The sequence below is a fragment of the Carassius auratus genome, chromosome 16, assembly GCF_003368295.1.
Source record: "Carassius auratus strain Wakin chromosome 16, ASM336829v1, whole genome shotgun sequence".
In the NCBI taxonomy this organism is placed as follows: Eukaryota; Metazoa; Chordata; class Actinopteri; order Cypriniformes; family Cyprinidae; genus Carassius; species Carassius auratus.
In genome coordinates this window covers 10,832,651-10,954,635 of record NC_039258.1, presented here as the reverse complement: position 1 = coordinate 10,954,635, position 121,985 = coordinate 10,832,651, and the positions used below count along the sequence as shown (strand labels likewise).

The 121,985-nt window shown below is 36.6% G+C and overlaps 8 protein-coding genes across 9 annotated transcripts; 2 read left to right on the top strand and 6 right to left on the bottom strand.

Annotated features, from left to right (window-relative positions):
• Positions 1-14,731: 14,731 nt before the first annotated feature.
• On the bottom strand, positions 14,732-30,948 carry rhbg (Rh family B glycoprotein). Its single transcript, XM_026284038.1, has 11 exons — positions 30,805-30,948; positions 22,126-22,397; positions 20,336-20,522; positions 19,830-19,980; positions 18,895-19,042; positions 18,654-18,820; positions 18,431-18,568; positions 18,208-18,341; positions 16,962-17,083; positions 15,866-15,939; positions 14,732-15,662 (listed from the first exon to the last, which is right to left on the bottom strand). Exons 2-11 carry the CDS (start codon positions 22,313-22,315, stop codon positions 15,585-15,587), a joined length of 1,389 nt encoding a protein of 462 aa, XP_026139823.1. The 5' UTR covers positions 22,316-22,397; positions 30,805-30,948; the 3' UTR covers positions 14,732-15,584.
• A 7,300-nt stretch (positions 30,949-38,248) lies between these two features.
• On the top strand, positions 38,249-41,606 carry LOC113116772 (hyaluronan and proteoglycan link protein 2). Its single transcript, XM_074559960.1, is given in 9 exon segments — positions 38,249-38,342; positions 39,858-39,885; positions 39,887-39,963; positions 40,045-40,100; positions 40,102-40,172; positions 40,271-40,302; positions 40,305-40,454; positions 41,343-41,538; positions 41,540-41,606. Coding segments are annotated over 9 exon segments (771 nt in total).
• An 803-nt stretch (positions 41,607-42,409) lies between these two features.
• Positions 42,410-60,581, bottom strand: bcan (brevican). Of its 2 annotated transcripts, none has more exons than XM_026284036.1 (14): positions 60,371-60,581; positions 54,285-54,367; positions 53,694-54,074; positions 52,973-53,147; positions 52,523-52,650; positions 52,075-52,368; positions 49,199-50,587; positions 47,480-48,490; positions 45,902-46,009; positions 45,456-45,614; positions 44,271-44,353; positions 43,980-44,124; positions 43,719-43,901; positions 42,410-43,625 (listed from the first exon to the last, which is right to left on the bottom strand). In XM_026284036.1, exons 1-14 carry the CDS (start codon positions 60,373-60,375, stop codon positions 43,498-43,500), a joined length of 4,272 nt encoding a protein of 1,423 aa, XP_026139821.1. In that variant the 5' UTR covers positions 60,376-60,581; the 3' UTR covers positions 42,410-43,497. The 2 variants fall into 2 exon arrangements, with proteins under 2 accessions (XP_026139821.1, XP_026139822.1); XM_026284037.1 differs by lacking the exon at positions 60,371-60,581 and adding an exon at positions 54,458-54,581.
• A 3,734-nt stretch (positions 60,582-64,315) lies between these two features.
• Positions 64,316-68,777, bottom strand: isg20l2 (interferon stimulated exonuclease gene 20-like 2). Its single transcript, XM_026284034.1, has 4 exons — positions 68,661-68,777; positions 67,448-68,074; positions 64,937-65,137; positions 64,316-64,699 (listed from the first exon to the last, which is right to left on the bottom strand). Exons 2-4 carry the CDS (start codon positions 68,033-68,035, stop codon positions 64,589-64,591), a joined length of 900 nt encoding a protein of 299 aa, XP_026139819.1. The 5' UTR covers positions 68,036-68,074; positions 68,661-68,777; the 3' UTR covers positions 64,316-64,588.
• A 179-nt stretch (positions 68,778-68,956) lies between these two features.
• mettl25b (methyltransferase like 25B) lies at positions 68,957-78,202 on the top strand. The gene is made up of 8 exons (XM_026284030.1): positions 68,957-69,349; positions 69,543-69,661; positions 72,369-72,585; positions 72,735-72,797; positions 72,896-73,030; positions 74,459-75,276; positions 76,503-76,687; positions 77,115-78,202. Exons 1-8 carry the CDS (start codon positions 69,107-69,109, stop codon positions 77,216-77,218), a joined length of 1,884 nt encoding a protein of 627 aa, XP_026139815.1. The 5' UTR covers positions 68,957-69,106; the 3' UTR covers positions 77,219-78,202.
• A 966-nt stretch (positions 78,203-79,168) lies between these two features.
• Positions 79,169-100,661, bottom strand: LOC113116771 (toll-like receptor 6). Its single transcript, XM_026285100.1, has 13 exons — positions 100,492-100,661; positions 97,610-97,690; positions 94,764-95,737; positions 91,855-93,031; positions 90,508-90,952; positions 87,646-87,797; positions 87,439-87,553; positions 84,239-84,300; positions 84,073-84,156; positions 82,539-82,650; positions 82,118-82,444; positions 79,488-79,639; positions 79,169-79,395 (listed from the first exon to the last, which is right to left on the bottom strand). Exons 3-13 carry the CDS (start codon positions 95,720-95,722, stop codon positions 79,246-79,248), a joined length of 3,735 nt encoding a protein of 1,244 aa, XP_026140885.1. The 5' UTR covers positions 95,723-95,737; positions 97,610-97,690; positions 100,492-100,661; the 3' UTR covers positions 79,169-79,245.
• Positions 87,327-88,761, bottom strand: s100a1 (S100 calcium binding protein A1). The gene is made up of 3 exons (XM_026284035.1): positions 88,659-88,761; positions 87,646-87,797; positions 87,327-87,553 (listed from the first exon to the last, which is right to left on the bottom strand). Exons 2-3 carry the CDS (start codon positions 87,784-87,786, stop codon positions 87,404-87,406), a joined length of 291 nt encoding a protein of 96 aa, XP_026139820.1. The 5' UTR covers positions 87,787-87,797; positions 88,659-88,761; the 3' UTR covers positions 87,327-87,403.
• A 1,926-nt stretch (positions 100,662-102,587) lies between the features above and the next one.
• Positions 102,588-116,342, bottom strand: si:ch211-113g11.6 (Sema and PSI domain-containing protein). The gene is made up of 14 exons (XM_026284029.1): positions 116,080-116,342; positions 113,550-113,689; positions 113,133-113,195; positions 112,490-112,585; positions 111,551-111,647; positions 110,794-110,901; positions 110,356-110,495; positions 110,095-110,270; positions 109,039-109,147; positions 108,672-108,873; positions 108,156-108,271; positions 107,774-107,946; positions 107,615-107,670; positions 102,588-105,556 (listed from the first exon to the last, which is right to left on the bottom strand). Exons 1-14 carry the CDS (start codon positions 116,156-116,158, stop codon positions 105,210-105,212), a joined length of 1,902 nt encoding a protein of 633 aa, XP_026139814.1. The 5' UTR covers positions 116,159-116,342; the 3' UTR covers positions 102,588-105,209.
• Positions 116,343-121,985: the final 5,643 nt, after the last annotated feature.

Sequence of the window (121,985 nt, the reverse complement as noted above, 5' to 3'; positions counted from 1 at the left end):
GCTCGTCTCTCGCTAGCTTTCATGCTGCCTCCTGGTTGCCGTAGCAACTGATGGCACTGACTCAGAGAGGAAAGAGGTCTGCAGCAGAGAACAACACTTGCAAGCACACACACATGCACAGAACACAAATATATGCCAACGCACAAACAAACACTCGCAGCAATGAGAACATACATTTGTCACTGCTCGCACACCTACAAAAACATACAGTGTATGAATACTTTCTTAAATATTTAATGTGAAGTTCCATCTCTAACTGACTGTTACAATGCTGTCATATATGAAGAAACATAACCTGTATAGATAATGCATCTGGTTCTGGACAAATTTAAACAATGAATCCAGATTTGATCATTTCATTCCACAAGCCCTAAAGGAACAGAGTGTTTCAGAAGCAGAACGCAGGTAAATGTGCTGGTACTGTGCTGATTGAAAAGCCACCAATGCAAGGGGGCTGAGGGTTTTGTGTCCTGTGTGGACCTAAAAAAACAGATAGTTCTAAAATAATGTACACTACCACTTAAAAATGTGGGGCCAGGAAGAGGTTTTAATGTTTTTACAGACTTTGGCTTGACTTAAAGCATTCAAATTAAATGATATGAATTACATTTTTTAGGCACTGGTCACTTGGTTTAGAACAAAATACCAAGATTGTGTACAAACCCAGCAATTATCACTAAAGCAATGGTCTGCAACCTCTAAAGGACCAGGGACACCACCCAGACCAAAGCAGGTCCCCATAGATAATACTTCACAGTAACTTTTATTAACAACATTCAATACTTTTTTTTATGTCCATTGACCACCTGCAATATTATAAAGACCCATGGCCTATAAAAGCATTGAACATCATCTACTGAGACCCTTTCCTCAACACCACTGTGACTGCCTACTTCTCCAGCAATTTTACACTGGCAATTCACTGCAACCACTAGGAGAAGCTACAACCATAATCCTTTAGGAATTTGAATTAAACCTAAATCTGCTGGTTAAACAGTGATTGATCAAACTCAACCAGGATTAATACAACATGGGAAAACGAAATGAATTTTTAAGTCCAGCATACCACTTCAAATATCAAAATAAAATGGTCTTTAATTTCAGGTGTTTGAGAAGGAATCAAAAATCATAATAGGAGATGATAGACGGAATCAAGGTTTTAAGTGACACTTAAGATTTGCCAGTGAACACACAAGTATTTAAAGGAATAGTTCACCCAAAATGGACAATTCTATAATCACTCACTCACCCTTGTGTTGTTCCAAAACTGTATGTTTCTTTCTTTCTCTTCAAGAAGACAACCTTTGAAGACATTTTGAAGAATGCTGGGATTGGGAACTAAACACTTTTGGTTACCATTAAAGAAATTAAATAAATAAAAACTTTTCTCAAATTATCTTTATGTTCCACAGGTGAAATAAAGTCACAGTATTTATGAACCACATAAGGCTGAGCAGTGAGTAAGTGATGAAATTGACAATTATCTGTTGTTGTTGCGTGAACTATACCTTTATTGTAATGTATAGCGAGACAAAATTGAATGCGATTTTTGTCAAAATGCCATCCATGATTCAGACAGATATGAGTCTTTTCATTATCATGCAGTGACTTGAGATTTGATGGGAAAGGCTTTCTCTGTGGCATGATGTTGTAGATACAGGAGGCCACCGTGCTCTTTTGAGAGCACTCATTAATGCCGTCTCTAATATATCACATATGGTCTTGGGATTAAGCGGAAGACTGACAGGAACACACATAAAACAGAGGGCCTGAACACTGGCTGCACTCCACAATGACACTTTTAGGGGGCTGGAACCCTTAATTAAAGCGCAGACGTGAAAGGGGGCGCAGACAGAGAGGAGAGCAGAAGAAAAGCAAATGAGATGGAGTCCTCCAGACTGTCTGGGAAAGAGTATGGGAGCGTGTTGCCCCTTGTACATGTGTGCACATGTTTATGGGGGGTAGGGTTGACTTATATCACATCAAACTGCTACATGCACACAAAAACTTGAATTAAAACATATTGTTTCATACTAATGTCCAGTGCGGTTCTAATATTTCAGACAAACACATCACCATACTACATGGATGTAGGGCACTGCACATACAAACCAGTCTTCTGTGTGAGAAGCACAAAGAGTAGGGGTGAAAGGTCAAATAAGCTCACTAAGATGGCTTTCTCATGCTAATTACCATACCCATGCACCCCCAGTTCTGTCTGATACAGAGTTTTGGGGCTCCCTGATGGCACTGGGTAACATCCTCCAAAAGTATCCTGGGAAGGGGGTGGTAACTGATGGTATGTGTCAAGGATGGATAAAAAGTGAAATATTGTTTAGCGTCATTGGGAAAGAAATGACGACAGGCTGAGACATTAGAGACTTTGTGAAAAAAGCGACGTCTAGACATGAATGAAAGATATGTGAGGCGAAGTTCAATAAGATCGCATTGTTTCTTTCAAACCAGTTACGCATTTGAAGTACATGGAGGCTGGACTGTGTTGCAAGAGTTTAAATGCATAGATTTCAAATGTGGAGAAAATTTTTTTGGGATTTATCTTGTTTCGTGTAAATTGGGGTAAAGCAACATCAATGTTAGAGAATATGACTTTTTGAACTGGTGGAAGATGAAAAGTTTATGCAGTCTTGGGTTTTTAAAAATAATGCATCATGATGCATCAATAATATTAATAATAATAATTGAAACAATCACCAGAAAAGGCACAGACAAAACTCACTTTCTCAGGAAAGCGACTGATAGATAAGGATGGGAGTGAAAACCACCCTAAACCTAACCCTCACAGGAAACTGTGCACCTTTTTACTTTCTCAAAAAAACTCATAGATTTCGATTGTTTTTATTTACAGCTTACCAAACCTTAATCCACAAACTTTATCCCTTACTGAAACCTTTCTGGATTTTTGCAATTTTATAAAAAGTTAACTATAAAAACTTTTCTTTACTTCTAGCTACAAATATCACATGGTAGTAGGCATACACACACTTTTATTTAAGTACAGTCAACCTGTGAATGCAGTTACTTACTAATCATTATGATAATGATGGTGGATGCAGAATTTTGCTGACTTAGAGCCAAAAGAAGAAGGAAAAGAGAAATCCATTAGCCTAAACTGTGTGCCAATTAAGCCTTAATAGCTAAGAAACTGTTTGGAAACTCAAACCTCACACTTCCCTTAATTCTCTCACTTTTTTAATCACCCCTTTGTCATTTTCTAAACTAAAACTCACACATATATAATTTTAATCACGAGCTTAATTACAACTGCTAAACCTGTAGTTGTTACATTCAAAGAAAGTCTACATAGCTTCACGATCAATGTAGTAGCGGTTTCAGACGCTCTCATTGGCATGACAATCCGTGAAATTGTAATGAAGCGAATCCGCGCGCAGCCGCAGGGTGTGTCTGGGAAACCACAAAGCAGGACTGGTTTCTTTTTGTAGCAACCGTGATAGCGAATCGCGGGGACGATAGGGTTAATACCACCAACTTAGCAGACAATAACTTATACTGTAGCAGTGACACAGAAAAGTGAGTTATCGGATCAGACACTGATCGATTTGCCATTGAATAGCGACATCAGAACACTGCCCTATACACAACCATCTGCTAAGGAAACGAAAATGGTAAAATTATACAATACAATTAACGTTAGATTTATAAATAAATAATTGTGTGAAAGCAACGCAAACACCAATAGTTTATATGCACGGTTTGACTGCATCAGCCCACACAGTGCTGTTGTATGCTTTATACATTATATTCTATTTATATATATAGGCTATTAAATTCTGCTTTGGTGCATCATTAAATCGGTGTTTATTTGTTTTATATTAGAAACACAGAGCAAATAATAATAATAATAGCTCAATTAAGGAAAGAGGGGAATGTCAATAATTAGAAATTACAATGAAATAATTTTTTTTTAAAATTGTTTCTTAAATGTTCATGAAGTCTTCCTTAATTGTTAAATTATTTTATACTAAGTAAAAGGAAATCACTGTTGCTCTTGACACCTCTAATGAAAATTATACCGCTATGAAACAATTATACCACTTCATTTAAAAAATGTTTTCCGTTCTTTAGATTTAAGACATAATGGGGTGGAACTTCATCATGCCTGTGTTGAGAGAGAGAGGCGCCCTCATTAGTGCGCGCGCATCTTTATTTTCCTCCGCGAGGAATTATGTGACGTCAGCCTCAATTAACAACACACAGTGTCAACAGGATTAAAACACAGACTACCAGTTCTCAAAGACACAGTTTCCCTCGCATCAAAGTAAAGCGCCCTTTGTTTATCTTCGGCTGGACTGTGCACGTTCTATACACTGCAGAACCCAATTAAATCCAGGAAAATAGTAAATGAAGGCAATGAGATCATTCACGGACACGCTGATAATCGTTCTAACCAGTCAGAGTGAGACAAATAAACCCAGTGATTTTCTAAACGCAAATACGGTTTGTGATTTGGAGGGGAAGCAGTAAATATCCATATATATATATATATATATATATATATATATATATATATATATATATATATATATATATATATATATATATATATATATATATATATACGTTCCATTTGGACGCATGGAATACCCACGTTAAAAATAGTTTCATTATTATTTGTGAATTTTTTATGTACGTTTATTTTCTTTAGATGTAAAGTAAAAAATATAGGCTACAAACAATTTTATATGATCAGGATACACGCAATAGTATATTTTTGATACATATCAAATATTAATTAAATTATGTTGATCTGACTATTTTCGTTTGAATGCAGATGTGACCAAATGGCCATCAGTATCAGGACTACTGTATTTAGCTTTTTAATATTTCGAAAGATAAACCAAGTTGCATACTTTTTTTAAAAGACACTTCGAATTAATCAGAACCAAAGATTTTATTGGTAAGAAAATGTCAATATTGTAAATTTCTTTGTACAGTTGTTGTTGCGTCAAGAAAATTTAAAATATAATCTAAAGCAAAACAATTTCACTTGCCACTTATTCATTTATTAAATCGTGCATTGATTTGATGAAAGACCTATATTTATTCAGGACAAATAACTAAAACGTTTACATTTTATGTTGATTGTAAACAAATAATAGGCTACAACATCCAAAACATGCGAAATATAAACTGTAAAATACAGGCAAAATCAGACCAACAGAAGTAAATGTACTGTATAACTAAGATAAATGATCCAACTACATGAATGTTTTTACAGTCTGGTTATAACTTCAGGTTGCACAAACAACTTTTTTTTATTATTTTTATTTAGAAAACCACTTATGTGCTCGACTAGTAGCCTACTTTACAGAAACAATTAGCATATCTTTGAATGTGGAATCTTTGGAAATTAAAAAGTCCCATATGCAGCGAACAATCTGGTGCTGCCAAGAAACATGTATTTTTAGAGTTATGTGGCGTCGAAGGCCTGCAGTGAGGTATAGTGAAGCAAGAGTAAGATCAAAAGCTGTATTCCAGAGGATGAGGAACATTTGTCAGAGAAGTGAGGAGAGCTGGATGATCCACAGCGTTTCAGCGTGGGCTCGCCTATACACTTTTTACGGGTTTGATGTCAAGCGAAGGGTAGCTAATGAGAGACGACAAGCGACTGACGAAGGGACGAGAGGTAATTGGCACGGAGTCGTGGGAAACCATAAACAAACAGCTGCCAATGGCATTTTGTTTTTCTCATCCCTTATACTAGTGAAAAGAACCAGAAGCGGCGCTGCTCGCTGGCAGCTGGGAGCGGAGAGCGCGCGAGAGGCCCAGATAACAAGTTTAGGGATTATAGCGTGCCACTGGCATCACACATCACAAGATCATCAACACTTACCATTAAATATTCTCTCTTTCAGACTAGTTACTCACGGATAAACTCTTCAATTCCCCATCACAACTCCTGTACGTCAAAATTACGTAGCCTACCTTAATCACGGCAGACGCCATTTTTTTTTCGCCAATTAAAATGAAGGTGTGAGGGGTTTATACTTACTGTAGTGTGCCTGAATCACGACTGTTGATGATATATCGTTCCAATAATAATACAATTAAAACAAATCCAGGTAAAGTTTTATAAATTAAATACATATAAAACAAATTTAGTACATTTTATTGATAGAAAATATTTAAATAAATAAAGTTTATATTTCAATTATTAAAAATGTAGATGCTACCTGCAGTGACACGTTTAATTTTCAACCACTTTGAGTTTCATTACTGATTATAAAAAAATTATCGAAAAATCTGAAAACTCATTAAAGTAGAAATAAATAGTTTAGATGAAAACAAGACGTTGTTATGAGAACATTTTTACTGTGTGTGTAATGCAAAGAGAGAATAAAAAGAGAGCAAGGCTTCATAAACTAGAACTGTTCTCAGAAAAAAAAAAATTAAGAAAAGATTTGGATTATTTATTTTTAATTACAGGGCAAACAGAGTGGAAGCATTTCAATTAATGAAAATAAAAACTTTAATCTAAAAAAGCCAGTCCATTAAAGCATCAGTAATTAGATTTTTTTTTTTTTTGGGGGGAGGAGGGGGATTGAAAAAGTTTTTCTGTGGCATAAAAAGATTTATTGTTTGTGATCAAATTATGCTGATCTTAGTTCAAGCAGGGACGTTCATAATATACCATAGCTGATTCACATGAATAGCTTTAGGGCAGCGATGAATGAATTGATATATGAATGTTGGTTTAACCTCACAGTGGGATGGACATATCCTTAATCAGTCATAAGGTGGATGTTAAACTTAAGGAGGGGTCCCTGGGGTAAGCCCTCGGGGCATATCCCTCCCTTAGCACGCCCCGCTATCCTTGTGACCTGCTTGTCCTTGCCTAACAGGGTCAAGCCTCCAATTAGCCAAGGGTCAAAGGTCAGGGTCCTCTCCTCTAACATATGGTTTTTAGGCTGATGGCCTGCTCTTCAACAACAGGTCAATGTCAGTCATGCAATGTTATGTGAGCAGCATTTTGTAGAAATATTATTACTTACGCAAAACTGTTTAGGTTCAATTGGTTCAGTGAATTAGAGACATAAGGAACAGTGTCATTAAATTGTATGCTTAAATTTTTTTTCTCCAAGTATACGATTATTGTTGACAGATTTAAAAATATGATCCAGAGTTGCAATTCCTGTAACCCAGCGTAGCTTGTTTCATTAAATTGAAATAAAAGACCGGCTGGGTTTCCCACAATTCTTGTATTTGCTGAGCAAGCGAAAGTCAGGGACAAATAGATTTTGTCATCAAACTAGCTTGATTCATGTTAAAGAAAGCATTTTAATCTATGTGCACATGTAAGGACTTTATCAAAGCCAGAGATAGTTCAAAAGGACTGTAAATTGATTCAATTTAATTAATCTTGAGTCCAAAATCTTTTTTCTGCTGCCCATTTTTTATGTAATCGTGAATGCTTGCTTTGGGATTGACGAAGGCACATAAACTGCTCCTCACCATGGTGTTGCAAACTACATCATTTGCGATATATATCCCAGCGATTTGGGGTTTGGAAAGGAAAATGTTAAAAGGGCACAATTGAGCCAGTCATGCATGTTCTGTGCATTCACTCGGCGTGGGTGTAATTCTCCAGAACACTTTTCCTTTGATTTCTTTCAGTTTTCACAGTGTCTCTCAAATGCCAATAATAGACTTGTCCATCAGCCTCTCCCTCCCTTGGAGTTAATTGGAGCTGTAGAAATTCAGACCAAGCTCTGAAGTTTGGTTCATCATTGGATCACTAGATTATTAGATTAATCCTCCCCAAGATTAATGCCCCACCTGGACCCCCTCTACCCCCCTGCCAGACTGTCCTGGCCCTCCAATGCCTCTTACGGACCCTGGGCTCTTTGATAAGGCTGACCTGTACCACTTCACACAAGGATGCTCGGGGATGTACGTGTGTGTGTGTGTGTGTGTGTGTATTTGTGTACTCATGGCCAACCATCAGGGTTTTTTCCTTACAGGAGATTTTTGCATAAATGCATCCCAAAACAAGGAGCTAAAAACTCTTAGATTCATTATTTCACAGTAGCACAATGTGCGTTTTGTTTTAATTCAAAAGAAACTACCATGGATTTAGAAGACCATGTACATTACAAGTATATATGCCAATATACTGTAAATAATAACATTTTTATTAGCAGTTTGCAAATGTAGTTAAAAATCTCCTTTCACAAATGTATATTTTACTATAAAATTGTGCTTAAACCTGCTAGAGTATATTTCACCGTATGGTCCAAGCAAACTTTTGCTCGATAGAATTCTGATTATGATTTTTAAAAACAGTGCTAAATATTAACACTAGTGCTTGAATGGTACAATCAATTTTGCCTGACAGAATTATTTTTATACTTTTGAAAATATCACTAAATATTAATGCTATGATTGGTTTGATAAATTTTTTCCTGACATAATTGTTTTTGTATTAAAAATAAATAACACTAAATATAAATATTAATGCTTAATAATTGGTCAGATAAAACTTACCTGACAATTATTTCATACTTCAAAAAATAACACAAAATATATGATATAATTATTTTTATATAAAAAAAAAAACAAAAAAAAAAAACATCACCACTAGTGTTTGAATGTTCAAATAAAATTTGCCTGACAGAATTTTTCCATATTAAAAAAATATAGAAGCAGAAAATTGAACACAGGATGGCAGATACTATTTGTCTAATAGAAACAGTTTTATATTTAATAAAATGACACTAAATTAGTAGTATTCTGATTTCACTTCCACGTCTAGATCTGGACTGATCGATACTAAACACTGATCTATATTATAGATCAGTGATACTAACCCAGCATCTGATGCTCCTATCAGGGCTAGCGAGTTGCACATCCCTTCACAGCAGAGAGCAGTGTGGCACAAAGAGTCAGGCTAAAGAGGCTTGAGTGGCACTGGCATATACAAAACGCTTGGCATCTCTTGGCAAGAACATCCTTCTATCGCTGTCTGCTTGCCCTCTCAATTCTCGCTCTCTCTCTCTTTCGCTCATCATTGCTTTTGCTGGCTCTTTCCGCCAGGCCCATGGTTTCCTGGCAGTGATGCCCATCTCTGTATGCCATCCTGGGAGGCGTCATATCCCCTCCAGAGAGCTGGCCCCTGCGGCTGATGGAGCCTTTCAGTCCAGAGAATGGGGGTATTGTGAGGAATTGTGGGTCATGGCCGGAATAGGCGGCAGTTTGCTCATATACAGGCCCCACACACACTCACACAGGGCGCTTAGAACTGAGAGCCAAAGATAGACATCCAACCTCTCAGCTTTAAAAATGCCTCCTCAGGAAGTAGCTGTGTGAGAAAGTGTGTGAGGTGCATGGCAACACTGGAAGTATGCTTGCAAGTGTTTGTGTGCATGTTTCTCTTTGACCGCTTAAAAGCTAAAAAGAAACAATTTCACAGCATTATGTGACGGCATGTTTGTGTGTGTGATTTGGTGCTTGCATACATGCATTCATTGCCTTTATGTCTATTAGAGAAAGCATTTTTGATTGTGCAGCATTGTTGGAAACGACTTTCCTCTTTCTTTCTTGTTTTTTTTTTTTGGATCTATTCATCTGTTACAAATATGTTCATTTTTAAAATACCATTTAAGTAATAAAATGTAATTCATACATACAATGACATTCTATGATTTAAAACCCAGGCTGTAAAATGTTATATATATATATACACACACACACACACACACACACACACACACACACACACACACACACATATATTTTTGAACAAAAAGATGCAAACACTCACATTGAAGGTGTAAGAACATATTTTTCATTCGTGGTTACACCTCATGGTTGCATTTTTTATTTAGAACATTTAAGAGTCAAATATTTGTAACGTTTTTAAAATGTAAAACGTTTTTCAAAGCCAAATTTATACTTATAAATATAATTATACATTTATATTACATTTATATTTATACTATATTTTAAACAACATTTGTCCTTTTATTCATCATGGAAACACTTTTTTTTGCCATTGACTCATGTATAAATATGAAAGGACAAAACAGTAATGTATAGGCTAACGTTTGCTTATGAAAACAAAGCATATCAGTCATTCACAAAAATTCTGAAAGAAAAGAAACCGCAAAGCATAGGCATATAGTAATATAGGCCTATATATAGGTTTAAACTATATTTAAATCAGAAACCAAGGCATTTGTCTATAGCCTATCTGTAGAGACAAACAAGCAACCAAACATCGGTGAAGATCAGTCAGGTCGCTAGGCCTACTGTAGAGACAAACAAGCACCAGCTCCGTCTCAAAGCTCTCTCAGCTCCACCTAGTGGCTTGAAGAGACCACACAATCATTCACCAGCATCCTAGTTATACACATTCTCTCAATGCATAGTGCTCATTTCCCCACCGTTGGCAGCCGGAGTGACCGGAGGTGTTTTGGCACATGATGTATCCTTCCACAAGCGGAGGAGGAGGAAAATAGTACCAGTGTTTTTATCCTCTGCTCATGCAGCCCATCCACGGACACCCTTACCTCATTAATATTCAGCCACCGGACTCCTTTCTCCCACCGCGCTGCACTAAGACAAAAGAGCATTGTGGGGGGCACCTCCTGTTTTAATTATAACGAGAAGGTGCGGAGGGTGTGTGAATCGTGGCGTGTGTGTAAAAAAAGAGAGAAAAGGGAGAGGAGAGACAGTGAATGCATTGATTTGTGTGTAAACGTGTGATTTGCTGGTGTGTAAGTCACTATTTTATGTCTAAAGTTTGTATTTTTGTGTTTTGTATGGGGATTTGTTTCTGTAAGGCTATATGCTTCTCTCTGTGTGTCTTTGTGTGTGTGTGTGTAGTGCAGCTGCAAGTCTGTTGTGGCTTGTTGCCATAATGCAAATTGGCATCTGATAAAACATCACTGACTGAATTTGCTTAAGGGATGTAGAGGGAAGGAGCAAATAGGAGAGAATTAGTTCTTGTTGCAAAACCCAGTCACACAGCATCTCTCTCTCTCTCTCTCTCTCTCTCTCTTCCCCCTCCATGCCCAATGAATTAATCCCAAATGAGTAAACCAAAATCTTCTTTGAACTTGAAATAGCTTCTTCTTTCTTGCTCTTTTATTTCTTGGAGAAATATGAGATACTGTAACATTCATCAGCTCCTGATTGACCCGCACTGTGATTAGACAATGTTTATATTTATCTATATATTTTTTTTAGATTAAGATTTATAAGGAGACCTGTGACTGAGAAGAGTATATTGGCATGTTGATGATTTATTATTATTTAACAAATTATTTATCCACTGATTTTGGATTCTGCCTGATTTAAATCACCATCTAGCACTAATTTAAATGTATTTTATTAAAAACATTGAACATTTGCAAAATATTAAACATTTTAAGTGCTGTCATTTCAATATGTTATCAAAAAAAATAACTGAATAAAATAGATTTTAGAGTCATCAGCCTGAAAAAAAAAATATTTTTATAGCAATAATATTTTCTTGTTGGTAGAGGAAATAATTTCAGTATTGATCCATCCTTATTTTCATTAATTTGATAAATGGATATTTCCCATGTTTGAGTCAGTAAAATGTACTTAAATGAGTAAAATCTAAGAAAAAGTCAATGATCATCAAAATTTGGAATCCACTGTAAATAACTGTAACGTATACATGTAGGGTAATATTTTATGCACATCAAGAACTGTCATGATGATGTCTACATCCAGACACACTAATAGTTACCCACTTCATCAGCTGCGCTAGACAGAGCTCCTCCACTGCCACGTCCTCATTCAACAGCACCAACTCAATTAAGACTCTATGATGGCTTCACCCCACTTGACCCAAACTGACCTCTGGCCTAATGGTTCACGCCTCCCACAATGTCAAGCATGTCACGAGGGGGTCGCTAAAGAGCTTTTGTCCCCTCTGTGTCCAGCCATCCTCTCTCGCTAAAGCATGCTGTCAGTGCTTTTGTTGTATTCCTTTGAATGTAATGGTCCCTGAGTGAGGGCTTATAAAAGCAAAAATCCCTTAATCACCACACAAATATGAGTTTAAAGTCAGTTTTGAGGGATCTGAGATATCCGGCTAGGTTTTTTTTTACAAATTATTATTATTTGTGAAAATATTTCAGCTCATTTTTTCCTTTTTAATGATGAAAATCAACATTGGTCACCTGTTAAATTGGTATCTCATTTCTCACAATTTTGTTGTTCATTTTGTTCTTACTATGCTCTCCACTTAATGAACCTCTTGAACTCTGTTGTCCTTGGCGGAAGCAGGTGTGAGCTCCACTGCGACCATATTAGTCTGATTCTCTTGTGCTCTGCTGCATTCAGATCCAAACACCTTCACTAGCCAAAGTGGAGAACATTGGAAACTCACATAAGCACCAATTTCTGCTGACAGGAGACTTCCTGAACAACGGAAATAGTCAATGGCCATATGGGTGAGATTTAAGCACTCTTGTTCTGTAAACTATGCAATCAATAGTCAATCAAAAGGTAGCAAATTTCAAATTAACTAGGTTTATTAATTAAAAATGACACATTAGCAAAACTATTTACTATATTTTACTAGTCTCGTTACATTATTAACCCGTAAAAAAATTACAAATAATAATAATAATAATTATATATATAATATTGGATATTATATTATATTAAATATTGGATTCAATGTTTTTATCAACTTTTCTTTTTTTTAGCACAGGTTTTGCATTTCTTTGGAGTGAGCTAAGCTTGAGTGAAAGGCATTATTGGTGGACATAGGTGTATAAATTCAGATCAGCAAGGCCAACAATCCATCAGTTCAAAAAATAAATACAAAACCTGCGCTAATTGAAAGAAAACACGTTTTTTATAAATATATAAATATATATAATATAGCAAAGCAACAAATTTTGAAGGATTTTTTTGTTTTGTTTGTAGGCAGGTCATTACTGTGTAACAAGGTTGGCAAAATTACCCCAAAACTTTATAGAACTTGTTAAACCCTGTGTGAGCAAAGTCAGTAAGGTTTAGTCCAATGCGATAACATTAATTAGCATTTTAAACCCTCTCTGGTTCAAAATGACTGAAACACATCACAAGATTCTATGAAGAACCTTTAACATCAATGGAACCTTTCCATTGTGAAAAAAGTTATTTATTGTGGAAAAAGGTTCTATAGAGTTTTAAAATGTTCTTCACACTCAATAAATAAATAAAAGAAAAAAAAGAAGAAAAAAAAAAACCTTTCACTTAAAAAAAACTTTACTGAAAGGTTCTTTTACAAACCCAAAAATGGTTCTTTATGACATCACTGTGGAAAACCACATTTGGGACCTTTCTTTAGGAGTTTAGGTACAGCACCATAAGATAACAATATATGATAGAATAGAATAGAATAAAATAGAATAGAGTGCGTCTTGTAGCTGGACACACCGACATATCCGTATCCATAGCCGAAGTTGTGCTGTCTTCATAGAAATGTCAAATAAATAAATGCAAGGTAGTGTCATTGTATTTGAAATCCACTAGCCACTAGTTTTTCTCGTTGTGCTGTTTGTGTGAGCACTGATTAGAGGCAGGCCTGTGGTTGAAAGGGTCCATGACCCCTGAGCACAGCCTGCCTGTAATCCTGTTAATGTGAGCTAAAGAGACGTACTCTCCCCATACAGACATGCTTTCAGAGCGCACGCAGGACATTGCCCTCAGCACAAACTCCCACTGACCTACTTACAGACATTCTTACGAGAGAAAATTGATTAAATAAACTATCAGAGGAGTTGGTCATTCCTGATTCAGGTGTTTTACTAAAAGGTAAAATGCCAAACAAACAAATAGCATTTCCCTAACTTTAGCATATGGCTCATTTTCTTTAGATTTTCTGTAACTATAATTCAGTGTTCGCATAACACTGCATGTAGTTAAAAACTTTGAAAGAACGTAGCTATAGAACGTTTCTAGTGGTTCTTAGGTTTAACTTAACTAAAATGACTAAAATTAGTGTGCAAAAATTTGTTTAATGGCTCCTGTTAAAATACAAACAAAAAAACAACAACACTAAAACCAGTCCATCACGTGGGTTTCAATCTCAAGCGCTGTGTCATTTTGAAACCCTTAAAGCTCAATTTCAAACAAAACACACAAACAAATTAAATATGTAAATTCCCTATTACGTGCAGTTAGCATTCTTCATTTTTGCTGATTATAAAGCGCAATTAAGCACTTAACGCTGCCTATTCACATCCCAGCTGTCCACCTGTCTGAGGCCTGGGAAAAGACCTTGGCGCTGGTTCACGCCGCGCGTCGTCTCTGTGAAACACGCAGTGCGCGAATGAAAAGGGGCGTCGAGCTGCTCCTCTCACAGCCCGCGAGCTCCAGGCGCTCCTAATAACGTGCTATCAAAATAAGACCCCCACTTTCCCTTCTCCGTTTGATCCTAGAAAGTGAAACTGTGCTAATTACGCGACGGAGACCATCTGGACTCTTCGTTAACCCTTTCCGCAGTGACTGTGGGCGCCATTAAGTATTCTTGAATTAAATGGGGCCTTCACTTAGAATCAGCGTGATTTGACATCGTTGTTTATCGTCGAGCTGAATGTAGAATTCACGACTGCTTTGACTTTGAAGAGATCACTTCGTGGAAAAAAACAAACACGTGCCCAATTCGAAAAATATACTGTGTATTTCTGTCACACACCTTTAATGGATTATTGAAATAAACATGACATATCAGCAATATAAATCTGAGCAATTTATTTGAATGTCATTCCATTCAGAATTTGTCGTTCAAACGCAGGTTATGCGGAGTAGAAATAATCATTGCAAAGAAACACTTTTTCTTTAAAACAGATAAACATGTAACTATATACATTTTATATCTTAAATCAATCAAAACATTTCCCCTCCAATTCAATTTAATAGTCAATAAAACAATGTCAATTAATGTCCAATGTTCACAGTATTTCTAAACAAATTTTTGAAACAATCCAGAAATATAAGATAAAATGTGTGCTCATAAGAAACGTTTTATAAAACCTGTAACTCACAGAGTTTTATGATGTAGATATTAAAGTCCAGCTGTTTAGGATTCATACAAGTTATTATTCAATTTCAGGAGAATGAAAAAATATATATACCAAATGAATAAAAAATATTTTCCCATACATCCCACAGCAGATTCTCATTGTTTTTGCAAAAATATTCAAAATAAAGAGAAAGCATAAATTGTATTTTGCAGTCGACTATCTTAAATTACAGCTATTTCTAGAAGGTAATCATAAGAACAATCAGCTTGTCCTCTGTCACGCGCAGTAGAGCCATTCTCAGCTCTGCATCACCATCTAGTGGTCTTATAAGGAATCACATACATTCTCGATGTTGTTCCTCAGGTGAACTGGGCTAATAGTTTGATATAATAACATATACTGATATTAACAATAATGGAAAAAAGTTGACCATTTTATTTTAAGAGTGTAAGTAAAAAAAAATGGCACCTGCAGTGAACATCACAGGTGACAGGGCTTGCAAGTTTATGTAGTGATGTAGTAATGAACAAATGCAGACAGGTGAATGAAGGGAATTTAGCTGCTGAGTTTTTCTACTTCATTTGCAGTGGCCACTTCGTAAAGCTCATGCTGGTCTTCCTCCTCCCCCGGTACCTGAAATGCATTCACATTTCCTCTTAGCACATGATAAGACTGTCAAAACTGTCTCTGTATATTGTACATACAATGATACTGCACATTAGGCAGGAATGCCTAATAAGTCAAGGACAGGTAAGGTATATATGGTTGAAAAAGGCTTACAGAATACAGCATAAACTATAAAAAGCTATTAAAAAATGGTAATTCAATTTTTTTACCTCCCAGTAGACTCCATCCTCAAAGCATTGAGCATCTGGAGGAGCACCGTAAATGGGCAGCTTCAGAATTAACCCTGAAAAAAACACAGACATATTTTGTTATGTTTTATCTGAGATCGATAAATCACTATATACTGAACACACATGTATACACAGGGAAGTATGAACAATCTAAGGTAGGATTTTCTTTAAAGCTTAGTAAACAATCGCTGTGCAGGGAATGAATGACATTTATTACAAAATATTAAAATTTTCTTTATTGTTACTTTGTGTTTTTTTTTATCCTGTGTTCCATAAGAAAAGTATTTTAACCAACCCAAAATGAATATACTACAGTGATCATTTTTGTTGGTGTTGTTGTGAATATTTCAATCTTATTATTATAATATTATATATTTCTGTCCCAAACAGAAAATGAAATGAAAATATGTCGCATCAGTCCAAAAATAGTCATGACGAGTGAAAAAAACACAAGTCAGCATTTATTTAGAACCAAGAACCAAGAGATGACCGTCTACAGCCGCGAGAGGGCGCTCTATGCTGCTCAGTGCTCCTGTAGCTTACCCTGAAAACATTACCTGAAAACTGTTAACTGAAATTAATTTATTTAACAAAATCCAAGACCAAGAACAAATACTGGTAATCTAGAAAGGCAAGTTATTCAGCTAATGGTATACCACAGTACACATAACAACAGGTTGAATAGGTGCCCGGTAGCAGTCACAGGAGCACTGAGCAGCATAGAGCACCCTCCCGTGGCTGTACACGGTAATGTTTTCTCTTGGTTTATGTCAAATTAATTTTGATATATAAGTCACACCTGACAATAAGTCGCAGGACCAGCCAAAATATGAAAAGAAGTACGGCTTATAGTCCAGAAAATATGGTAATAAAACATTTAGCTCTATGCATTTTGCCTTGATTATGTGTTTTCAGTGTGTGGCACAAATGTGTTTCATAGCATTTGTATATTTACTTCAAATTCTCTCATTTGAACGGCAAAGCATGATAACAGTGCAAAACTTCAAATTGATAAGATCAAATAATTGGCGTGGTAGAAGCATGCATTCACTGCACTTTCAAACTGTACACACACCTGTAATGAGACCACCAAACAGAGCCATTCCTAGTGTTACGGCCAGGGAAATAGCCTGAAATCCACCCTTAGATTGAGGGTTCCATTGCCCAGTTTCAACATCAGCAAAAACTCTTTGCAATCTGAGTAAGATAGGATACAGAGGCACCAATATGTCAGTTCTCACTAGGGTTGTGAATCGAAAATCGATACTTAAGGTCAGGAATTGGCTACTTGTTGTAAAATGTAAATTAGGATTCCGCCTATCGATTCCTGTGTGCACTTTTTTCTTTCTTTTGTTTTTCTTCATCTGTGAAGACGCGACCTGGCGATCTGCCAGGACTTCGGCCGTGGTTCATCCGTGCAGCGTACGAACAGTATCCTCAGTGTGATTTGAACATTCATATATGTGTTCACGCTGCTGTTGACCTAAATAGAGCAGCTGTAATGTATAAAACAGCTTCATGCAGTCTTTTCAACCACACAGTATCATTTCTGTTACAAACATTCAAATCACAGAAGTACTGGGATAAAAGTTTATAGTTCAGATATAAACGCTGATGTGTATGGTAGCAATCAAAATAGAGTAAATCACCTTTTGAAAGTAGTTTGACATTCAAAATAAAGATTTATCGATCACATTGTTACACCAGTAGGTGGCAAAAAGGAGCTGTAAACATGTATTTGACTTTGAATAATTTCAGACAATTGTTAAAAAATGCTGATTCATTCAGTAATGAAGTAAATCTTGATATGGTCCTTGAATCATTCATTCATAAATTACATGTGCTTTTGTTTAGTTGATTTTTTTATTCAGAATCATGAGAGAACCACAAACGCCATTAAAAAATTTCAATTTATCAATAATCATGTAAATCTATTTTGCACACAAACAGCTCTTAAACGAGTCCAGTTTTTATGTAGCCTGATGATTTTCGTTCATGGTATTCAGCTGTAACCAAATGTTTTGCAGAAATCGAGAGAATAAATTTGATATCTAAATGTTAGTCTTCATTTTTTAATCACATTGGAATTGAAACTGGGATTAAAAATGATCGGAATCGATAAGCAGAATTGGCACTGAATTGATGAAATTCAAACGATTCCCAACCTTAGTTCTCACACAGAATTAGTTCTGCAATATTTTCAGCCATGACACACAAATATGCAAAACAAAGCAAACCCTTACTAAATAACACAACCAATAACACAATCACAAATCATTAATTATGCAAATAATTACTTTATATATATATAACTGACTTACCCCTGTCCATAAACGTCTGGGGTTGCGAGGGCAGCAGTGACAGCACCCACTATGGCTCCCAGAACCCCTGGCATTCCATGCAGGTTATGAATGCCACATGTGTCCTGAATCTTCAGTTTCGATTCCAAAACCGGCTAAAAGAGCACAAAACAGCAACAAACGTGATACAGAGGCTTCTTGTAGATGTTTATAGTTATGTGTCGGAGAAATGTGCGCTACTAACCGAGAGGTATTTGTATCCCAGTACTGAAATAGTTCCAGCGAGGAATCCCACGATCATAGAGCCGAAGGCAGTCAGCATCATCTCTCCAGCTGTTCCCACAGCAACACCACCAGCCAGTGCGGCATTCTGGATGTGCACCTGAAAAAGACAGAAGCTTGTAAGAGGGTTTGTAATGTTGCAGCTTGTAATGTAATATCACAGATAGCCACAAGGGGGTGCTCACCATGTCCAGCTTGCCTTCGGGGTTGACTAGGGCGGAGAAAGCGAATGTAGCCAGTGTGCAGGCGGCCAGAGAGTAGTAAGTGTTCATGGCGGTTCTGTGTTGTGGGTCACCGTAGTTTGTAATGGCTGAGTTGAAGCTGGGCCAGAACATCCACAGATAGATGGTACCTGAGCAGAACCCAAGCTTTCGTGGATCAGAGAGCCCTGGTTGACCACAGGGTAGAATTTTTTAGGTGACTTACCGATCATGGCAAAGAGGTCAGAGTGGTAGACAGATGAGTTTTTGTGTTTGCTCTTGTCCAGGTTTGGCCTGTACAGCACACGGGTCACCACTAGGCCGAAGTAAGCACCAAATGTATGAATGGTCATGGATCCTCCAGCATCATTGGCCTAGAGATACCGGTAACATTTCAATTTGTAATGTTACGTTTACACTCATATATGTAAGAATATTAATATACAGACTGCAGCTCATTTGTTTTTCGCTTATTAGTTTTCACAGTGGATTTTTATTTTAGATATTTTATTTTAAATGTAAATGTGAAGTACTCAAATGTAATCTAGTAGAAATTGTTTTGTTAAAGTCTAAGTTGGAGCTTTAACTACATATCATATGCATGTCTACATTTGGCAAGACCAAAAAATAAATAAATGAAAGACACATTTTACAAAGTAATCTATACAGCTGATAATTTATAATGCCATTAGATGTAAAGAGAAACCAATTAATTTTCAATATACTCAGGATGCAGGGTTTTTATAATACAACAAGCTATACACTGTGATTTTAATAGTAATACCATGAATTTGTCTTTATTATGCCTGTGGGAAATATTAGGGGTAATATTAGGAGCATAATATGTAAGAGATTTTGTAACAACCTGTATTGGTCAATACTGAATATTTAATTGTGTATTTCATATGAAGCATTTAAAATTATTAATTTTATTTTGTTTAATTATTATTATTATTATTTTTATTCATAATTTATTCCATTACATTAAAATAATTATTTCTTTATCAACCAGAATTTCAATATCGTTGCATCCCTATCAAACGTGTATCCAGTATTTAAAAAAATTAACAAAAATCAGATTTAGTAACAATTAGCAAAATCTGAAAATTCCAATGATCATATTTTGTGCTTTTGTAGATCTGACGGTGTGTTCACACTCACCCCAAGAATGGAAAGCAGGATGAACTCATTGACGGCGAACAATGTCACCTCGAAAATGGCCATTACAAGTAGTTGCACAGGACTGGTCTTCCCCAAAACGGCACCAAAAGAGATCAGCACGGAACCAGTGCAGAAGTCTGCATTTATCATGCTGCAGAAAAAACATATTCATTGTAATTTAAAATACAGTAGTGCATGTGTCTCTGAGGCAGGAGCTGCACAGTCTAGTCATCTGCTCAACTGCCACGTCCACTTGGTGGCGCTACGTTCAGCTGTAATCTACTTTACACCCGAGGCCACAGCAGCAGCAAATGTGCACATACACCTAACACATACAGAAACATAACAAAGACATTATTTTATCTGACTGTTGTAGCTCTTTAATAACAGATCTTTATTGGCCACTACTGCTGTTAGCCTCCAAACATCACCAGTCACTTTGAAATGCATATTACTGGATGTAAGAAAAAAAAACATAAAAGTCATATGTGGGGTTCAAGTTTTACCTAGTCACGCCAACATGGATTTTGCCATGGTGCATGCCGTGGAAAAAGCCCTGCATAAGTGTGGCCCACTGTAGGGAAAAGGCTGCGATGAGGAAGTTAAATCCGACGCTACTGAATCCATAACGTTGCAGAAACGTCATCAGGAACCCGAAGCCCACGAAGATCATGACATGAACATCCTGGAAACCTAAAACACAAATCAGTTAGATGTTTTACCTATTCTTTCCCCTCTCATTCTCACAGTTTCACATTTTTAATAGTAATCTCAGAAACTGCAATTGCTCACTGATATGTGTGTGGACTGGTCAATAAATTTTTTCTGACATGGGTACTTAGCAACACCATTCAGGGCCAATTTTACACTATTGGTATGCTCAACCCCTCATTAACCCGTGTTCTTCTCTGTGTAGAGCCATTCATTCACCCATTTCACTTCTTTTGACACAATTACACTGTTGCCAAGCAACTGGCCATTGACCTGGGCACCAATGAGGATGGCATGGGCCCTTTGGGCAAACTGTCCCACATACCTCTCACACTCACCCTTCTTTGGCAGCCCATAAATAAGTCTACGAGCTCCATGTGTAAGGTGAGTTTACTGTAGGACAAATAAGTCTTTAAATGGATAGTTAATCCAAAAATTAAACTAATGTCTCTTCAAACCTTAATAACCTTTATTTCTTTTGTGTCTTTTTTTTTTTTTGGTCTAAAATAAAAGTCAATGGGATCCAAACTGGTTGGACCACTGACTGTGATTGTATGAACAAAATCTCTTCTGTTCCATTCAAAAGATGAAAGTCATTTAGGTTTGAAACAACTTTAGGGTAAAAGATCATGAAATCTTCTATCCCTTCAATGAAACCAGTGAAACTGGTGAAGCAATCTGTTTTTATCCTTACAAAGTTAGACAACATAAATTGTGATTGGCAGAGCATAATAACTTATTGCATTTGAACACATATAAAAATGTGATTCATCAACTGTCATACACCTCTGAATGGATTTGTTTCGCATGTCACACCTGTTGTTATGTGTCCTGCAGTTGAACAATGAAGCAAAACAGATGCGACCACTCCCATAAAGGTAAAGATGCATATTATTGAAGATTAGGAATCAAATACTGTACAGACAAGAAGTATTTTTCTAGTCAATAAAATCTCTTTTCTTTGCAGAGGATTTTCCCCTTTCTCTCTTTATCCTACCTAATATATGCAGTATTCTGCTTATAGGTTTGTGAAATCTGTCAGGATTTATGCCATTGCCAAGTCACTGTATATAATTCACATGCAGGTGTGTCCTAGACTTGCAGTGCAGACATAACATGAAATGCAATAAATGTAGTTAAGAGCTTAACGCAAGTCTGGTGCCGAGGGCAGGTTTAGTGCAGATAGCAGAGAGGGTTTAGTAAAGCAAGGTGGTTGGGAAATCCAACTACAGTTTCCCAAGAAAGGACAATTGCACAAAGACAAACCCAAAACAAACATTAAGAGAGCAAATTGTGAATAAAATGTACATGTGCTTCACTTAAACCATTCAGACCACTCAGTGTGCCAATGTTTGTCTGTAGTACAACCAATCAAACACGTTCCTCGGTTATCAAGTTACCCACGTGTGTTTTTACTGGTAAATTCAATAGATTTATACATCCATATTGTTATTTCTTAATAATTACCCAGGTGCGTGATCGTATCAGATCCACAAATATGTTCTCAACAATGAGTTCTGATTATAAAATCCAGGTCTATTTTTACTATATTTCTCCCTATCATTCATTCAAAAGTGTCACTTACTGGGATAACGGTAGTAGAACTCATTCTCATGATCATTTCTAGTAGCACTATGGGTTCTGTTTTCATTCCACAGCTTGGCATCCGTTTCATCATTATACTCCACCAGCAGTCCAAAGAGGATGATGAGGATGACTTCCAAGATGATGCATAACAGCGGCAGCCGTAACCTCATGTTAGTAGACTCAGCCATGGTGCTTCCCCTTTGCCAGTATCCTTTGCTCACTCTCTATCCCCTTTCCTCTCTCTGGAGCAGGGCACAGGCTCTGATGGGTCTGGAGGCAGAGTGCAAGAGAACATTAGCTGACACAACTCTTTTTATTGTTAGTTTTCCCACTTGTCATCTTAGTAACGCCCACCTGGCCTCTCAAGTCTATTGATTTGTAGCAGTTCTGGGCTCCTCCCTCATTTTTTTGTTCAGGAGATGCACGAGGTATACATTTTTGGCCAATGAGAATATTCAAGTTAAATGTGAACAAATCTATTACAAATGAGTAGGGGTGTGACAAAACACTTATCCCACGAGACACGGGATGAAACACGAGACTGGGTTCAGTAGAGACAAGATTTAGACTTTTTTTTTAAGAAAAAGTCTAAGATGTAACAAACATGATTAATGTATCCATGTAAAAAAAATAAAGCAATTGTTCCCAAACTTTTTCTGTTTTAATTGTTCTGTATTTGATTTATTCTGTTTACATTTTTCTCAACTCCTTTTTAATAGTTAAATTGTTACTAATTAAAAAGCATGTCTAATTAATTAAAATCATGAAACGTATACATTTTCACATCAATTTATTAAAAGTTTAACAAAGTTTAGGGCCCTATGAAATGTTTTATTTCGTATTTCTGTATTATTTATATTGTTTTGTTAATTCCGTTTTAGCATGTCTTATTATTTGAATGTATAAAAAGCTTAATTGATTAATATTATTTTTTTCTTAAAGTAGTCTTATGAATTTTTCTTTTCCTCAGAAATTCTGTGTTGTGTATTTATATTTTTCTGGTTATAAAATGAAGGCATAAAACATTAATTCCATTTATTAAAAAAAATAATAATAATTGAAAATTAAGCAATTTTATATTGATTTACTATTAAAAATAATACATGGAAGAAATGTGGTGTGATTAATCCTTACAAAAAATGTATGTTTCATTTTAGAAGTAGTAGAAGTAGTTGTACATTCAGTAAACAGGGACAGTTTTTTCAAACACATTCCAAAATAGACACATACATTTTGAACTGACAAGGACATGAACTCAAAACATTCAGTATAGGTACTACTGGAATATATTTTAAAATGTAATTTATTCCTTTTATGAATCACATGATCCTTTAGGAATTATTATAATATTCTGACTTAGTGCTCAGGAAACATGTCTTGTTGTTCTCAATGTTCTCAAACATATTTTTGGGGATTCTGCGAACAAAAAGAATACAAATATAATAGATAGTTCAAAAGAACAGCATTTATGTTAACAATGTAAAAGACTGTCACATTTCTGTCACAATTTAAAATGCCCTTCCTTGATAAAAGTATTAACAATAGTTTTACTGACCCCAAACATTTGAATTTATATTTAGTAGTGCAAAATATTATTAAAAATACACATAGGCAGGAGTAACACAAGAAAATGTATCAAATCAGTGACTTTGTCGAATTCAGCCAACATCCCACTGGCTGGTTTAAACTGTTTCTAAATTCACAGGAATCATTTACACTGTATTGTTTATACAACACCGTTGATAAAGGCCTTCAAAGAAAAGCTATGAACCGGCTCTACAGCTGACAAGGGCAACTTAAAGAGAAACATAAAAAAGAGGGTTTAATCCCTTCTTGTACTCTTTTGGCTGAAGTATAAGAGGATGAGAAGTAATTCTACAGGCTTTGGAAACAAAATAAACAAACAAAAATCTTTTAAGTGTTACGTTTTGTGTGAATGAGTTACAAAGCCAAACATTTTACACAGATAAACAGATTCTAGTAATGTGAACTAATAAAGAAAACAGGGTCAATGTTTATTATATGTGGCCTTTAAAAAACTGCCAAAATGTTAAAACAGCCTCGTGGAAAATAACTAAGAACTATTTAGGCACAGCTTTCTGGACTGCCCCGAAAGCTAAACCCATCAGGTGTCACTTCGATTCTTCCAGTCAACAGTGCTTGACCTTTGATCTCTTTCACCTCTGCTTTCATCTATGAGTAGTTTTTAGAGCACTGGGTTCACCAAACACTTTCTCAAATCTCACTTCTTGTCTTTCAGGTTCCAATGTTTCAAGCTCAGAAAAAGAGATTTTTCTGTGTGTGTGCTAATATGAAGTACACACTCTCCTGTCTGAAGTGCTTTTGAAAGTTGAATTAGAAAAAAATAACATTGAAAGCTCTCATGAACAAGACAAAGATTCTCCGTGTGAACCAGCACACTGTACACCAGAGGGAAATGACCCTGTCAGTGACGTGACATTCAGCCAAGTATGGTGACCCATACTCAGAAATCGTGCTCTGCATTTAACCCATCCGAAGTGCACACACACAGAGCAGTGAACACACACACACACACACACACTGTGAACACACATGTAGGATTTCAAATTCATGGTGCAGGAAAAATCAAATCAAACCTGCACTCCACTAAAGTCTGTCAGTGCAAATGACAAAACTGAACAATTCTTAGGTGTTCAAAGGGATAAACTTGGTGGTAAAGGCCTGTAGCTAAATCTGTACAAGATAGTGCCACTTCCAAGAGATTCTCTTCATGATCTACAAAGCTACTGCCCAGTAGGGTCTTTTGAAAAATCCTGAGATACCATACTTTGGGACTCCTTTGCATGCAGCTACAGACCCTGGCACACACATCCGTTCATCCTCTTTTATCATATGAGGGAAAACAGCTAACTAAAACTACAACCAGTGAACCACTAAATGCCATTCAGACGCTAAATGTTTATAACTGGCATGAAGGAATGCAGGGCTCGACATTAACGCTTGTTCGCTTGTCCGCTTGTCCGGGACAAGTGGATTTTGTTAAGGGGCAAGTAAAAGAGAATTTTACTTGCCCAAATGGACAAGTAACCTGATTTCAATTTTAATAACAAACAATAACTAGGGCAGCACCAAAACTTTGGAGAGAAAAATTCAGATTTTATTACTTTCAGTGTAATAATGGATAATGTATTGACAGTATCAAGGTCGCGTCAGCTGAGGCTTGTGCAGCCTGTCTGACTCGTGGATAAATCAAAACTCTAAGCTCAACAGCACACACAAAGAAACATGAAGAAACATACTGTGGTAGAAGAAAAGATAAATATTTTATATAATATATGCAACATCACACGACGAGGAGTGATGTTTTACCGACTTTCAGCTCGATTGCAAATGTGATATTGATTTTATACAACTTTAGCTAAATAAATAAGTAATATTAACTGACTTACATTTTAAACACATTATAGATAACGAAAATAGTTCTAAGCAAAGAAACAGAAAGCGAAACAAACCTCGCTACATTTCAGCTGCGCAGCGTGGACTGGTTATTAGCTCGTACTACAACGCTAACCCATAAAAAAACTAATCCGAACTCAGAACAGCTTTACTCTGGAGCCAAAGTTGATTTCATGACACTGTTACTGCACAAATGCAACCGTGCTGCGAGATCCAGTGAGAAGGGTTTGAAGTTGGTCATTTCCATATGCTAGAAAAATAATGGTACATTTATTAAGAGTGGAAGATTTATATTTTTTGTATATAAAAAGTAGATTTTGCACCTGTTACTGTTGTTAATAAAAGTACATTTTGTGTGCATCTTAACTCAAGCTTAGTGCTTTACTGTCAAATCTGTACTATAAACAGTAAAAAAAAGAAAAATAAACAAGAAAACAACATGAAATATTATTAGTAACAGCACTTATTAATGCAAAACAATAGTAATTTTATGATTAAATGACCTAAATGATTTTTATTTTGAATATCGCTGCGCATGATCCCCCAGCGCTACCAAATCTGCTCCTGGCACCACCATCCGCAGAACTTAGTGGCGCTGGTGCCACTGCTCTCAAATGTTAGTCTGGAGTCCTGGTGAGCCATTTAAAAAAACGGTTACTTTCTTCATTTATTGAATTAATCAGCTGTTTGAATGAATTGGTTGAATCAATGATTCATTCATTAAGACAGTGACTTGCCACCACCTATTGGTGGTTCAATTTCATATTTAAAAGTATCATTGCATTTTTCCAACATTTCATATTTGCATGACAAAAAAGTAAAACATTAATTTAATAACATTATTTATGCATTTTCAATTTTGAGTAAATGAGTTTGTGGGACCTATCTTCATTAAACAGTCTCAGTAAATACATCTAAATGGCACTTTCGATGCAGCTTCAGTGTTTCCTCTGCAGTGGACAGATGGAGTGATACTGATTTCATTTGAATGGGAACAACCATATATTATCATTCTATAGTGGTTAACCATATATAGCCGATATAGAGCAAATTTGATTTTTTTCATCATTTTTATTATTTATATTTAAGAAATTTGAAATAATTTGACAATGGATTAAAAAAATAAATGTGTAAAATAAAAATAATTATACTTTAGATGACAAAGCTATTTTTCACAAATAAATAAATATTTAATAAAAATATCATAAAAAGAAAGTACCGTATTTTTCGGACTATAAGTCACACCTGAGTATAAGCCGCATCAGTCCAAAAAGATGTCATGACGAGGAAAAAAACGTATAAATCGCACTGGACTATAAGTCGCATTTATTCAGAACCAAGAACCAAGAGAAAACATTACCATCTACAGCCGCGAGAGGGCGCTCTATGCTGCTTAGTGTAGTTTACAGGAGCACTCAGCAGCATAGAGCGCCCTCTCACGGCTGTAGACGGTAATGTTTTCTCTTGGTTCATTTCAAATTAATTTTGATAAATAAGTCGCACCTGACTATAAGTCACAGGACCAGCCAAACTATTAAAAAAAGTGCGATTTATAATACGGTACACACTGTAATCAAAGGAGCACTCGGTATTCTGGGAAGTTTCTGTGCACTGGGAATCAAACTTTTCAAATAAAGCCAGGGTTAACCTCATTTTACAAACAGCACACAGTAAATATGTCATGAATATGACAGTGGGCAAATGCATAAAGTGCAGCATAAGTATTCAATTCACACGGACCGACCGTCACACTGAGAACACGCGATCATGCTGGATACACATACACACTTCACAAGATCTCACAGCTGGATTAGACTATGTTTTCAAGGTTTGTGAAATTAAATGTTCATTAGTCATTCAAAGATTTGTTTAAATTATATAAATGCGTATTTGCTTAATGCTGACTGCAAACGAGAGAGTACTATAATGTTTGCCTTTCTATTACTAACGGACCTAATATAAAAGCAATCCTTATAATACTTTCTGTATACATTAATTCCTTTGTTTAACCATTCTATCTGATTATTAGAAAGACTTCTATCTGTATTAGACAGAACTGTTAAAGAAAGCTATGAACAAAAGAGAGTGTGAGCACTGTGTGCGCTCAAGCACTGCAGCGCCGTCAAAATAAAAGTCCCTCCTCGAACACATCGGCCAAGCAGAAAAACTTATTGTCCGATGGCAATATTTGAAAAATGCCTTTGGCAATAAATCAGTCGACCACTTTTATTCGATCACTATTATAACATTATTATTCTATTATTTTAACTTAATGTATTGATCAAATGTAAGAATTTTACGTAAATGGAGACATGTACATTTAATCAGTTTAGGAAAATACTGTCTTTCATAAAATTAAAAAGTGTAACAGCAACCAATTTAAGGCAAATATAAAAAAGATATGCCGATTAAAGTAATACCTGATAGAGCACTGATGAGACTGCTTCAGAATAAATTACCCCCCCGCCAAAAAAAAAAAAAACTTGTTCCCCCAGACAAGTAACTTTTTTACTCGGACAAGTGAATTATTGATTTACTCATGTCAAAGCTTAATGTTGAGCATTGGAATGCCAAGTGTTCTCCTTCCAACAAAGGGAAAAAATAACACTGTTAATGCAATGATGAAGTGTTGATTGTGACAAAAAAAAAAGTATTGCATCACTGCAAGATCAATAATTTTAACAGCTATTGATAAGAACATCTATATTATATCTTTAGACAAATGACAGAAATCATATCTGAACCCATTAGATTATGTATTCAGTCCCTCCAGAAAAATGCAGATTTTTCTTGTGATTGTTGTGGGCAAAAATTCTTGATTTTGCCGCACGTTTTCTTAAAAAATGTGATGGAATATGCGGGATATTTTAGCAATTTTATGCGATGAAATTGCGTGAACTTTTCTCACTAGGCTACTACCTTAATGTAAAGAGTAATTTCTTATTACTTCCCATGATAAGCGAGCATACTAAATCACAGAATATTTTAGTTGCAATCTCTTACTGCAACATTAATATTTTACATACTACTAATATAATTACAACTGTAAGTTTTTGGTAATGTTGTAACAAAAAAGTGCAATCTTACAACTGTAAAGTTGCATCAACTTCTGAATGAAACTACAACAGTGTTAGTAGTCTAGTGAGAAGGGGGTGTTGGGGGAATCACCTTTTTTTCTCTGTTTCATCAAAGCGCAGTTTTCGCAAGTTCTCGCAATATAATTTGTCTCCACTGTCATGTAACAAATCGGGAAACTGCTTTGCGCGTTCTTTTGCGCTTATATTTGTTGGCAAATAAGAATGATTTGCGCGCTTCAAGTTTCACCCTGGTTTCACTGCTGGGTTTGCAGATAATGTTCACATCACGTAATTACGTCACTTCATAAGGTTCCCATGGCAATGGGGGAAAATGGCGCTTTACTTGTGTGAAGTAAACGCAAAATTTTTCAACTTTCTGCTAAGATATATGTGTGTTTTTGGAACGAAAATACAGGGATTATGAAAACATGCTATCCCCACATATTTTGCTTCCTGAAATTGGCAATTTATGCGGCAAAAGAGCGGCATATTTGAAAAAATGCGACCCCGCATAAATATGCAGCCTTAGGCTGATTGTGCATTAAATCAAGAGATCGCATAATCACGTTTTTCTGGAGGGACTGTGTATTAATTCTGAGTGAGTGACCTCGTAAAAGTGTTTAGAAACATAAACAAATGTCTTATATTGACAGTAAACAAAGATGAAGCCTAAGTGTCCTATTTTGAGTCAGAGAGTAGCCTGAGGTTAAGGACAGGACTGTTACCAGAGCATGAAAAGTAATTTCACCTTGTCTCTTTTAAATCTGTCTTCAACTGATAAAATGTTTACACACTCTTTTTATGCTATGGAGGTCTTGGACATGTGATCCTGTCACAGGCACCATATATGAGGTCACATATAAATATATTACTGTCTTTTATATCTCTGTTCACACTGTAAAATGATGTAAATTAATATGTACCAGCATGAAAATCTAATTTCGACAGATAGGTGTCCTGCTCCTCATGTTGGTAACTAACTCATACCAGACCACAACACTTCAGCGATGTGGAAATTATCTCTAATTGGTCAGGTAGGATGGACCTGCATTATTACTTATGTTTAAAATTTAGGGTTAGGGTTAGGGTTAGATATTACACTGCATATATTAAATGGACATTAGAGTATCAGATTTCACTACAAAGGTTCACAGTAAGAACAACAACTGTAAGGACAACTGTATCAGCGTCCACACCATATGTGATAAAACCTGTTTTTATACAGTCTATGGATAAAACTCAATTTATTACAAACACACACAAACCGTTCAGTTGTCTAACATTACTGCTTTATTACACAACCATATATATATATATATATATATATATATATATATATATATATACAGGTAATCATAAATATATATTATTAAATGAATTGACCTTATTATAGAAATGTTTCCCAAGATTTTTTTCTGATTTCAGTAACTTAACGTTAGAAAATGTGCAACAGGAGCAATACATAAGGGTTTCGTAGGTAAAAATCCCATTCATTTTCTCACCATTTTTTTTTTTCTATGATTTTCACATATTTTTTTTTTAGATCAAATATAATTTGCAATGTTTCATCTCTGGCCTAATTGGGCTCATGGTTTTTCACTCTGTACTGCAGATTTTGTCTTTTTATACAAACAAGTGGCAGGAGAAAATGAATGGGAATTATAATCGTGGAATCAAGTCAGGTGAAAGAGTCAGTAACGATAAGTTAATCACGTTACGATAAACCCTCCTGAGATTTGAATTCGTCTAAAAGTTCCATCGCAAAACCACTTACGTTACCGTAACTTATCTGTCCACACCTCCACATCGGTTCACGCGCTAATTTACAGAAATTAACGTTAGATTTTAACCGCAACGATTCTTAACAAACCTCAAGATGCTAACCATATAAATCTGAAATACAAAATATACCTCAAATAAATATTTAAAATAACTAGACTCCATCCTGGTTACATTCAGTAATATACTAAGTAACGTTAACTATTGTATAACGTAACATACTGGGTGGTTAATAGATTTGTGAGGGACATTTTAAACTTTAAAAACTTGGCGTTTCTAAAACAGACAGCTTAACCATCTTTATAATACACGATTTATGTACAATTTATACACCATTACTATAAGGTATGGCTTATATAACACAGATTTTACAGATTACATACCTGACTGGACAGGAAGACGTTTTAGCTTTCTTCAAATTTGGCTCGCGAGCCTGCGTGTTGGTGGGGGAGGGGCGCGCCACTGACACCCGCGAAAAGATACTCAGAAATATAAATAGGAATGAAATCAATATTATATTTTTTTTAATCCCCTTGTTTAAAAATAAATATATGCATACAGTATTTTCGATGCAATTAATCACAATTAATAATTTGACAGCACTAATAAAAATACTGTTTTTAAAAAAAAAAAAAAGAAAAAGGATTTAGTGCTAGATTTACATAACTGGAAATGCATCACAGTGTGAAAAAGGTCTGATGTTGCAAATGAAAAGCTTTGCAAGATCTGTGATCAGCTGTGTGTCCAGGAAAGATAACATCTCAGTCATTCCAAACAATAGTCACGTGTAAAAATCACGAGTTCTTTAAATATTTAACACAGACACACATCCTTACTGAAGGTTACCATCATTTGACTCACAATATTATTTCAGTAAATTATTTAATGAATTTATTTTTTGTACAGAATAACCAAATGTTAGATTTCCACTTTGCATAAATATAATTTTAAAATGCACAATCACCCTTTATACCAGTTCTTGCCAAAAACCTCTACAAGCATGCCATGCATGCAATATATTGCTGTGAAGTGAGTTTGTGTCACTGGGGGGGGGGGGGGGGGGGGGGGTAATATATAGGTAATAGAAGCAGATTCAGGAAATGCCAGCCAAGATCCCACAAGATAAGAACATGGCATTCTCTAAAAATGGAGAGTGCTTAATGTGCATTAAACAATATAAAATCAGAAGTGTTTCTCCATAATACAGTTCTTTTTAACCTCTCTTCTCTTTTTTCACATAGTTTCTAAGTCTGAATGAGGATCGCTTCAGGCAGCTAGATGAGCGTTGTGATTTAAGTGAATGAGTGAGTGAATAAGTGAGATTCCATTCATATGTGAGCAAGAGAAAAAGAGATGTCTATCTAGATGTATGACTGTCAGATGGAAACGTGCCCAAAATCTCTCTGCAAAAATGTCAACCATCAGCAATTTGAAAGACAGAAGTTTGATGCCTGGGATAGAGGGGATAAAAATTGTAAAGCATAATGATAATTGTAACACTGTAATCATGTATTGAAATTTAAGAAATTATGCTACTTATTTTCATTTGTTTGGCTGATTTATTAGTTTTGTGAGCCAAAGCACTGCAGGTGCTGTTTTAGTTCTGAAGAGAAACCTTAAAAACCCAGCATGCATAAAATAATAATGGTGAACTTAGCATTAATCAAGATGAATAAATTCTGCATAAGTATTATTCATGTTAACTAATTAACTAATGCAGACCAATTAAACCTTATTTAAAGTGTTAATGAAAAATGCACAAAACCATCAACCAATTTCTAAACAGATACTGAAAGATCATTTACAGATTGTTAGATTAAAGGGCTCATGAGAAATCTAAATTCCCTTAATGTTTGATAGGTTTTAGAACTCAAAATGTTCTTATTAGTCTGAAAACAGCATATACTGAAGACAATCTGAAGACAACCAAGTTTTTGAATGTGCCAATTATGACAAAATAGCGTGGCTTAACACTGCCTCCACAGAAGAACATCAATGCCTGCTTCTACATCATTGCCTGTTTGCTTGCTATGGATATACATACATATTATTTTTGACTTCATTATATTTTATTATTTGTTGTAGATTTATTTGGATGGTTTCATTATATCATGCACTTGATTATGTAAATGCACATGCAGAAAAAACTCCAGATTAGTCTAGTGTGTTCAGAGCTATATAAATCAGTGATGCCGGAACAGGTGTGCTCTTTAACTGTAGACTTTGCATGTAAGTGAATGACACAGTCCCTCAGAAATTGATCTGATCTGAAGTCAATGGCAATCTCAAAATCTCAAAATAGTGGCTGACAATGAACATATGACCGAAAAGAGAATGAAATGGCTATTCATAGAGGAATGTGCAAAGATAGTCAGTCTTATCAATCAGCCTTTCAGGGATGCTATAGCAAAAAACAGAATTCCTGCTGATAAAAGGCGTGTAAAACTGCCTAGAGATGATCCTGTCAGTAGTTGTCAACTGCTGTAACTCAAAGAAAGTGTTCCACAATTGGGTTTCAACCATTCAAGTGGTTTACACAACTACATGTGCCCAAAACACACAGAAATAAACACGATAAAAGGGAACAAAATATACAATGAAAAGAAAATTCTTTCATTCTCATAAATTGAAGATAACACAAAAAGGAGTCAGTGAGTCAATACAGTAAAATAAAGGTTTAACAATTAAGATAATGGGAAAATGCTACTAAAGTACATGATAGAAAACCAGTTCTCTTGCACGTCTCTTATCTTACATTGCTTTTTGACACTAAATGATTGTACTGCAATGTGGCATTTTTTTGTATAGCATGAAAGAGAATAAATGTATACAATTCCACTTAGCTCTTAAAATTCAACATTTAGCTCCTGAATACAAATTACAGCAAATGACAAATGACAGTATAGGTCACACTGGACACCTGAGCTGTTCTGTCACATTATTAAATCTGTAATGTTTGACTTTGACTCCAACTAGACTGAACCTGTTTGCACTGTACACTTTGTCAAACTTCATGTTCACTTGAAAAGCCTGACTAACCTGCTATCGTATACATAGAGAGAGAATTAACGTGTTGAGTTATTACTGACCCACATACACATATCTTATCAGGCATGGTGTTGATAATGGCATGAAACCTCCATTGAACACACAAAAAACACCATAAAAGTAGTTTACATATACATTACCATTTAAATGTTTGAGTTGGTAAAATGTTTTTGATGTTTTTAAAAGAAGTCTCTTATTCTCAATTAAACTACATTTATTTGATCAAAAATACAGAACAGTGTAACTAATATTTTTATTTAATTGTACTTTTTTTGTGGGAACTGTTATAACATTTTTCCTTTTCAGGAAATCAAAAGAATGCAGTTTTTTGGTAACACTCCAGTACATGGACTAATTCTCACTATTAGATGCTTATTATCATGCCTATTATTAACATATTGGCTACTTATAAATGATATAAAGCACATATTCTGCATGACCATATTCCTAATCCTACCCAATGTCTAGAAAGTGTCTTTCGAATAATCAGATTTCCAAGAAAATAACAAGCCTGGAATTGAAATCAGAGTTGAGGAAGCAGTTATCCTCTGGGGCAAGTCTATCATTTGTCAACCACCATCTCATGTGACTGAGAGCGCATGCTTCATGAGAACTACACAACCTCAACTCAAACCCCATTTTCCTCACTGGGAAACCCCGTGGTTCATGACGATACACTGATACAAAACAATCAGTCTGTACAAGAAACTGAACAGTATTTATATAGGGTTTTTTTTTTAACCTCTGATGTCCTTCAATGCCTGAACTGTCTGAACTGTACTTATTCTTCTTGCTATACAGCGGATTGCAGACTTATAAGTGCATTACCTACACTTATTTCTCAAATGGACCATTGAAACTCTATCTACAATCTCAATTGGGAGTGTCAATGGTCCATTTAAGAGATAGTTGGCGGTAATGCATGTAAGTGATCTGCCGTATGTTTGTATATTGTGTATGTTTTTTATGTATGTTTTAGCCGTGATTCCCATTCACTTCCATTATAAGATTGACAGACTAAAACGGTTTAAGTTAAAAATCTTGGTTAGTCTTCTACTGAAGAAACAAAGTCAACTACATCTTGGATGCCCAGGGGGTAAGCAGATATACATCACATTTTCATTTTTGGGTGAACTATCCCTTTAAGAGGTGTTTAAATTTAGAACTAATGTATAAGACTATGGGAGTGAATGAAAGAGATGGATATAGACAAAGCGATGTAAAGGACATTTAGACATGCCTTTTCAGTGGAAGATGACAAAAAGAGCCATTGATGGAGCAGCATGATCCAAATGTCGCTTGAATCCCATTATACCACTTTTCCTTGCTCACTGCTGTCTGTGGGTCAGTACTGGGGAGTTTAATGACAGAAAGCTGTCATTGTGATCGCAGGTTAGAGAGAGACAGAGAGAAAAGAGAGCACAAACTATGGCCCATTCCACTTCCTCTTTCTGTTCTGGCCTGGTCAGCTGTGGCTAAAACTGACTGGTCATGCAAACAATTATGACAACACAATCTGAGCAGTCTAGTTTTCAGTAATTCAGATTTCAGTAAATATACAACCTCTTAAAATAACCATTCAGTGTATAGTAAAAAAACAGGGATGATATGGTTAACTAAAACTAAGGATTCTTTGATGGACTTCAAAACATCAAAAGAATACTGTTTTTGGTAACACTCCAGAATCTCACTATTGCTTATTATCATGCCTATTATTAACGTATTGGCTATAAATGCTATAAAGCTCATATTCTGCATGACCATATTCTACATTCCTAATCCTACCCAAAACCTAGAAACTGTATAGTGTTTTTCGAATAATCAGTTTCCAAGAAAATAACAAGCCTGGGCTTGAAATCCGAGTTAAGGAAACGGTTATCTTCTGGGGCGAGTCTATCATTTGTCAGCCACTGTCTCATGTAACTGAGAGCGCATGCTTAATGAGAACTACACCACCTTGACTCAAATCCCACTTTCCTTGGAGCTAGGTTAACATGAGGTTAAAGACTGAGCCTGGGTGTGTGTATGTGCACATGCAGTTTAGGGGTGGGAGAGGGCCATCACTGATCAACTATGCATGCTGCATTTCCAAAATCTTTCTTAAATTAATAAATAAAAATAATTTAAAGGGATAGTACACCCAAAAATTACAATTTGATGTTTATCTGCTTACCCACAGGGCATCCAAGATGTTCCGTAGGTGATTTTGTTTCTTCAGTAAAACAAAAACTCATTTTTAACTTAAACCGTTTTAGGGGCCGTTCACTTATCGTGCCTAAAAACGTGTGGAAAATGCTAGGCACGCCTCTTTCTCCTCCTTCTCCAAAGCGCTCGGGCAGTTGCGCCCCTGAGGTGTCTGCCGTTGCTAAGCAACCAAGACCTGCTCTCTCCATGAAGACGCTGAAATTTGCAGCTCTAAAAATTGCTTGCAGTAGCTCTGCTACTAAATTTATTTCAAAATGGCAATCCATATACAGCTATGATCAGCTGTTCCTTCATCTTGGCTGAGCTTTCAACGTTGTTACGGGAAAGGATGAAGCTGATTTGTTAGTTCATGTCACATGACCCGCGGTGTGCTTGCGGCATTCTGAAAAGTTGAGATGTTTTTAACTCAATGCGGTGCGGTGCGCATGCCTGGAAAAAATGAGCGTGTCGCTTCCATTATGAGCGCGCATACCTGTCATGGTTGGTAAACCGTGATCTCGGGGTCGACGTGTCAGAGGTGGGGGTAGGAGCAGTGTTGTCCCAAAGTGCTGCTTCGGACGATAAGGTACATCCTTGCGCGTTTTTCTCTCATCTACTATCTCCTGCCGAACGCAATTATGACATTGGCAATAGAGAGTTGTTGGCTGTTAAATTAGCATTAGAGGAATGGTGTCACTGGTTGGAAGGTTCAGGGGTTCCTTATATTGTTTGGACCGATCATAAAAATTTAGAGTACATTAGAACTGCCAAAAGACTAAATTCCAGGCAAGCTCGGTGGGAATTTTTTTTCGGTCGTTTTGAGTTTACCTTATCGTACCGCCCGGGTTCCAAAAATGTAAAACCCGACTCTTTATCACGTCTTTTTGATCCCTCCGCCCATCCGGTGACTCCGGAGTGTATTTTACCTGAGAAATTAGTGGTCTCAGCACTCGTATGGGAGGTCGAGTCGAAGGTCAAGACGGCCTTACAAGGGGTAATGCCTCCGTCCAGTTGTCCACCAAAACGTTTATTTGTGCCGGAGGAGTTAAGGTCCGAAGTTGTCCAGTGGGGTCATTGTTCTAATGTAGCTTGTCACCCAGGGATAGGTAGAACTAATGGGTTAGTTAGACAACGATTCTGGTGGCCACGTATGGCTCACGACGTCCGCGATTTTGTTTTGGCTTGCTCAGTTTGTGCCAGTGGTAAGTCATCTAAACGACCTCCTGATGGGCTTCTTCAACCGCTGTCTGTCCCTTCGAGACCCTTGTCCCAGATCGCTCTAGATTTTGTTACCGCCCTCCTGCCCTCTAATGGCATGACGGTCGTTTTGACCGTAGTGGACCAGTTCTCGAAGGCGGCACATTTCATTTACTTGCCCAAATTACCTACAGCCAAGGAGACAGCGTTCACTGTCCTAGATCACGTCTTTCGGCTTCATGGCCTCCAGGTAGACGTGGTTTCGGACAGGGGATCTCAGTTCATATCCAAATTTTGGAAAGAGTTTTGCAGGAGCGTCAGTTGGCTTGTCTTCGGGTTGTGTAGTGTAGGGTACCAGCCACCAGTCTTTCCCAGTCTGGAATCTGAAGTCGCGGTCCCCTCCGCTCAAGCATTTGTCCAGAGGTGCCACCGCACCTGGACCAGAGCCCGCGAGACTCTGCTCCGGATGAGGGCCAAGGCCGATCGCCACCGGTCAAAGCCTCCCATTTATGTTGTGGGTCAAAAGGTGTGGCTTTCTACTAGTAACATTCCTCTGCGTTCCGTTTCTAATAAATTAGCTCCCAAATTTATCGCCCTGTTCGCTATCACCAAGATCATTAGTCCGGTGACAGTCCGCCTTAAACTACCTCCTGCGTACAAGAGGATACACCCCGCCTTTCATGTGTCCAAAATTAAACCTGTGTTTTATGCACGTATTAATCCGCCTACTCCAGTTCCCCCGCCACCGTGTCTCGTAGATGGGGAACCGACCTATTTGGTTTTTTACCTCTGATTCACTTCAATGCCTGAACTGTCTGAACTGTACTTCTTCTTGCTTTATGGCAGATTGCAGACTTATAAGTGCATTACCTACACTTATCTCTCAAATGGACCATTGACACTCTATCTACAATCTCAATTCAGAGTGTCAATGGTCCATTTGAAAAATAGGTGGATATATGGGTAAGCAGATAAACATCAAATTTTCATTTTTGAAATATTAAAAACTAATATAAAAATAAAATGTAAAACTAATGTATTGTATATTGTAAACACACTTTTCAACAAAATATATTTTATATATATTTTTTATATAATTATTTGTTCAAGACTGAGACAAAAAAAAGTATTTGGACACTTTCTCATTATCATAGATTAGTTGATCATGTTCATCATTAATGAAATATAGTACACCTGTGGCTTTTTCTGCTTTGACACGGAATAACTGTGTCCTGACTGTTCTATGTTTTGTGTGTTTTGCTCCTCATGTGTTTCCATGCATACCAGGTCATTCCATGCCCTTATCTGGTCCTTCCAGTTCCTGTCCTAATTGTTTCCAACTTATTCCAGGTGTGTCTAGTTATTATCCTAGTTTCCCTGTGTATTCAAGGACACAATATGTCAAAGAAGATTAATGACGCCGTGACTGGGTGTGGAGTCATGGGAGTTGTCATCTTCTTCATCCCCACAGTTGATGCCAATGATGAGGAAGGCAGCGCAGTTTTATTATAGATATAGTTCTATTATAATGCTACTCTTTGTGGTCTTCACCGGTCTATTAAAACGCACAACATATTAAAGCGTCTTTGGCATTTCGACAAAAATGTCACTATGGACACAGTCCATGTCACTAGTTAAATTGCTTATTTCTGAGGATTTAAACATTCTTCGAAACATTTGGGATAATGCAAGTACACAAGTCAGCAAAATATACAACACTGTTCTAGTGGTTTTTGGATCTTTTAATAACAAAATCGTACATATTGTGCCTTTTAATTTTGAGTGTGCAGTTTGTGTTTTGTCTGGAATTGAACATCAACCTCTAGTCATACGTGTGAGTTCCTGACTGTGTGTTCTTTATTGAGATAAATAAAAGCTGTTTTCAAGTTAAGCCTCTTCGTCTCTGCATCTCCACCACAGTAGATGAACCATGACAGAATTCCAGACCAAAACTGTAAGCAATACCCCTTTGCCCACCGGCCACCCAGTTTCCCCCGAAATCAAAAGAGGAAGAGGAGAAATGACTAGGTCCGGGATTCCAAGCCATCTTCCTCACCTGAGAGTATGCTCGAGTGCTTGCTCCAGTGTCAGCTCCTGATCCCCCGTTAAGCCCAGGGATGGCCTTGGAACCTGTTATTGTCGCCAAGTAATTTTTTTGGGGGTGGGGGGTAATAGGGCTCCATCCATAGAGCCTCTATGGCTGGAGTGGGGGCTGGGGCTGCGGCCTCGGAGGCTGCTCCGCCATGGCACCCTGAACTGCCAGATCCACCATGGGTCCTGGAACGGGCCTTCCATTCTAGAACCCTGCTCCTAGAGGCCTCCAGAGCATCCACCCCACCTCCACCGTTGGATGTTATATGGCGGATATGACAGATTGAAAAAAAAAATGATTTGTAGAAATAATTTGTTGTATATTTTCTGTCTATATTTTTTAAGTGTCACTTGATTGTACAATAAAGTTGGGGCTGCTGCACATCTGTTCTCTGGTTTCTGGCACACAACATGCTTAATTGCATAATGAGCATCTTAATTATTTTGCTTTTTCAACAAAAACACAAAAAAAAAAAAAAAAAATATATATATATATATATATATATATATATATATATATTTTTTTTTTTTTTACCTCAGCGCCTTTTGACTACCACAAAATGTGAAGTTGACTCCATCATCTGAGGTTTCCTGGTTTCGGGCGTTCCTAGTCTGTCTGTCTGTCAGAGAATCACTGAAAGGAACAGTGAGAGTCAGTGTGATTTACATTAACATCTGCAGCAGAGGAGGAAACTTGTCAGTTGACCCTGATCAGTGTCTTTCTCCACTGCAACCAGAGCAGAAGAAAAGAATACTACTGTCATGGACTTTTTCTGGATGTCCTTTTAAATTAAGGAGGAGGCTGAAGACCAAGGAGAGACTTTTTTTTTACCTGCTTCCTGTTTCAATCAAATAAACAAATAAATAAAAAAAATACAAATATCAAATAAATAAATACAATCTCTCCTGCATGCACATAACATGGATGTTTCTCTCCGTCTAACTGCTAGATTATGACGGCAGCTACTGCTGTGAAGTGATCAATGGAACTGAGGATGAAAGGGGCATTATTAAGATTGAAGGTAGGACAGGCTGACTGTATTTTACATATATTAAATATACATTAATATATTTTATTCATTATAATTGGCCATGTATTTCAGGTGTTGTATTTCCATATCAGAGCCACCATGGTCGTTACATAATTTTTATTTTTATTTTTTTATTTATTTTTTGTTGCTGAAGAAGCTTGTGCTAAACAGGATGCAACACTTGCAACTTATAAGCAGCTTTAAGTGGTAATAATAATATTTACATACCTAGATTGTTTACTTTAACATAAACATTTGAGCAATATGGCTAAAGTTTATTTAAAATTCCCAAAGACTGTTATGTTATGTGGACTAAAGGGTTGGACTGGTGCAATGGCTGAGTGATAGAACTGTCAGTTACTCAGTCCTGCAACCATGGCCGGCTTGCGGAGGGGATCTTTTATCAGGCATTCGAAGTTATGGGCTCCGTCGCAAAACACAGGACCACTATGAAGCTTTCTGCTTCACCTCAGCCAATAAAGGTCAGTGAATGGGGATTCTGCTGTTATGGAGATTAGAATGGGATTCAGGAGATTTTCACACATTCTACATGCCAAATTGCTTATACTATTCTGCAATTTTCTTTTTTTGAAAAGAAAAAATGGAGGATGCATTAAATTTATCAAACATGACTGTAAAGACATTTATAATGTTACAAAAGATCACAGGAACCACTAAAATATTAAGCAGCACAATTTTCTTTTTCAGTACTGATAATAATAAAAAAATGTTTTTTGAGCACCAAATGATTTCTGAACGATCATGCGACACTGAAGACTGGAGTAATGACGCTGAAACTTCAGCAAAATATGTTAAAATAGAAAACAGTTCTTTTAAAATGCTATATTATTTCACTTTTTTATTTTATTTTTTGATCAAATAAATGCACCCTTGGTGATCATAGGAGACTTCTTTAAAAAATAAATAGATAAAACCTCAAACTTTTGAATAGTAGTGTATTATCTTTTCCCACAAACATCTGTGTGCCTAGATCCATGGTGATCCTTTCTTTAAACAATAACTGTTACAATTGTACATACAAACTGATATAGAGATTTTTAGGAGGCATCTTCCCTAAACTGTTTCTGTTTAAAACGAAAAGGCCATTAGTTGGTCATTAGTCACTGTTTGTTCCCTGAATAGACTAGAAGTGACACGCCCAAACAGCTCTGTTGTTTTTGTATTTAGGAAAGACACAGAGTCTGCTACTCTGTAGAGTGACATTTGAGTTCCCATTATGAAACTGTTGAACATGGAGATGAGACTGAAGAATTGAATGTCAATAACAGAGATACAGGAATTCCATTATTCCGTAATTATTTTACATTTTTTATTATTTCTATGCTGCATTCACTTTTTTGCTATTCCAGGCTCTGTGTTCTTCATTGTGGGGCTTTTCAATTTTGCAAAGGCTGAGCATGCCTGCAGATTTGATGGTGCCAGTCAAGCAAAGACTGGTCAGATCTACTCATCTTGGAAGTGTCTGCATCTTGGCCATTGTTATGGAGGCTGGATGCAGGATGGCGGTGTACGATTCCCCATCATCCACCCGAGGGAGTGCTGTGGAGGGGGTTTGTAGCTTTGGGTATTCCAGCAAAAGTTTGCGGCTTCATAGGGCTTATTGCTACAGGTAACTGCTCCATGTTTTGCTGCCTGGTAAATTTCTGCTACAGGAAGTCTGTATGAGCTATACAGTTAGCATTCTGGATTACCGCTATTATTCACATCCGTCTGGGTTATATATCAGTTCATTTACTAAGCCTGTTTAAAACAGAGCATTTTGGGTCCTTCTGGGAAAACATCAGTCAAGAGTGGATTGACACAAAGGCTTTACTCCTGTTTGAATAAGCTGCTAGCTTGAAATGCTAACTCTATAGCGTTGATTGTATATAAGCAAAATCAATATGTAACCTAAACCAAGTGTAACAATTATTAATTCACTGTATTTGTAACAACATACCTATTTAGTTTCCCAATGAGCTTTATTTTTTAAAAAGAGAGGTGAACTTTGTGTTGCTTTTCTTTATAAATTTAAAGGGATCAGATTATCTTAAATGTTACATTGTTTCGCACAATATACTGCATGGTGCCTTATTGATTTATTTTAACACCCTCAATGAACAAAATAGTAAGATTGTAAAATGAGTGAATAAAATTACAAATGAAAATATGAAATCTGTATTTAAATACCTTTTTTTGGTGACAATCTTAAACCTAAAATGCACTTGCAGTATAATTACATACACATGCACCGTGTTCCAAACAACAGAAAACAGTAATCAACTTACAAAACAAATTCCCATAAAATATTAATTTCAAAGTGCCTCACAAATCACAGGCACACTACTAGATACCTGTTAGAATATTAACCACAGCTTTGTTAAACTAATTCTTAATAACACATGCATACACACATATTCAAGAAAATTCACAAACATTTCTTATTGTGATAACTATTTTATTGTGATTGCTCTGATTGCTTGGAATGTCATTCATTTCATGTTTCTAGAGTGATAAAATATGCCCTGGTTTCAGGCCATCAAAAACTAAAATATGGTTTTGTTAGTGATGCATCACTGAATCAAATGAAACTTGATAGTAGTCTTCTGGAAATGGCCATCCTCCAGAGTACAATACAGACCTGAAAAACTGAGCACCGAGTCACAGAATTTTGTGGAGTTCATAAGGAATTTTCCCTGCTTCATAAAGCTTTGCTGACCCAACATCAACACAAAGGATGGGTTGATATGCCTCAACTGACTTGATTAAGTTCACAAAGGTTACAGATTTTTTAAAACTTTTTCTTTCAGAGTACTTTAAAGCCAACAACAAGCATACGAATATTCCTGTTTTTTTTATTTTTTATTAAGGAATTCCTGTTAGTTAATGCTAAAATTGTGTCATTGTTAGCCTAAAGGTTCTAAAGTTGAGTCTTGGTTGGCAATTCTAAATGAGGAAAAACACAGCACACTGAATGTTTAAGAATTAATACTGCTGATGAGGACATAATTAGTCACTACAGAACAACAATGAAAAACAAAATGATTCAGACAAGATGATGTTAGTGCATTTGTTCATAGGTTTATCTCATAATTTATAAAAAAAAAAAAAAAAAAAAAAAAAAAGACAGAAAGAAAGAACAGGTGTCTGGTCCAAGTGGTTACAAGCTTTGTTTGGAAGTTGCATTTTATCAAGTGTGCTTTTATGGTATCTTAGAATTACAAAATGTAATTCAGTGTCAAGGTCTAGAGAGAGAAAAGGGTCAAATAAAAGAGCTGAGTGAAGAAAAAAAAAACATTAATGACCTTTTAGTCTAATTTAAGTATCCTTTTACAAATGTTTGGTGTATTTAAACTGTTATCCAATTGGAAGTCCCCTTTAAAAAAAGTTAAGTGGGACCATTTTTTTTATAACATTTCTGTTATATAAGGAACTTTGTAGAGCTGATCGATGGACATTTTTAAGGAGGATAAACGAAGGGATGACATGATAAACAGGAGAGAGAAAGAATGTCGTGTGCTTGTTCTAAAAGTTCCATTTTATATCCACATATTCTCTTGTTGTTGTTTTTGTTGTTGTCTCCTCTATGATTATTTCCTTGTTCTGACCTGTGGGCCATGTTACCGGTTCTCCATTTGAGTATGCTGATCCCACTGTGCATAAAACACATGAAATGAACACTGTAAGTCATTTGGATTCAATAGCTTAATAAAATAATACAATCAACAACAAAAAATATTTTTCACCTGGTGAGCAAGTGATCCTAGGCTCCTCCCACTGTCCATTGCTCTGACATGTGATAATAGGGTTTTGTCTCTGGATGAAGCCTGGCTCACAGTAGTAGCGCACCTGTGAATTGGCCCTATACTTTAGTTGACGACGTCCAAACAATTTAGTGTGCAGTACGAAAGGGGGCTGCCCACAGAATGCTGCCAAAGAAAAACAAACCATGGTGAACTTTTGCTCTTCCTGGGCCCCGGCGCCACCACAGAAGGTGATGCACTCACCAATGCCCTTCTTGCATGTGTAGGACAGCTGGTAGTTACAAGGGATATCACTCCAACGCCCATCATCGTACCACACCATGACAACACAATCTTCTCCTGACAGGAAGTAGCTGTCTGGTTGTCCACGATACCAGTTCTCGTACAACTGATACAGAGAGACAGATCAAGTTTGGAATAATCAAGTATTTTTTTTTTTTACGTCAAGAACCCCTTGCAGTTCTAGTTTGGAAAACCCTTGAAGAAACACTTGATGTTTTATGTTTTTACAGAAAGCCAGATCAGTAGACTCACCAGAGGGTTCCCATCTGACCAGTGGAAATCTCCTTCAATGGTTTTGTCATTGAGACCCGTCCACTGATACTCCCTGTATTTATCTAAGGAAGGAAAACACAAAAATGTCAAAGAACCAGCATACACCGTCAGTAAGACACAACATAGACTCCAGTTCCAGTATAACACACAGATGCATCATATACGACAAACATACACAGGACCTTTAACACAACCCTCATTCAGTTGCATGAATAAGGTAACACGTTCAAAACCCTTCAACGGTTTGATGATTGTTTAGAAATGCAGAACAAAATACAGGGCCTCTCAATGTTATGTCAACAAACCAGGTCCTTTATGAATTCCTTTATGTACTGTAAGCTAAAACGCTTCAGTAGTGTGACACACCTCTTAGTTGCCACTTAGTTTAAGCAATGTCACTTTTTTGAGCAAGAGTACTGCTTTTCTGATAAACAACTTGAAAAACATTTAGTTAGTATTAGTAAGCTAAATTACAATTTAGGCATTACTCTTCACCAATGAAAAGGTTCACTTCTCTGAGTAAACATTGTAATGGGATTTTTTATCCTGAATAAATCAGTGTTTTTTTATCCACCTTATTTCTCCTATAAGAGCAGACACGGCCATGTCGGGCTTCCGGTGTTATTCACTTCCTGCTATTTTAAATGGTATAAAATAACTTGTTTTGCTGCTTGATATGGCAAACTAACATGTTTTACCTTATTATTTTAATGTATTACTTTAATTATGAACACACTGGTTTGTAAGTGCAAAAAGTTTTATTGTTTACTGCACTTTGTTATTCTTCTTATTGTTTCCCTACAGCGGCTAAATCGTTAAAGCGGCTTACTTCCATGTTGAAAAATAAGGTGGATTAATCGGTTGAGTACATAATTCAATGACTCATAAAGAATATAGACTTCACTTGGTTTGTTCCTGAGTGAATCAAAATAATTGGTTAAAAAATGGTAATTCGCTAATCAGGACACTCACTTTTGCGCCACCTACTGAGTTCCTGAAAAATAAAAGCCACTTGCAAAGACTGACAGCCTGTCTTATGACACCTTGTTAAACAGATTCCATCAAGATCAAATCAGGTAGGCTACCGTCAAGTTAAAGATTTTAACATACGATAAGAAGTCAAAATGATTTGATCAACAGAAAAATGCGGTTGTTCAGACGTACCATTGATAAACTCCTGTTCCTCAGGTGACATAACAGAGACCAGGTGACCTCCGCACATGCGACAGTGCTGCTCTGCCACCTCCCATTTCTGCCGTTTCGTAAAATGTTTGTAACAAAACCCTTGGAACTTTTCCCAGTCTGGTTCACAGTGCTCTAGATCTTTGTGGGGAGAGATTGGACAAATTATAGTTGAGTATAGTATAGTTGAGAAATTCTATAAATAATGTGTATATTATTAACATATGAACATTGCGTGCACACATGCACACACAAACACAAACACACACACACACACACACACACAAACAAAACACACCTCTCTTTCTCTCTCTCTCTCTCTCTCTCTCTCTCTCTCTATATATATATATATATATATATAATTTAATTAAAAATAGTATAAAAGTTATTACAATGTAGTACTATAATGAGTTATGCATGTAACTCACCTGTCTCGCAAAAGTCTCCTCCATAAGTTGGCAGACAGAGACACCTGTGACCTGCTCCACTGTCCACACAGGTGCCTCCATTTTTACAAGGGTTCTCCAGACATGCATCTAAAAGGCCATTCACATGTTTTTATAGCTTACTATAAAAATATTGCACATAAATATAAGGTTTACAGTAAAGTATGGTTATACTCAACAAACGCAAGTGTTGCAACTATGCAGTAATAGCTACACTTAGAGTATGGCATATAATTTGTGGACCACAACTCAATCAAAAATAGGCGAAATCTTGATCCCTGTTTGGTTCTGTTAACCTCTAACTACATAAAAGTGGTGGTGTTGGCGCAGTGGATAAGACACATGCCTTTGGTGTGAGTGTCCCAGGTTCGAATCCACTGTGAGAGACCAATGTGTTCCTGAGCAAGACACTTAAACCCTAGTTGCTCCAGAGGCGTGCAACATATATAGCAATTGTAAGTTACTTTGGATAAAAGCGTCAGATAAATGTAAATGTAAAACATGCTGTAGCAGCACTGGATATGTTGCCTTTTCTTTCCAGTTGTTATCAGTTTCTAGTCATCATGGCCCCACTAAGCCAAACTCTTTCTTTATGCACGACTGAAACTAATTACTTTGGATAAATTCTTTCTGTCTCTGTCTGCACTGCAGTCTTTGATAGACATGCTAATCAGTTGGTGCAGCATGTGAGTTATCAAGTTACCAGGTATTTTAAAGAGCTGTTATCTGGCAGTGTTTGGACGGAAACAGCGCCCCCTTTTGAGAGCTTATGGTTTGCGCAAGAAATTTAAACAACCAATAGATGGTAGGTACTATCACTCCTAGATGTTTAAGGCAGTGTTGTTATTAACCAAAACTAAAAAAAAAAACTTATTTTAACTGGCATGTGAAATGAAGCTGAAATAAATACAAATATTAGATGAAATAATTCATAACAAATTAAAATGTTGTCTTGTCAGTTATCTGAAATAGAATAAGCTGAAATATTAAAATGACCTAAAGCTAAATAGAAATATAATCAAAACATGCAAAATAACTAAACATTAAACAAATTATAATGAAAGCTGAAAAAATTTCATTTAAAGTATATAAATAATAAAATAAATGGAGCTTGAACATGTACTAGCTATAGTTTATTCATTCACTCATCATTAATAGAGGGCAGGTCATAGCCTAATGGTTAGAGAGTTGGACTCTTAATCCAAAGGTTGTGAGTTTGAGTATTGGGCTGGTAGGTGGGGGGAGTGAATGTACAGCACTCTCTCTCCCCTCAAAACCATGACTGAGTTGCTCACAGCTGCTCCCCGGGCGCCACTTCACAAATGGCTGCCCACTTCTCCGGGTGTGTGTTCACTGCTGTGTGTGTGAGCTTGAAATGGATGGGTTTAATGCATTTTAGGCAAGTTGTTTTCTTTCTAAATGCTCACTTAAAAAAACGTTCTTCATTTTTGTCCTTGTAAAATAAAAGAACTACTATAATCACAGACGGACAGGCAGTTTTTAAAATATAAATTGCAGTCTGGAAATTGAGACTATACATATGTACTACAATATGTTTACCTGAAATGTAGCCTGTCCTGACCAGCACTCTCTGTGTGGGTCTGGCAGGTAGAGTGGAAGACTCAGGTGTGGTTTTGACATAATTCTCATCTTCTGTATTGTCTGCGTTTGCTTTAGTCATGAGTTCATAATCATCATCGTCATCATCGTCTTCATTGTTGGCTGACATAGTGGATGGTTTTTGGGTTTGCGTTGTTTTCTCATTGATGGGTGCAATGGTGGAGTCAGATTCATCTAAGGCCTTGATGTCATCTGTGGTAAGTGCTGCGTCCCCACTGAATTCAACATCTGCTCTGAACTCTCCTGGGTTTGTGGATGATGCCACATTTTGCCAGATGGGACTTTGGGTCCCATGAGGAAGAAATGTAACCTCCAGACTTTTCATGGATTCCACAGTGCTGGCCTGATTATCATCATCAACATCATCATCATCATCCTCACTATTTGTTTCATTAAGGTCTTGCATATTTGTCAGATTAGAGGGAGTGATGATGGCCACATCTGAGTATGGATAATTAATAACTGAAGACCTGTTTCCTGAAGGTTCTCTTTCTCCGGAAGACTCTTCCTCATCACTGCCATCAATGCTAAAATTTACAGTAGACTTATAAAGCTCAGTGGATGTGGCGATTCGTTGATTAGGTTCCTCTCCAAGCCCATCCTGCTCCACTTTATCAAATTCTTCTTCTACTATCCCAAGGCCAGATGGAGTTGTGCTTTCAGAGGGGACACCTTCCATTTCCTGTGGAGAATTGAATTCTACCTGTACAGGCCCATGTGTGGTTGATGTTCCCAACAGGTGAGGCATTGGGGTGGTCAAAAGTGTGACTGGCAGGATGTCATCATGATCGCCAGAACTTTCAGAAGATTCAGGCTCCTTCTGTGACGTGCTCACGGTCGAATAATCACTGGCATTATCAACTGCACCAAGAGACACAAGAAGGGTCTCAGTTGAGATCTCCTCAGCATCGTGATGGTCTGCAGAAGTGTCTTCATGTCTGGGTGTAAAAGCTGCAAGTGAATAAATCAAACAATGATTTCATTGTCATTTATAAGGCAAAACATGAGCAGGATATGGAATTTTCTTAAACTGTAAATCACCAACTGTTATCTTTGGCAATTTACTCATAATTTGGTAACACTTTAGTATAGGGACCAGTTAACTAGTTCATCTCACTATTAACTAGTTGCTTATTAGCATGCCTACTGTTAACATATTGGCAGTTTGTTAATGCTTATTAAGCACGTATTCTGTATGACCATATTCTGCATCCCTAATCCTACCCCATATCTTAATTAAACAGCTACCTTACTAACTATTACAAAGCAGCAAATTAGGAGTTTATTGAGGCAAAACTCGTAGTTAATGGTTTGTTAATGGTGAGAATTGGGCATTAAAATAAAGTTTGACCCTGTTTTATTTACTGTATTATTTACAGTTTTTCTCTATCTATCCATTCAACCATCGTTTAAATCATTCTCTCATTCTGTAAAGCCTAAACACCTTCAAGGTTCAAGGCTGTTACCTAAAACTTAATACCTTAAATACATATCTCTTTGAATTAATTTAAATACCACTTTTTAAATTAAACCATTTAAAAGGCATTCTCAATTCAGTTCTAAATGGCATGCATTTTGGTAAATTTTTGGTTATTAAAAAGCTCACTAAATTATTATTTGCTGATACACTGTATAAGCATATTGTTTCTTTTTACTTACTTGGGCTAATACTGTTCAGATGTGTTAATGAGAAGCTCTCTGTCATAGTCTCAGGTGCTGAAGCTCCATATGTCTCTGATTTATGCGAGGTGACCAGATGTTCGGCCTTTTCCGTGAAAAACAAGGTCAAATCCTCACCTGAACCCTCCAACCAACCTTCAGTGCTGGATGCGCTTGTTGATGTGGACTGAGTTGTGTGTGTAAAAAGACCCCAGTCTTCATCCGGCTCTGGAGTTTCTGTGATATTTCCTGCATTGTCTTCTACTGTAGCACCTTCAGGTAGGTATGTTGAGGGACTTGACTTAACTGAAGAACGCTGAGTTGTGGTGACTTTGCTTAAGTCATATTCCAGTGTAGTATCCTCAGTGGTCACGGATATCTCACTAGTCACATGATCTTTATCCTCATCCTCTAGGTTGGTTTCAGGCATGGGTTGGAAGTGTTTGGACCCATTTATCTCCTTCGGTTGAGAGGACGTTCCCTCTGTAGTCTCAGGCTGAGCCTCTGTAGGTGGGATGACATCAATGGGCTCTCCCGGCTGTAGGTTGGTATCTGGCATTGGTTGGTAGTGTCTATGATTGCTGCTTTTAACACCATCAACTGCTGAAGCTTTTATATCTGGTTCTCCTTTTTGTGTGAAATCGATGTGTTTTGGATCTATGTAAATCTCTGGAACAGACTCAATTTTTTGCCAGGTGACCTCAGTGGACTCAAGATATCTCTCTGTGCTGGTTGGGATGGTGGAGTCTCTATAGGTGCTATCTTCATCTAACTGAGAGCTTGTGGTGTGGTTGTGTTCCTCTGGTTGTGAAGTAGTCTGTGTGCTGTAAATGGAGAAAGACTCAAAAGCCCCCTGTCTTGTGCTGTGGTTGTGTTCCTCTGGTTGTGAAGTAGTCTGTGTGCTGTAAATGGAGAAAGACTCAACAGCCCCCTGTCTTGTGCTGTGGTTGTGTTCCTCTGGTTGTGAAGTAGTCTGTGTGCTGTAAATGGAGAAAGACTCAACAGCCTCCTGTCTTGTGCTGTGGTTGTGTTCCTCTGGTTGTGAAGTAGTCTGTGTGCTGTAAATGGAGAAAGACTCAACAGCCTCCTGTCTTGTGCTGTGGTTGTGTTCCTCTGGTTGTGAAGTAGTCTGTGTGCTGTAAATGGAGAAAGACTCAACAGCCTCCTGTCTTGTGCTGTGGTTGTGTTCCTCTGGTTGTGAAGTAGTCTGTGTGCTGTAAATGGAGAAGGACTCAACAGCCCCCTGTACTTCATTTTCTGACTGTTGAGTGATCTGATCCACACTATACTCCTCTTCAGGATCTGCTAAAGTCACAATATGTTCCTCGGTGTCCTCTGGCTCTGTCGCCATATGATCTCTAGGTGAGACTGTCTGAGAGTTGCTGTTAGCTGCAGAGGAAGAATATTAAAGATACCATTAACTAAAGGTTAAAGGGATAGTTCACCCCCCACCCCCCAAAAAAATTCAGTAATAAACTACTCACCCTCATGACGTTCTACACCCGAAAGACCAACATAATTTCCACACTCAAGGCCCAGCAAGGTAGTTAGGAAATTGTTAGTAAATAGTTCATGTGACATCAGTGGTTCAATCTTAATTTTATCAAGCTACGAGAATACATTTTGTCTGCACATAAAACAAAAATAATGACTTTATTCAACAATTTCCTCTCTTCTGTGTCAGTCTCTGCCACTGCCATTCATGATAGTACCATGACATATGCAAGTGGTGCTGCCAATGCAGGATTCGGCATTCTGATGTAGAACCAAGATGTGCCTTGTATAAATGCAGAGGAATGCACACACATGATGTCACATGGATTATTTTAACAATATCCTTGCTACAATTCTGGACCTTGAACACGGTAGTTCTGTTGCTGTCTATGGAGGGTCAGAAACCTCTTGTATTACACAAAAATTAGGGCTGTGCAATTAATCGTATTCGTCACGCACATCTCGTCAATAAAGTCAGTCCCGTGATTCGCCCATTGGCCTCCTACCATCATGGCCTCCTAACAATCCCCATATCTGCTGATTGGCTTCATCACTCCGTCTCCTCTCCACCAATAAGCTGGTGTGTGGTGGGCGTTCTGGCACACTATGGCTGCCGTCGCATCATCCAGGTGGATGCTGCACACTGGTGGTGGATGAGGAGATACCCCCTGACTATGTAAGCGCTTTGAGTGCCTAGAAAAGCGCTATATAAATGTAATGAATTATTATTATTATTATTATTAATAGTAAATCACCATCACCTGCTTTCAGATTGAGCAGCATTCATTACACAGAGCCGTAGTTCACTGACAAGCGATATTGCGCTCGAAATCAAATGTGATTAATTTGCGATTAAAAAACATTATTGCCTTATTGTCAGTGAACTGTGGCTCTGTATGGTGAATGCAGCTCAATCTGAAAGTAGCCGATGGAGATTTACTAATCAAAGGACCTGCTTTACTGACGAGATGCGCATGACAAGTGTATGTGATTAATTGCACAGCCCTAATCAAAATATCTTAATTTATTTTCTGAAGATGAACAAAGGTCTTACAGGTTTGGAACTACATGAGGGCGAGTAATTGACGAGAGATTTTTCATTTTTGGGTTATTTATATCCTTTTAAGATTGTATGGGATTGATAGTATAGGTCAGAAGTTTTCAAACTTTTTGATGCCAAGGATCCCAGTGATATCACCGGGAGGGACTCCCTTTCTTTCATGTTAAAAATTAATTAATATAGTGTATGAAAAATATTATCACATCTTAAGAACTCAGCCCTAAAAATGACCCCCCCCCCTCAAATTTTATCACAGACCCCCTTGGGCATCCCTGGACTCTCCTTTGCACCTTAAGAAAGTTTTGTGAATAACTGTAAATACCTCTGAAGCAGTAAGCGTCATGCTGAGTTTGTGGTTCGGGGAATCCCGTTTGATTGGTAAAACGATAAACTGTCTTGACACCAGGTTCAGAACCCCCACACCGTTCACGAGGGGTCACAATGGGGTACCGAACGCTTCCATCAGCAAGCCAGCCAGGACTGCAGTGGTTCAGACCATCATTCCAGGCGGCATACAGTTGGCCAGTTGTGGCTAGCTGAGCTCCCTGCTGCTCACAGTATGTCTTCGCTTCCGACAAGTTGAAGCGCTGTTGGGATGACCCATGAAAAACCTCTCCTAAAAACAGTTACATCAATGATTGAACAACCAATTTTTTCTGACAATCACAAACAAGTCATAGTAAACCTCCAGAGTCTTTGAATATGGACTGCTTGCCAATACCAGTAGTTTGGTAGAGTATAATATTAGCAATGGTATGGGAGTGGCTTACCATGAATGTTTTCCACATAGCAGTACACATCATATAGTTCATCATTATCCACCATGCCATAGTTTCGAACGCCTGGTAATCCATCCATGTCTCCAAAACACCCTTCACGTGGCATCTGGATTGGGTATCTAAGAAGACATAGGGATAGTATAAAAACATTTTAATGAATCCTTAAGATATGTATTTTTGTTATTAATAAAACTCAACTAAGCTTAACCCCGTTAACCATTAAATTTTTTTTTTATTACTTGTTTTGTTTTTATATCCTAATCACTGCAAAAAGACCATATTTAGCTACATCCCCTGTCCAGAAATCGATTCCAAAGTTCTGACACACTGTGATATTGTTGCTTTACGTGTGAATAGACAAATTGGTACTACCTAGAAAGTTGTCTGCATCACATTTACTGCAAGTATATATAGGAAATGCTCAGTAGTCTGTCCACTCACCTAACGGAGCGATCAGAAAGCCAGCCAGCGTCACACTGTTCATAACCACTGCGGTACGCAGCCAGCAGCTGTTCTGGAGAAGCAATCTGAGCTCCAATATATTCACACGCATCTTTGGCCTCATCAAAAGTGAAGGCATAGCGACTTGAGGTATTGCGATAATGGAAGACGACACCTAAGAACACACAGCATGTTACTGTTCTCACATATCATAGTTTTTGAACTGTTATGAAGTATTATTTGCCATTTTCTAGTCTGGAATAAATGTGTCTCATTAAAACAACTGCTTTTGAACAAAACGGTCAAAACGGTCACTTTCAACAATAATATATTTCTTGAGCCCCAAATCAGGATATAAGAATAATTTCTAAAGGATCATGTGACACTTAACTGAGTAGTTGCCGCTGAAAATGGCAAGAATAAATTACATTAAATATATAAAATACGTTCGACTGGAACTCAAGAAATTATTGACAGATTATTGAAACATTGAATTTCTCAATATAACACATTTTATTGTAAATTAATAATAAATACATTGATAAATGCAGCCTTGGTAAAGATTTATAAAAAACATATTGAAATCCTTCCAAAAAGTTTGAATCCCAAACATTTGAACGGTAGCACATGTGTATGCCAAACAGTGTTGAATAAATATGGCAAGACAATCTGGGATTGCTACTGTGATCTTTGCATTCAAAGTATTTTACATAATAATCACCTTTTACTTTGACTTGGGCCTGGTCATGAGCATCCTCCAAGCCGTGCTGGACTTCACAGCGGTAGAAGCCTGTATCGTTGTGCATCAGTTCCTCCAGTCTGAGGGTGAGATCAGCTGAAGAGGCAGCATAATTCAGCAGCGATGCCCTGCCTTTATACAACTCACTCACCTTTACCCTCTCACCACGGGCCACTAAGATCTCTGTCTCTTTGTTTGATGAAAGAAAGCTCCATTTGACTCGTGGCTGAGTCAGTACAGCATGTCGACCGAAAGATGGGGTCCGGGAGAGACTCACCAAGCAGGGCAGAGTCAAGGAGCCCCCCAAGATGGCAGACACTGGGGGGCTATCTGGAATGGTCACTTGTAAGAATGTGGTCTCATCTGAGGTAAAGACAATAATGATTGGGATACTAATCAACTGACAGTTTAATACTGAACTGAACTGGATTTTTTTATATCCGATGTGTGCATTCACTTGGGCAATAAAAATAAACCACACACTTTAACTCGACTCGAAGAGCTTTCTATGACCTTTACTGTTATTCATAATTAATTATATCTTGTGTGTTGAACAGTAGAGGTGAGACACACCTGCTGCAGGACTGAGGATGGCAGAAGATGACAAGACGAAGAGGCAGATGGCACGCAGCAGTACATGCAGGAACATCGCTGATCTGAGACCGAACAGAGGGAGAGAGTGAGACAATATATAGAAACAAAGTCAAAGAACAGCATTGTAAAAGTCAAGTGGAACTGTGACATACCACAACATAAGCCCTTGTGTTGAAATGAAAGACGCAAACATTTATTTCCAGAATAGCAATTTAGCTCATTTATGTCATTTAATTTAACTGCATTCTGTTCCAGTGTAAGTTCATGGATATTCATTGGGGAAAATGACACACTGGCTTGTGTGAGAAAGCGAGGAAATGAGAAAGAGGGAGAGAAAGTTCTTTGTGCCTCTGCTGTTGCCAGATTGTGAGAATTCACACTCACTGAGCATTTTTTGAGCCTTCTAAAATCAGTTGACAGTTAACAGCTTGTTATTAATAGGCATTAAGGCACTGAATTGGGTGGTTTTTAATCTCTTCAAATGAAGAAAAGAAAAATGTTTTAAAAAGGGGTTCTCAGCCTTTTAAGGACCAGGATCCCCCTGCCAAGAGGAATATATTTTGATAATATTTTATAAAGACTTTCATTTATTAGAACCGTGACATAATGTAAAAACTGTATGGTTATATTTACAGTTTTATTTATTTATGTGTACCCCCCCCCCCCCCAAAAAGAAAAAAGAAGAAATGAATGATGAAAAAGAAAAAATGATTAACAATACAGCTATAGGAACTGTCCCATAAGAATATATTTAGGGCATACATAGGTAAACCAATTAACAGTATTTAACACTTTTAAAGAAGATTTTATGTATATTTATATATATTTAATAATCTACTCCACAGATCCCTTTTGTAGACCTCTCGCTGAAAACCCTGGTTTTAAAGGCATGTGACTGAATGGAACAAAGCAGAAAGGCTTGCCTGCAGTTCTTTAGAAAAAACCAACAAAATGCTCAAACAGCGCAGTAAACTAATTTTCACTGCAGACCCACAGCACAGTCTTTAGAGGGTGTGTCTATTCTTTAAACCATGAGACTTTGCAGACTTATAATTTGCATTGAATAACATTTTTATTTGTTTTACTTAACTGTATGTGTGGTTTTGCATTTTCACCAGCCTTTCTGAATCTCAAGAGCTTCCCAGAAAGAGGATTTGGCAACCCTGTGCTACGTCCAGCTGGCATGATTCAGATCTTTGGAGTCTTTGGGAGCTCTTGTATGTGCTCAGAATTCTGACAAGTCACCGAACAGACTAATACCCTTTTCTAAACATGAGTATCTCTACCAGTAAATCCATCTCCACTAGGGTCATCTTTATGCACCTGTCTCTGTGCAGGCCTTAAACTACACACAGAGCACAATATAGACTGTGTTTAGCTAAACGGCCCAGTGAAAGGAAATGTTTTTAGCGGCTAGATGGTTTCTAAGTGAGACAGGCTGAAATAAATATATAAAAGACCACCTGCTAGATCCACTGAAATACTGTTTGTGAAGACCGAATGAACTGAATAGTCATGCCTCAAAGAGTGAGCCAGAAAAGCAAGTAGACATAACAATGGTCCAGTGATTCTAACCATTTTAAATATCCCTGTGACATTTTAAAACCCGGATAAAAAATCAGAGTACGTTTTAGCAACACTACACAAGCAATGTTCAAGCAGGAGTCCAGGCACCATTTAAATGAAGTGGAAGGTAATGAGTTGATTGCATCAGTTTAACATGATAACATATCATTGACTTTAAGTTATTTTAACAACAGGATGTTTACTATGATGACTGTGTAAAATTAGGGTTCATTTAAGTATCTAATTGTAACTCTTCTCTGTTTATATGAAATCTTTTACAACCAACCAGACGTGAAATTACAGACTACAATCCCTAAAGAAAGACCCTCATTCTTGATGTGTAATGTTACCTAATAGAGCGCAGACTGATGAAATGGAAATTTACTGATGGAATGTGAGTTTTAATCAACGAAACAAACAAGGAAGTGCATTGGTACAGGAGTTTTTGTCTTCTGAACAATTCATCTGTGTACCACTGACCTGGGTTTGGACATCTGGACATGTAAACTCCCATGTATTACCATTCACAACAAAGTGACAGTGAAGACATTTGTAATGCTACAAATGATTTCTAATAAATACTGTTTACTAAACATTCTATTAATGATCAGTGATCCTGAAAATAATTTCACAGTTTCCACAAACATATGAAGCAGCACAGCACTCATTTTCAACATTGATAAAATAAGGTAATACAAAATAAAGAATATATATTTAAAAAGAAATCAGAATTTTTTTTCAGTACATTAAAACAAAAACAAAACAAAAAACTGTGATTTCTCAGAAAAGCAACAATTCAGTACACTTCCTTGATGTAACCTTTCTCTCCCGTTTTCAATTTTAGAAGGAAGTTTACCAAAGATATGGCCCATTAAGCTCTGATCCAGAGGTCTAACAGAAGTGGTTTACTGTAAGTACAAGACAGGAACTACAAAGCCCAGCAAAAGCAGAATTCAGGGCACAAAAGCCTCAGACGCACCAGAGCAGGACGTTCTGACGCTATGGTGCATTTTTTAGTGATGGAGAGTAATGGGTACATGGAAACGGTTTGCCTAAGAGGAAAAGAGAGAAAGAGAGAGAGAGGGATGGAAACTGGCATGAACTGGTTGACCTGAAGCTGGATATACAAATGCATGTTAAAGACTACTGCCATGGAGAATAGGGTGTGTTTGCACATTCACTGTACCTCATCTAAAAGTGCACTTGGTCTTCTCCAAAATTAAAGATTGAAGCAAATATTTTTGTGACAGTTTTCAGATGGAAAACATCATGAGCTATAATACTGAGAAGACTAAACAAAGCTGCCTTGCTGTTTAACTGCAAGTATCCGCAAGTATTTGATCGGTCTCTCTGCTTATCTTGTATCCTGTTCTTCAGAACATTACAACAGACGCAGCCACATTTCCATAAGCCAAAAGTAAAGCCAAATTGCTGTAAGGGCAAACATGGAGGACGGGGCCCAGCAACCTCAAGAGTGCTTAGGCAGGCATCTCCACGGACGCCTGCTGTCTGGAATACAGAATGACTTCATTTTGAAGGGAAATGGAGAAGGAGGCGATCTATTTCACTTACATCACAGCAGTGATTTTACCGACCCTATAAGAAAGAAGCTCAGTATTTTTTCGCTGAAGACTTGGTTTTAGATTAGTTATTTCAATGGATAGACTCTCAGACAGACAAGGGATGGTAAAAGAAAGCAGAAAAACTTTCCCACGCACATCATTCACTGTGGAATGCTGCTCTGTTTTGCATTTTCCCCATGTTTTTTCCTTGACTTTTCTCTGCGTTGTCTGTCTGCTTGGTCATGGACTCTTCCCTTGGTCTTTCTTCTCTTTCAGTGCCACAACCACCTTCGAATTCAAGGCCTTTCTAACCTCGCATGACTCTCTGTGACTTGGTCCATCACCAGGGGCAACCAGCACTGTCCTCAGAAACACAGACCGTCCGGAACTCACACAGAGAGAGACAGAGAGGATAATTCATCCATGCTGCAGAGGTCTGAGGTGTTATTAGCCAAGCAGCCTGTGGTAGATCTGGCTAGCCAAGCATACAGCCATTCTCTGAGCTCTGTAAGAACCTGTAGAGAGCGGATCTGAATAATGGACTCAACCTAACAGCCTTATCAATGACAACATTGTACACTGTATATAACCATTAACGCATATGCATAAATCTATATAAATATCTATGTACAAAATCTATAATATATAATATAATATACAAATTGAAGTCACGTGCAAACAACTTGACTCATTAAAGGAATAGTTCACCCATAAATTAAAATATTATCATCATTTTCTCAGCCTCATGTTGTTCCAACCCTGTATGAGTTTTTAAAAGATGATATTTTGAAGAACGCTGGTAATCAGGCAGTTGATGGTCCCCATTGACTTCTATAGTATTTCTTTCCCTTCTATGGGAAGGAAAAATATAAAAAAATAAAATAAATGCAGGATAAACTACTGTTCAAATGTTTGGGGTTGGTAAATGAAAAAAGAAAGTGAAAAAGCATGCTATAAAATATTTAAAAAAATTACAATATAACATAATATAATATATATATTTGGAAATCGTGATACTTTTTTTCAGGATTATTTAATAAATAGAAGTTTCAAAAGAATAGGATTTATATGAAATTCAATTATTCCATTATAAATAATTTTCACTGTTACTATTGATCTTGTTGACTTATTGATTTAATGCAGCCAATTATTTGGTATTAAGTATTAAATTTATAAGAGACCCTTTAATCTTTTCACTGGGGTGATCAGGACTGGAGATGACTGCTGTACAGTTAAATTAGGTCAGATGTGTCCTGAAGGGGTTCGTGCAAGTATTTTGGTAGTAGTGATTGAAAGAAAAGACACCTAATTAATCTGAGAGGAAATGACCAAATAGTTTCTTTTATTCCACAACAGCTACTAAATGTAAGTGAAGGCATCCCTAAAGAAAAGCGGCAGGAGATAAGATGTGTGGATGCCTCTTATCAGTTAAACTTAATCAGTCAGATGATATGAAGGATCTTTATCTTATAACTGCTTGGAAAACACTCACACATTCGACTTACTTCTGCTCTGCTACACCTATTTGAGCGATGGGTTTAGAAACAATCTTAGCCACTGTGAAGATGAATGGTTACTGTGGCACTATACAGCCAATAATGTGTTGCAATTTTACAGCTGAAAACACACTGCAGACATTAACACTTAATGTCTCAACAGAATTAAGTTGACTCAGATGAGCATTGGAATAACTGCAGATGTAGACCAAAGAGGTATTCATGAATCATGTCTCTCATACTACATTTGGCACCTGGATTTTTGCATAGTTTGTACCACAAAGCAAAATCATCCAGCAGGTGTGTTGTAGACATCTTTTCCCCACTTGTGCAAAAACCTCTAATATTTGTGTCTACAAAGCCTTTAGTCTCAGGTGCAATATTAAGAAGAGCTAAACTCAGCACACTAACATTATTTTGTTTTCACCAATTCAATTCCAACACAAGTACAAGAATAGATCCTGGAATTGAAGTGGTGTTCAGTTCTTACATTACCAAACCTTTTCAACACTCAGTAATCTGTAAAGTATTATTTTCAGAGTTAAATAACTGGCCATTTTTGTGCAGTAATTGCATATTTAGGTAATGAGATAAAAATAAATGATTACAGGTTGAGTGTTTGCTAAGCCTGCTGCAAATTTAAATGCAGTCTCAGTTTCTGCTCATGCATATAGAACACGCATTCATTTAGAAATGTCAAGAACAGGTGTCTTCTCTTTGAAGGCTCAGGCTGTGTAAAGCACTTATGCACCATCCAAATCTGACAACCTTTCAAATGCATTCTAAATAAATTCTAAAATTAATTCTCAGTACATGGATCCAAGAATAGATAAGCTCTGAGCAATAACAGATCCACATGAAAAGGGCTTTACAGTCTGATGCCTGATGTCATAAGAGAGCCTTTTTAGTCCCATTAAAAAAAATAAGAGAAAAAAAAAAATATATATATATATATATTTTATGCTCCAGTTACTGCTCTGAAGAGCCTTTAATGTAACATTAAGAACTTTTTAATATCCAAAGAACCATTTACAGCCAAAAAATAAATAAATCAATAAAATAAATAAATAAAAATAATTAATGCAGCCTGATGCCAAAGGAGAGCATTTTTAGTTTCACAAAAAAAAATCCAAGACCAATTATTAAATGTTTTTATAGTAATAATCTGAATGGATAGTACTCTGCATAAAAGTCTGTGCCAATTCACAAAGGCTGATGCAACATGCATATTCAGCACAGTAATGTCCTCCATAACATCTCCTGCTGTGCTCTGAAACTTAAAAATGTACAAGGCAGAAAATCTTCTGCATAATCAGCATTCACTAACCCTAAAATTATGCCCAAAAAGTCTAAATCCAAAAGCCATAAAATAAATGTGCTAAATTGCAACTCCTTTTACAGAATCATTATAGGCAATTTAAATGCATTTAAAGCCACATACCTCATTATTCTTGGATTCTTCTTGAAAAGCCCTCGTGCAGATGAAGGATTGTATAGAGTCTCATAGAGTGCAGGCTGGAGATGATGGATGCTGTGAGTTCGTCCAGAGGAGGAGAAGAAAGAGAGAGAGGATGACAGAGAGCGGAGGAATAAAAGAGCAGGAAGGATCTGAGATCAACCCACTCTCTTTAACCAACAGGGTTCATTTTCCTATTTGTCTCTGGCACAATGAAAAAAGTGGGAAGGGACGGAGGAAAAGTTAAACTGTTCTAGTTGAGAGAGAGAGAGAGAGAGGGCGAGAGCGAGAAGATTACTATATTAATTGACCCGAAATGTTGTTCGTTGTCCTGATATTGTTCTATAAACATATGGTAGACCCATAGGTAACGAGCGTAATACTGTTTCAAAATGACAAGTGACTGAGAATTCATTTGATACGAGCACTCGCGAGAAGCGTGCAGGTTTTATGCTTGCCATGCTTAAAAGAACAAAAAAGAGCGATGTGTTGGGCTTAGTTCCATGCGTCCTTTGAGTTCATTTCTGGATCAAATTTTGGGAAAATGTTATAGGGAAACCCGACATTTATTGATTTTGTTAAGGCATTAAATGATTAAAACCTTTCGAGGTGAAGACAGCTGCGATGTCTATATGGTCAAGCAAAGATCAAATTGACTCACGAGTAAAACACACAAACAAAAATGTACAGACTGTAAAATAATTCAAATGAATCGTATCTCATAAATAAATTCTAAACATAATTACGTGAGACAAGATTGAATGGATTTAATATTGTTTAAAATTAAAATTTCCATGATCAACATTAACACTTAAAAATAAAGGTTATTTTGGCAGCAGTCATCCCACAAACAACCTATACCATCCAGCTTTTCAATCCACAAAAGGTTCGCTACAGTCTTCTAACTAAGAAAAATGGTTCTTTTAAGAACTGTTCACTGAAAGGTTCTTTGGGGAACTAAAACTGTTTCCTCTATTCATGGCATCACTGTACGGACCCCCTTTTTTAACCTTTAGTTTTAAGAGTGTTGCACAATTGCATAATTTTAGTTATGAATTAAAGGAATGGTTAACCCAAAAAAGAATATTTGCTGAAAATGTACTCACCCCGAGGTCATCCAAGATGTAGATGAGCTTGTTTCTTCATCTGAACATATTTTGAGAAATGTACATTACATCACTTGCTTACCAATGGATCCTTTGCAGTGAATGGGTGCCGTCAGAATAAGAATCCAAACAACTAATAAAAACGTCCCAATAATCCACAAGTGATACACACATGACTCCAGTTCATCAGTTAACATCACTTGAGGTAAAATGCTGCATGTTTATAATAAACAAATAATGGCCGAAGGGTGAGTCATTTTTCAGCAACTTTCATTTCGGTGAATTATTTCTTAAACAAAATGTGTCAAAAAACTTCCATTTTTAGGTTGTCTTAAGGTTTGTTCCACAAATAACAAATGACAAAAAAGTTTCTCGCATAGTCTTAGTACAGGGTAATCTTTTTGTCACATGAATAAACATCTCGAGGAGACTTTCACTCTCACTGAATTTACCCATTGTTCCAAGTAAGAATTGCTATTTATGGCAAGAGTCAACTTTGCAAGAATCCAAGGGCTGAGTGCCACAATGAATGCTTTGGTTCTCTCAATTGCTATACTTCAACATTGTAAATAAGCATCCATTTCTGCAAGCATATTAAGATAGTATACACTGTCATGGCTAAATGCTATGATGAAAAAATCTGGACCAGTGCAACCATATATCACATCTGTATAGCAGGGTATGTGCAAATAACTTCCGCGACTCGCTGTGCTGACTCTCTCTAAGCTAAGAGAACATTGTGTCAAGGTTGGTGAGCTTTAATAACTAGATCTTTCAGTAATGATGAAACAAATGCTTATTCAGAGAAATGACCAGTTCCAAATGGTTTTGAGGCATGAGTCACTGCTGATTCACATCTGTAAGTCTGAATCTGATCCATTTGTGAGTCATGTCTGTGAAGGTAACCACATGTGGACACAACAGACCAGAGTCTGGCCTCCTGTTAAAACAGTAGCAAACTTTCATGGACGAGAGGCTGGATGACAGAAGCAATGGATAGTTTGCACACACAGAGAAAGGAGTGTGAATATGGCTTTGTGTATCACATATTCTTCAACACAAGAGGAATTTCCACATCAACATAGCGGACTGTCTATCCTGAAGATGAGAAACCAGGTAATATCACTCTGAATATTAGTGCATTATTTCTTTGATCTTGCATTATGGTAATCATTTAGTAATTAACTATATGCCTTAGGACCAGACAATAAAACTATACAGTTCATTATTTATTGGCTCTGATATTATGGTAAGCCTTTAGTAATAAGCAAGGGTAACTCTTAATGTACCACAAGATTACCTCTGCCTGCCAGCCATTGAGGATTTTAAAACTTGATCCGTTTTACAGACATTACTACCATCCATATCCAAGCCACAAGTGGGAAAGTATGAAGTCACTGACTGCCTTCTCTCTACAGCACATCCTATTAACCCAAATTTCAGGAACACTTTCAAATTACTAATATAAGTGAAAAGCAATAGGTATCATAAATAACAATAAACAATTAAGCACATTTATTAAATATTTTGTGTATAATACTTATTTTATAAATGTATTATTTATTGAAAATGCATATCAATTCATAACAAAAAAATCCTTATTTATAAAACTTGAAATGTACATGTAGAAATTCATATTAGCCAAGATGAATAAATGTTGCAAAAGGATAAATTATATAGAGATTGCAAATACTAATATTAAAACTTTAAAGGGTAACACTTTAGAATAAGGTTCCATTAGTTAATGTTAGTTAACTACTTTCGTTAACATGAACTGAGCAAGAACAATCCTTCTACAGCATTTATAAGTCTTAGTTCATGTTAATTTCAACATTTACTAATGCATTATTTAAATCAAAAGTTGTGCTTGTTAACATTAGTTAATGCATTGTGAATTACCATGAACTAACAATGAATAACTGTATTTTCATTAACTAACATTAACGAAGATGAATAAATACAGTAATAAATGTATTATTATTTGTTTGTTCATGTTAATTAATACATTAACTAACATTAACTAATGGAACCTTATTCTAAAGTGTTACCCTTTAAAGTATTGCAATTTCATCATTTCATGCCAGATTTCCAAAGTCATTCAAAATGAGAAAATTTCATATTTAATATATCAATGTATATAAACAATGTTTATATATATATATATATATATATATATATATATATATATATATATATATATATATATATATATATATAAACTGTTTTTCTTTCTATTCAAAGAATCCTTAAAAAATTATCAAGCCTCAATAAATATATTGAGCAGCTGTTTTGAAGGAAGCTTGGGGAGCAAATCTGCATATTCTGCATATATTCTGAAGAATCATGTATATATACACACACACAAAAAAAGTGAGATTACTGAATGTAATGCAAGTATCAGACAGTGTTCTATAGTATGTTAGATTGAACCTTTCTGCAAAAGAAAATCCCAAATAAGGCTAAAAATCAGTCCATCGTGAGCTTGCTCAATTGCTGGGAAACTGGTGGGCAAGGAATATCCAGCTGCTTCCCAAACATCACTAAAGCGGTGCGACTGGACTCTTAAAAACAGACTGACTGATGATTGAGTGGGTTTGGAAGGAAAGAGCTTTGACTGTAATCTCAAGCATAGCAGTTGAGGCCCTGTTCATTTGGACAGTTAAATACAGGAGGAGCTTTAATTGATGTGGTGGTGTTGAATTCACAGTAGAAGAGGAATGCTGACTCGTCCTGTTCGTCAGACATCAGAAAGACAGGCAGCTGAAGAACAGTGATAAATCTTTTTTCTTTTCCTTTTCTTTTTAAACTTTCTTTAAATATTCTGAACAGAATTTAAAACATCATGTGGACAGTTTATCATTATTTCTAATTATTTGCTATAAAAGAGCCAACAAAACCAATATAGTTAACTTAAAATACTTTCTTTTCTTTTCTTTTTTTCTTTTTTTTTTTTTTTACAGAAACTGAAGAGCCCCCTAGTGGTATTTAAACCCAAGCACAGCTGAGATGTTATGCTGATAAAAAAAAAGGCGGGAAGTAAAAATCATATTTTTCAAAAAGCTTTTATGTTTTTTGATTCAGAGCTATATCCATTGCTTTAGCTGAAATGCTGAGAGCTGAGAGTTTTTGCTCCCATGCTTTCCACTACTTTGAACAGTTCCATGGTGGCTTTGGCATCTTCTACTGATGAGTGGCCTCCCTTCCCTGTCTGAAAATATAAGAGAGAGAGATTTTCAGTGGAAAAAAAATTAAAGCCAAGCCTGTCTTTATTTTCTTTATAAAAATAGTCTGACTCGTCCTCTCTCAATCCTATAGGACCCAAGAGCTGCTTTGAACTGACTCTAGATATACCCTGTCTTCTCCTCTAAGCCCTATGATCTGTGTGGCACAGGTGAAACTGATATCCCCTGAGACGTTACAACATTTTTTGCTGAGTTAAACCCACCTGAATGTCCTTTTTGAGAATAGCCTTAGTGAGCTTCTTCAGAGACACCATTTCATTCACAGGCAGTCCAGCTTTCTGGTTTAGCAGTGGAATCCGTGCCGTATCTCGTGTTTGGCAAGCAGGATGGAAATATTTTAAAACCTTGAAGTCATTATGGATGGCATGGCCCACAACCACTTTCCCTGTTATTATCTTCAAAATCTGTGAGCAAAACGTATAATAATGCTTAGTAGACTTACAAAATCAATCAGACTATTACTGGTTTGTCATTATTTGGTTTATTTTGAGCACAATGAATACATGGATGATTTTTTTGGTCTAAATAATTAAATAAAAATAAATCTAAAAATCTAAAATCAGTCATTTGTAAATGCTGTGAATTTAGGAACAAAATTTTAAAACATTACACCGACTGATAACTGACAAGTTATCGTTCTACCAATATATAACACATCCATATTGTTAAATACACTGAAAAAAGTAATAAGTAAATTTACTTAATTTTTATTTGGCAAGTTTTTGCACAAGCATTTTTCAAGTAAATTTAACACATTTGGAAATTAAGTAAATCTACTTAACTAAGTTAAGTAAAAAAAATTAAATAATAATAAGAACATTTTATTGAGTAAAATTTAATTAAATAATATGAAATTAATGCATTTAGCAGACACTTTTATCCAACCGTGATGGCATTTCTTCTGATGGCATTTCTTCTGGGCTTTTGAGTTATAACAAATGTGTTTTAGAAACACATGGTTATAACAGCCAGAGAAAAGACTAAGACAGAAATCAAGGGTCAAGAGCCCAACTAAAGCAAACACTGATCTCTAACATGGTTACTTCAAATGAAACAATAAATCAACATCTAAACCTTAGTTCATTCTCAATAAGATCTTCTGTAGACGTCTGACAGAAATAAAGTCAGTCTGGTTATTAATAAGTGGAGCTGGTGATGCTGTTTGTGGGGTTGTTTAACCAGATCTTGAGAGATTTCATGTATTTTATTTCAGTTGATTTCATCTAAGGCTGTGTCTGAAGTCAGTTGTAGTAGTTCTTGTGTTTCTCTTTTCTTCAGTGATTCTGTTTGTTAACAGCAGCTGTTCATCACTAATTCTCAATCAGCACTTAGTTAATCACTTAATTACTTAAATGCAAAGTTTTAAAACTTACATGGTTTAAATCAAGGCAATCTGTTTACTTATCGGGTTTTACAGTGCGATTTCTTTTGTCTGTTTTCTTAATTGCAGAATATTTATCATGTGCATCCAGTCCTTCGTGCTGTCTTTGCTGTAAACTGGTTTAAAGGGACAGAAGTGAGAGACTTATTTACCCTCATTTGATAAAACTTTTGAAAAAAATTATTTTACATTTAGAAATTTCTAGAATATCTGTTTCTGGTTTTTTGTTAGTGTAAAAACTTTTCCAAAATAAAAAAGTAAGTAAGTGAAATTTTCACTTATTTTTCACAAAATCTTGAAGTGTTCCTGTAGCTCAGTGTTAGAACATTGCATTACCAAGTGCAAGGTTGGGGGTGTTCGATTCCCCGGGAACACATGATAGGTGAAAATTGTTAGCCTGAATGCACTGTAAGTTGCTTTGGATAAAAGTGTCTGCTAAATGCATTAATTTAATATTATTTAATTAAATTTTACTCAATAAAATGTACTTATTATTATTATTATTTTATTTTTTTATTTAACTTAGTTAAGTAGATTTACTTAATTTCCAAATGTGTTAAATTTACTTGAAAAATGCTTGTGCAAAAATTTGCCAAATAAAAATTAAGTAAATTTACTTATTACTTTTTTCAGTGTATGAAAACAAAGATTTTAATATTTTGATGTTCATATGGTGATAGTTTCACTGATCCATTAGAAATGTTAAATATTATTATTATTATTGTGTAATATGTCCACAAACAAATTATGACATTATGTGATTTGAGAAAGAAAAAAGAAAAGAAAAGAAAAAGCAAAAACCTCAAGCCTCAATGCCTTCATAAAATGTAATGGGTATGCACATATTACATCACTGAATTTCATTTATTTAACTGTGTGGCAGGATCTGAATTTAATTTTGGAAACTTTTCTTTCGCAACCGTTTACATAAAAAAAAGTGCCTTCTTTAGGCTACATATAAATGCAATGCAATGAGAGTACTGTTTGTACACAAAAATACAAAAGAATTGTTGAATAAAGTCGTTATTTTTGTTTTACAAAAAGTATTCTCGTCGCTTCATAACGTTACGGTTGAACCACTGATGGCAGATGAACTATTCTAACAATGCTTTTTATACTTTTCTGGACCTTGACAATGTAACTTACTTGGCCGTCAATGGGACAGTCACAAACCTGCTGGTTTTCATCCAAAATATCTTAAATTGTGTTCTGAAGACGAACAAATCTTCGGGTTTGGAATGACATGGGGGTAGGTAATTAATGACAAAATTTTCATTTTGGGGTGGAGTATCCCTTTAAACATGCTCATTGAAGTAGAGATTCACTTTCATACCTCTTTCTGTGCCTGATCAAAGGGTATGGCATGGAGTAGGTCCTGCCTCCTGATTCCACTCCAGCGAGTGCGGAAATCCGTCACAGGATTGATGGGTTTGATATATTTATCATAAATCACATCTCCTTCGTAGGTGACGATACTACAGCGGGCAAGTTCATTGCGACACCCCTTCGGTCCTGTGCCCACCATCTCACAGTCCAATGCTACGCATTTCAAAGGTCCGAGAGTGCGGGGGGATGATTTGTGAGTCGGATGCCTCTGAGATGTGGAGGCAGTGGATGGAAATGAAAATGTCTGTGCAGAACTAGAAGGCTCATTTGTCTTATTAGGAAGATAACAGGTAAATTTAGGAAAAATAGGACCTGGTTTTGATTGATCACCGCCATTGAGCTGCGTGTTTCTAGACTTGTTTTTATTTCTCTGCATGTTGTTTTGCTTTTTATTTTGTTTCTCTTTTAACAAACCCTTGTGCTCCAGGTAATGTCTCCTTCCCAGGAAACGTTCATGCTTGGCATTTCCTCTGGATTTACCTGATTTCCCTCCTTGACTAGGCTCACAAACCAGGTTCAACATAATCCCTGACATTCTTGTACACCCTCAGAGGTTGATGACAGCAGGTGTCTTCTTGATGTTAAGACAAAGAAAAAGAAAACAACTGTCAAGGCAAAGAACTGACTTGACCACACAAAATGATTGTGATAATCATTCTGTAGAAAAGTGTATAAAATGTTTAAATGATAAAAAAATAATTAACATAATATATATTTAATAAAAATTAACTCAATAAATTACTGACTAAAATATTTTTTAAATATTAACTAATAATTAATTGATAAACAAATAACTAATACAAATCTTACATTTAAAAAATACAGTACAATACTACAACAATGAATAGTAAAAAGAAAAAAACGCAACTATGTAACAGAAACGAACTAAATAATGCTTTACAAAAGAATCCAAAAATTTTTTAACACATTTTTTATACACTGAAATATATAGATGCCTTTTAAAATAAGCTCAGACGACAAATCATATTGGTTAAATGTGGCATGTAAAAATCTGAACCCCCTTAATAAACGATGTTTTTAAAGCAATGCAAAGACAATAGTTTTACTACACAGCTGAGTTATTACACTGTGAATAGCAAAATAAAGTGTGCGATTCTTTAACGTATAGACATAAACTTTCAAAATGTTCTAGTACATACCATTATTTGCCCGAAAACAGCGATCTTTGATATTGTTTTCCTTATGATTGTGTACTAAACAAGCATGTAGTACGTGTGACTGCATATATACTTCCGGGTCGGATTTTAACCGTTAAGGGAAGTTCGACTCTTTCGAACAGTTCGTTTCAAAGAACCGGTTCAAACCTACTTCAGTGATTCTAAAGGTTTCTGTTTACTGTTTATTAAGTTTTCGACGCCGTTTTTATTATAAACGTGATTATGGTATATCATAATAATAAAAAAAAATACACAAATGTAAAAAAAATAATAATAATAAAATAAAAAACATACACATAACTGCATTGTTCGTAATCAAGTTGGAGTCAACTCCCAATCGTGAATGAATAATTTAGATCAGTTTGTGAATCAATTCAACCGAATCATTGATTCATTCACGAATAGGAAATCGCTAGTAGGCGGCGCACATGCAAACACGTGTGGTCGGATTGCTACATGTAAACACCAAAGTCTTAATACGTTCCCAAAGAGTTTTTTATATTAAACGACTACTCGTAATATTGACGGGCACCCAGTTTAACCCGCATGGTGTTTGCTGTGCTGAAGAAATGTTTGTGGCGGCTTTTTCGGAGCAGGAGCAGAGAGAACTAGCTGAGAAGCTGACTTCGCTCTTGTCAACCTACAGACACATATCAGACTCCTACATAATAGTAATAAATCTACAACACCTTTTATTATTTCTGTGTTTGTGCATTATAAACTGCTATGCTGTAAGCTTTGTCAAGAATTAAATTGCGAGTGTAACAGTAAACGGATAATCCTATGTGTTAAACCGCGGGGTTTCTGTCAGATGAAATATTTATGTGCATGTGAAAGTGTATCTGTGTTTGTGCGTCCACGCAGGAGTTCTTCAGTGAGAGTTTGTGGGACACTTTGCCTGTGAGCTGGCAGGACGCCCTCGGTGATCTTACACCCCCACAGATCGCTGATCTGCTGCTGGATAAAGAGATTAAGGACAGGCGGTAAACGAGTTTATTCTGTGTATCTGTCTCTGGTTGCCTTAAATTAAGATAATGTTACAAAGCCAGAACATTGCTCAAAATTCACTTTGGAGCATTTGCCTGTAGAAAAAGCTATGAGATAATTAAATGAAGAGTTCAGATATAAAAGCATGCTGTCTGAAATTATCTTCTAAAATGAACATTTGTTTCTTTGTTTATCAGGCTCCTGTATTTAGTTATTTTATAAAAAAATGCCTAGAAGAAGGACCCATACATTTTAGATGAAAATTTCAGACAGAACTTAAAACTATCTCTAAACTCCTAAGATAGAAATGCATGAAGTGATCAAATACAGGGGCGGATTTAGACATTTTGGGGCCCAAGGCAAACACAGACATGGGGCCCTCTACATCTCTTGTTTCCCTCCTTTTGTCAATCCTTATTTTAAAAAAAAAGCCCTAATTGTTACTTCTCTTCAGCAGTCTTCACACAGCAATGATGTATAAACATCTGCCGTGTTTCCACTATCGAGCTAGGACCGGGCTCTAGTGCGTGCCAGGGCCAGTCGCGTTTCCACTGTCACTTCCGGGGCTTGATCGTGCCTCGCCGGGGCTTCCTCGGGGCCAACGGCCAGGGTTTTTTGGCCCGACGAAAACCTTGAGCCAAAGCGGGCCAGCTGGGGCTAGAGGAGGGGTTATAAACAAAGGCGGAGTTTCTCCGTGTCTAGAGAGCGTCAGCGCGGATCATTTCAGAAAGATAACAGCTTTAACACCAGCATTAACGACGTTTTAAAATAAGTTGAGCTCAAAACTCACTCTTAGTTCGCAGCAAGTGTTTGAAATAACTTGATCCAATGTGGATTATAATCACTAAACAAGGCAGAAATATTTATAAGCGATGTAAAAGACTATGCACGCTAAACATTAACGTTACACAGTAAACATGTTAAATATGACCGCTTGGAGAAATCAGACGTCAGCTTCTTATTCTCTATCACAATTGTGTATTTATTAAGTAACATTTTATCTGTCGTCTCGTTTCAAGAGTTTAGCTCCACGTTGCATATCATCAAAATATAATAATTTTTGTTCGGGAGCTTTTATAAAAATAGAGAGTCTGCGCCGAGGATCATTTAAGAAAGATAACAGCTTTAACACCAGCATTAAACACTTTTTTTTTTTTTAAATAAGTTGAGCTCAAAACTCTCTTTCAGTCAGCAGCGAGTGTTTGAAATAACTTGATCCAATGTGGATAATCACCATACAAGGCAGAAATATGTATAAGCGATGAAAAAGATATGCACGCTAAACATATTACCATAGTAAACATGGTAAAATATGACCGCTTGAAGAAATCAGATGTCAGCTTCTTATTCTCTATCACAATCGTGTATTAAGTAACTTATATTATCTTTAACAAGCCTCGTCTCGAGTTTATCTAACGTTGCCTATCATAAAAGAATATAGCCTAATAATGTTTTTTGTTCGGGAGCTTTTATAAAAATAGAGATATTATCATTCATTCTAAATGTGACGGCTATACTGTGGCTAATAAACAGAGACAGACTCGACTGAATAAGCAGGCTATTGTCATAAGCGTTAAAAATAAATAAATAAAATAGAAATAAGTGTATTTATGTGTGATTAATTTTGAGTCCTGATAAATTAAATCAATTCTATAGTTAAAACATCGATGATTTTGAATTTGAATATATAACAAAGCATGCAAACAAACGGCCTCTTTTAAGCCCTGGCTCGCACTGGGCCGACAGTGGAAATGCGGCTAGTGACTGCTAGTACTCATTACTCATCAATTTTCCTAAAAACTTTTTGCTTTCTTCCTGTTTCTTCCTTTTTTCAGCACCGCTTGGGTAGCTTCGCTTCATTTTTACTGTCAACACTCTCTCTCTGTACACAATGTCTATCACTGTCAATCACTTCTTCTTCGTCAGTTTTTTGGCGCATTACAGCCTTGTCACTTTCGCAGATGCGCAGTAAGTGAAATAATGGAATAGTCCAATGTAGTGAGGTGGGGGGGGGGGGGCCCTCCTGTCTGCGACACTAATGATTTGATGCCATTTTTCGCAAATGGAGTTTTAGAAATATATATTTTGCACGAAGTAAAAAAAAATAAAAATCTTTAAGCAAGTTAATGGGGCATTTTGGGGGCCCCTAGGTAGCTCGGGGCCCAAGGCAATTGCCGACCTTTGCCTAATGGTAAAGTCCGCCCCATTCAAATATATAATTAGAATTCAAGGTTTTGTGTTGGGACCAATATTTTACATTAGATATCAAGTGGTAAAATCCAATACCAAAATTGCTTATTGTACCAGTGTTATTTTAGTATCATTGTGATGCATTTATGGTTTTATTGTTATTTTGATATATATATATATTTTTTTTCTGCTTTCATTTTCATTTTGTTTAAAATTGAAGTATTTTATGGGGTTTTTTCATATATATTTTTTTAATTAAAAGTTTTTGAGTATTTTAAGTTAATATCTTGTTTATTTCTTGTTTTTTTTGTTAACTATAATAACCTTGCATATCTTGTATATTCCCTCATAATCAAACAGTAATTCATATTCATATATATATACTATTTACATTACATTTAAATTTATTCATTTAGCATTTAGTTAAACCTATAATACATTTTAATTGTTTCTATGTAGTAAACAAATAAATGGAAGTAAATTCAAAGGTGTTGTATTTATTCTGTCATTTAGGTACCCATCTGTGTGGCCTCTGTCCTTACTGGCACTGCGGACAGCAGCACATGTGCTGTCGTTTCCACGTAAAGCACCAGATGGGCACGGTCAGGACATAGGTGCAGCAGTGCCTGAGGAGTTTCAGTCGAACCAGAGTCAGAGTTCTTTGTTAGGACACATTTTTCGTAAACACGTCAAGCCCAAGAAGCAGCACGAAATCAGAAGACTAGGCACGGTATGGGTGCATTATACTGCATGCAATGTCAATGTGGAAAGATTCTGAAGGCCGTTATTAAAGAAATATGACTCCATTAAGACTATTTGATAATCTAAAGATCATTTACAATGTTGTTGTTTTTTTTTCTGCTGAACTGTCTCTCCTAGCTGGTCAAGAAGCTGTGTGATCAGGTTAACTGTAGCTGTGTGGTTGATGTTGGGTCTGGACAGGTACAGTAATGTCTTGCTTAATTTTATAATGGTAAATATGCCAGTCGTTAAATTATAAATATGCAAATTACTCACTTTAATTTGATCCATCCCTCCAGGGCCATTTGACACGGTTTCTGTCTTTTGGACTTGGCCTGGATGTCACTGGAATTGAGGCTGACCCTAACCTTGTTTTTATGGCAACCAAATTTGATAGACAGCTTCTATTGACACTCACCAAAGAGAATCAAAAGGTATGACACTAATAAAGTATACTATTAAATAATCTATTCATTAATTGTGTATTTCCTATATTACATAAAGATTGATACACACACAAATAGCTGGCATTATCACTAAGACCATGTTTTATTTTGTATTATTATATTTTATATTATTTCCTATTTTATTGTTTAAATCATATTTTGCAAATAGGAGTTTTTCAGTCAAGATGGGTGAACATTACTCGAGTAATGCTTTTTTGCCCTGTGGGGTTCCTCAGGGTTCTATTTTGGCTCCTTTGCTTTTTTCCCTCTATATGCTCCCACTTGGCTCAATTTTTAGAAAACATGGTTTGTCATTTCACTGTTATGCGGATGACACTCAGGTTTATCTGCCTGTCAAACGAAACTCTGTGGGTCTTGAGTCTCTTATGGCATGTTTGGCAGATGTAAAGACTTGGCTTTCCTTAAATTTTTAAATTTTCAATGAAAAGAAAACAGAAATTATATTTTTTGGTCCATCTGAATTTTCAAATTCCCCAAAAATTGATTTGGGAGGGATGACTCCATGTTTAAAATCATGGGTAAAAAACCTTGGCTTCATTTTTGATGATGGCTTAAAGTTTGACCAACAAATAAATTCAGTTGTCAAATCTTGCTTTTTTCAGCTGCGTCAGCTTTCCAAAGCTAAGCCTTTTCTTTCTTTTAAAGATTTTGAAAAAGTAATTCACGTTTTTATTTCATCAAAACTGGACTACTGTAACTCACTTTACTTTGGAATTAGTCAGACAGCTTTATCCCGCTTGCAGCTTGTTCAGAATGCTGCGGCTAGACTCTTGTGTGGCGTCAAAAGGAGGGAGCATATCACTCCTATTTTATGCTCACTACATTGGCTGCCTGTTTGTTTTAGAATTGATTTTAAGATGTTGCTCCTCATCTTTAAATCCCTGAATGGTTTGGCTCCACTTTATCTCAGGGAGTTGCTGACCGAGTATAAACCCACTAGATCCCTTCGGTCTTCCAACCAGGATCTATTGTTTACTCCAAAGTCGAGGCTTAAGTGCAGGGGAGACCGTGCTTTCTGTATTGCTGCCCCCAGGCTTTGGAACGCCTTGCCACTGTCCATTAGACAAGCCTCTTCTCTTAATATTTTTAAGTCCAGGCTAAAAACATTTTTATTTTCAAAAGCATTTGGCTGATTAGATATCTGAACAATTTTATATATATATTTTTTTTTGTTTGTTTGTTCATTGTGTGTTTTTCTCTGTTTTTAATGACCTAATGGAAAGCACATTGGTCGACGGAAGTTGTAGTTAATTGTGCTATATAAATAAATTTTCATTGTCATTATTGTTTTATTTTATTTGTAAATCTTAAATATTAAACTTTTTTTTATCATCTTTTATTTTTACATCTTTACTGAGTCAACCACAAGTTTTCTCATCATTGTCTCTGTTGTAGTCAGGAAACACTCAAAGTCTTCATTCTGCACCTGGTCCTTCTCCTCGTCATGTGGTGGGCTGGGTCAACCCGAAGGCTTCATGGGATGTCTTCATTCAGCAGCTTGGTGTGACAGCAACTGAAAGTGACAGTATTGGAGCAACCTCTGGGCCATATGAAAAGAAACAACGGGTGGAGGAAATTAATCTAGAGCCGCATTCATGCCAAATCAGAGTGGGAGAGTTACAAAATACATCACATACTAATAAAACTGACATCAATAGTTCAGACTCCGTAACCCAAATAAACACTGGGGTTACTCCATCAGGGATGGCAACTGAAATGCTTACTTGTAAACCCATACCAGTTACTGATTGTGATGCCAAAAAACCTGCTCGTTTTGTACTCACCGGTCTTCATGCATGTGGAGACCTTAGCTCTACACTTCTTCGTCATTTTGCCAACTGCCCGTACGTTCAGGTCATCACATCTGTCGCTTGCTGCTACATGAAAATCTCAACCCAGGAGAACCCAAACCCTCCTGGCATTTTCCATCCCCCATGTTCTGCAGACACTGCGGAGGATTCTTGTTTAGAATTTGGTTATCCAATGAGTGACTGGGTACATGGATTACCAGGGCACCAGTTGTCTTATAAGGCACGAGAGGGAGCGTGTCATGCAATAGAGGACTATCTCCACCGACTGAGAGAGGACAGCGGCTTACTGAGGACACACTGCTACAGAGCCATCTTAGAAAGCATCATCAGAGCGGAGAGGCCTGATATGCGCAGACCAGGAGTTCAGACTGTTCGGAAAGCCCACAACCTGTCATTTTCAGAGTTAGTGTCTTTATTAATAATATCTTTAAAGGGGGTGAACTGCCTCTGTTTATTATTTTACACAGTTCTCCAAGGTCCACTTATAGTGTTTTTTTTCAGTAATAGACTATTTTCTGCACAGTTTTCGACCCCCTTCATCAGAATGCTCTGTTTGAATAGGTGTGGCGGATAAGTAAACGCCCATTGCTATGACTGGCTAACACCTGTGCATGCTTGATAGTCTACAATCCTTCACAGATGGACACTGTTGTGTTTTAGGTTAAAACCACATAAATACTCACATCAAACGATCTGTTTAACAGACAAAACAATAGTGATCACTTATTAAAAACAATTACACTTGTTTGTTCCAACAGTAATATAGTCGGCACAGCATCATCTTTAAGTTTCAGTCTTCCCCGCATTTAATATAAAAAAATCATGCATCCAATTGTGCCTTGTTTGTTAACAAAACTGTGGTAAAATTACGTTGTCTTTAACTACACAAAAAAATAAAGTTCATCCACTTTTTCCTAATGTTTGGATCACATGGAAGGCAGTGTAAAGAGAAGTTGGCACTGCACAGCATCTTGTTGTTTTCAGAGACATCTTTTTTAGTTGGATTTTGCATAGACCTGTGCATTCGTCTCTCATAAATACATGCACGAATCGGTGGGCCGGGCTAAACAGACATTGATGTACAATCAGGCACTGATCTTCTGCTTCTTATGCTTATCCACATTTATTACATCATACAGTAGGTTTACATGGACAACAATAATCAAATTTTAACATAGTTAAGACAATACTCTGATTAAGAATCTACCATCTAAGAATCTATCATCTGGTTTCAACAACGCTGCCGTCTGTATGCACGTATAGCATGACAACAACAATTTACTGCATTTAAAGCTTTTGTAAAATTACTGTCATTTTGGCAGACTGTCTTCAGTATTAGCTGTTTTTAGACTGACAAAGGTCTTTAGAGGTCTGAAACTTACAGGAGGTTTTTATAGTACAATGACCTCATAATTGTGAAAAGATTAAGGGAATTTTGGTTTCTCAGTTCATGACCCCATTAAAGAGTCACGTATCTGTGACTTCCCCCTGAGCTTCAGTTCCTAGAACAGGAAGGACCTGAGAAGCTAGTTCAGTAGACTTAAATGAAATGTGTTAAACTCCTATTTTCAAGTACATTTGAGATGCTAGACAGCTGCATGATAAGTTTATCTTTTGTTTTATAACAGGTATGCTCGTTTGGCATTGCCAAGGGTGGGCCTACCTGCTGATCTCCCATTTGACTCTGACGCTGTGGATGCAATGCTAGCGCAGCAGGGTAGAGTGGTGGCGTACTTCAGCCTGGTTCTTCTCCTCGCACCTGTGGTGGAAACCCTAGTGTTACTGGACCGAATGATTTTTCTGCAGGAGAGAGGTAAATAAAGCAGAGCCAGTCACTCATATAAAGAACTGAAAATGACAAAATTAGCTTTTTTCCTTTTGACACAACTGTTTTCTTTTTCTGACATGTTTATATAATTAAAAAAAATAGATATATTTTTTATTAATATTATTAAATATTATTATTATATATATATATATATATATATATATATATATATTTTTTTTTACAGAGAAAGAAGTCTCAAAAGTTTCATTCAATTATAATTTATTTACATGACTTTTCTAGTCAAATTTTTTTTTTTTACTCAAAAATATCAGGATCTACAAAATAACATATTTTACATCTTGACATAACTTATCAAAGTTTCCATTACCTTTTTGCATTATCACTTTTCCAGGTGTAGAAATCAGTTCCCTTATTGTATAAATATAATACATCTTTGTATTTTCATATTTAGGTTTCCAGAGTGAACTCATCCCACTCTTTGATGCTGCTTTTTCCCCACGAAACCTGGTACTGGTTGCCGTCAAGCCCAAAGAAGCACAGAGCGGAATGAAATAACATACACTGAGATATTTGAATCCAAGTTCTGACTCACAACCACATAATTAGATTAACAGTTACATTTTATGAGTAAAATGCCCTTAAATGAACCGTCTGACATTAGAAAACTGAAATTAGAGGTCTGATTTTCCATTTTCCAGAGTGACCCATTAATGGCTCATTGTCATTTTTTTCCCGTCATACTTTCCTTCACTTAGAAGCAAAAACTGTCCCACATTTTAAATCAGATTTTGTCTGAATAGGAGAGAGGGAAATTCTTCTTTTAAATTAGAAATTTTAATATATGATTTTCATATTTTTAACTCTATTAAAAAGACATAAGACACTCAAACTGTTTTGTGTTTTTTCAAAGCTGTCAGACTGGATTTATTGGATAAAATATTCTCTTTTTTTTTTTTTTTAAGGCACAGGATTTTTTATTACACTGGGCAAAGTTGCTATCATCTATGGTTCATCTCTATTACAAAAGAGACAAATTCAGACCAAGAATCTCATATATGACTGCAGGTGTATGAATGTTCTATTTTGTAAATAAATAAAAAAAAAAATTTAATAAAAAGGTTGACATGTCTGATTTTAACCTATAGATGGCACTCTTAATATAAAATCAGGTCAAACCTTCAAAGACAGTAAGCACCCATGATATTTCTAGTATGTAAAGTATGCTGCAGTCACAGAGACTCATTTCTTTGCTCATTTCAACTATAAGCACTGATGTATTAGAATTGTTCAATAAAATAATTTAACAATTTAATTCCATAAAAGAGGTACATCTAAAAAATAGAATATCATGGAAGAGGTCTTAATGTTTTGTAATTTAATAAAAAAAAAAGCAAATAGGTCAGGTGAGTTGGCTGGCCAATCAAGCACAGTAATATCATGGTCATCAAACCACTTGGTAGTGGATTTGGCACTGTGGACAGGTGCTAAAGTCCTGCTGCAAAATGAAATCAGCATCTCCATAAAGCTTGTCAGCAGATGGAAGCATAAAGTGCTCCAAAATCTCCTGGTAGATGGCTGCATTGACTTTGGACTTGATTAAACACAATGGAGCAACACCAGCAGATTTTTATTTTCCCAAGCTGTAAGTCGTAACCATCAGAATTAAAACAAAACTCTTGAAATATTTCACTTTGTGTGCAGTGAAGGTTTTTTTAATTAGATGACAAAAAATAAAGACCTTTTCCAGAATATTCAGACTTTTTGAGAAGCACCTGTATGGATTATTGTGACGAGAAAGAGAAGTAACATCTGACAAAAAAATAAAGAGGATATGAAGACTGCTATCAAAGCAACCTGGGCTTCAATAATGCCTCAGCAGTGCCACAGACTGTTCTCCTCCATCCCATACTGCAATTAAGCAGTAATTCATACAAAAGAGCCCCAACCAAGTATTGAGTGCATATCTGCTTTGGAGATCATGAACATTTCTGTTTTGTAACCTTTTCTGATAGATCTTTGAGAAAATATTCAAAATTTTTCAGATACTGATTTTATTTTCCTAAGCTGGAAGTCATAATCAGAATAATAGTAAAAAAAAAAAAAAAAAACTTAAAATATTTCAGTTTGTGTAAAATGAATCTAGAATAAAAGTTTGCTTTAAAAAAAAAAAAAAAAAAAAACACCTTTTCCATGATATTCAATTTTTTTAGATGCACCTGTATATTTACATAGTTTTTCAGGATTTACATGACTTTCATAGACATTCGTGATTACACTTTTTACCACATAAAATATTTTAGATGTCAAAGTTTCATAATTAAGTTATTTTAGGATTCAATTTCAATGACATATTATATTTAGGTTTTTCCAGACAGTGGGAATCCTGCTGGTTCTTAAACAAGAATAAATCAACAAGGGGACAGAAGAAATGCAGTATAATTTTTTTTTGTAAAGCTTAATGAACACTTGAACGTTCACTTCAAGAACTGTAATTTCCAAACTGTCTGCACATCACTAGAGTCTTTATTTCTGATAAATGAGGTTTACAAAATGACACAGCTTAAGAGAGACATGGAAAAACATCAATTCTTCATGCTCTCTACAAAGAAATCATTACATGCCACTGTGATAGCAGCCACCAGCACAACAAACTCCTGAAAGTCCACTTCTCCATCCTGGTTCTCATCTAGTTCAAACATGATCTTCTCCACAACCATAGGGTCTTTGCTTGCCTACAACAGGATGCACAGTTATTATTTCTATTATGCATGCGAGATATTAAGGTTACTGAATGCTAATGTGACTTACCACGGCTAAAACTTACTGCTAAAAAGTCACTGAGTTCTCCCTGAAGCAAACTCTTGAGTTCAGCTTTGTTTAGCTTGCACTTGTCTCCCTCTTTGGAGGAGTATGTGTGGAACACTGTAATCAGGCCTTCCATTGCGTCTTCCAGTTTTGAAACCATGTTGTTTTTGTCTTTAGAAAATATACGGTGAAAAAAAAAAAAAAAAAAAAAAAAAAAAAGCACAATTATGTCTAGCACTCCAAGTCTATCGGTCCACATATGAACACCTGAGAACCTCCACTGGGGTTTTGTAGTGGACTACATGCTCATATTCATTCAAATGCATTTTCTGTATTTAATAAATACACTTTTTTTTGAAAATGCATAGCCCATTTCGATTCTTAAAAGCATGTACTGTTTGCACAGACACCTGCCGACCCCAGGGGCCCCACCATCCCCCAAGAATGGGGTTACACAGCCACTGAGGAATCTAATAGGAGCAAACAGGCCTTTTGGCACTATGCTGATGACAATCATGAGGGAGACGGAAGACAGCTATACATCAATTATTCAATTAGTCTTTTATATGAACTAAAGGCTCAGAGACTATTAATCTATTAATGTAGGCCTTTTTTTATATAGATTATATGGGTATTAAATCTGAAGTATCATAAAGAAGAAACTAGCATTGAATGATACATTAACATCAAAACATTCAGACTACAAGAAATCACTCATATTGGTAACAATATGAAAGTATGTATCCAAGTTAAAACTGCCTTACTCATATTACATGGAGAGTTTATGTGCCAATTGTTAAAGGAAAGGGTCTCATTTCATGCATTAACCTTTGACCTCATTAAATAATTATATTAAAGTGTTATTTATTCTTAAACCAATGTAAACTTTAAATCTGTTTGCACATAACGGCGTGTATACAATATTCCCATAAATACACCAGCACAACATTAATAAGTCTACAAAAACAAACTCTCAACTTACCTAATCAAAGAAGTGGCAACTAGCGCTGGAGAAGTTACTTGTGCTCATTCATTAAATAGTGTCCAGGCACCTGTGCGGCGGAAATAGCCAAGTGGGCGGAGCTTCTTCCAAATGCACCACGCACGTCCAATGGCGTCATCACGCACACTCACACAATCCAACATCTTTAAATGTGCTCAAATACTTTAAATGATCATGTTTAAGTAGTTTTTGTAGGTTCACCTTAGAGCACAGGTAAATGCTTAGATTTTGAAATTATTTTACTAGTACACTAATCAAGGCAAAGATCAAATTAAATCACATTACATATAGCTTTGATTTTGATGATTGCTTTTATTATTATTTTTTTTGTCAGGAAAGGTTCAATGTGATGCTTTGCCATGTTTACCCATGTACTGGAACTTGAAGTCTCTTGAGGCCAACAAGATGAATTCTTGGCATCATTCTATCTCAGATTTCACTTGTGTACTTTTTGTCTTATTCAAAAATGTTTTTGTTCAGTCTAAGGTTTAAACCAGGGGGCTGTTGCACAAAAGTAGGATAAGGGATTAAGCCAGGATATCTTGGTGATCCTGGCTCAATTTATCCCTAATCCGGTTGCACTAAAGCTGGATAGGGGGCAGGAGGATATGTTATGGTATAAATTACCATGGAGATTTATTCTGTGGAGCTAGCCTGCTCCAGACCAGGCTAAATTCCAGGATCTATTTAATCTCATCCCTAATGTCAGTCAGCAGTCACCACAAATGGAAACCAATAGTTATTTCACTGCTCACTATACATTGTTATCACATATAACTAGACCCACTGTCATTATTTAAACGTTTGTGATCATTAATTTCAATCATTTTGGATAAATAATGATTTTTAGATGATGTTGCTATCATTAGATAATTTACAGTTTCCCATAGACTATAAGGCTATATATAAAATGATAGAATATTAGGGCCACAGAGGGAAAAAAAAGACAAGTCATAATATTGTAACCAGTTGTTTTAAAGGAGGACAGTTGATAAAATGACAGATGTGGGGCATTTCATGAAATTGTACTTCGGTATGGTTTCATAAACAAAGACATGCTGATGTGCCAGAATATGAAGTATCACATTGTCATAACTATCAAAACTGTAAAAAGAATATGTTGCTTTTCTGCAGAAAGAACCAGCCTCATAAATTTATGACTTTATAATTTTTCCTCAGTGGGGCCCTAGTACTCTGTCATATAAACAAATACACATTCCATATGAATATAAAAACACAATGTGTAATAAGGACAAAACAAAGCAGGTAAACTATCAGCTCCTTTCAAAACTGAAGTCACAGTGACTCTACAAGATGGAAAGCACAGAATCAAAGCATATTATACAAAATGATACATACACATTCAAAGGTCTGTATAGAACACACCCTGCATGTCTGCACACTAAAATAAATGCAGGACAAATCCATTCACATCAACTGAACAGACAAATGAATGGATGCAGTAGCCTCCCTGCAGCCTTGTATTACACACAGTATACCGCACAAACATCATAAGAGGCCAAATTCGTAAAAAAACCAACCCAAAAAAACCCTATTTCCTCTGCCACAGCAGGACACTTTTTACCTAAATTGAAAGCACACATACGAACTAAAATTCAACACATATTGGTCCCTCAGCAGCCGACCACTGTCGTCATCAGGGAAGATTGCCGGATTGTCCCAGTCCATGGCTGGTGGCACTCTGGGGGCCCTCTCCTTCCTCAAGCAGGCCACATTGTGGAGGACAGCACAAGCCACAGTAATATCACATGCCCTAACAGGGTTGACCCTTAATTTGTGAAGGCATTGAAAGCGTGCCTTCAGGAGGCCAAAGGTCATTTCAACTCTGGCCCTGGTCCTGGCATGGGCATGGTTGTAGGCCTGCTGTGCTTCCTGGGGGTCTGTGAAAGGTGTCAAGAGAAAAGGCTGGCAGCCATACCCCCTGTCTCCCAGCAACACACCAGAGAATTCACCTGTCAACACAAAATCTCATCATTACTACCTCATAAACACAGTGATATTCTTGACACAGCCATGATGGTTATAAATAGGGGTTGTGTGGCTTACCTTGTGATAGGCACTGATAGATTTCAGAGGCCCGAAAGATTCTGGAGTCATGGACTGAGCCAGGCCATTTTGCCACAACATTGCTGATCACACAGTCAGCATTGCAGACCATCTGAAATCATAAGATGAGGAATATTACACCAATCAATGCACATCATTGGCAATGCAGAGTGTTCATCAATGGACAATATCAAAAAGTTATGTTCACCTGAACATTAATGCTGTGAAAGGATTTCCTATTCACAAAATCGGCCTCATGGGCACCTGAGGGGGCTTTTATCCTTATGTGTGTGCAGTCCACTGCACCAATGACATTGGGGAAACCGGTCACACAAAGTAATGAGTATCCTACTATGTGTTAACAGTTGTCCTGTAATTTGTAGATCCTCTTACCTGCAATCCTATAGAACTCCTCTTTCATGTCACAGAGTCTTCTGTGGCCAGGGAAGGAGATGAAGACATCTGCTAATGCTTTGATAGCCAGACACACACTCCTTATGCGGCAAATTGTGGCCTTGTTCAGCTGTTCTGCATCCCCCCACTGAGTACAGGAAGGCTCCACTAGCAAAAAAGCGCAAGGCCACACAAACCATTTGCTCCACACTCAGTGAATGGCTCCGTGCAGTGCGGTGCTTAATCCTGGGACCCAGTAGTCTGCATAGATACCTGATGCCATCTGCAGAAAACCTGTATCGTTCATATAGATGGTCATCAGGGAAGGCCAGTGGGTCCAACCGGTCCCTGAAGACCCTTTTTCGCCTGAAGGCTCTCCTCAGCACAAGTGCTTCTTCATCCACTACATCTCGCAAGAATGGGCATGCCATTGTCAGAGCAGAAAGGAACACACAATTTTGGGCCTTCATATAGGCTAGTGGCCACACCTGGTGCTGGGGGGGGGTGGGCAAAAGAGGCCGGTGCCTTATAACGATGACTTGGTTGTACTGATTGCTGTGAAAATAAAAAATACCTTAGAAAGATGCCGCCGTCCTGTGTGCTCACAATAAGAGCTCATATGTCATGGCTCACTTGACTTTACGAGAATATACCTAATTTTTATTTTGAGCTGTGTCATCTTCTTGCAGTTGGGGGAGGAAAGAAAAATAATGATTAATACATTTGTGTTAAAGTTAGCATACAGTGTACATTGAAGGCATATCTCACCTCCCTCTCAAGTTTTTTTATTTCAAGGTCCAGTTTCCTAATTGTCCTCTTTTTTTTATTTCGGACTCCAGTGCAAGATTTTCTATCTTTTTCTTCTTGTACTGAATGTCTATGTCTGCCAGTTCTATTTGGCGCCGGAGGTGGTTGCCATACAACTTTCTGATAGCTTGTGAGCTCTGTGAACGCAATACAATTAGCGCAGCTGGAATTTGGCAGGATGTGGTGTCCTTTTATTAATACGCACTATGTTGCCAGGCTGGTTTTCCCACTGTATAGCATCTGGGTCCTGTAAAAGAAATTAGATTTTTTGATTTTGATGAGGACTCCTCCCCATTGTAGAGTAAATAGTACTTTCACAGTCTTAACATGATACCTCATGCCTTCTGGAATCCAGAGAGATGGTCTCCTCCTCATCATCGTCTCCATGTGCTGTTGCTGCTGCACTGGGGCTTTCACCCTATCACATTTAATCGGATTCATATTGAAGCTAGTAGACAAGACATGCCAGGCATACAGTATGCCTTTGATGGAGTACTCACTGGATCAGCATCGTCTGGTGCTTGTGCTGGTGGCTCTAACAGGAACACAGTGCTGCCAGACACTGCAAGGCAATAGATAAACCAAAGTCAGACAGTCCAAATTGATTCAATATGAATGTGGTTGTATTCCATGTAGAGATGGAAGGACATACCTTGAATGAAGCGGGTGGCATCTTGGGAGGAACCTATGCTCGTCTCTTTCCCCCCAGGGATCCCCTCTAAGACGGGCCTGCCTTTATTTAGCTCCAAGGCCATGTCCTCTGCTGTTAAATATTAGTCAGGGACCATACCATTCTGCAGAATGTTCTTGTATTTGATTTTGACCTGCTGCCATGTCCGTTTATGTTTAATCTACATCACACGCACACACACACACACACTCTTTATCACAAGAACATTTAATGGAGTCACATTGACAAAAATGACTTGGTATTTTTGTATTGTTTTCAGTAAAAATATATATAAAAAAAAAAAAACAATAAAGATGTATTTTCTTGATTTTCTAAATGACCTAGCAAAATAAGTATAGGTTTAGACCAAAAATATAAACTTCAAGTAAATGTGGGCTTAAAACAAGCAAAAAAAATTAAATATCGGTCAATATAATAAGAAAAATTCTCTTGAAATAAGTTTACTTTTTCCATAAACACTTACTTTTAGAAAAGTTCTCTTGTTTCACTGGCAGAGTTTTTTGCTTATTTTCCTAGGTTATTTTGATCTAGAAAATTAAGAATTTTTTTTTTATTTTTATTTTTTTTTACCTAAAACAAGACAAAAATACTAAGAAAGAAAGACATTTTTGCAGTGCAGTGAGCAACCGACCTTGGGTCCTTTGAAAGGCGCTATATAAATTAAAGTGATTATTATTATAGCTCATCTATGTATTCAAGAAAATTTTATTTATATAGCACTTTTCACAATTGTTTCATTCTGTCAAAGCTGCTTTACATTAATAAAAGCAGGGGAAACACAAAAAAAACCGGTGGACAACATAAGCAGAGTACAACGGCTAAAATTAAACCGTACTGAGCGTAGTAACGTAAAATAATAATGTAAGGCTTTAATAATAATATATCATAGCTTTATACAGTGTGATGGAGTTACGTTACACAATTTCACTCATATATGCAGTGCATTTCAATAAAAAAAATGTAACCGTTTCATAATTACAGTACAACTGCGTTTTTGGAGATGTGAATTAAATATTTGATTTGTAATTGTGATGTTTCAGCGGAGCGGTGAGTGTGTAATTGTGCACTACTTACGCATTCAGGCGGTCTGCAATAGCTACTTTGCCACGCTTTTTCTCTTTGCTTTATGACTGTGGCGGTGTTGCCTTTCTTCTTAATTATATATTTTACCTCCTCGTATGCCTCCATGAGGATTTGTGCTTCCGACGGGGAAAAGTACGCGGCTCTAGTTGCCATGGTAAATCAGTTAATCTGTGGCGGGGTCTATTTGAGTGAGCCGTGAGCGCGCGCCTATCCAGGATTGGTTTCACCTGGCTTAATGAATCCGTGTCTGCTCATCCTGGCTTGGTCTTTGTGCAACCAATTAAGCCTGGACGCACATGTTTTGGCTTTATTGAGCTCAGCTGAGTCATTTATCCCGGATGTCTTAATTCTACTTTTGTGCAACAGGCCCCAGGTGTATGAATGTTCTATTTTGTAAATAAATAAAAAAAAATAATAAAAAGGTTGACATGTCTGATTTTAACCTATAGATGGCACTCTTAATAGAAAATCATGTCAAACCTTCAAAGACAGTAAGCACCCATGATATTTCTAGTATGTAAAGTATGCTGCAGTCACAGAGACTCATTTCTTTGCTCATTTCAACTATAAGCACTGATGTATTAGAATTGTTCAATAAAATAATTTAATTTAATTCCATAAAACAGGTACATCTAAAAAAAAAATAGAATATCATGGAAGAATTTTTTGTAATTTAATTAAAAAATAGCAAATAGGTCAGGTGAGTTGGCTGGCCAATCAAGCACAGTAATATCATGGTCATCAAACCACTTGGTAGTGGATTTGGCACTGTGGACAGGTGCTAAAGTCCTGCTGCAAAATGAAATCAGCATCTCCATAAAGCTTGTCAGCAGATGGAAGCATAAAGTGCTCCAAAATCTCCTGGTAGATGGCTGCATTGACTTTGGACTTGATTAAACACAATGGAGCAACACCAGCAGATTTTTATTTTCCCAAGCTGTAAGTCGTAACCATCAGAATTAAAACAAAACTCTTGAAATATTTCACTTTGTGTGCAGTGAAGGTTTTTTTAATTAGATGACAAAAAATAAAGACCTTTTCCAGAATATTCAGATTTTTTGAGAAGCACCTGTATGGAGTAGTGTGACGAGAAAGAGAAGTAACATCTGACAAAAAAATAAAGAGGATATGAAGACTGCTATCAAAGCAACCTGGGCTTCAATAATGCCTCAGCAGTGCCACAGACTGTTCTCCTCCATCCCATACTGCAATTAAGCAGTAATTCATACAAAAGAGCCCCAACCAAGTATTGAGTGCATATTTGCTTTGGAGATCATGAACCTTTCTGTTTTGTAACCTTTTCTGATATAGATCTTAGAGAAAATATTCAAAATTTTTCAGATACTGATTTCATTTTCCTAAGCTGCAAGTCATAATCAGAATAATAATAATAAAAAAAAAAAAAACTTAAAATATTTCAGTTTGTGTGAAATGAATCTAGAATATAAAAAGTTTGCTTTTAAAAAAAAAAAAAAAAAAAAGAAAAAAAACTTTCCATGATATTCAATTTTTTTAGATGCACATGTAAATCCAGATGTTTTTCAGGATTTACATGACTTTCATAGACATTCGTGATTACACTTTTTACCACATAAAATATTTTAGATGTCAAAGTTTCATAATTAAGATATTTTAGGATTCAATTTCAACGACATATTCATTATATTTAGGTTTTTCCAGACAGTGGGAATCCTGCTGGTTCTTAAACAAGAATAAATCATCAAGGGGACAGAAGAAATGCAGTATAATTTTTTTTTGTAAAGCTTAATGAACGCTTGAACGTTCACTTCAACAACTGTAATTTCCAAACTGTCTGCACATCACTAGAGTCTTTATTTCTGATAAATGATGTTTACAAAATGACACAGCTTAAGAGAGACATGGAAAAACATCAATTCTTCATGCTCTCTACAAAGAAATCATTACATGCCACTGTGATAACAGCCACCAGCACAACAAACTCCTGAAAGTCCACTTCTCCATCCTGGTTCTCATCCAGATCAGACATGATCTTCTCCACAACCATAGGGTCTTTGCTTGCCTACAACAGGATGCACAGTTATTATTTCTATTATGCATGCGAGATATTAAGGTTACTGAATGTTAATGCGACTTACTACGGCTAAAACTTACTGCTAAAAAGTCACTGAGTTCTCCCTGAAGCAAACTCTTGAGTTCAGCTTTGTTTAGCTTGCACTTGTCTCCCTCTTTGGAGGAGTATGTGTGGAACACTGTAATCAGGCCTTCCATTGCGTCTTCCAGTTTTGAAACCATGTTGTTTTTGTCTTTAGAAAATATACGGTGAAGAGAAAAAAAAAAAAAGCACAATTATGTCTAGCACTCCAAGTCTATCGGTCCACATATGAACACCTGAGAACCTCCACTGGGGTTTTGTAGTGGACTACATGCTCATATTCATTCAAATGCATTTTCTGTATTTAATAAATACACTTTTTTTTGAAAATGCATAGCCCATTTCGATTCTTAAAAGCATGTACTGTTTGCACAGACACCTGCCGACCCCAGGGGCCCCACCATCCCTCAAGAATGGGGTTACACAGCCACTGAGGAATCTAATATGAGCAAACAGGCCTTTTGGCACTATGCTGATGACAATCATGAGGGAGATGGAAGACAGCTATACATCAATTATTCAATTAGTCTTTTATATGAACTAAAGGCTCAGAGAGTATTAATCTGTTAATGTAGGCCTTTTTTATATAGATTATATGGGTATTAAATCTGAAGTATCATAAAGAAGAAACTAGTATTGAATGATACATTAACATCAAAACATTCAGACTGTAAAACGATCCACAAATGCGCTAATGAACAATAGCTTTCCATCATCGTTATTAAACTTAGTACAAGAAATCACTCATATTGGTAACAATATGAAAGTATGTATCCAAGTTAAAACTGCCTTACTCATATTACATGGATAGTTTATGTGCCAATTGTTAAACGAAAGGGTCTCATTTCATGCATTAACCTTTGACCTCATTAAATAATTATATTAAAGTGTTATTTATTCTTAAACCAAAGTAAACTTTAAATCTGTTTGCACATAACGGCGTGTATACAATATTCCCATAAATACACCAGCACAACATTAATAAGTCTACAAAAACAAACTCTCAACTTACCTAATCAAAGAAGTGGCAACTAGCGCTGGAGAAGTTACTTGTGCTCATTCATTAAATAGTGTCCAGGCACCTGTGCGGCGGAAATAGCCAAGTGGGCGGAGCTTCTTCCAAATGCACCACGCACGTCCAATGGCGTCATCACGCACACTCACACAATCCAACATCTTTAAATGTGCTCAAATACTTTAAATGATCATGTTTAAGTAGTTTTTGTAGGTTCACCTTAGAGCACAGGTAAATGCTTAGATTTTGAAATTATTTTACTAGTACACGAATCAAGACAAAGATCAAATTAAATCACATTACATATAGCTTTGATTTTGATGATTGCTTTTATTATTATTAGTTTTTTTTTTGTCAGGAAAGGTTTAATGTAATGCTTTGCCAAGTTTACCCATGTACTGGAACTTGAAGTCTCTTGAGGCCAACAAGATGAATTCTTGGCATCATTCTATCTCAGATTTCACTTGTGTACTTTTTGTCTTATTCAAAAATGTTTTTGTTCAGTCTAAGGTTTAAACCAGGTCAAAAAATATCTGTGTCAGACTAAAATAATCTTATATTGCGCAATGTTATGAGGTGGAGTGAGATATGTTTGTGGCAGCTCAAGTTGGTGTTTCATTTTTACAGTAATAAATGAGACTAAAATTAATCTATTAATGACATATACAATTGTATTTATATAAAAAAAATATTGTAAACTAAACTTAAAACTAATAATTTTCACTAAAGCAGGACCATCTACATCAAAACACACAAAACAGTGATGACTAAACATCTGCCACATTTATTATCGCTCTGAATGTTTCCACTCAGAAAAATCACATGAGAAGGTAAACATACAACACTGCAAATTGGATAACATGATGCGTCATAGCTTCTTGTTTATTTGGAAAGATCCATCTGTTCGGTAAAATACATTTTATGATTTACAACTAAATAGAGCAGACATTATTTATAAAACATCATTATTGGAGTTGAATGTGAAGTTAGCTGCGGGGATATCAAACTCAGAGTGAGGGGCACAGGTTATGCTTAATCCAGATCATAAAGAATAATAGAATGACAGTGAAATTATATTCAAACTGCCTTGAGACAGAACACTGTGGTGCCAGACATTAATATAATTAATAAGATATATTTTCAAAGAGGCACAGTATAATATGTCCTTTTTTTCCTTCTTTTTTAACAATAATAATATTTTATGTGGTTACCATGGCAACTTTATCTTATAATGATTTTCTCCTCGGAAATCAATCAAGCACATCTGTTTCTCCATCTATCTATTCATAGTCCTGTCATTACTATTAGTTTTTTTTTCAAAACCAAAACAAAGAAAGTATAAAAAAAATTAATCACAAATTCACAGCTACAAAATGCATTTACAGTATGTGTGCACAAAATAGATTCATTTGTCTATGTATAAAATGTATAAAATCTGAAAAGATTCTGTATTTACAAAATCATTTGAAATGTTAAATATTTGAATTTAAATATATTAAAACATTATTTCATGACAATTATATACTGGCATAAGGTGTGGGAACAGTATTACAGTTCGCTACCCAAATTAAGATAAGTATGTACTTGCATACTAAAGTAAACAGAACTGTATTGATTGTCAGAGTGAGCATGTGGTTTGTCTACTTGTTTCTGCTCACTGACTGAACATATGAGTCAGAATGAACTTTTTCCATACCTTCTGCAACCAGTGAGTCAACAAACATGCTTAGACGAATCTTAGCTTAACATCATTGCAGATCAGTTACCATAATGCAAGTCATATTCTGAATGTTGGGAAAGCAACAGCTGCATGTTCTTTCTGGTCATCTCTGCCACTGATAACCTTATTTATGTCCTTCAAGCAAGTTCTCTAAAGTTTGTTGACATCTATTAGAAGGCTCATCACTGATTTGGTGGGCATCTTCATTGGTTCCTGCAGAACTCTGGTCCTGTGGCAGCTCCATCAGGGAAACAGACCTCACTGAAGACAGGCGACTATGCCGGCTGGTCGTACGCTGTCTTATGATGTTTGGTTTGCCCAGAACACTCCTCAGCTGGACCCAAAAAAAGCTCTGTTCTGTTGGTTGCTGGGGCCACTCTAGGTAGGTTTTGGTATTGAGCATCCTTTTGAGCTTGCAGAATTTACTGGGAAGAGAAGTGGGGTCTATGGGCTCCTTCAGAATCAGGATGACATCACTGAACGTCTTGCCAATGGCCCGCTGTTGGGCAAAGTAGAGCTCGTAGTTACACCACTCGCTGTTCACAAAGTTCCGCGACAACACGAAGATTACCTTAATAACAAGAAAACACTTTAGGATGTGGTTTGGGAATGTATAAAATATTTCAGAACTTTAGATTGTTTGCTCTTTCATTTATTTTTAAGGAGTTATTTTATTTAATAGCCCATTTCTATCTCAGATGAAAAAGTAATTGTGAGACATTTACTATGAGAAATAAAGTTACATTGTACACACAAGCTCCAATTGCAACATATAAAGTTACACTGTGTGATATAAAGTTACAAGTGTCAGATATACTGAATGTTGCAAAATATTGTCACACCGTGAAAGTTTCAGTTGTGAAATACACAACTGTTTGGAGTTTTAAGGAAGTAAATATTTTTAATCAGCAAGGATCAGTTGATCAAAAGTGACATTTAAAGACTTTTACATTCATGTACAAATGATTTATATCAAATAAATTATTTCTATTCATCAAAGTATCCGGGGGAAAAAATCATGGTTTCCATTAAATTTTTTTAACTGCTTTTACCATTAATAATAATAAAAAATTAATTATTATTTAAAGTTATTTAAAGTTTGTCTTTTTTATCAAATAAATGTAGTCTTGGTGAAGATAAGAGACTTATCCTACAAACCCAAAATTTTAAATGGTAGAGTATGATGTGAATGTCATAGTTGAATGAGATATGATGTCGTTGTTATGGGAAATAATGTTGCAATTCTGAGATATATAATCAACGTTTTATTTTATTTTTACTCTGAGACTGAAATAGGCTTCTAAAATTTGAAGGCTTAGATATTTATATCCACACTACACTCGATGTGATAGAAATCTTCATTAAAAAAATATTATTTTTCAATTCTTGTTCCAATAATTTTAAGAATGGTGATATTGCATGTTTCTTTTGTAAATAGGCATCTTTGAAGAACATAAATGTGTGTGGACACACCTTGCGACTATCTTCAATGTTCTCAATGATGTTGTCAATGATCCACTTCCCTGGAGTGAAGTCTCTTTCATGGATGCAGAGGCAGTAAGGAGGCTTAGAGTTCTCTAGACAAGGGAGCAGCTGCTCTCGAACCCAGTCTGCATCCGCATGGCTGTAAGAGATGAAAGCATGAAAGGTGTAGTCCATAGCCTGGCCTGAACCTTCTTTATGAGCCCTGTACCTGGCTCTGATGATCTGGTATGTAGCTTTTATATACCATGGCACGTGAAAAATGTAGCACAGAAGCATTAGACCAAGGACAATGACCGCCGTTGTTGACACACAGATGATGATAACGAGTGTAATATTACAGGCTAAATGACCAGGGAAGTATTTTGATACCATTGTGTTGAGAAGACGCTCAGGATGGTAACACTTGTAGTTCTTTGGCCAGTCCGTGATGGTCACTTTGCCCTTGCTTGTGGTTTCCTGTATGAAGGTATAGAGATCACAGGTGCAATGGTAAGGGTTGTTGCCTGCGGTCAGGATGCGTAGGCTAGGCATGTCCTTAAAAGATGTCATGCTAACAAGTCCAAAAGAGTTCCCATCTAAAGCGAGCATCCTCAAGTATGGATTCCTCCAGCCGGAAGGGATGAACTTGATCTTGTTGCCACTGAGGAGGAGCTCAGTCAGATTGGATGCCTTATTAAAATAGTCCATGTCAAGCTGGTCTAGGCTGCTGTACGAAAGATCGAGGAAGCTTACAGAAAAGGGAAGGCACTTAAAACTGTCCCACGTCAGACTATTATGATGAGCGATTACTTTGGTAATGGTCGGTCTCCAGGAACAGTGACGTTTACCCATATATTGCAGCTGGTTGTGGCTCATATCGATCGTAGTCAGCTTAACAAAGTCTTTGGTCAGAGATGCTAAGTCACTGAGGCTGTTAAGTCGATTGCGACTGACGTTGAAGGTTTCAAGCTTGTGCAGCGCATTTCTAGTGTCACACAGTGGGTTATAAATATAACTGTCCCTCAGCTGGTTGTTAGAGATGTCCAGAAGCTCAACACTTTTCATCTCCAGCCACGAGTCACATGGTACGCTGTTGAAGTTCACATTCCATACAATGAATTGGCGGACATGATTGAGCCAGGTAAAGCTCCAGTCGAAGCGCATTATATCTGGATTACTAATGTCCCTGTGGAACAAAACAGCAATAATTAATATAATTAAGATTAATTTTCCTTTAAGATAAATACATACTGAGGAATGAGAATCAATTATGCCAATTCCTATGAATGATTCTGATTCCTATTTTTGAACTTTTAAGAAATAATTATAATATTTGACCCTGGACCACAAAACCAGTCATAAAGGTATTTTTTTAGAAATTGCTGAATACGAACACTTTCCATTGATGTATGGTTTGTTAGGATAGGACAATATTTGGTTGAGATACAACTATTTGAACATCTGGAATCTGAGGTTGCAAAAAAAATCCAAATATTGAGAAAATCACCTTTTAAGATGTTTTTATGAAGTTTTTAGCAATACATATTACTAATAAAAAATAAAGTTTTGATATATTCACAGTAGAAAATGTGCAAAATATCTTCATGGAACATGATCTTTACTTAATGTCCTAATTATTTTTGGCATAAAACAAAAATCTGTAATTTTGACCCATACAATGTATTTTTGGCAATTGCTACAAATAAACCCCAGCGACTTAAGACTGGTTTTGTGCTCCAGGGTCACATATAATAATTGTTGGGCAAAGTAAAGTTCATAGTTGCACCACTTGCTGTGCAAGAATTTCTGCAACAACATGTAGATTACATTAATAACGTGAAAACATGTTAGGATGCTGTTTGTGTTTGTTTAGTAATCTTGCTGGTTGTGGGAACAATATAATAATAAATAAAATATATATCATGTAAGTTAAATAAAGATAAATCCAACTCCAGTGCCAAACGATGAGATAATTTCAATAATAAATACATTTAAAAATATTATTGCATAAGGACAGTTTTTACAACTTTTAAAACTAGCCTATATATTACATAAGGAAATATGTGGTAATATAATGTATATATTTAACTAAACTTTATCGTATAACAGCAAGTCGGTGACGTCACTGATTTTAGCCTCTCAGTTTGTTGTAAGTTGTAAGTATCTGAGTCACAAAAAATAATACTTTTGTAACAATGTTCTTTCGTGGGAAGAAGGAGGCGGGAACCGGAAGACAATCAAAGGACTTTAATAATAAAATAAAGACAAAAAAGTGGCAGCCCCTCACAGACGACTGCCGCGCACAAACAAAATCAAAACACAAACTAAAGCCAAGACCTTGTCCTCTCTTGTCCTTCACGGTCGTCGCTCCTGTTTTATATCCTTCCATCTCCTCCGTGGGATTCGAGTCCGGTGGGTCGAGCAGGTGTCGCTCATTTCCAATCACTCCACCGGCCTCGCTCCATTCCCACGGATCTCGGCCCCGCCTCATTTGCCACAACTTTATTTAAAGGTGTCCTTGTTACACGTTACATGTACTTACTATTATAATAAAAATTAATTATGCATAACTACATGCAAGTAACACTAAACCAAACCATAATCCTAACCAAACCATATAGTAAGTACATGTAGTTAATAAATATTACTCAGTACTTGTACTCAGTAAATGAATAAGGACACCTTCAAATAAAGTGTAATAAATTATCTTAATACAATGTAATGGTAAAAGCAAGAAATGTCATTTAAACCCGTTTTTGGGAAAAATTTAACCATTCTAAAAGGATTTGATTTTCAGTTCCTGAAACATGTTTTTTTTTTAAACTGCAGACATTAAAAAACAGTAACATGAGGATAAATATTAAAGCATTTTCTTTTTTAAATCAACATTGAAAAATATAGTAGTTAATATAACTTACGAGAGCACAAGCTTGTCCAAGGTCAAGTTTGTTACACTGGATCCCTGTGATCTGTTCTGTGAACGAGCAAAGTCAATGAGCAGCAGTTCCAGGCCTTTGATTGAACTGATTGCCAAATTTACCAGAGCCATTCTCATAACTCCCTCATTGAATTTACCACGATAGAAGGTTAGGAGTTGAGTATTTACATACTGCAGGCCATTAAAAATATCATGTTTACCAGTATAGTACTGAAATTCAAAAAGGTTTCGGAAACGTAGCACATCAAAAGTCTTGTTCGCCAGATCTTTCAATATCATAGGAAGCATATCTGGCTTTTTGTCAAAAGCTATATCGAACCACAAGTTTTTTGTGTTGAGGTTGCTAAAATACCCAGGTTCATAACTTTTAAAACCAGTACCGGTTTTAATGGCAAACTTGTCCAATGAGATTTTCTTCAACACATAAATGTCATGGCTTCCCAAACTACTGACCAGCGATCCACCAATGGACAGCTCTTTTAACTGGGTGAAATTCAAAAAAGAAGCATCCAGAGATGCTTTGGTGTACAAATTATTGGACATTTCCAAAACCCTTAAATTTGTGAGCGGTTTAAGAGCTTTGAATGGAATTTCTGTCAGAGAGTTATTAAATAAGTTCAGATACTCCAAAAAAATGTTTCCATGAAAGGCATCATCCACAACTAGAGAGATGTTGTTGTAATTAAGCTTGAGTACTCTCAGTTGACTAAGTTTGAACAGATCTTGTTTGATGATGACCTGTATGGTATTGAAAGACAGGTCGAGCTCTTCTAGAGAGGCAGGCAGATTTGTTATAGGCACATGATCCAGCCGTAGACCTTTACAGTCTGCTGAACGCCCATCAGATGTTATTGTACAGGACTGACTGGCTTTAGCTGGTTTAATGTGCACAACTGCCTGGAGGCTGAGAAGAAGAGCCAGTAAAACAAACATTCTCATGGGCTTTGCTTCGATCTGAAACAGAGGATAGGGGAAAATATTTCCGTTATTAGCAACCCAACCCTGCAGTTTCAGTGTTTCAATTCATGTTTTAATAGTAAGGATGCTTAAAATCATGGACAAGTTCCAGCAAGCAAATCAAGCTCAGAATATGCTATGTTTACTGGAAAGGATAAGCAATTATTATAACTACAGTACAATTATATATGTAATAGCTATCTAAGAATGGCTGACAACGAGGAAATGAGAAAGAAGTTGGCAGACAATAAATGGTTTGTTTCAGTTGTGAACCATCCATACTGTCAGTTTACAGTTGATGGAAAAATGAAACATTGTGGTCCAACTAATGTTGACTTTTGAAAATCTGAGCATAGAATAAGTACTGAACACGTCAACATTTTTCTCAGTAAATATATTTCTAAAGGTGCTGTTGACATGAAATTTTCACCAGATGTCCATAACCACCCAAAGAGACCCTACATACAAAGAAAACAAAACAAAAACTGCAACTACGGAATTTAAGTTATGTGTAATAAAATGGAATCACACAGGGAAAAAGTATTGAACACATGAACGAAGGAAGGTGCAAAAAAGCATGGAAAGCCATGACACCAGATGAAACCTATCAGTAATTAGAAAGCAATTCTGCCCCTTGACAGTGGAAATTGGTTCGGTCTCAACACCTACAATACCAGGATGGTGAAGATGAAACAAGGGTGGACATTTCAGCAAGACAGTGATTCCAAACACACAAATACTCCTCACTGCAGACTGTAGTGCGGTGACGTCATGTACGTATGTGCCTATCGCGCATGTGTCTAAAACGCATGCACAGTAATGTGGCGATGCCACATACCTATGTTACGTATGTATTCACCGTAAATACACGTACGCGCCATACTAATTGGTATTAATGCACATGTCCATGTTCATTCACTTTCGGATGTTCGTAAGGTACGGTGAATTTGAGATTCAGTAGCAGTAAAGTCAAAGAACTACTTTTGTTTTCTTAAAAAATTTGCATTTGTGTTAATGGCTTTTAATTGTAAGGATGATTTGGTTATAATCATATAGAGTGTCGTTGCAAATGTGTGCAATTTCAATTTTAAAATGTTTTATGATATAGTATTCAAAGTGACATGGATTCTGCTGGTCTTTAAAGGGTCTTTAAAAGTCTTATTTTGCCTAAATCGAGCCTTTAAAGCTCCAATATGTAGGAATTTTGTAATAAAATTTCAGAAAATAACTTGCACAGTGTGATATATTTCCTCCAGTTGTGTACTTACAATATCTCAAAAGTCTCAAAAGATTTTTTATTTCAGAGAAATTCCGATGTTAAATAACTAAGTACACACTTTGAAAATAGCAGTATTTTCAAAGTGTGTACTTATGTTTCGTATGAAAGTGTTCCTCTTCTTTTGGGAGTCTTTAACTTCTCTGCTTATTTCTTTACACTGACTTCTTATATGTTCCCTAATTACTGTCAAGCTTTTCAAACTAAAGATAATTTATGGACTGTACAAACATGGAACACTGTTTTTCCTCATAATTAATTAATTTATTATTATTTATTTTGTTATTTTTGTATGTATTATTATAATTTGTTATAATTTTGAATGTAATTGTATATGCTAAAACCCAATAAAAAGTATTTACAAAAAAAAAAAAAGAAATATATTTACTGAGAAATATGGTGACGTGTTCAATACTTATTTTACCCGCTGTATCTCAAAATCAATCCTAATGTCAATATGAAAATATGGCAAACATCCTGTTCAATAGATATAGTTATAGACTTTATTGATTTTATATTGTTTCTTTATGCTTTAAAACAACTAATTGCATACCACAAATTTAAAAAGAAATACTTTAAGAAGCACATTTTACCTTTTACATGAGAACCTGTAGTTTTTCACAGTCTGGGTTTGTGGAAGAACCAGGAATCCCCAATAAACCATCCAACTTCATCTGCCGGAAAGAGTGATTAGTCAGTCGAGATGTCTTAAAGTCCTAATGAGATGCACAGTAATAAGGAAACACCTTTTTCCACGTGACTTACTGCGCAAATCAATATTTCTGCCAAGGACAGAAAGAGGAAATTATTAACCTGAAGTAACTCTTCCCTCTACAACAGACCCTTCATTATTGTATTTAGTCCCCCCACCTCCAGTTCAATTAGTTCTATAAGTGATTCAATTTCATCGGCATCTGCTTTTTGTTCTTTTTTTCTTAAAAATGTTCTGTTTTCTGTAAAGGAGCCTGAGGACAGTTGCAACAAGGGACAGTTGCCACATGGCTTATTTCGTCTATCAGGAATGAACTACAGTGATGATATTCAAACTGTACATGCAAAATTAGTCCTTCATTTTTTCTGGAAGAATGATGACAATTTTCTAATATACCATTTTCATGGTATTATCAAAAATCTAATCTAATGTGCAGTTTCCTTCTCTCTCACCCTCTCTTTGTCACACACATAGCTCACATGCATACACACTCACAATAAAATAAGTTTCATAAAATGGTAGATTTGTAAGACTGACTGATTTCTACTTTATTAACTGCTTGTGAATCAAATTAGTTCTTAAGACAGTCTTAATGTAGTGGCTATGTTTATGCAGCTGGCCTCAGTTCAGTAAACTTTAACAGACATAGGCTATTATTAAAGTGTAGTGTCTGGATTTTGATTCAACTGATATTATGTAGCTAAATTGAATTGTAATAATTATCCAAAACGTTGTTAATTTATTTTTTTTCTTTGTTTTTATACAGCCAGTTTAGCTTAATGGCAGTTTAACTTATGACACCTGTTATGGGTCAGTTGCAACATTTGACACTTGTATGCATATTTTCATGTGTACATAGACATGTTACAGCAGAGTGGGTAGCTGAGAGAGGTGGCTTTTCTTTCATTCTTTAATTTTATTTATTTATTTATTTATTTTTTGTATAAAATGTGGCTTTCTAAAAACAAAACATAAAATTAAGTAAATGCAAAAATGGTTGCAACCGTCCCTACTCTCCTCTACCTACAATACTCAGCTAAGCGTATTTGACGAGACTTAGGTCTCTCTGCAGAGCAAAAGTGTGCGTTTATCACCATGTGGGAGTTTTCAAACTGCTGGGTGTTTCTGAATCATGCAATCTAAATGATCCCCCTTACCCACCCCCACCCCTAAAACTAACGTCACTATGACGTCAAACGATCAGGTATCATGGTGTAAAAACACCCTGATCTGAATGGTGATTTGTTATCTTATGAATGCTTTATGAATATCCATTATATCCCATTCCGTTTAAAGAATTTAACTCCGTTATAAAGGCGATTCCTGCTGGTTTAATGTGTCTAATGAAAGCTTCCCTTTCCTATGAGTCATGCACAAAACAACTCTCACAGTTATGTTTGGGAGGAGTTTCGCTTTTAAGTAAAGAATGTAATAATACATTTATTCGTCAACTTTCTCAATCTCGAACCTCAATTTCTCCAAAAGGGAAGTTTTTTTGGGGTTCTAAAATAGCTAATATTAATTGGAGAAAAACATGGTTATTACCATATAAGTACTGCATACCGAATAAAGTGAAAGAAGTGCACTTTAAAATTCTGCATAATATATACCCTTGCAATGCATTTGTGTCTAAATTCTGTGATGTAGCTGATATATGTACCTTCTGTAAAAAAGAGAGTGAAGACAGTTGCCATTTATTTTTCTCATGCAATGTTTCATCACTTTTCTGGAAAGATTTGAGTGTTTACTGTTTTTCTAAAGTTAAAATGAATTGTAATTTACTCATTAAGGATGTTGTTTGTTTTTTTGAAAACCCAAACAAATCTTTAGAATCATCTGTTAACTTTCTTATCCTTGTAGCAAAATTCTATTTTCACAAACAAAGAATTCTTAAGAAAAAACCTAATTTTATAGAATTCTTATGTGAAGTAGAATATTTAATTAAATCACTAAGAATAATTAATAACAAAAAATGTATTTCTTTTTTGAGGAGATAAGATGAGATCTTTCTTGTACAATGATTAATACTTGATTTGCTGTATTTTTTTTATTTTATTTATTTATTTATTTTTTATTTTTTTGTATCTTTCCTTTTCTTCCATTAGTTCTGTTGACTTTGGATGTATTGTTGATAAATGTTATGCAATGTATGCTAAAAAAATAAATAAATATAAAAAAAAAAAAAAAAAAAAAAACACCCTGATCTGGTAACTCCCATTACTTTCCTGCAGAGACCGAAACTTGTGGGTTGACCTGGGAAAAAGTATGCATACAAATTAAAGCACATCGAGGGGCGCAAGAGTTCAAGAGTCCTTCAGTAGTCAACAAATATTTGGAGAATTTGGGGATGTGAGGCTCGCGAGAATTATGTTCAGCGTTTGGTAGGGTAAAGTTAGGTGATATCGCCGCCCTGACACTAGAATAAATATTGTGGCAATAAAAACGAGCAGGAGGGAGAAAATCGACGAGGAGGAGAAAACGGTGTTTATAAAGTTGTTTCCGTATACAGTCTGAGCTTTAAAGTTTGATTAATTTGATAAACTTTTAAAGACAAACAAACGTACACTGGAAGTTAATACAAACACAGGTGGCTGTTAGTTTAGTATCATACGGATCACAATAAGTCGGTTTAAGTCGTTAGCTAGGCTAAATTTGCACATGGCTGATATTCATCGTTTTGTTTAAATGATTCATGAATAATCCTTGTAGAAAGAAAACATATAGCATAGTGTATTTTTTTTAACAAGACAAAATTATGCTCACCTCTATCGAACTGGAAAAAGTTTCGAGTTTTCAGACTTTGCAAGTTGACTCTTATAAAGTTGGTCCAGGCGTTCCGTTGGTCACTTTGTTCAAGGTAAGTCCGAGCACATCGTATCAGCTTTCACTGAGCTCCTTCTTTCAGTCTGTACCTGCTGGTTCTGTCTGTGCTAAAACTGCAAGCGATGTTCCGCCCCGTTGGTTCAGTTACGCAGCTGTAGGGAGTGAATCAGAAACGGCCGTTCTGGGAAAAAATCTCAATAAAGGGGTAGGATACTACTACAACAATGGATATTCTGTCATCACTTACTCACCCTCATGTCGTTACAAACCTATATGATTTTTTTCTGTGTAACACAAAAGAAGATATTTTGAAGAACGTTGAATGACCAAAAAGCTTTGGTTACCATTGACTACTGTATGAAAAAAATACATTTCTCAAGATACCTACTTTCATGTTTCATCATCGAAACGAAAGAAGTCATACAGTGACATGAGGGTGAAACGATGACAGAACTCCCGTTTTTCTATGAGCTACCTTTTAAGTTTAAGGAGATATAACCCTTCATGTCAACCTGATTTTTAGAATATAGTGAATGACAATAGGGTGATATAGTTAATTATGGTGAATTAACTGTGATTCAAATTACTTTATTGTATGTTCAAAAAAAAAAAAAATTAATAATAAAAAAAAAGAAAAAAAAAAAAAAAAGAAAATATATATATATATATATATATATATTCAAACAAACAAACATTTTAGCTTATGTGTAAATTGTTTGAAGTAGGCCTACACAAGTTCCATTTAGAAATAGTGGGATGTACTGTGTTTTGCTTAAGTTTGGTTCTTCTCTCAGCATCTCTCAACAGGCGTATGGAACAACATAAGGTTTAAAGGGTAGTCCACCTAAAACTGAAAATTCTGTCCAAAAATGTGTAACTTTTTTTTTTTTTCTCTCTCTCTGTGGAACACAGATATTTTGGTTCATACAGTGGAAGTTTTGTTTTATTGTTTTATTAGGATCCCCATTAGCGGCCCATTTAATGGCAGCTAGTCTTCCTGGGGTCCTTTTTAAAAATCTTCACAACATAAAATTACACGAAACATACACAAATTACAATCAAGAAAATTCATACATTACAGTTACATTCAAAATATTACCAATTTAAAGAACATGACAATTTCCAGCTTTCACAAGGTCATTTGCAGCAGTTCCTGGGTTACTGTCCTCTTAAATTTATATTTGTTCTGAACTCTGCGTGATGAGACAAAGTCGATTCCAAATAGATATTGCTCTGTAAAATGATATGCGTTTCAGAAAATTTGTCCTGGGAAGCGGAAGTTTTATGTCGAAGTTAACTTTATTCATAACATCTTTTGTATGTGTGTGTGTTATAAAGAAGAAAGAAGTGTAAATGTAAGCATTTAATGTGTAACAGATTTAACTTTTCATTGAACTATTCCTTAATAAATTATGGCAGAAATTTCATTTTGAGTGAACTGTTCCTTTAAAGATCTGGGTGGATCTCATCGAGGTGCTTCTACATTGTTTAATAGCAATGTTTATGTCAGTTTTTTTTATTGTTTTCATGTACACTTTTACAGATCATTGGTGCATTTTAATTTTTAATTTTTTTGTTGTATGTTCCCTAATGAACATGTTCTATTGATGTGAAAAGCACCATTTAACAACAAATTGCACCACAGCATTATGTACGATGTGCATGTTAAAATAGTAAAATAAATAAATAAATAAATAAATGCTAAACAATAAAATACAAATACTGTTTATTTTTATTTATTTATTTTAATGCACATTTTCAGGGAAACATTTAATTATAATTATATGTTTCTGTATTTTACAATGTCTTCAATCCCTTTAGAAAAAAAAATGCTATGACTTTTGGTAGCCAGTTATAAATATGAATTATTAAGTACAAGCTTACACAACTGCAAGATGCATTTGAGCAATAAACCGTGCTGAGTGTCTCTACATGAGAAAACACTCCCTGCCACAAGCCTCGGCCAAAAAACACAAAGCATAGCAAATGACAGACAGACAAAAAACAAAACAAAAAACACAATGGCCTTAAACTATCTTTGCAACACCAGTTACAGAGTAAAAAAAATATTTAGAAGCATAACATGTAACAGTTGTTTACAGTTGTTACTTTGTGTAATCTACATTGAATGACCCCGTGTCACTTACACTGCCAGAAGTATTTAAGAGTGTTTATCTAGATACTGCTATATGTGTGTCAAGAAAGGTAAACGTTTGGCATCGAAGCACAGTGGAAAAGTTAGATAAGCTCTTTGACGAAAATGACACAACATTGGTTTGGCACTATACGTTCTTTCATTTAGTTCAGTGTAGCACATTAGGGCAGTGGTTTTCAAACTGTTCCTGCAAGGAACCCCCAACACTGTACATTCAACTCATCAACTCATTAGACTGCAAGACCTGAAATGGGTGTGTCAGATATAGGGAGACATACTTAATGTGAAGTGCTAGGGGTGCTTGCAGGACCGGTTTGAAAACCACTGCATTAGGCCAAGAAACAGAGGTACGAGTACACAGAGAGGGTGACAGTGCTGTGGCATTCGGCATGCATGCAAACAGAAGGTCAGCACACGCTGGCATATATAGCTAATGCACTAATGTGTAAAGCAACACTGCAGTCAGTCCCTGGGCTATTTACATGGCTTTCATTTATGACACTTAGGTTTGCCCAAACATCAACACAGTTATTCAAACAGAGGTAAAACAAAACATAACAAAAAAAAAAAAAAACATTTCCTTTCAGTTTAGGATTGGCATATTATTTCAACAGCAGAGCAAGAAACAGAGCGACACAAGACATAACTACAGAACTAAATACAAAAACAAAGTCACAACATCCACATCTGAAAACACAGTGCACTTCTGGTTAATTAGTGATCAATTCATTCAAAACACCATTGTCCTGCTCCCAAAATATAGTGAGGAAAGATCAAGGTTAAAGACAAGACAAGGCATTTGAAGTCAGAACAGAAATAGTAGTGGGGTGTGTGTTAGGGGGGCAGATGATGATTAGAAGTGTGCTATAATGTTCTTCTATGAGCATTTTTTATTGGTTCCTTTTTTGTAATGTGTATAAAATAACCACCCAAAAGTTTAATTGGCTGAAGTCATGATCAGATGAAATGTTATGAAGTAAAATGCTGACAGATTTACACTCATAGCACCTTAGTGCAGGATGACTGTTTAGATCCATCAGGAATACTTCAGATTCCCATAGGCAGCAATGGTGAAGAACAGCATATACAGAGCATTACAATAAAAACAACAGCATAATTAAGCCTCTGTACACTTCAATTACAAGATGCAACTCCATGTTACATGTACTGAAGCTTATTGACCGCAAAATGTAAAAATGTATTTTATGAGCATGAAAAGTACAGGCATCAAGGATGCAAGAGTGTTTTATGTCTGTTTGTTAAACACAGTGATGTGCTGAGATAAAATGTAAAATCTGGTTATTATGAATTCTGGTTATTCTTCCTGTCTATCCACTGAGCAAAAGCAGTCGAATCTATGTCAGTTTTGTATGTTTATTTTTTTTCATTTCACATTCGTATTTGTGTTTGGTGAGTGATTTCAAACTTGCCAAACAGGCGCAAACTGTATATCAGCTGTATGTACTCCCGATATCGTGCTGAAATAACATTCTGTGTCAATGGAATGACAAAGCCAGCAGATTCTGCAGGTTCTGCTCAGTTTCCAAGTTGTGCTTAGGATGTGACCCGTAAAGCTTAAAAGGGACTCATCCTTGTTTTAAGGCTTCAGAACTGTCCTAATGGCACACAATGGATAAGTCGAAGGAATCATAACAGTATAGTCATGTTTCAGGATGTACTCGCACATCTAAAACATCAGTAGCAATTCTGCATACCAACGAAAGAGTTACACTTTAAAATAAGGTTCAATTTGGTTAAATAATTAGGTAACATGAACTAAAAATGAACAGCCATAAATGAATAAAATTGTAATTTCTGCTTCACTAATGCATTTTAGCATTTTACCTTTTTCACCTTTATATAGTGGGCAGTCTGTCTAGTTAATGTATTATGAACAAACATGAATTGACAATGAATAATAGCTTATAAAACGTTAAATAATAGTAAATTAACCCTGGTTGCAAAATGCTGTAAGAATAATTCATAGTTAGTTCATGATACCCTATTCTCAACTGATGTAACTGAACCTTTCTGAAAAGTGGTGTTACTAAGAAAACTAACCAAGAACTGATCTGGATACCATGTCTGAGTGTAGTTAGCAAAGCAGTCCTCTGAAACATCTGAATGATGGCACTAACATTTTGCAAGCAATGTTTTATGCAGTACAAATTTCATGTATTAGATATTGAATATACAGTATATAAGTCTAAATGCTTTCAGGCTGATGACATAAAATAGTTTACACTTACATAAGTTAATGTTTTACATAATACTGACGTTTGGTATGCTAAAGCATTTTGATAAATGAGAAGATTTCAGGCATTTTCTCGGCCTTTTAAAGAAAATAATACTTTTGTGATTGCTCTGAATAAGAAACAAGAAACACAGTTTATACAGAGATCAGCTGCTCCCCTGCAGTTTAGTCGGACCGGCCTAGGTACTCATGCTCTGCTGACCTTAATATTAAACTTGTTTCCTTTTGTGCCCCCATGATTCATTGGATCTACAGGAGCCAGTGTGCCGTGGCAGCCAGCAGCAGAGCCGACCCCAGGGTGGAGGCAAGCGAGGTGCAGAGGGAACCGCCGTTGAACACCAGCTTGTAGGACACCACCTCCTGCTGCAGGCCGCTCTCCTCCACCATGCATCGGAACACGCCCTCCTTCAGAGGCAGGTCAGGGGTGGGCGCCAGCACACAGGAGGAGCCAGAGATGGTGCAAGGATATTGCTTGATGCAGTTGTCTTTCTCCCAGCGGTAAGTGGCATGATAGGAGCGCACAGGGCACGGTAGCAGGACGGGTCCGTCTTTATCCACTAAAACCTGTTTGGGGATGGTGCTACGTGCCTTAGGAGCTGTGGCCCAGGATGACAGGAAATATCTTAGTGTGATTAAGTCATTTTGAATAAAAATACTTTCATTTTATATATACACTACTGTTCAGAAGTTTGGGATTAGTAAGATTTTTTGGAAGTCTCTTATGCTCACTTAGACTGAATTTATTTGACTAAAATAAAGTAAAAACAGTTATATTCTGAGAATTATTTTTACTTTTTAAAATAACAATGTCCCATATTAACATATTTAAATTGTAATTACTGTGATGGCAAAGCTGAATTTTCAGAAGCTATTATTTCAGTCTTTAGTGGCATATGATCTAATATGCTAATTTAATGCTCAAGAAACTTTATTATTATTATTATTATTGCTTTAAGTTGGCATGAAAGCCGACTTACAGAAATATGATTTAAACTACTTAAGTTGGCCTTGAAAAAGCCAACTTACTGATCTACTATTTAAGCTTATTAATAAGTTGACTTTAAAAAGCCAACTTACTGAAATCCTATTTAAACCTCTTCTTCTTTTTCTTTTTCTTCCTCTTCTTCTTTTTCTTCCTTTTCCTCTTCTTCTTCTTCTTACTCTTCCTCCTCTTCTGCTTCTTCTTAGACCAAATTTGAAAGTACTAAACTTAGACTTTTAAAGCTGCAACCCCCAAACTATATCTCTATATATCTTTTCTAACTGATCCAGTTTATGGTTTTTCTAAACCAGACTAACAAAACCGCCTAAAATCCCATAGACAAAATGCTAATAACTTGTTTATCATGTTTACAACATGCTTGTAACATACTAATCATGCTAACAAAATGTTAACACCATGGTAGTAATGTGCTAATCATGATAGAAACATGTTAGCAGCTTGATAAACATGCTAGAAACATGGTAACATCTTGCTAGTAAAACGTTAATCATGCTAGAATCATGCTACCAACATACTATTAACTTGATAATCATGCTATAAACATTCTAACAAAATGCTAATAACTTGCTAACCACACCAACAAGATGCTAGTAACTTGGTAATCATGCTAGAAACATGCTAGCAGCTTGTTAAACGTGATATAAACATGCTAGCATAATGCTAGATACATGTTAATCATGATAAAATCATGTTAGTAACATGCTAATCATGCTAGAATCATGTAACTTGTTAATCATGTTAACAAAATGCTAATAACTTGATAATAATGCTAATAACATGCGGATCATGCTTATGATAATCATGCTAATCATGCTAACAACATGCTAGTAAAATGTTAATTATGCTAACAACATGCTTATAACATGCTAATCATGTTAGAAACATGTTAACAACATGCCAGTAACTTGTTTATCATGCTTACAACATGCTAGTAACATGCTAATCATGCTAACAACATGCTAGTAACACCCTAGCAACCACCCTGAGTACCCTAGGAACTGCATAGAAATCTATCTATCTATCTCTGACTGACTGTATTGCCATTAATACAGTCAAACTTTAAGCTTTTAAAACTATTTTAAACTTTAAACTATTTCAGATTGAAACCATCAAACTAAAAACTTTTTTAAACTTCTTTTGATACATTTGTGTTATTTGACAAATAATTATTGCAGGGTTGCATCATATTCTGAGTTCACATTTAACTGTTTTAATTCATTTTGAGGAATACTAAATCTGACAATCTCTTTTTTTTTTTTTTTTTTTTTTTTGAGAGTGGGATGAATTTATGCACATTCTTGTTCACACAGCACACACAAGCTTCTGTACTTCTCCCAATATGGAGAAAGGATACTTGTCAGTCAATATATGGGAAAACATTTTTTTTTTTAAGTAGCTGTAAATTAAAAAGTAATGCGTTACTTTACTAGTTACCTGAAAAAAAAGTTATCTGATTACATAACTCACGTTACTTGTAATGCATTGCTCAATACTGTCAAGCAACATGAAAATACAAACTATATATATATATATAAAATGGATTCAGTGGGAATTTGGGAAGAAAAAGAATTTGAAACTGTTTTAGTACTAAAACTTGTTCAGGCATACAGACTTAAAACTGCATGTTTAGAAGTCTTTTTGAACAACCTACCTGTAGCATAGCCACAGACCGAGGCATTGGAGTGGTCAAGGTTCTGAACAAGGGTTCTGATTTCAAACAGGGAAAATTGAAAAATAGTTTACCTTTGCAGGAAAAACAGTATTGTATTATTGTAATATTGTGTTGGGATATTTGTGAGTAAATATGTACCCAGTGGTAATGTTGTAGTTTGGATGGATTGCAGTACATTTCTTCTTGGACTCATCCCACGCACAATATGGATCCCGTGAAAGGATGCATTCCTGACAGCTGGCTCCGTAACGACCACAGTCAGCCAGGGGGATGCGCTGCACCTCAAGCTCTGTGCCAATATAGAGATGGCCCTGGCACAAAGTAGAATACAGAGGTGAAAGGTGCCATTTGGCTCCTATCAAATATCTATGTGTACAGACTTTAAATTACTCTCTGATTGTGAAGTAAAAATAGTGATTGAAAGCTAAATATATAACAGTGGAATAATATGTCCTACCACTGCCGGCTAAAATTGGCCTGTTTTAAAGGGAATTAGTTTATTTAAAATGTGGGCCTCTACCTTTTTAGAGTCAATGGCCATGTTGATAACGGGACTATCATCGTGGAATAAAGAGTACTGTGCTATGATAAAGGCTCCTTCTATGGTATGCAGCACCTTCAGGACTTTTCCCTTCTCTGTGAAGGAGACACCAGAAAAATTGCATTGGAAGACACACACACACACACACACACACACCCACACACATACACACACACACAAATAACAGAATGAGATTAAAATAAATGGGATGCAAGATATTGATGCCATATACAGTATACTATATATCCATAAAAAATATTAAAATGAATATCCATTTTCTATAAATTCATATATTATAATGCCTAAATTCCTTTTTAGCATTTAAAACTGATGATTTTAATTTGTTATGTTGTATTTTTTATCTATTTAGGCAAAATAGAATAGAATATTAAAATCAGCTATTTGTCTGTCAATCAAAATACCGATACTGGTGTAGCTTGCAAAAATACAAAATTTTACTGATATTTTAAAGCAATTCTCTGCAATTCACAGTACCTGTGGCCAGATAAATGATGCTGTAGTGTTCATCATTGACAGCTAAGACTGTGTCTGCCACAATATGTGTGAAGTGATCTTGAACTGGGAGGTCTAGAGGAGCTTCGTCGACCGGGATGATCACGTCCTCAATTTCAGGGTGATCCTTGATCACAGTAAGGATCTTTTGGTTATGAGCCTGAGTATTATTCCTAAAGGCACACTGGACAAAGGTGAACCATAAAAATAAAAAATTAGGCTGTGCCTTTGTTTTGTAGATAGAGAATTTAATAAATGTTCAGAATGTAATCATACTGTTTGTATAACAACATGACTGTCTGTTGGCACATAATTTTGCCTTTGAGTGGTTAATGTTTCAGTGTTGTACCGTTCCAGGACGGGGAGTTGACAAAGGTGAGTTGTAGCCCTTCAGTTTGGATGTAGAAAAGGCTCGATCAATGTCTTCAATGGAGTAGGCACACACTACGGTGGTGTTCCTGTAGAAAGACATAAATGTGGAAATGGATCTTAAAGGAATAATTCAAGACAATTTTTGCAAGTTGCTCTGAATTACGAACTTATATTTTGAGCAGAAGTGAATGATGGATTTGTTTTTAACAGGATTCTCTGGTGAGCAAGTGATGATCATTTTGGATGGCCTGGGGGTGAGTAAATGTTCAGCTAATTTTCATTCCTGTTTGAATTATTGCTATAATCAGTTACATATTAATGCAATGAGTCAAGTAGAGCAGCATTGCACATTCTGGTTTATACAGATAAAATGATAATTATTTTTTATGTTTTGACCAATAACTTTACTATACTTAAAAATAAATAAATAAATTAAATTAAACCACAAATATAAATTTGGTTGTTTCGAATGAAACAAGTGTATTTAGGATCCCTAGAGGATAATGAACAGTATGAAAAAATTGATATTATTTAGAGATCTGCTAAAGATAACATTTACCAGCGTTAATAAAGGGATAGTTGACCCAAAAATGGCTTATTACCTAGGTGAAGCAAAATTTGCTGAAATATAGGCGCACAGTAAGAGCTCCTGCATGGTAGTCCATCAGATGCCTGTCAAAGTTGAGTCCGTTACTAACGAGAAAACGACTTTCGTTATGTCGAGATAACGAGAAAATTAAGTCGTTATAACGAGAAAACAAGAAGGAAAAAAATTATAATTCATGGCCGCTTAGAACTTCCGTAGTGTGCACTAAACATGCATAAAATTTAATGATTGATATGGTACCAATATTTGTATATACTGTACCTTAAGCTTGAAGTGAGCACAACTGACATTGTTTTTATCATTGTTTTGAGTAAAAATCTATAGGGATGTATTTTTCGTGTATATTGTAGTCTTGCTGAAGGCTTTATTTCAGCAGTCTGATGTCAAATGTCTTCCTAGTCACTTTTTGACTTCCCATCTGCTTACCAAGCATTGGAGAAGATGCCGTATATCAACCCAGTGCGTAGATGAGAGGACAGAACGAAAGCCTGTTTGAAGTTGTTGTACTGTACAGGAGTTCCAGCTTTCCCACACATCACCCGTGCCTTTAGGAACGTAGTCCAGGAGTTCGGCAGCATGTTCTGAAGCCCTCCCTCATCAACCTGAGCCACAGATGCAAAGGTTATCAGAAAACCTAAAGTCCTCACAGCAGTGTATATGAAGCTAGAATGCATAAAAGATTGTTACCATGCAGACTCGCCCTATGCGAGCCCTGTATGGCTCTTCATCTAGACTGGCTGTACCGTTGACCTCACTGAAGAAGAAATAGATCTCATCTTTGAGTTTTTCTGTGTGTGGTATCACAGCGGCTCCTGCAAACTGGGGATCTGAGGGAGATGGTGAGAGCAAATTGATTATATTCAAAGACTCAATCTTGCATTAGCATTATTTTTTAATGTTTAAAATGTCTGCTATCTCATGTTAATATGCAGAGATTTAATTTGTCATTTGTGAGTTGAGTTCACCAAAACTGTAAACAGTGGTGCTGCTATCAATATTGGTGTGAATCCAGAATTTTTTTCCAGAACTTTACTGTATTAGATTAAATAGTAAGCTGACATGGCACATGTGAATCCATTAGTTCAGTCCTTCATGAAAATCTTTAGATAACAACTGTCAACTCACTCTGTAACCATTTATTCTCTGTCTTCAGCTGCTTTTTGGAGCCATATGTGCGACGGATAGAGCCAGTCTGTCCTGCAACCGCTGACAGAGCAGAGTATAGATTCCCATCTAAATGAGGAGAGAGAGATAAGTATATCCATCAGCCAAACCTCTGTGACTACAGTTCTGTCATATCAAAGATTCCCTTAAACTTTGATTCAAATTTAGCAATTTTTGCAGTACTTTGATTCTCAAACTAAAAAAGAGGCCTGTGAATGCACACACAAAGCAATTTCATGGCTGCGTTGCTTCTACTTGCTTCTGACTGACAGTCAGATACATTGTTATGACATGCTACTTCTTTCAGAATCAGTGTTGACCTTTCAGCTCTGCTAACCTCACATGACATTTAAAATACTCAATTTTGTACCTGACATTTAGAACTTTAAAAAGGAGGGTAAGAGCTCTCTGTCATATACTACAAGGATAGTTGTTCTTTTTGTTATTTCACCCACTACACTGTATTTTCAGTGGAGAACTGACAAGTTTTAATGCGTCTATAATGCATTGTTTATAAAAAATGGATCTCAGTTCTCTGAGGGATGTCATTTATGTCAGGCCAGAGAATAAATTCATTAAGTTACATTATAGTCTGATGTACTTAAATACCTATCAAATTTAAAGAACTAAATAAAAAATTGAAGAAACAACATTCTCTCTCGTTTTTCTTGCATTATATCCTTTCTTTTCCCTTTCTCCATTCCCCTCCTCTTTCTACCTGCTGACAGACTGATGGAGCGCTGAGAAGGGTAAGGTGCCAAGATGTTAGATGCTGCTGTTTCCTCCGGCATGTCCGTCAATACACTGTCATTTACCTGGGTGAGAGAGATGATGTGATTATTCACTGCTTCTTAGACTTTTCATTTAAAAAAACAGCATAGGCACTGCATCACTTGGAGAAACCAGGCCACTTTTGAGCAGAAAAGATGCTGAAAACTTTTTTCCATAATCTTATTCATACACTAAACGAGCGTCCCACATTCCAGGATGTTAAACTCTCATTTTATTGCATTGCTTTCCATTCTGTCTGGTTTTCATCCTAAGGAAACTGTTAAAATGGTTGGGTTATAAATCACACCCACGGCAGAGACACACTGAGGTTATGAAAATGTGCGCAAAAATACAGAAGCAGTTAAATAAATAAATAAATAGCCTGAACTCTGCCAAAGCAGCTGAGCTTGCAGGGAAAACAAGTCACATTTCCCTTTGTTCCTTCCTGTAAATCACATAAAATGTTAAAGCGATTGAAATAGCAATTGAACCAACTTACATTCGATAAGTGTCTTCACAACAATTTGTGATATTAAGGGATTGTGAAATGTCTGCATTGAAAAGTTGTGGTGTGCATGTTTTTTTTAAATTTATTTACATTTTCCAATTACAGAATGGTTTGGCCTTCCCGTGTCTCAAACTGTAGATCATTGCACTGACAACACCAAAGTCAAGGGTTTGATTCTCAAGGAAAGCAAGAATTTATTAAATGTGTCCTCTGAATGCAGTCTAAGTTGCTTTGCCAAATGCATACATGCAAATATAGACACTAACAAAGAAAGACACATCTTACTCTTAAACACTTTTGTGGTTTGCTTACAGATTGAGTTTAAATTGCTTCAGGACTGAGATAGTTGCATATATAATGACAGGTAAGGCGTCTTACCAGGAGCCAACATTTAGGAGCACCTGCTCTTGTCCCACACACCACGAACGAATCACCCACTCTCTCAATTACTGTGATGAAATTAGCACACTCTTGCTACAAAAAGATGAAAGAACACAGTATGTGTCAATGCAAAACATATGGACATCATATATTATAAATAAAATAAATAGATATAGTTGCTAAATACAGCATGTCTTCCAGTGTGGACATTTTTACTTTTGTTTATACTAAACTGGATTTTGTGGACATAATCAAGTTTGTTTTTCAGAAGGATCAACTTAACAGCTCCTAACCACCATCTTTATTTAGATATTTAAAGAAGTCCATCACTCATCAGTTGGCTGGCTGTGCTATAACCCTTAAAAATAGCCTCATTGAGTCAACTCTGAGTGATGACCTGCTCATCATGGGTGACTATTTCTGTATATGTTGAACCAGGCAAGTGAATTACCTGATGAGTGTAATTCACTCAGAGGGTTTATGAGAAACGGACAGCTGGGCAGTAGTCATTTCTTGTGGTTAGATTTGTGAACACACTGAATCACTAGGCTTATATGAGTTGAGATAATCCTATTGTCACAAGCAACTTGAGGTCTGAATTGACTGAATATTGTAAGATTGAGAATATTGTTTCTCTTACCTTCCATGCTGGTGATTTAGAGACACACATCTCTTTTGCATTCTCATCCATTACCGCATGGATCTGTGAGCACATCAAAAACATACTAATTATGCTGCCTTGCATGCATAATAATGTAGCGATGAATTGGTCTCATCATGTTAATGCTATATTCTATAATTACAGTGAGAAACAAGTCATAAAGTGTTATGGTGACCATAAAATGATAATAACCCATAACTATCCCTCCTTGGCAAGAAATGCTTGCTTTTGTACAACCAACAAGTAGTCGTTTCAGAGAGCCTCCATTATAAAGCAATGTTCTGCTCCATAAATAATAGCATATTTTTGCTACTTACTGAGTACCAGCTATCTAGGTCAGGATTTAGAGCAGTGATATATCTACTTTGGGTCCAGGTTATTGTGTCAGCCCCCTACCTGCGTGTCATGCACTCCTTTATCACTGAAGGTGAGCTTATAGATGACCCCTTGGCCCCCAACATACAGGACATCAGTTTCCTGTTGGTGGTAAACCATTGTGTAGTTTTCAGGTTTCATGAAGCGAAACCGAGGTGACTCTATAGAGAAATTGATAGAAATGCAGTGTATAAAACATTTTCTGGCGGTCATTAAATGTATATTTATGTGTGACTACAAAAATAGTGGTTCTGAACAGGAGGGTTGCAATTCAAAAATGGGTCACAGGGAAGAACTATGCAAAATGCAAATAATAAAATACAACTAGACATAAAAATATGTATAGTAAGGATAGCAAAATAAATAAGCTTATTACATGAGATCATTTAAATGCATTAAATGTTTCATGTGTCTTTTATTGTTTAGATAAAAGGCTCTGCATCCAAACTCTAATCTAATATTAACAGAATATTTTAAACAGTGTTGCAATCCAATGTATACATTAAAGAAATTGTTCACCCAAAGATTTATTCACCCACAGGCCATCAAAAATGTAGAAGAGTTGGATACTTCATCAGAACAGATTTGGAAAAATTTAGCATTACACCACTTGATTGGTTTTTTGATGTGTGAATATTTCAGACTAATTCAGATAAGACAAAAGCTATATTATGATTTATGAACACATATTTTAGATGGAAGCATTTATTTTTTTTAAAGTTAAAAATCTCTTCAAGATGGATTAAAATATGCAAGTTTTTACTTCATAGAATGTTCATTTATGTTGTGTGCATTACTTGTGGGATATTGTGATGTAGATGAAAAACTCATCTACATCTTGGGTGAACTATTCCTTTAACAATAATATCAGTTTTCCTTTTTAGACTGTTCTATGTAAACCATTTTATGCACTTACTAAATGTATGTTAAATATTATGCTATATTATTTATTGGGTTTGAGCTGATTTTCACTGTAAAATGGGTTTTGGAGCAAAATCGGTTGAGATATAAATGATCTAAATGATTAATTCAAATGCCTAAGGCACTTTGGGTGGGTGTTTTTCATCTGACCTAAATGAAGAAAACGGTCAAATGTGGTTGTCAGGGGCAACAGTTATGTAAAACTACAAATTATTTACACTACATTCTATAAAGGCGGGGATTTATGATTATTTCTTAAAACTAACATATTGCAACAGGTGTTTGTCTCGGTTTGCGCTGGAAGAGATCTCATCTTAATAACTCGCCATTCGAAGCGGGGGCTGGCGAGGTCGAAAAAGCCTGCAGACCAGTCTCATCCGGTTTCTAGCTATTTGCATACGGTGTCGTCTTGCATAGCACAGTAGGCTACTTTAGTTTATGAGATTATTTGTCTCGCCATCGCATCCTTCGTGATTTCAGGGAATACGTGCGCTGAATTGAGGATTCGGGAAAGTGTTGTTGTCCATGGTGCTGAAGTGGGCTGTCCAGACCTTTCGAGCTCACTGGAGACTCGTATTGGTCTTTCTCGTTGCTTTCTCATATCTGTAATTGTGAGTGGTTGTAGTGTCACGTAACACTGAGGGCGATGACCGTGAGATACGTTGTTGTTTTCAAATAAACACTTGTGAATCATATGACCCATATTGTCTGCATCGACATAGAAGACTGTGAACGTGCTTGGAATAGTGGTAGGTTTCGTGGAATTTTCCATGGACTGTTCTCTTCTGCGAGTGTGTTTTTCCTTGCATCGCATCTTGTGCCCTGAGTCTTGGAAATGCATCAGTTGCTGCAGTGCCATCATTCCCGTTAGCTCGCGCACCTGCATTGCAGCTCTGTAGATTGCGTCCTATGAATTTCTTAAATCAAACCCACTTGCAGCTTTTTATACACGAAAACTGCGTTGAAAATCAGCAACGTTATTCAGTGGATTTACAAGTGTAGTTAGAAAGCGAATTGTCATTTCAGGAAATTACTTATTCTGTTACTTATTCGGGAGCTTGTTCACTCGTCCCAAGCAGACTACTCGCTCTTTAACAACATTATACTAACATGTCTTAAAGATATGTTACTATGGATACACAGTCAAAAATCCTTCCAGCATCCTTCCATGAACCTTCGTTTAGTTACGTTCAGTTAAAATGTTGGCGCCATCTCCATCTGCTTAATTTATAACCAGTGTCAGTACTTATGGGTTGCGTTTATTGTATTTTTATCATTGCTGTCTAATGTAAGCTTATGAACTCTTAATCATGACAATACCACATATGCGTCATAAAGTGTAGTCATGACGTGCATATGAGTCTCAATCGGTTTTTGTTTTCAAAACAGCAATGTAAAGCAATCAGTGCCCCATCTTGGCCTGGTTGCATTTACTAACAATGTGATCTGACGTCTGTTCCTTATATCCTAAGAGAATTGGAAGTCATACGCAGTAGTTTTATTTTTCCCGAGGGGGAAATAAGATAAAAAAAATTCTGCTTTAGTAAGGATAAACATTAGAGACTGAGAACCAGAAAATTACATAACTCTAAACAGAATCCATATGCACCGAAGAAAAATTAAGTCTTACCCATAACGGTAAATTTCAGTCGAGGTGATTTTTCGGCCAAAACCACTGAGAAAAGAGTGGCCAGTATGAGCAGATTCATGTTGTTCCGCGATGCTTTAATTGGAGTGACGCCACGTTAATAAAAGTCTCGTTTTAGATTAAGACTGGTGTTGTTTTGCAGGAGTGCGCGTACAATAAGCGGGCGCTGCCTGTCCCTCACCAGACCTCTATGAGAATCTGAGGGCTAATTGCCTTCACGTCACACCTTCTGAAAGAGAGAGAATGGAGCGAGCAGACATGCGCTCACAACAGCGATCACGCGGATTGACATCTTTAGATAAAGCTAAACACTTTTTCATTATTATTTTTTACATGCAATGCATTGTGAATAATGTATTTCACTGTAATACACTTCAGCTTGAAAATCTCGCAGACACTAAATATTTCTTACACTTTATCATAGTTAACGTTATCATATTTTACATGTAAGGGTGTAGCAATGACATTTAAATATTTGTAAATATATATATTGTAATATATTGGGGGCAGGGGTTGGGGGTGAGATTACTTCCATCAATAAGCTTGGCCTCCAGGCCCCCTTAAATTTGTAATGGTATTGCACTAAACAATTTTGTGTGCAAAACAAGTAACCAAAAATCTGACCAAAAAACCCCGTACAATCAAACTAATCTATTACAGCTGTTGCGAAGGGAAATTAAATGAAAAGTGATTGTGGTATTCAATATAGATCTGCTCAAATTGTCAAGTTGTCGCCAGGGTTTTGTTCAGTGCGTGCACACGCTGACTGAATTCCACACTCTCGTGGAGTGCAGATGTATGTACAAAGTAAGAGATTAATTTCACAGTGTAGACATTGATTATAATGGGATTTTTTAAAAGTATTTCAATAGATAGTTCACCCAAAAAGGAAAATGCTTTCATTAATTACTCACCCTAATGTCTTTCCAAAATCGTAAGACCTTTGTTCATCTTCAGAACACAAATTAAGATCAATTTGATGAAATACAAGAGCTCTTTGACCCTCTATAGACAGCAAGGGAACTACCACGATCAAGGCACAGAAAAATAATAAGGAAATCATTAAAATAGTCCATGTGATATCTATGGTTCAACCGTAATTTTATGAAGCTACTAGAATACTTTTGTGCGTAAAGAAAACAAAAAGATTGACTTTATTTGTTATGGTGATGATCTGTTTTGGTTTAGTTTCTGTGTCTCCATTTTCCTGCCTAGTTAGTTTCTATGGTTTTTGATTAATTAGCCCCACACCTGTTTCTGTTTGTCCCTGATTACGTTCCCAGTATTTTAAAGTCTGTGTTCTCCATTATTTCTTTGTCCACTATTGATGTTTGATCATTTGGATTTGTGTTTGGTTGGGCCCTTGTGGATTATTAAGAGAACTATTTTGTTGTGCGCTTTGCTTTACACACCAACACGTGTGACAGAATAGCGGACCGAAAAGTGAGTTTAGCTGCGTTTTTCTTTCTTTTTTGTTTTGTTTTCCCCCTCTCCCAGTATGGCTTTACCAGCTGTCCAGCCCCTATGCCTGGAGCAGTTGGACCGTTCGCTGGAGGATCACACCAAGAACTTTATCGATCTGACGTGTCTTACCCACTTCCCAGACCACTTATTTTTTTTATTACATGTGCCTGAGCGAGCGGTGTAAGGCATGCTTACCAGCGATCGATCCCAAAGAGGATTTCGCTGCTTTCGTGGAGTGGGTGCTGGAGAATAACGGATCACTGTTCACCGTCTGCCTCGCTGAGAAGGATATCTCCAACCCCACTCCTGAAGCAGAGACCAGCCATCCATCATCCCACTGCACGGAATTACTGCCTGAGCCCACTTCAGACGGAGAACCTGAGCCCGCCGCAACTGAGCCGATCAGCACTATGGAGCCTGAGGGAGTTTTGGTGGAGATTGAGGGCTTGGAGGGAAGCCAAACTCCCGCCACTGAGGGTGAGCTGCAACTGGTCACTGGACTATACTATGAGGAACTTATAGATGTTTTCCAGATGGATTTAATAGATTGGTTTTGGAAGGCATTACCCAATTCTCCTGTGTCTCCACTGGTTCCGCCCAGCCCTGAATCTCCTGTGTCTCCATTGGTTCCACCCACCCCGAGTCCTTCTGTGTTCCCTCCCAGCCTCCCTCTCCCACCTCCTCTCAAACCACCCAGTTCCTCAACTGCATCTCCGCTGGTGCCTGTTGACATGTAATGATACACAAAATCCTCTTGCAAGTGTAATACAGTTTTTTTGCAACAGCGCAAACAAGCAAGATATGTGAACGGTGAGCAGGTGAGCTGAAAGCAAACAAAACTCTGAGGACTGGAGAGAAAGACTAGCATCGACAAGCTCAGACAACGATCTGACAACATGCAGTACCAAATACAAGACCGATAAAGACAGGACAGAGCAGAACAAGCATCAGGTGCAGCCACACTGATTGGCCCGTCAGCCCCACAGTTGCCGGCGCAACACTGAACGAGCAATCAGACAGATAATGAGAAACAGACATGCAGAAAGAACACACGGAACCATGAACCATGACAGTACCCCTCCTCCTAGGAGCACTTCCTGGCACTTCCAGAGGAACCTACCTGGCGATTGTAATCATCGATAAGCGAAATTATCTAATATGTCCCTAGCAGGAATTCACCTCCTCTCCTCCAGAACGTAACGTCTGGCTGAGGGTAATTTGGGCAGAGTAACAAAATTAGTTGCCTTCAAGAACCGGTCCACCACGGTCAAAACTGGTTACCCTGCGACGGCGGGAGTCCCGAAACAAATTCTAGCAAAATGTGGGACCAGGGTCTCGAAGGAACCAACAGCGGCTGAAGGAGTCCAGCAGGGGGTCAATTGGAAACCTTAGAAGTGGCACATACAGAGCAAGCCCAAAAAAATGTTGTCCTGGGCCATAGAGCACCACCAGAACTGCTGTTTGACAAGAAATACTGTACGATTTACCCCTGGATGACAAGCTACTTTGGAACAATGGCCCAAATCGATGACCTCGGACCGTAATTCTTCTGGCACAAATAAACTACTTGGTGGGCATCCAGGCGGAGGCATTACCCCTTCTAAGGCCCTATGAACCTTCGACTCGCTCTCCCAAGTCATACCCAATACCACGATGTTATGTGGCACTATGGACTCGGGAGAAAACGGGCATTTAGATCTGTCAAAAATGTGGAACAAAGCATCAGGTTTAATGTTCTTAGAACCTGGATGATAAGAATTTGAAAACAACCAAAAAATAAGCCCCACCTAGCCTGCCTAGAATTTAACCTTTTAGCAGAACTGATGTATTCAAGGTTCTCATGGTCGGTCCAGACTATAAAAAGGTCCCTCCGAACCCTTCAACCAATGACGCCATTCTTCCAAAGTGAGCTTAACTGCCAGCAACTCTCAATTACCAATGTCATAATTACATTTGGCAGGAGACAAACAAAGAGAATAATACGCACAAGGGTGAACCTTACCATCTGCGGAAGAACGCTGTGAAAGAACCGCACCAGCCCCCATCTCTGATGTGTGGACCTCCACCACGAACTGACAGGAGGGACCAGGGGCCAACAGAATGGGAGCTGAAACAAAGCAACTCTTTAGTTTGCAGAACGTGGCTTCTGCCATGCTAGACCACCTTGAACGTTGTCTTGGTGGAGGTTAAGGCAGTCAAAGGGTAGATAGCTGGCTGTAATTGTGAGAAAAAAAACACAGGTAAAAAATTGGCAGAGCCCAGAAACCTCTGCAGGGCCTTGCGGGAATCCAGAGTTGGCCAATCTACCACAGCCTGAACCATGTCAGGATCCATGCGTACTCCCTCAGATGATACAATGTACCATAGAGAAGAAACAGATTATGCATGAAAAACGCATTGCTCCGCCTTGACAAAAAGCCCATTCTCTAGCAGCCTCTGAAGCACTACCCTGACTTTCTGAACATGTTCCTGGGGAGAATGAGAAAATATCAAAATGTCATCCAGGTAGACATATATGAACTGATCGACCATGTCTCTCAGCATGCCATTGACTAGTGCCTGGAAGAGATGCCAAACGGCATAACAAGCTACTCAAAATGACCCCTGAAGGTATTAAAAGTGGTCTTCCATTCATCCCCCTCCCTTATGTGAACCAAATGATAGGCATTGCGAAGATCTACCTTTGTGTCTATAGTTGTTTTGTAGGGGTGCTCCGATCACGATCGGCCGATTGTTATGCGCATCTCGTCAGTAAAGCCGGTTTTTTAATCAGCGGTTAATTCCATCAGGTGCGTGATTTTACATAGAGCAGCTGTTACTACACAGAGCCGTTGTTAATAGAGAAGATGCGCAATTCACGTTAATTTTCAGCGTTTATTGGCGCATCTTCTCAGTTAACAACGGCTCTGTGTAGTAACAGCTGCTCTATGTGAAATCACGCACCTGATGGAATTAACCGCTGATTAAAAAACCGGCTTTACTGACGAGATGCGCATTAACGATCGGCCGATCGTGATCGGAGCATCCCTATTGTTTTGCTATGGTATTTCTTTTTAAAGCACAGGGACAATTCCTCTTGCAGTGTTTTGTAGGCTGCTGATTTTAGCTCATGTTATTTAGCTGCAACCGAATGCTTTGTAAAAAGACAGAATACATCTTTGACATGTTTTGACTAGTCTGTGATAATGTTTTTTGATAATGTTAATGTTTTTTGCTTGCTTAATTTCTGAAGGCCTGTATAATTCTGCTGTAATGAACTACAGTATATTCACTATACTTTGCTATACGTACAATGTTTTTATTAAACTGAGATCATGTTAAATACAAATTCATCCTCATTAAAAATATTTGATGACCTGACACTCATATCTGGTACTTGCCTCAAGTGAGGGGTTTATGATGTGTGCAGTTAATAGATTACAGTTGGATACTATTAGTCTTACCCTGGAGTTGGTTCACTCTCTGCCTATGCATCTAGAGATTTCAGTGATACATGACAGTTAAAAACGACTTGAAATAATTCTGAAAGTACCTTAAGATAAATGTTAAAGTGTGCCCCTTAAAAGCATAAGTGGTCCCTGTCTGACCCATTATTTTATCCTTATCATGTATGCATTAAAAATTTACTAAATCACCAAAAGTACTACCCAGTGATTTAATTTAGGTTAATGTTTTTTTTTGTTATTTGGTAGGGAAGTAAAGAAGATTTTAGTATCTATAATGTGTGTGTGTGAGGGTGTGTATGCCTATGCTATTTTGTATTTGATCATTTTGAATATCAACATTTGGCACGTTCTGGCTTTTCAACTCCAATGAGGGACCATCTTACCACCTTTTACCATACTTTAGTAAATATTTTACATTTTGTGCTATAACAACTAAATTAACAAATGTTTCTATTTGTTTTCTATAAAATATTAGCTTAAACATTATCATCCTGCATACAGTATGTTAAACTTATATCTAAATTACAATTTAAAACTAAATCCACACCATCCTTGAAGGATGGGGCACATATTCCCCATATGTTTACATTAGCAATACGTTTTTCTTCGGTGTGGTGTTCATTTTGTTTTGTCAGGTCTTGCTAATACTGTGATTTAGATTTTGACAGAATCAGCATTTAGGATCAGCTCACTCGGCGTCTTACCCATGTTATTGTCCTATTCTTCAAACTCATCAACACTCCTGAAGCCCAGATACAGTAAACCAATGCTCAGTGCATCAGTGAAAGAAATGCCACTTTGCCACTTCCTCATTCAATGTACATTATTTTACAAAAAAAAAAAACTCTGTCATTTATCATAAATATTTTCAAATGATGTGTGGGTAAACGGATATATTTCAATTTCAAAGCTTTAAATTGTGCAAACTTGCAAACGTTCAGGACATTGTCTTATATATGTCTCTCTTTGGCTCCACTT

Coding starts and splice junctions, on each gene's coding strand:
- LOC113116771 (XM_026285100.1), bottom strand. CDS start 95,722: ATGAGAATGTTTGTTTTACTGGCTCTTCTTCTCAGCCTCCAGGCAGTT. Junction 90,953..91,854: donor ACATTGAAGATAGTCGCAAG/GTGTGTCCACAC, acceptor CTTGTTATTAAG/GTAATCTTCGTGTTGTCGCG. Junction 82,651..84,072: donor TGGATTCCAGAAGGCATGAG/GTATCATGTTAA, acceptor TTATGATTTCAG/ATGGTCTGCAATGCTGACTG.
- rhbg (XM_026284038.1), bottom strand. CDS start 22,315: ATGGCTGAGTCTACTAACATGAGGTTACGGCTGCCGCTGTTATGCATC. Junction 19,043..19,829: donor TCCTGCTTTCCATTCTTGGG/GTGAGTGTGAAC, acceptor CGGTATCTCTAG/GCCAATGATGCTGGAGGATC. Junction 18,569..18,653: donor CCGAAGGCAAGCTGGACATG/GTGAGCACCCCC, acceptor TGTCTTTTTCAG/GTGCACATCCAGAATGCCGC.
- si:ch211-113g11.6 (XM_026284029.1), bottom strand. CDS start 116,158: ATGAATCTGCTCATACTGGCCACTCTTTTCTCAGTGGTTTTGGCCGAA. Junction 110,271..110,355: donor GCATAGGGCGAGTCTGCATG/GTAACAATCTTT, acceptor TCTGTGGCTCAG/GTTGATGAGGGAGGGCTTCA. Junction 107,947..108,155: donor TGGCCATTGACTCTAAAAAG/GTAGAGGCCCAC, acceptor ACTTTGTGCCAG/GGCCATCTCTATATTGGCAC.
- isg20l2 (XM_026284034.1), bottom strand. CDS start 68,035: ATGTCAGGGATTATGTTGAACCTGGTTTGTGAGCCTAGTCAAGGAGGG. Junction 65,138..67,447: donor TTGATCAGGCACAGAAAGAG/GTATGAAAGTGA, acceptor TTTTGCTCACAG/ATTTTGAAGATAATAACAGG. Junction 64,700..64,936: donor TTCTCAAAAAGGACATTCAG/GTGGGTTTAACT, acceptor TTATATTTTCAG/ACAGGGAAGGGAGGCCACTC.
- bcan (XM_026284036.1), bottom strand. Junction 54,075..54,284: donor CATCCTCAGTCCTGCAGCAG/GTGTGTCTCACC, acceptor TCTTTACCTCAG/ATGAGACCACATTCTTACAA. Junction 43,626..43,718: donor TAGGATCACTTGCTCACCAG/GTGAAAAATATT, acceptor TTTTATGCACAG/TGGGATCAGCATACTCAAAT.
- s100a1 (XM_026284035.1), bottom strand. CDS start 87,786: ATGGTTTCAAAACTGGAAGACGCAATGGAAGGCCTGATTACAGTGTTC. Junction 87,554..87,645: donor AACTCAGTGACTTTTTAGCA/GTAAGTTTTAGC, acceptor ATCCTGTTGTAG/GCAAGCAAAGACCCTATGGT.
- mettl25b (XM_026284030.1), top strand. CDS start 69,107: ATGCAAACACGTGTGGTCGGATTGCTACATGTAAACACCAAAGTCTTA. Junction 69,662..72,368: donor AAAGAGATTAAGGACAGGCG/GTAAACGAGTTT, acceptor TCTGTCATTTAG/GTACCCATCTGTGTGGCCTC. Junction 75,277..76,502: donor CACAACCTGTCATTTTCAGA/GTTAGTGTCTTT, acceptor GTTTTATAACAG/GTATGCTCGTTTGGCATTGC.